This window comes from Phyllobates terribilis, unplaced genomic scaffold, assembly GCF_046119375.1.
Source record: "Phyllobates terribilis strain yellow unplaced genomic scaffold, ASM4611937v1 Scaffold_176__1_contigs__length_3987557, whole genome shotgun sequence".
Lineage (NCBI taxonomy): Eukaryota > Metazoa > Chordata > Amphibia > Anura > Dendrobatidae > Phyllobates > Phyllobates terribilis.
In genome coordinates, this window is record NW_027362936.1 from 2641221 (window position 1) to 2785399 (window position 144179).

General features: G+C 47.8%; 1 long non-coding RNA gene across 1 annotated transcript; it reads right to left on the reverse strand.

Annotated features, from left to right (window-relative positions):
- Positions 1-13469: 13469 nt before the first annotated feature.
- LOC141212581 (uncharacterized) lies at positions 13470-83090 on the reverse strand. Its single transcript, XR_012282305.1, has 3 exons — positions 82751-83090; positions 79492-79578; positions 13470-13854 (listed from the first exon to the last, which is right to left on the reverse strand). It is a non-coding gene; the product is annotated as an uncharacterized lncRNA (long non-coding RNA).
- Between the last annotated feature and the right edge of the window lie 61089 nt (positions 83091-144179).

Below are 144179 nucleotides of genomic sequence, written 5' to 3' on the forward strand. Positions count from 1 at the left end.
GGGGTCTTGTCTATATACCGTATGCTGTGTGGTGGGGGAGGGGGTGCTGGACTTGGTTCTCTTTGCTATATGTGGGGGAGGGAGACCTGGATAAATATGCTATACATGGAGGAGGGGACCTTGGCTATATACTTTGTGTGGGGGAGCGGGGACCTGGATAAATATGCTATACATGGAGGAGGGGATCTTGGCTATATACTTTGTGTGGGGGAGGGAGACCTGGATAAATATGCTATACATGGAGGAGGGGACCTGGCTATATACTGTGTGTGGGGGAGCGGGGACCTGGATAAATATGCTATACATGGAGGAGGGGAGCTTGGCTATATACTGTGTGTGGGGGAGGGAGACCTGGATAAATATGCTATACATGGAGGAGGGGAGCTTGGCTATATACTGTGTGTGGTGGAGCGGGGACCTGGCTATATACTTTGTGTGGGGGAGCGGGGACCTGGCTATATACTTTGTGTGGGGGAGCGGGGACCTGGCTATATACTGTGTGTGGGGGAGCGGGGACCTGGCTATATACTTTGTGTGGGGGAGCGGGGACCTGGCTATATACTGTGTGTGGGGGAGCGGGGACCTGGCTATATACTGTGTGTGGGGGAGCGGGGACCTGGCTATATACTGTGTGTGGGGGAGCGGGGACCTGGCTATATGTGGTAGGTGTGGGACAGTTGATGTTACGGGGGCAGCTTTATTGTGAATGTATATGTAGTGGGTACAATGTGGAGGACTCTTTATAGATCACAGACATCATATGTGCTGATCAGGAGCCTTTCTGTGAATGCTATGTGTCAGGTCAGAGCTGCACTATTGCTAGATGATCTTGTGGGTGAACGTCTCATTCAGACGTCTGTTTTTTTACATCCATGTTATTGACAGACATAATACGCACCTTTATCATCTATGGGGCAGCTCACATATCCATATATATATATATTTTTTTATTTGCATATAGTAACAAACATTGATACAATTCGGATCGATCCCTTTGATGAAAATCAGTTTTGTTTTTTTTCCTTTTTTTTAATGTACCAGAAAACTACAGATGTCTGAATGAGGCCTGAAGATCTGTTCAAATGTGGCAGATTGTTCCTGGAGGATTTCCATAGAAAATCAGAGCAAATTAGCAAAAATCCACAAGAAAATCCACAACAGCAAATTTGCACTCCATGATTATGGTGCAGATCTTTCTGGTAATTCACTGTGGAAAACAGCAGCGTGTAAAATAAAAAGAAATAAACTTGCTGGGAGTTGTAGTCCCTCACCACATACTGCAGTGTTATCATGACGCAGTGATGGTTTAGTTACATGACCGGTGCCTGCGCTGTCACTTGCTGGGAGTTGTAGTCCCTCACCACATACTGCAGTGCTATTATGACGCAGTGATGGTTTAGTTACATGACCGGTGCCTGCGCTGTCACTTGCTGGGAGTTGTAGTCCCTCAGCACATACTGCAATGCTATTATGGCGCAGTGATGGTTTAGTTACATGATCGGTGCCTGCGCTGTCACTTGCTGGGAGTTGTAGTCCCTCAGCACATACTGCAGTGCTATTATGATGCAGTGATGGTTTAGTTACATGATCGGAGCCTGCGCTGTCACTTGCTGGGAGTTGTAGTCCCTCACCACATACTGCAGTGCTATTATGATGCAGTGATGGTTTAGTTACATGATCGGTGCCTGCGCTGTCACTTGCTGGGAGTTATAGTCCCTCACCACATACTGCAGGGCTATTATGATGCAGTGATGGTTTAGTTACATGATCGGTGCCTGCGCTGTCACTTGCTGGGAGTTGTAGTCCCTCACCACACACTGCAATGCTATTATGATGCAGTGATGATTTAGTTACATGATCGGTGCCTGTGCTGTCACTTGCTGGGAGTTGTAGTCCCTCACCACATACTGCAGTGCTATTATGATGCAGTGATGGTTTAGTTACATGATCGGAGCCTGCGCTGTCACTTGCTGGGAGTTGTAGTCCCTCACCACATACTGCAGGGCTATTATGATGCAGTGATGGTTTAGTTACATGATCGGTGCCTGCGCTGTCACTTGCTGGGAGTTGTAGTCCCTCACCACATACTGCAGTGCTATTATGATGCAGTGATGGTTTAGTTACATGACCGGTGCCTGTTCTGTCACTTGCTGGGAGTTGTAGTCCCTCACCACATACTGCAGTGCTATATGATGCAGTGATGGTTTAGTTACATGATCGGTGCCTGCACTGTCACTTGCTGGGAGTTGTAGTCCCTCACCACATACTGCAGTGCTATTATGATGCAGTGATGGTTTAGTTACATGATCGGTGCCTGCGCTGTCACTTGCTGGGAGTTGTAGTCCCTCACCACAAACTGCAATGCTATTATGATGCAGTGATGATTTAGTTACATGATCGGTGCCTGTGCTGTCACTTGCTGGGAGTTGTAGTCCCTCACCACATACTGCAGTGCTATTATGATGCAGTGATGGTTTAGTTACATGATCGGTGCCTGCGCTGTCACTTGCTGGGAGTTGTAGTCCCTCACCACATACTGCAGTGCTATTATGACGCAGTGATGGTTTAGTTACATGATCGGTGCCTGCGCTGTCACTTACTGGGAGTTGTAGTCCCTCACCACATACTGCAGTGCTATTATGACGCAGTGATGGTTTAGTTACATGACCGGTACCTGCGCTGTCACTTGCTGGGAGTTGTAGTCCCTCACCACATACTGCAGTGCTATTATGACGCAGTGATGGTTTATTTACATGATCGGTGCCTGCGCTGTCACTTGCTGGGAGTTGTAGTCCCTCACCACACACTGCAGGGCTATTATGATGCAGTGATGGTTTAGTTACATGATCGGTGCCTGCGCTGTCACTTGCTGGGAGTTGTAGTCCCTCACCACATACTGCAGTGCTATTATGATGCAGTGATGGTTTAGTTACATGATCGGTGCCTGTGCTGTCACTTGCTGGGAGTTGTAGTCCCTCACCACATACTGCAGTGCTATTATGACGCAGTGATGGTTTAGTTACATGATCGGTGCCTGCGCTGTCACTTGCTGGGAGTAGTAGTCCCTCACCACATACCGCTGAGCTATTATGACTCAGTGATGGTGAATTGTGTATCTAATCCTATCCTGTGTGATACTGTCTGCTGAGCCGTGTATCTAATCCCGCCCTGTGCGATACTGTCTGCTGAGCTGTATCTCTAATCCTCTTCTGTGTGATACTTTCTGCTGAGCTGTGTATCCAATCCTGTCCTGTGCGATACTTTCTGCTGAGCTGTGCATCTAATCCTCTCCTGTGTGATACTGTCTGCTGAGCTGTGTATCTAATCATCTCCTGTGTGATACTATCTACTGAGCTGTGTATCTAATCCTCTCCTGTGTGATACTGTCTGCTGAGCTGTGTAGCTAATCCTCTCCTGTGTGATACTGTCTGCTGAGCCGTGTATCTAATCCCGCCCTGTGCGATACTGTCTGCTGAGCTGTGTATCTAATCCTCTCCTGTGTGATACTGTCTGCTGAGCTGTATCTCTAATCCTCTTCTGTGTGATACTGTCTGCTGAGCTGTGTATCCAATCCTGTCCTGTGCGATACTTTCTGCTGAGCTGTGCATCTAATCCTCTCCTGTGTGATACTGTCTGCTGAGCAGTGTATCTAATCATCTCCTGTGTGATACTATCTACTGAGCTGTGTATCTAATCCTCTCCTGTGTGATACTGTCTGCTGAGCTGTGTAGCTAATCCTCTCCTGTGTGATACTGTCTGCTGAGCCGTGTATCTAATCCTCTCCTGTGTGATACTGTCTGCTGAGCTGTGTATCTAATCTTATCCTGTGTGATACTGTCTGCTGAGCTGTGTATCTAATCCCCTCCTGTATGATACTGTCTGCTGAGCTGTGTATCTAATCCCCTCCTGTGTGATACTGTCTGCTGAGCCGTGTATCTAATCCTACCCTGTGTGATACTGTCTGCTGAGCTGTATCTCTAATCCTACCCTGTGTGATACTGTCTGCTGAGCCGTGTATCTAATCCTCTCCTGTGTGATACTGTCTGCTGAGGTGTCTATCTAATCCTCTCCTGTGTGATACTGTCTGCTGAGCCGTGTATCTAATCCTATCCAGTGTAATACCATCTGCTGAGCAGTGTATCTAATCCTATCCTGTGTGATACTGTCTGCTGAGCTGTGTATCTAATCCTCTCCTGTGTGATACTGTCTGCTGAGCCGTGTATCTAATCCTCTCCTGTGTAATACTGTGAGTTGAGCTGTGTATCTAATCCTCTCCTGTGTGATACTGTCTGCTGAGATGTGTATCTAATCCTCTCCTGTGTGATACTGTCTGCTGAGCCGTGTATCTAATCCTCTCCTGTGTAATACTGTGAGTTGAGCTGTGTATCTAATCCTCTCCTGTGTGATACTGTCTGCTGAGCTGTGTATCTAATCCTCTCCTGTGTGATACTGTCTGCTGAGCCGTGTATCTAATCCTCTCCTGTGTAATACTGTGAGTTGAGCTGTGTATCTAATCCTCTCCTGTGTGATACTGTCTGCTGAGATGTGTATCTAATCCTATCCTGTGTGATACTGTCTGCTGAGCTGTGTATCTAATCCTCTCCTGTGTGATACTGTCTGCTGAGCTGTGTATCTAATACTCTCCTGTGTGATACTGTCTGCAGAGCAGTGTATCTAATCCTCTCCTGTGTGATACTGTCTGCTGAGCTGTGTATCTAATCCCCTCCTGTGTGATACTGTCAGCTGAGCTGTGTCTCCAATCCCCTCCTGTGTGATTCTGTCTGCTGAGTCATGTATCTAATCCTATGCTGTGTGATACCATCTGCTGAGTTGTGTATCTAATCCTATGCTGTGTATCTAATCCTCTCCTGTGTATCTAATCCTCTCCTGTGTGATACTGTCTGCTGAGCTGTGTATCTAATCCTCTCCTGTGTGATACTGTCTGCTGAGCTATGCATCTAATCCACTCCTGTGTGATACTATCTGCTGAGCTGTGTATCTAATCCCCTCCTGTGTGATACTGTCTGCTGAGCCGTGTATCTAACCCTATGCTGTGTGATACTGTCTGCTGAGCCATGTATCTAATTCTCTCCTGTGCGATACTGTCTGCTGAGCAGTGTCTCTAATCCCCTGCTGTGTGATACTGTCCGCTGAGCCGTGTATCTAACCCTATGCTGTGTGATACTGTCTGCTGAGCTATGTATCTAATCCTATGCTGTGTATCTAATCCTCTCCTGTGTGATAATGTCTGCTGAGCCATGTATCTAATCCTCTCCTGTGTGATACTGTCTGCGGAGCCGTGTATCTAATCCTATCCTGTGTGATACTGTCTGCTGAGCTGTGTATCTAATCCTATCCAGTGTAATACCATCTGCTGAGCAGTGTATCTAATCCTATCCTGTGTGATACTGTCTGCTGAGCTGTGTATCTAATCCTCTCCTGTGTGATACTGTCTGCTGAGCCGTGTATCTAATCCTCTCCTGTGTGATACTGGTGTGCTGAGCTGTGTATCTAATCCTCTCCTGTGTGATACTTTCTGCTGAGCCATGTATCTAATTCTCTCCTGTGTGATACTGTCTGCTGAGCTGTGTATCTAATCCTCTCCTGTGTGATACTGTCTGCTGAGCCGTGTATCTAATCCTCTCCTGTGTGATACTGTCTGCTGAGCCGTGTATCTAATCCTCTCCTGTGTGATACTGTCTGCTGAGCTGTATCTCTAATCCTACCCTGTGTGATACTGTCTGCTGAGCAGTGTATCTAATCCTCTCCTGTGTGATACTGTCTGCTGAGCCGTGTATCTAATCCTCTCCTGTGTGATACCATCTGCTGAGCAGTGTATCTAAGCTGTGTGATACCTTCTGCTGAGCTGTGTATCTAATCCTCTCCTGTGCGATACTGTCTTTTGAGCTGTGTATCTAATCCTCTCCTGTGTGATACTGTCTGCTGAGCCGTGTATCTAATCCTCTTCTGTGTGAAACTGTGTGCTGAGCTGTGTATCTAATCCCATCCTGTGTGATACTGTCTGATGAACTGTGTATCTAATCCTATCTTGCGTGATACTGTCTGCTGAGTCGTGTATCTAATCCCGCCCTGTGCGATACTGTCTGCTGAGCCGTGTATCTAATCCACTCCTGTGTGATACTGTCTGATGAACTGTGTATCTAATCCTCTCCTGTGTGATACTGTCTGCTGAGCTGTGTATCTAATCCTCTCCTGTGTGATACTGTCAGCTGAGCCGTGTATCTAATCCTCTCCTGTGCGATACTGTCTGCTGAGCTGTGTATCTAATCCTCTCCTGTGCGATACTGTCTGCTGAGCTGTGTATCTAATCCTCTCCTGTGTGATACTGTCTGCTGAGCTATGTATCTAATCCCCTCCTGTGTGATACTGTCTGCTGAGCTGTGTATCTAATCCTATCCTGTGTGATACTGTCTGCTGAGCTATGCATCTAATCCTGTCCTGTGTGATACCGTCTGCTGAGCTATGTATCTAATCCTTTTCTGTGTGATACTGTCTGGTGAGCTGTATCTCTAATCCTACCCTGTGTGATACTGTCTGCGGAGCCATGTATCTAATCCTCTCCTGTGCGATACTGTCTGCTGAGCAGTGTATCTAATCCTCTCCTGTGAGATACTGTCTGCTGAGCTGTGTATCTAATCCTCTCCTGTGTGATACTGTCTGCTGAGCAGTGTATCTAATCTTATACTGTGTGATACTGTCTCCTGAGCTGTGTATCTAATCTCCTCCTGTGTGATACTGTCTGCTGAGCTGTGTATCTAATCCTCTCCTGTGTGATACTGTCTGCTGAGCTGTGTATCTAATCCTATTGTCGTCACTGAATTTTGGGTCTTCTATCCTTTGGATTACGAGCTCGGAGAGAATGAAGACACAGGACAGGATGTTTGTGTCTAAACATACTCTAAAAACTTTATTACAAAACACAGGGCTAATATACACCCTAAAAGGCAGGAAACAGATTTGCCATATATGGTTCGATTATACAGTTTAGCTGAACAAGCGAAAAAAAGCTAGTTTCTGTATGCTTTAAAATATTTAATTAGACTTATCTAGTTAGCAAGGTCATTTCATCTTTCTGCAAGAACACATTATTGCTACAAGAAGAAACATCTGGCCAGGGAGTATGCTTTATCTTCTCACAATGATACAAGAAGGAACATTCATAGCTGTTGTTTTCACCTAAAATAACTGTCAGACTTATATAGCATAGATGGGGCCTTTAAACTTGAGGGACTCCATCTTCTGCTATAACACTATCCTGTGTGATACTGTCTATTGAGCTGTGTATCTAATCCTATCCTGTGTGATACCATCTGCTGAGCTGTGTATCTAATCCCATCCTGTGTGATACTGTCTGATGAGCTGTGTATCTAATCCTATGCTGTGTGATACTGTCTGCTGAGCTGTGCATCTAATCCTATGCTGTGTGATACTGTCTGCTGAGCCGTGTATCTAATCCTCTCCTATGTGATACTGTCTGATGAACTGTGTATCTAATCCTCTCCTGTGTTCTACTGTCTGCTGAGCTGTGTATCTTATCCTATGCTGTGTGATACTGTCTGCTGAGCTGTGTATCTAATCCTATGCTGTGTGATGCTGTCTGCTGAGCCGTGTATCTAATCCTTTCCTATGTGATACTGTCTGATGAACTGTGTATCTAATCCTCTCCTGTGTGATACTGTCTGCTGAGCTGTGTATCTAATCCACTCCTTTTTGATACTGTCTGCTGAGCTGTGTATCTAATCCTATGCTGTGTGATACTGTCTGCTGAGCTGTGTATCTAATCCTATGCTGTGTGATACTGTCTGCTGAGCCGTGTATCTAATCCTCTCCTATGTGATACTGTCTGATGAACTGTGTATCTAATCCTCTCCTGTGTTCTACTGTCTGCTGAGCTGTGTATCTAATCCTATGCTGTGTGATACTGTCTGCTGAGCCGTGTATCTAATCCTCTCCTGTGTGATACTGTCTGCTGAGCCGTGTATCTAATCTTATCCTGTGTGATACAGTCTGCTGAGCTGTGTATCTAATCCTCTCCTACGAGAGTCCCTATCCACATTCTACAAGTACTCAACAACAGGCCCAGCCGATCTAACCTACCCGTCGCACCTGAGAAGGAAGATTAATTTCAATCATCAAATTTCTTTCTATGTTTTATGTTTTTATCATATTAGCCTGGAGCATTTTTAAAGAAATTTGTACACTAATCCTGGTGATACATATCACCCTTTTAAAACTTTTTTTTTTCCCACCCCCATATATTTTATATCTTAATAAAAGCTTCAAGCAAATTAAGTTATCCACCTCTGGTTTTCTTTCTCCAAACCCACTACCATTAGCGCGAATTTACACAATTATCTTAACCCTAGAACAAAAGATCCTCTAAAGCTAGACATCATGCTGCGATCCAAAGAAATTCAGGACAAAATGAGAAACAAAGTAATTGAGATCTATCAGTCTGGAAAAAGGTCTAAAGCCATTTCTAAAGATTTGGGACTCCAGCAAACCACAGTGGGAGTCATTATCCACAATAGGCGAAAATATGGAACAATGGTGAACTTTCCTAGGCGTGGCCGGCTGATCAAAATTACCCCAAGAGCGCAGCAACGACTCATCCAAGAGGTCACAAAAGACCCCACAACAACATCCAGAGAACTGCAGGTCTCACTTGCCTCAGTTAAGGACAGTGTTCATGACTCCACCATAAGAAAGAGACTGGGCAAAAATGACACGCATAGCAGAGTTCCAAGACAAAAACCACTGCTGAGCAATAAGAACAAAGGCTCATCTCAGTTTTGGCAGAAAACATCTTGATGATCGCCAAGACTTTTGGGAGAATACTCTGTGGACTGACAAGACAAAAGTTGAACTTTTTGGAAGGTGTATGTCCCATTACATCTGGCGTAGAAGTAACACTGCATTTCAAAAAAGGAACATCATACCAACAGTAAAATATGGTGGCGGTAGCGTGATGGTCTGGGACTGTTATGCTGCTTCAGGACCTGGAAGACTTGCTGTGGTAAATGGAACCATGAATTCTGCTGGTTAACCAAAAAATCCTGAAAGAGAATGTCCGGCCATCTGTTCATGACCTCAAGCTGAAGTGCACTTGGGTTATGCAGCAGGACAATGATCCAAAACACACTATTAAGTCCACCTCTGATTGGCTTAAGGAAAACAAAATTAAGACTTTGCAGTGGCTTAGTCAAAGTCCTGACCTTAAGAAAGCGGTTCATGCTCGGAAACCCTCCAATGTGGCTAAATTACAACAATTTTGCAAAGATGAGTTGGCAAAAATTCCTCCAGAGTGTTGTAAAAGACTCATTGCCAATTATCCCAAACACTTGATTGTAGTTGTTGTTGCTGAGGGTGCTTCAACCAGTTATTAGGTTTAGAGGGCAATCACTTTTTCACACAGGGCCCTGTAGGTTTGGATTTCTTTTTCCCTTAATAATTAGGGTCTTCATTTAAAAACTGCATTTCGTGGTTACTTGTGTTATCTTTGTCTAATATTAAAATTTGTTTTGAGATCTGAAATATTTAAGTATGACAAACATGCAAAAGAATGAGAAATCAGGAAGGGGCAAACAACTTTTCACACATACACATATACATATATATATATTCATCCCACAATGTGACATTCATGGTAGAAGAGAGGGATTGGTAAGATGGGACAACCATTACAAACCAGCCACCTGATCAGACGTTATTGAACACCTTTCCAGAAGCTTTAATCAATCTTATCTACTGTTATTTTCTGAGGAGAGGAAGCAAATGTCCTAAAAATAAAAAAATATAAAAATGAAAGTTAAAAAAATAAAAATAAATAATCGGCTCACCTTCACTATGAGCATTTTTTGCTCTTCTAATAATCCAAGCTTTCCTAATTGTTGTTCTATTTGCTCCTGCGTCTTCATATTCCTCTCCAGCACAAATGATGCATGCTGGGGCTGTAAGAGCTGTAATAGAAGCCTAGAAGAACCATCAGAGGTCAGGCCCATCTGGTTACAGAAAGAACACAGATACACGCTGTATAAGACAATGGGATGGAAACAAGATTTTAAAAGGAGTTATCAAACACTTTTATACTCCACTGGATAGGTCATTAATATAAGATAGGTGGGGGTCCAACCCTCGGCCCCCCGATGATCAGCTGTCATCACCTCTGGCAAGATGCAGGCAATGTTCAAAGTGGAACAAAACCGCTCCGTACACTGCGGCCGCTGCCGGGTGCAGACCAGCTATTGAGGAGTACCGGAGGTGATCTGCAGCACCAGGCAGTGGCCACTGGGGTGCGCTCTGTTCACAAGTTACATCCGGCCATTGCCAGAGCTATAAACAGCTTATTGGTGGGGAGCCAAGAGTCGGACCTACAACGATCTGATATAGACCACCTATTTTATGCAGAAATCATCTGCATTAAAGTATTAGAGAACGTCTTTAAGAGCCCTGCATGTTCAGAGCCAAACTTCAGTCAACATCTAATAACCAATTCCAATGTCTTTCTTAGGACTCGTTCACACGAATGTATTTTCAGTAGGAAAGTTGTCTGTGGAACAAATGGACGGCACTCAGACCAATGGTATTCAATGGGAAAGTGCAGAGGAGTCATTTTTCTTTTTTGTCACTGATCGAATCTGTGTGTGAGCAAAAAATAAAGAAAGAAAATGGCAGCATGTCCTCGTTTCATCCGTCAGACAAGATTCACCCATTCAAGTCTATGGGTACAGAAAAAAATCTGCTTTTTACAGATACATTGCAATCCTGTAGCCCTGGAAACTGTAAATGGTTAAAAAGCCAGATTAGATCTGGACTGCACATGGACGACAAGTGAGAAAAGAATTCTCCCACTTTTCTGGATGAAACTCTGAATGATATTTTATCTGCTTGTGTGAACAGGCCCTTAGAGGTCTCGACAAGACGGAGGAGCTGATCCAGAGTGTCCAGGTAAAGCTAGCAGTCCAGGTAATGGCGGATACGGAGGCAACCATCCACATCGTGCTCCATGCCCTTCTAATCTGACCTCCGTGACAGTGATGCTCAGTGTAAAGCCTGAGCTCAGGAGATGTGGGCTCGGACCCTGTTCAGACACACTGGAACTGATCAATCTCCATTCAACATTATGAACGTAAACCTGGAGCACTGGCCCCACTCAAATATATTGTATTATGGTCAAATCATTCCCTTTAGGAGCTGAGTGCTGTGTAATAGAGGAGGATAAGGCCCCCGTATACAGCCATCTATTCTCTAATAGGCGAGAGGGAAGAGACGTCATCTCCTCCTTTCTGATAATGTCCCCTGTATCCTGGTGACAGTGATTGTGCCATCCCAGCAGGTGACACTAGAGCTGCTCCCCGCTCTTAGGCTATGTGCCCATGTAAAACCGTCTGCCATGCCAAGCAATGTGAATTGGGATGTGCTGTGCACATGATGCGCTAATTAGCGCGCCGAATTCACATTGCGTTGCAAAACGCAGCATGACCATTTCTACCGCGATTACGTGTCCATTGAAAAGCAGCAAACCCGTGTGGCACCCAGGATGAAGAAGAGACTACAACTCCTTTTCATCCCGGCTACCAAGCGGTGAAAAAAAGAAATAAATAAGTTAAAAATAAATAAACCTGTATACTCATCTCTCCGGTCTGCTCCCGGCGGCGTTCTCTCTCCTCGGCGTCCAGCGGTGTACTGGCAGGACCTGCAGTGACGTCATCTAGTCAGCTGATGGTCACGCGACCGCTGATGTCAGAGGTCAGGTGATGGTCGCGTGACCATCAGCTGACTAAATGACGTCACTGCAGGTCCTGCCAGTATACCGCGGGACGCTGAAGAGAGAGAACGCTGCCGGGAGGAGACCGGAGAGGTGAGTATACAGGGTTTTTTTATTTTTAACTTTTTAATTCTTTTTTTTTACTATAGATGCAGCATTTAAAGCATCTAAGTTGGTCACACAATATAAATCCATGCCGGTTGCATGGATTTATATTGTGTGACCAACTTGTCAAGCACTTTTCCAAGTGATGCTCAAAATCACTTGGAAAAGTGCTTGAAAAAACGCTGAAAAAATGCTGAAAAAACACTTCTCTCTGGCAGAAAAAATGCATGTAAGTCTGCATGCGTTTTTTTCTGCCAGAGAGAGGCAAAAACGCTCTGCATCAAATCTGCTCCGTGGGCACATAGCCTTAGCGTGTATGTGCTGTACTTATCATTCAGGACTGTGCAAAGACCTGCCTGTGACCAAAAGAACAACAAGGCTGTGTGCACACGCTGCAGATTTGGTGCGTTTTTCAATGGAACAGGCTGCCACGAGAGGTGGTGAATTCTCCTTCAATGGAAGTCTTCAAACAGAGGCTGGACAGACATTTGTCTGAGATGGTTTAGTGAATCCTGCATTGAGCAGGGGTTGGACACTAGGACCCTGGAGGTTCCTCCAATTCTAATGTTCTAGGATTCTATGGATAAACACCAGCTGCAATCTTCCATGGAGAAGTAACTGTGGTTTCAGGAGAACTTGCAGCAGAAGGTCTGTGCCTTCCGCTAGCTCCTCCCCCTTCCGCTAGCTCCTCCCCTTCTGCTAGCTCCTCCCCCTTCCTTCTTTAAGATGCTGAGAGAGTTCAATATATAAATTGTAAGTTTGCGAGCAGGGCCCTCACTCCTCCTGTAACGGATAAAATGTCTTACATTGTATTGTTTTTATTGTCTGTACAGGTCCTTACTTAATTGGAAAGTGCTGCAGAATATGTTGGTGCTATGGTAGAATAATCATTTTTATTTATATGTGCAGAGATGTTTCAGTTTTCACATTCACCACATGAGGGCAGCAGAGTACTATGCACAGAATAAGGTCAGACATAACAGTACCTGCATATTACATGTGCTGACTAATGAAAGATACTGCCACTTGCACTGGTATGGCTGACATCAGTCTGTACGTGCGCCCGATAATGTCTGTGAGGGCGTATCTGTGCCCTGTTCCTCAGTCTCCTCTCGCTCTCCCTCTGAGCGCTGGTAAATAGGTGATGGTATCAGGGGGAACAATGTCTACCTAGAACTGCACCCTTGGTCTGGGCCAACTACGCCATCTTGTGGTAAGGGACAGTACCAATTAGTGAAGCGCTGCTAAGGGGCCATGTGTTTCTGAGTCGGGTCTCACAGTCTGGGGCCCATTCGTAACAGGACAATGGCAGACAAGGTCCTCTGGTCTCCCACCTCAGCTCAAGTGAGGCCGCAACTCTGAGCATCGCGTAGGCCATGCTAATGGAGCACAGCCAAACTCATCTGAAAATGGCCCATAAGCTTCTTGTAAACAAGAGGAGTCACACTGATGGCCCTCCATGCCGGCATGAGCCCTCTGTGCAGCTCGGAGACCCTTGGACACATACGCACCCAATGGCTGCCAGACATGCCCCCCTACACAGCACTTATTTTGTAAAGCATTCTGACTTTGCAGCGTTTTCCCACAACACTATATCAGCGCTGGTCCCAGGTGTTGGCAGCTCCATTCTCACATAGGTGGCACTGGCAGAAGGAGATCCTGGACCAATGCAAATATGACAACTTTTCCATACTATTATGCTCTAGTTAATAAAAAAAGGTAAGTTTCATCCATTTTTACTTTTAAACATAATAAAGCAACTTTTTCTTCTCAAGTTGGAGAAATAATGTTTCCTATAATGTCTCCAATTCCATTCCCAGCAGTTCTGCGCTCTCCAGCGCTTCTTTGCGCCTCCCCAGACGTAGTAAGCCGCGCGCCTGACTTTCCTGGACGTCGCTCCTCATTGCGGTGTTTGCCAGCGGTATAAGTGCAGAGCAGTCGCTGGACACATTAAACGCCTTCTGAAAGGGAAGAAAGAGAACGGCCATTATCCTTCCTAAAAGAAAGGGATGGTGGCAGAAGTCTTTTCAGATGGTTTAGCAAAGTCTTTTGGATTTATGGGCAAAGTCTTTCCTACAAAACTGCAGAACTGATTTCTTGCAATTCTGCGAGTCTGATCATTCTATAAGAAAATCAACTAAGTGACAAATATATTGTTTTATTATAGTTCTGTGAGTACAAATCATTCCATAACCTTGGGTTCACCCTGGTATTACACACAAAGCTAATGGTTGGCTGCTGTAAGGGGTTGTGGGGTCAGTGTGTAACTGCAGACTTATAAACCCTCCAGCGCAGAGACTGTGCACTGTGCGGAGTCGCTGGTTTCTGACCCGGGGACGGCGGGGATATATGCATTATACATACTCCCGGGCAGAACCCGACTAGTGGGCGCAGCTCCGCTCCAGAGGGGACTTGTACACACCAGTCTTCTGATTTGGAAGTGACAGTCAGTTTTTTGCTCTTTGTATATGGTCTCTCTGACCGAGCGCTCCACCCTCCAGCCTGTGGCGGATTTAATTGCAGCAGGATCCTAGCTACCCATAAATGCAGGCTTTAGCCTAGCAGAGGATTCACATTACATCAGTTCCCAGCAAACCGGAAAGTGCCTTGTCGTTGGCTGCTGGGTTTGCATGAATTGGCCAAATTATGTGCTAAACATCTCCATTTTTTCTTATTATCTAAAGCAGTAATGACATTCAAATTCCATGTATTTCATGTTTCCATGCTTTAGCACTACAGAGTGCTACTTTGTCTTTATATCATGTGGCTTCTGCCACAGAAACAGCACGGCCATGCCAGCCACACATCTCCTGGATGCTCACTATGGTTATAGTGATATACTGTACTGCTGCTCCCAGGGCTGCCATTGCTGGCCCTACACTGGAGTCTCTGGGCAATGGGGGGCCAGTGAAGGGATTGACAGAGAGGAGAGGCGGGGGACACGCGGATTAGTCGGGCAGCAGAGTTTAGGATGGATTGGAGGTGTGCGAGTGGTAGAAGGGAGGCCACAGAGCAAGAGGTTGCAGTAGTCAAGGCAGGAGATGATGAGGGCGTGCACTAGTGTTTTTGCAGATTCGTGGTTGAGGAATGTGCGGATCCGGGAGATATTTTTTGAGTTGGAGTCGGAAGGAAGTGGAAAGGGCTTGGATATGTGGCTTAAAGGAGAGGTTAGAGTCCAGGGTTACCCTGAGGCAGCGGGCTTGCGGGACTAGGGAGATTGGGCAGCCATTGACTTTAATGGATAGGTCAGTTGGGGGGGGTTGAGTGAGACGGTGGAAAAATGATGAATTCAGTTTTGTCTAAGTTAAGTTTTAGAAACCTGTCAGAGAAGAAGGATAAAATAGCGGACAGACATTGTGGGATTTTGGTTAGTAGGGAGGAGAAATCGGATCCAGAGAGGTAGATCTGTGTGTCATCAGCATAGAGGTGATACTGAAAGCCATGTGACCCTATGAGCTGTCCCAGGCCGATGGTGTAGACGGAGAAGAGCAGGGGTCCTAGGACTGAACCTTGGGGGACACTGACAGATAGGGGGCGAGATAAGGAGGTGGTGTGTGAGTGGCAGACACTGAATGTCCGGTCAGTTAGGTATGAAGAGATCCAAGATTGGGCCAAGTCCGTGATGCCAAGAGATGAGAGTCTGTAGTAAGAGGGAATGGTCGACTGTGTCAAAGGCAGATGACAGGTCCAGGAGGAGGAGGACAGAGTAGTGTTGCTTGGATTTGGCAGTTAGTAGGTTGTTGGTGACTTAAGTCAGGGAAGTTTCAGTGGAGTGGTGCGGTCGGAAGCCAGATTGGAGGTGGTCAAAGAGGAGAGGTGGGAGGACAGTTCAGAATGGACGTGTTGTTCCAGTAGTTTTGAGGCATAGGGGAGAAGTGATATGCGGCGATAGCTAGACAGAGAGGATGGGTCAAGGGATGGCTTTTTGAGGATGGGTGTGATCGAGGCATGTTTGAAGCATGAGGGGAAGACACCAGTTGTTAGTGACAGGTTGAAAAGGTGGGTTAGGGTTGGGATGAGAATAGTGTTAAGGTTAGGGATGAGGTGGGACGGGACTGGGTCAAGTTTGCAGGTGGTGAGGTGTGATTTGGAGAGTAAAGAGGAGAGTTGATTGTCTGTAATGGTGGAGAAGCTGGTTTTGGAGGAGGATGGTTGAGTAGGTGTGAGGAGGGGCTGTGGGGACTTTAGTCAAAAGATTTGTCTGATGGTGTCAACCTTCTGCTTGAAGAATGTGGCAAAGTCTTCGGCTGAGATGAGAGGAGATGAAGGAGGCGCTGGGGGACGGAGGAGAGAACTGAAAGTTTTGAATAGCTGTTTAGGGTTGTGAGACAGGGATGATATGAGAGATGAGAAGTATGTTTGTTTTGCTGCAGTAAGTGTGGACTTGAAGGTAGTGAGGGACTGTTAGAATGCAATGAAGTGCTCGTTGGAGTGGGACCTTTTCCATTTTCACTCAGCAACCCTGGAGGCCCTTCGCAGTTCTTTAGTCAGGTTGGTGTGCCAGGGTGGCCGGTTGAAAGGGTCGAGCTGTGATAAGTGTGAGGGGGCGACCGATTTGAGAGCTGCAGCTATTGAGGTGTTATATAAAGTGGCAGCAGCATTTGCATTGTGTAATGAACTTATGCCTGTGAGAGGGAGAAGGGATTCAGAGATTGAGTGTAGGTCAAGGTGTTTGAGATTTCTGTGAGGGTGTGCAAGTTTGTGGAGTGTGGCTTGTGTACCTGGAGAGGAGAGGTAAGAGAATGTAAGTTGTGGTCAGAAAGAGGGAGAGGTGAGCTTGAGAGGTTAGATAGGGAACAGAGGAGGGTGAAGATGAGGTCCAGTGTGTGGCCATCTTTGTGAGTGGGGGCTGAAGACCATTGAGCAAGGCTGAAGGAGGAAGTGAGGAATAGAAGCTTCGAGACAGATGAGTGGGAAGTGTCAATGGGGATGTTGAAGTCACCCATGATGATAGTGGGGATGTCATCGGAAAGGAAATTAAGCAGCCAGGTGTTGAAGTGGTCAAAGAAGGTGGTGGCTAGTCCTGGGGAGCAGTAAACGACGGCCAGTTGGAGGGGGGAGTAGATGAGCACACAGCGTACTTCAAAGGAGGGGAGAGTAATGGAGGGTGGCAGTGGGATATGGGTGAAGGAGCAGTTGCCTGACAGGAGAAAACCTACTCCTCCACCATGCTTGAAATTGGAGCGGGGTGTGTGAGAAAGATGGAATCCACCGTACGAAAGTGCAGCTGGGGACGCCGTGTCAGAGGTGGTGAGCCAGGTATCGGTGATGCCGATGAAGGAGAGTTTGTTAGTAATGAAAAGCTCATGGATGTAGGAAAGTTTGTTGCACACGGAGCGAGCATTGCATAGAGCTCCTGTTAGTGGGACTGGGGAGGCGGGGGCTGGGCGGATGGGAATAAGGTTAAAAGGGTTGCGAGAGTTTGTGACAGATCGTGGATAGGAGGTGGAAGTGACTATATGACAGAAATACCCAACAGTGACAGCATTCTAAAAACTGCACCCCTCAAGGTGCTCAAAACAGCATTCAAGAAGTTTATTAACCCTTCAGGTGCTTCACAGGAATTTTTGGAATATGGAAGAAAAAAATGAACATTTAACATTTTTCACAAAAATGATCTTTTAGCCCCAAATTTTTTATTTTCACAAGGGTAAGAGGAGAAAATGGACCCCAAAACTTGTTGTGCAATTTCTCCAGAGTACGCCGATACCTGATATGTGGGGAAAAACCACTGTTTGCGCGCACGGCAGGGTTCAGAAGGGAAGGAGCACTGTGTGACTTTTTGAACGCAAAATTGGCTGGAATCGAGAGCGGACGCCATGTCGCATTTGGAGTGCCCCTGATGCACCTAAACAGTGGACATCCCCCACAAGTGACCCCATTTTGGAAACTAGACCCCCCCAAGGATTTTATCAAGGGGTTGTTGTAGATTGGCTCACTTGGTTGCATATAGTGGTACACAGGAACATTGTCTATTTAAATCTTCTGCTGGGTTTATTAAGAATGCTGCATAAACCACAGCACAGATAGCAAAAACAAACACGGCCTTCCTGGCCTAACAGGAAAAACAAAACATAATGTATGGCACAGTCCTTGTTGCTACGAGTAACCACCAGCTTCAGGAACAAACAACTCAAGGTTTGTCTTTCCTTCACATGACAAAACAGCTCAGAGCTTTCACCTCCAAACCCACCCTACACACAAATGCTCTAAAAGGCTGGGATTTTATCCTCTGACCTCCTTCCTTTCTACAGGTGTTTAACCACCTTAGAACTAAAGATGGCTGAGTAACCCCTTCGTGTGCTGGAACCTTTTTCCTATATTTAATTACTGGAGCTCCTAATCTCAGTGCTACACATCTTCCCTCCAGTACTTTGCCAGTGACTTTGTCACAGGGTATAGTGAACATTTTGAACGCAGAGGTACGACACAGAACACAGAGTTTGATAACATTATGTCATCATATTGAATATGTTGTCATTAGTCTTAAGCGCAAGTGCTCGCTACTTGAGTTTGCATCAGGTACTCAGGTATGAAACAAGTATCGCGGGGGCTCGAGTGACATGCTCAAGTCCCCGCCTCGCATGTTTCACGGTTTCTAGATACTCAAAAAAACAACAAAAAACAACATGCAGGGATTGCCGATGCATAGCAGGCAATCCCCATGTGTTTTTTTCTTTTGGCTGTATAACAGCCGTGAAACATATGGGGCAGAGACTCGAGCATGTCACTTGAGCACCTGCGATACTCAGTGCATACCCGGCACCCGATGCATACTCAAGTAGCGAGCACTTGCGCTCAAGACTAGTCACCATATCGTCATCATTTTTTTTTTCTTTACTTTTGAAAAAATCCCAACCTCAACACAACCCTAACCCTAAAACAACCCTAAGGCCAGGGCCCCATTATCAGTATTGGGTCAGTATTTGGTCAGTATTGTTTCTCAGGAGTGGGAGACAAAACCAGGAGAGGAACAATCAGAGAAAGAGAATAATAGAAACAAGTCACCAACTCTGCATTTATCACCCACTCCTGGTTTTGGTTCCCACTCCTGAGAAAAAATACTGAGCGAATACTGATAATGAGGCCGTGGTCTAACCGTAACTCTAATGCTAGAGCTTATTTTCTACGCTGTTCCTCGTGTGGTATAAGTGATTAGACGACTTTATTCTTCGGGTTGGTGCGATTACAACGATACCAGATTCATATTCATAAAAGACACTTTTTTTGTAAAGACTAGTTTTTGCATCCCCATATTTTGATAGCTATAATTTTTCCATATTTCGGTCGAGAGAGTCATGTCAGGGCTTGTTTTTTGCGGGACAAGTTGACGGTTTTATTGGTATCATTTTCGGGCACGTGACATTTTTTGATCGCTTTCTACTCCTATTTTTGGGAGGCAGAAGAAACAAAAATCAACAATTCAGGAATTGTTTTTTTACGCTGTTCCATGTGTGGTAAAATTGATAAGGCAGCTTTATTCTTCGGGTCAGTACATTTACTGCTATACTACATCTATATAGTTTTTTTATGTGTTGGCGCTTTTACACAATAAAAATACATCTGAATTGATGATATTTCGCCAACGAGGAATTGGTCTTCACATTCCAGGTTATGTTCATCATACTTATCTGAATAAATACCAGTGACAGGCTGCTGTATATTAATACAAGAGCTTTTTTGATGTAGAGGTTTTTAAAATTAGTGGCTCCTCTCAATCCTTATATATTTATTATTGTTTTAAATAAATTATATACACATTTCTTATTGTTCATATATGCACTGTAGCACTTTCATTAGCGTATGGAAAGTATGATCAATTGTTATTCACTTTGTGTCGTTTACTTTTAGTTCACAATCATATAAAGTACAGACCAAAAGTTTGGACACACCTTCTCATTTAAAGATTTTTCTGTATTTTCATGACTATGAAAATTGTACATTCACACTGAAGACATCAAAACTATGAATTAACACATGTGGAATTATATACTTAAGAAAAAAGTGTGAAACAACTGAAAATATGTCTTATATTCTAGGTTCTTCAAAGTAGCCACCTTTTGCTTTGATGACTGCTTTGCACACTCTTGGCATTCTCTTGATGAGCTTCATCTTTTGGTCTGTACTGTATATCTATAGTAAATCTAGCAGTAATACCATTCAGGGGATATAGATATACATGTATACACTGGTTTTGTGAATAACTTTTTGTGCAGCACCACAGCAGCAGGTATACAGGTATCTAATGATAGTGTTACAGTGATATTATAGCTGGGCCTTAACGGGAATCTGTCAGCAGGTTTTTGCTATGTAATCTGACAGCAGCATGATGTAGGGACAGAGACCCTGATTCCAGCGATGTGCCACTTACTGGGTGCAGCAATTGTGATAGAATCACACTTTTCTCTGTAGCAGAGCTCAGATGTTGAGCCCTGTATAACCCTGAACACTCCATTGATTGGCAGCTTTCTATGTACACTGTATATTGACAGAAAGCCGCTAACCAGTGATGGCGGTGTGGTTGGACTAGGAGACACGAGACACCTAGTCTTGTAGTGACAACGTCCTGCTGATAAAATACTGATTGTATTAAAACAGCAAAACACACCCAGTAATTGACACATCACTGGAATCAGACTCTCTACCCTTAACCTGCTGAAAGATTAAGAATAACTGGTTCCCGAGAAGCATCGAAAATCTACTTCACAGTCAGGATCCAGCACCCGCTCAATAGTGCACATTTTCATCAGGCAGGTGTCGTCAGGGCACCTACGAGATCTGCAGCAGTCGTACAGCTGTATTACACAGTCCCGCTGCTGGAGGAGCTATTCCTGATCCTGGCAGGTTAACCCCTTATACCCCACCGTCAGTAGCAACCACAGCATCTAGATGGTTTGGACAGAAGGAGAGGGAGATACGATTACAGTGCAGATGAGTTTCTATAGAAGTTGGGGTCCTAACAGTGACCCCCATGACTGACATCTTACTGCTCCTATTAGACCTTGACTGAAGAAAGGTCTATTAGGACACTGGTCAAAGTAATGTCACCTGCTCTGCAGCTATTAGAAATACCTAGGTCTGATTACTTTCCCATTTGCAAAATGTGATTTTGCGCTGCACCTACAGCAGCACTGTTTCACCATCATCATCAGTGACAGGACCTCCAGCCTTTCCTGAGATTGATCAGTGGAGGAAGAAGCTTTCAGTTCCTTGTTCCACCATTCAGTTCACCCGTATGTCTCTGCTAACAGCTGATTGGACTGGTTAGTGCCACCAGCTGTGACATGCCACTGCCGCCTTGCACTGTGTGCAGGCACAGGAGGCTGAAGGAGGAGGGTCTGGCAGAAACTGGGTGTGGTGTTAGTTGTGACTTCATGACTAGTCTCCGAACAGAACACGAAAAGACTAGTCAGGATGTGACCAGGTCCTCCAAAATCAGGAGTGAGGCTGGTCACATGCTGAAGTATAGTATGTAGGCAACGGGGCAGAATGCTGACAGTGAGTATATTACAAGGGGGCAGCATTCTGCAACTTAGACACATATTGAAAAGTATAAAAGCTCGGACAACCCCTTTAAAGAGGTATTCCTATTTTGGTAACACACACCATACACTTTTTGCACATAATGGTCCTAAGCCCAGAAGTAGCAGAATTCTCTACACTTGTCTCCATTAGTAGCAATGATATCACTCGATGCCTCGTAGACCTCCAGCTGAGAAATTGTCATTTCTCATTACACAAAACTTCATTTATGGACATCTATGGTGATTTCTTTGCCTGTGTGGATTGGATGGGCTGTTACCGACATCTGGTGAGAATTTCATGGCAATAGCACCTTTAGAAATATATTTACTGATGACAGCTTCTCTCAGAAGAAAAGGATTGGGCATGCTGCTATCCAATATGCCTGATCTTTCCTTCCCAGACCTGAAGAAAGACCATACATGTTAGGTGGTGAATATGAGCAGGCTTGGTCCACATCCACCCAGTGAGTGTGAGCATTGTTACCGGGAGTTCACACTAATAAATCCCTTGTGCATTTGCAATGTGATCTACGAGCAGAGATTCATGGCTGACCCTATGATTCCCGCTGCAGGTTTAGGCTCTGTGCACACAGCGCCTTTATCAGGCCGGTACGCTCCACAACCCGTCTGAAGAACAACCACCCAATAAATAGATAGAATGACCATATACCCTGCAATGTAATCCGCCTCGCTGTGCACATGGTCAGTCCTTTAACCGTTTCACGTTTATGAAGAGGCCACACGGTTAGAAGTGACCGCTCCGTTCTCCAGGCGGTTTCTGCTCGGAGTTCTCCCTGTCTCGGTTTCTGCAGCTTCTTCCTGTAGTAAAGCTGAGCGGGTCGCCGGCATCTACAAGACGTGGTGCGCACAGACCCTTATACTTATATCCAGAACACTGAGGACCACGGGAGCATTTTTCTTGCACACGTGAAGATCACGGAGGTGTGAATGAGACCCCACTCGTATCCAAGGTGCGGAGCTCCGAACAGTCATCGTTTCTGGGGCGTCACCGGCAGGAGATCACAGTGGATCCGGAGATCTCCAGCATTTCTCCATCTTTATGTCTCACTATATTGTGGCTGATATCAGCGACTCCACCCTTATAAATGTACAGAGGCCACAGGTGCAACACACCTGACCCCCTGACCACAACACCCCGGACCCCCTGACCACCAGGGCACAACACCCCGGACCCCCTGACCACCAGGCGGTCACTATGGGGGCTAATGGACTATGTTACTGGCGGAGAAAAGGATTTCTATAGAATCAGTAGGAAACACCCTGAAGGTTTCTCTTTGCGGCTTTTCTCCAGGATTTTCCTCACCCGTCATTTATCGCTTCTCATTATTGCCAGAATCCCAGTGGGTGAGGACGATCCCGGACAGCGCCCTCAATAGTGAAGTGCACCGAGGAACGCTGCAGACAATCAGTAGCTATAGATCGGCTGCAGACATCACATTCTTTATGTAGGTATGGGCTGAGTGTGGGATGGAAATACTGAACAGCCCCTGCTGATCCCCCCCTAGTCCTCCATACTGCTGGTCGGGTCCCACCAGGCTTTCCCAGTACTGTTGGCATGTGACTGCTGCAGCCAATTCAGTGGCCATACCTGCTACCACCACTACTTGAATGGGAAAGGCACGAGCCAACAATGGAAGAAGAGAAGAAAGTAGCGGGGACCCGGTCAGCAGGACGGAGGAATGGAGGGGGGGGGGATATCAGCAGCATGGAGGAATGGAGGGGGTATATCAGCAGCAGCACGGAGGAATGGAGGGGGGGGTATCAACAGCACGGAGGAATGGAGGGGGGGATATCAGCAGCACGGAGGAATGGAGGGGGGATATCAGCAGCAGCACGGAGGAATGGAGGGGGGGATATCAGCAGCAGCACGGAGGAATGGAGGGGGGAATATCAGCAGCAGCACGGAGGAATGGAGGGGGGAATATCAGCAGCAGCACGGAGGAATGGAGGGGGGATATCAGCAGCAGCACGGAGGAATGAAGGGGGAGATATCAGCAGCAGCACGAAGGAATAGAGGGGGGATAGCAGCAGCACGGAGGAATGGAAGGGGGGATAGCAGCAGCACGGAGGAATGGAGGGGGGGTATCAGCAGCACGGAGGAATGGAGGGGGGATAGCAGCAGCAAGGAGGAATGGAGGGGAGGATAGCAGCAGCACGGAGGAATGGAGGGGGGATAGCAGCAGCACGGAGGAATGGAGGGGGGATAGCAGCAGCACGGAGGAATGGAGGGGGGGATAGCAGCAGCACGGAGGAATGGAGGGGGGATAGAAGCAGCACGGAGGAATGGAGGGGGGGATATCAGCAGCACGGAGGAATGGAAGGGGGATATCAGCAGGGCGGAGGACTGAGGGGAGGGAGATCAGCAGCACGGAGGACTGTGGAGGGGGGGGATCAGCAGGAGAGAAGGCGCTGGGGAATATCTCATAGCACACTGGGACCTCACCAACACTAACATTAACGGCAGAAAATACCGTTGATAAAATATTCAGTTATCAGAAAATAATATAATAACATTGATACCCATCACTGGAGTGGACGTCCTTATGTGCCACGGCCACCGGGCCAGGAGGAACAGCAGGAGGGTCCTTCACCTCCTCGTGTCTATTACTCAGGGGCTACTCACATCTTATAGGGTCACATTGTAACTCGGAATATTAGGATCACAATGGCACAGAGCGACGCTGCAGCTAATCCCTGGTATATAACGATCACAATGGCACAGAGCGACGCTGCAGCTAATCCCTGGTATATAACGATCACAATGGCATAGAGCGACGCTGCAGCTAATCCCTGGTATATAACGATCACAATGGCACATAGCGACACTGCAGCTAATCCCTGGTATATAACGATCACAATGGCACAGAGCAACGCTGCAGCTAATCCCTGGTATATAACGATCGCAATGGCACAGAGCGACGCTGCAGCTAATCCCTGGTATATAACTATCACAATGGCACAGAGCGACACTGCAGCTAATCCCTGGTATATAACGATCACAATGGCACAGAGCGACGCTGCAGATAATCCCTGGTATATAACATCACAATGGCACAGTGCGACACTGCAGCTAATCCCTGGTATATAACAATCACAATGGCACACAGCGACGCTGCAGCTAATCCCTGGTATATAACGATCACAATGGCACATAGGGATGCTGCAGCTAATCCCTGGTATATAATGATCACAATGGAACATAGCGACGCTGCAGCTAATCACTAGGACTTGGTTATAATCCGCTTCTTACAGCCAATCCCAGCTGTAGAATACTGGCAGATCAGCAGGTGATCGAGTCTCCCCGGGCACAGTGAGCGGCACAAGTCTCCCGGGCACTGGCAGCGTTATCAGGGCAGGTGCCAGTCTCACCCCATCACCCCAGACACCACACACTATGGGCATCTCCTCCTGCCAGCTTCCCTGGCACTGCTGCGCCCCCATCTGACCAGTATGTGCCCACATCACACAGGACCCATCACCTGCTGCCAGTCCCGGATGCCATCGCCTCTGCCAGCAGCAATCAGCAGCCGGAGGCTTCTCAGCCCGGGACATGGGCTGCGGGCACGGGGCTGCTACTTACCTGAGCCCGCAGCAGCGGCCGGTGATGGATGGAGGCAGCGGTCAGGCTCTCCCCGGCTCCCTGACAGGAGGGGCGGCTCACTGACAGGATCTCTCCGCGGAGTGTGGAGGAGACAAGGCGGCTGTGATCTCTGCTGCCCACAATCCCCAGCGTTATATCAGACTGCAAGAGCAGAGGAGAGCAACATTCCAGCCTGGAAAAGTCTGCCGCCACCTAGTGGCCAGCGACTGCACCCAGCAATTGTAATGGAAGCAACAGCAGAGATGCCCCTCCACCTAGTGGCCAGCGACTTCACCTGCACGCTAGTATTGGCTGCAACAGCAGAGGTGCCCCGCCATCTAGCGGCCATGTGCGGTAATGTCGGCGCTGGACTTGCAGCGGAACATGGAGGGAAGGAGTGATGTGCTCTGCTGCTTGTCTGCTGGACCTTGTAGTTCTAATGGATGGGGAGGACATTGTCCCCAGGGTGTCCTGCACATTAGTAGATGGCTGCACCAGGTCCTGGGTCACATAGTCCTATTGCTTCCTCTTTGCTTTCCAACTTTCTTATTTTTTTTATTTGCAGTGTTTGCTGTAGTTTTTATCCTTACTATTTTGGGGTCCATACTGTGAAGATCTGAGATGGTGCATTTCAATAATTACTTAGGCAGGTTAATAATAATAATGATTTTTATTTATATAGCGCCAACATATTCCGCAGCACTTTACAATTAAGCGGGGACATGTACATACAATAAGTTCAATACAAGGTAAGACAGTTTAAACTGTTACATGAGGATTGAGGTCCCTGCTCCTAAGCTTACCATCTACAAGCAACACTATTTTATTCCTTACATCCATGGTAATACAGCAATTCCAGGTAAATGTCCAAAATACAATTGTCTCAGTCCACAAGATCCCCTCCCCGGGGAGGTAATTCCACCGCCTTTGTGCCAAGCGATACTCACTATCCCCCAACTTTTGGTTGGCCCACATATTTCGTATCTCCAGCAAGTATAGTCTGTAGTCACAGTCCACGATCCTCCATATGACACATAAAACCATAGAAGCAAAGGTGCCCAGTAGCAACAGTCCTTTAAGAAAATGTATCAAATCCAGACAATGGATCCCGGATCCCACAACTGTAGCACATTTATTCAGCTCAGGTGGTAGCTGATCTCTACGCCATAAGCCATCGATTCATCCATGGTCCAGATCCTCAGACTAGATACTATCCCTTCAACGACATTCCACCAACTCTAACCATGTGGCTTCTTTTCTCCTTCACTGGGATCAGCCCTCTGAATGGACAGAACTGCTCTCACCCTCCCCCCCAAAGCTAGTGGAGGTATTTTTCTCAGGTCAAACACATCACCTGGGTCTACATGTGAGACTCCTTGTGGTGACGGCTCTGCTGGATATACTTTCAACAGTCACACAATGGGCCTATTATAATGCCTCAATAATACTGCCATACAGTGGTCAAATTAATTCCACCAAACAATCCCTAAATACCCACCATATGAAACTCTAAAGAATAGTAACACATAATTACTAAAAACGACGATACAATAACTAAATAATGGCGCCATACAGTCCATAAGAAAATAATTCCATAAAGTGGTCAAATAATTCTGTCATAAAATAATACCGTACGGTGTTCAAAATGTTACATAGACTATAAAAATAGAAGCAATTACATTAGTATGAACAGAATTGTACAGTCCATAAAATGATGACACAAAGTTTCAGAATAATAGTATCCCTAGTGACAAAAACTACTGCCATATGCTGGCCAAATAATATAGCCACACAGTTCTATGGAAAATAGTGCAATACAGTGCACAAAATAATTCTACCCCACAGTCCATAAATACAAGTCAGAAAGTCCACAAATAATAGTGCTGTACAATACTGAAATACACCGGCCAAATAACTGTGCCATAGTCCTGACATCACACTGTAAAGTTTATTGTATTCAAGTTTTAAATATTAGTACAATACAAATCATTACCTAAAAATACTGTTATACCCTGGCCGAATAATTGATAAATTAATGTCCCAAATACTGCACAAACAGCATAAAACCTCCCATATCAGTGTCAGCTCCCATACTCCGGAGGGCCCAATTCCCAACAAAATAAGCAAAATGTTGTGGACCAGGGTCCTCTCTCTGTGGAAAAGCCGCGGCGTATTATAGCACCAGGAAAGCGGATGGAAGTTTACAAAATGTAATCGGCACGCTGAAAATAAATGTCTCTGCTGATTTCATGCAGAAATTGTTTGCAATGTAGAATTAAAATCTGCATCATGTCAATGTATGTGACACATTTATGTGACGCCCCTTTAGCGTTTCCAAGCGTCTTCTGCCCATTAAACCCTAAAAGACAAACATCGTTCAAATGACATGGATAGCATCCGAGTGCTGCGCATTCTCCTTACAAAGGGGCGAGTTTTATCTGCAAATCCGATGGAAAATGGATATATCCATGTTTTATCTTTGTGGACATTGTGAACATGACCATAAATTACAGCCCCAATTCCCAAAAAGTTGGGGCTGTGTGTAAAAATGGAAAGAAAACAAGAATGCAATGATTGGGAAATCTCTTATAGCCACATTTTATTCACAACAGAACATAGATCACAGATCAGAGGGTGAACATCAGACATTTTCCATTTCATTTGAAAAACTTACCTAATGTAGAAATTGACGGCAGCAACACAACTCAAAATCAGGTCATGGTCATGTCTACCACTGTGTGGCATCTCCTCTTCTTTGTACAGCAGTCAGTAAACCTCCGGGTAGTGAGGAGACCAATAGTTGGAGTTCTGGGAGAGGAACGTATGTACCTTCATCCATCCTGGTTAGGTGTATATGCCACTCCATCCATCCCGGTCAGTATATGCCCCCCTCCATCCATCCATCCTGGTGGGTATATCCCCCCCCTCCATACTGGTGGGTATATGCCCCCCCTCCATCCATCCTGGTGGGTATATGCCCCCCTTCCATACTGGTGGGTATATGCCCCCCCTCCATCCATCCTGGTGGGTATATGCCCTTCCTCCATCCTGGTGGGTATATGCACCCTCCATCCTGGTGGGTTTATGCCTCCTCCTCCATCCTGGTGGGTTTATGCCTCCTCCTCCATCCTGGTGGGTTTATGCCCCATATATTCAATGCAAAGGAAAAAAAAACAAAACAATAAACGCTTCTACTCACCTTCCACGTTCCCACGCAGCGCTGTGTCTGTGTTGCCTGAAGATGTCAGTAGTGATAACAGCTGAGAGGCTGAGATCACCGCACGGCGCCGCCACAGATTCTCACTCGGGACGTCCACTCCCAGGCATTTCCTCCCCGGCAGCTCCTGTCATGGCACGCTCTGACTGAGCAGTGCGTGCGACGACAGGAGGAATGTACAGCTTACACTGCAGGCTCCACAAAGATGGCTGCAATCTCCTCCCATGGCTGCGACCTGGACAGCCAAGGGGGCGTGCCCAGGTCACAGCTAGAGGCAGGAGGAGCTGCCTCTAATGTTAGAGATAGGGTCGGTGACAGACTACTGTCTCTTATGGCCAGGGCTGCCGTAAATGAGGTGTGTAAGAGCGCTTCTTACACCCCCCCCCCAAATAAAAATGGCAGCCCCTAGTGGCCAATGAAAAAATAAATAAATAAAAAACTAATAAAGTGGGACAATTAATTTTGCATTAAAAATAATTGATTACAAAGTTATTAATACAAAACATAAAATGGTGGCCCCTTCCCTGTAAGAATAGCACACGGCTCTTTTCACGTCTGGTTATTTCTCTAACAGGTAGAATATGCTCCGTTATAGACCGGGGACAGGTTTACAGCTCTATTTTTTGTGGACGATTGATCTGTAAATCAGAACTGAGACCGGTCCGATTTCCATCTGATTTGTAGATAAAGATCATCTATTGAAGTCAATGAGTCTGTCAGAAAAATGGCCAGAACCAACCATGTTGCCTGTACTGCTTGTTCTCCAGGGTCTATAGGCCGGGCAAGCGAGGCTAGGAAACCTTTAGCTTTTTACTTTACATATAAAAAAATATGCCCCACTGAGGAGAAAAACTGACACACTGACCAAAATCAGATGAAAATGAGAAAAAAACACTGATTAAAACCTGACATGTGAACGGGGCCTTAGGCCTTAATCAGATGTCAGTGACTTATCGTATATGCAAAAAATGTCTGAAAGTGGTCAGTTTTATCTTCAGCGTTTCATCAGCTTTTCTTGTATGCAAAATAAATCCATAAACTGAGAAGCTTCTCCTCTGGTAACAGTGTTATCACAGACAGCACATGGATGGCAATGCCAGCTGTCAGCGATGTCATGGACCCATAGATCTGACTGGAGAATTTTCATCAACCACTAGGATAAAAAACGGACACTACGCGGTTTTCAAAAAAAAATGACATGTGGACGACTCCACAGATTATATTGTGTATGTGATCTATCCGTAACAAATATGGAGAGGACACAAACATGAAAAACAGACGTCTGAATGAGGCCAAAGATATATGTTTCCACACTGATAAGGGAGCGAGAAATATCTATTTCAGATTTGCCAATGACTCCATGGCAGAAAATTCCAGTTAACCCCTTTATCACCTCAGGTTTTTCCATTTTTGCGCTTTCATTTTTTGCTCCCCTTCTTCCCAGAGCCATAACTTTTTTATTTTTCCGTCAATATGGCGTAGTTACCAAAAATGTGTAGCTTCTATTTTATTTAAGTGGTGAAATCAAAATTCAAAGCTTGTAAAAAAAATAATAATTTTTCCGAGACCCGTAGCGTCTCCATTTTTCGTGATCTAGAGCCGGGTCAGGGGTTATTTTTTGCGCACTGAGTTGACATTTTTATTGATACCGATTTGGTGTAGATATGATGTTATGATCGCCTGTTATTACATTTTAATGCAATGTTGCGGCGACCAAAACAACTTAATTCTGGAGTTTTGTTTTTTTTCTCGTTATACAGTTTACTGATGGAAGTCATTCTTTTTATATATTGATAGATCGGGCGATTCTAAATGCGGCGATACCAAACGTGTATTTTTGATTGTTTTATTTTGAATGGAGCAAAAGGGGGGAGATTTGAACTTTTAAATATTTTTTTTTACTTTTTACATGCTTCAATAGTCTCCTTAGCAGACTAGAAGCTGTGATCTTCCGATCGCTTGTGTTACACAAATGGCCGCCTGAGGCAGCAGATGCGCAATTGAGACCTCAGTAGCCGAGATCTCAGGAGACATTTACTTGGTTTGGCTTTCTACTTCTTTATCTAACTGTATTGCCCTCTGTATCATCCAATCTGTATGGACTGCTCTGTACTCATATTGGACATCTATGCATTTAGTAGGGCTTAAGGGGATTATTGTGCTTGTTACCCATCAAATCTGTAGATGCGCTCACTAATTAGACTTTGTTTAGGGCAATTTTAAAGTATAATATTGATAACGGTCCTGCACAGTGACAAGATTATGTTACAGGATTCTGGACAAATGTACAGTGCCAGTCATTCAAGGGTTAATTCTTTGGAACACTGAGAGAGACTTTCTAGCCAGTGAAACACCAGTAATGAACACCTGTGGTAACTACAGCAACTGTGCTGATGTCATAAACACATACATCTATGATATAGAAGATGATTCCGGAACCACAGGTCATTCAGCCGTATGAAGCGCCGTACTTGATGTGTCTGGAGACCTGGAGCTTCATCACTCCATAACCTGTAAGGGAGGAAGGGGATACGGCCTAGCCAGCCAGATCAGCCATACCGCCTAGCCAGCCAGATCAGCCATACCGCCTAGCCAGCCAGATCAGCCATACCGCCTAGCCAGCCAGATCAGCCATATCGCCTAGCCAGCCAGATCAAACTAACCCTAGCGATCAATGGGGTGACAGATGTTGCAGCCAGATCTCCCTCACGTCCAGTACTAGTTGCCTTCACCTTTATGTGTACGGCCTGGAGATGTCGCATTAGACTTCTCCATATGGCGCTCGCACAGGGCACCTACTTTGACCTTCTCCATTACTGTCTGTTTTCTGATGATGTAATGTGTAACTTGTGTGACTATGTGATGTCACTGCTATCATATCTATAGTGGATGTATATTATGTCTCACTGTAAATATGATACAATGTACAAATTCTAGTACAATTTGCTGTTACTTGTTGGCACTATCCTTCTAAGCCCGAGGGATGGGCAAGTCCTCCAGCCATGGTTCCCTAGAGGTTTCCTCCACAGGGGGGGTTTCCTCTCCTGAGTGCTGACGGATGATTCTTCGTGAGTCGGAGGTTTGCCATTTTCAGTGTCTTTTTCATAGCAATTGGCTGATTCTAAATTTCAGACACTGAATGAAATAATATGATTTGTAATAAAATTTGGTCTACTTAACATTCACTAAAAGTGTTTTGTACATTTCTTTCACAATCTTGGGTTGGTGGGATTCTCTTGGGAATCAGGATCCAGCATCTATGATCAAGCCATGAAGCCGGATATGGAGTCAGAGCATTTTTAACCCTCTGCTTGAAGACAGAATGGAGCAGAAATGAAAAAGTGTTACTGCACAAGTAGCACAAGTTCACAATCTTCCTTGCATTCAGATAATGGAGGTGGCTGCTGCAGAAAAACATACCCACAGCATGATACTGCAACCACCATGTTTCACTGTGGGGATGGTGTTCTTGGGGTGATGAGCTGTTGGTTTGGTGCCAGACACAGCATTTACCTTGGTGGCCAAAAACTTCAATTTTGGTCTCATCTGACCACAGCACATTCCTCCATATATTTTGGGAGTCTCCAACATGTCTTTTGGCAAACTCAAATCGAGCCTTACAATTTTTAAGCAGAAGCTTTTTTTCTGCCCACTGAAAGAGACAACTATAGACTGGACAAGGGGATCAGAGGATGCCCGCAAGCTCGGACACTGAGTTTTCAGCTCCTGCAGTGTCAGTGTGTGCAGGGCTGAGGATTCAATATAGGCAGTGCTGTCAATCATCATAAGGGAAGGGGCAGAGAATGGTAATTAAACGGGGGTGTAAATGGTTTGTTTGCATAAAAATATAATCTGTACCTAAAGTAGAATTTTTTTTATAGGGGCCAAGATTCCTATACAAATCCATAAATGATTTGAGTATTGGGGGTGACAGACTCCCTTTTAGAAACTGAGACCACCCCATTAACTGGTTGTAGAAAAAACATGAAAGGTGTGAAATAACCAGACAGGTAAATTACAAAAAAGGAGATAAACACGAATGGAAATTTTTTGAAAATGTGATCAGTTTATTTTTATTAAGCATAAAACACGTTTTCCTGGAATATCCCTGTGTTTCCAAATAAATACCAGTAACGCAGTGAAGGATGGACATGGTGGAACAGGTTTCTATTAAAGTGCTTGAGCATATATTATGGATGCACCAAAATTCTGTAGTATAATAAAGCCTGCATCTTGGAGGGTTTCGTCCATATCTGGAGTAATATTAATAAAAATGTGGAGTTGGTGCATCTCTAGTATACTGCTATATCACTAGTAACACAATGGGAAACACACAAAGCACTGTGTGCTGCCACCTAGACAGGGTAGCTGCTCAGCAGTGAGGGGTGCGGATTCGGCACAGATTGTCTATGATGACAGATATGTTGAGCTGTCCTCCACATTTATCTGATCGAAACTAGGGGGCTCCACAGCAAACAGTCTTAGCATATCTAGTTCTAGGGGATGCATGCAGCCGCTGACCACCAGGGAATGAAGAGGACCTCCAAAGTCAACAGTGCTGAGTTGCTGCAGAGTGCCCGCCGCTATATGTTGGCCAGATGCCCCCCACTCGGCCCAGTCCCACGCAGATTGTGTTCTCAGGTAGAGCTGAGGATCGCAACAGAAACATTTGTATCTCAATGATATCGCAATACGGTCTTCTATTTAAAAACATTATAAGAAAACTCACAAGCAAAAATACTTATTTTATATATATATAAACCTTTAAGCACAATGGATATTGATGCAAATCAAGGTATTTATTCAGACAATAAATTGTTCATGAGACAGATGTATGACCAACACTTCGGCCTCAGCCTTTATCAAGGTTTATCTAAAACAATACAAAAATGGGAAGAACTGTATAAAAAACGAAAATCCATCGTCTCAAGATAAATCAAATTACAATCATATCTGAGAAAAAGAGGGGGGGTAACAAATAAGCCGACACTCAGCACATGAAAATATCTCATATAAATGAATACAAAGCGGTGCTTCATTCCAGAGTTAACCACTAAAGAGGAAAAATAAAAAATACACACGATTTAGTTAGGATTGTAACACATATATGCTTCAAGTGTAAAACAGCCTCCTTCAAAAGAGTAAAAAGGGGGGGACATACTATGAGGTCAGACGTATCACAGGTATCAAAAGAGCCAAAGCGTAATGACACCATATGGTGAGCCACAGAGCAATGGCCCTATATATTGCATTACAGCGTAATGGCCCAATATACGCCCTACAGTATATGCCCCTCATCCTTGTATATGCCCCATCCTGGTATATGGAATATGGTCCCCATCTTGGGTGGGTGTATATGCACCTCCATCCATCCATCCATGCATCCTAGCTAGGTGTAAATGCCCCTCCAGCCATCCATCCTGGATAGATGTATATTCTTTTCCATTCATCCATCCATCCATCCTCGGTAGGTGTATATTCCCCTCTATCCATCCATCCATCCATCCTGGGTAGGTGTATATGCCCCAACCATCCATCCTGGGTATGTGTATATGCCCCGCCATCCATCCATCCTGGGTAGGTGTATATGCCTCTCCATCCATCCATCCTGGGTAGGTGTATATGCCTCTCCATCCATCAATTCTGGGTAGTTGTAGATGCCCCTCCATCCATCAATCCATCCTGGGTAGATGTATTGGCCCCTCCATCCATCCTGGGTAGGTGTATATGCCCCTCCATCCATCCTGGGTAGGTGTATATGCCCCTCCATCCATCCTTTCTGGGTAGGCGTAGATGACTCTCCATCCATCCATCCTGGGTAGTTTATTCTAGTATGTGTTTATGCCCCTCCATCCATCCTGGTTAGGTGTAGATGACCCTCCATACATCTATGCTTGGTAGGAGTATATGCCCCTCCATCCATCCATGCAGGGTAGGAGTATATGCCCCTCTATCCATCCATGGTAGGAGAATATGCCCCTCCATTCATCCATCCTGGGTAGGTGTATATGCCCCTCCTTCCATCCATCCTGGGTAGGTGTATATGCCCCTCCATCCATCGATCGTAGGAAGGTGTATATGCCCCTCCATCCATCCATCCTGGGTAGGTGTATATGCCCCTCCATCCATCCATCCTGGATAGGTGTTTATTCCCCTACATCCATCCTGGGTAGGTGTATACACCCCCCCCATCCATCCAGGGTAGGTGTATATGCCCCTCCATCCATCCTGGGTAGCTGTAAATGCCCCTCCATCCATCCATCCTGAGTAGGTGTACATGCCCCTCCATCCATCCATCTTGAGTAGGTGTATAAGCCTCTCCATCCTTCCATCCTGAGTAGGTGTATATGCCCCTCCATCCATCCATCCTGGGTAGGTGTAAATGCCCCTCCATCCATCCATCCTGGGTAGGTGTATATGCCCCTCCATCCATCCATCCTGGGTAGGTGTATATGCCCCTCCATCCATCCATCCTGGGTAGGTGTATATGCCCCTCCATCCATCCATCCTGGGTAGGTGTATATGCCCCTCCATCCATCCATCCTGGGTAGGTGTATATGCCTCTCCATCCATCCATTCTAGGTAGGTGTAGATGCCCCTCCATTCATCCATCCTGGGTAGGTGTAAATGCCCCTCCATCCATCCATCCTGGGTAGGTGTATATGCCCCTCCATCCATCCATCCTGGGTAGGTGTATATGCCCCTCCATCCATCCATCCTGGGTAGGTGTATATGCCCCTCCATTCATCCATCCTTGGTCGGTGTAGATGCCCCTCCATCCATCCATGATGGATGTGGATACCCCTCCATCCATCCTTCCATCCATTATGGGTAGGTGTATATGCCCCTCCATCCATCCATCCATCCTGGGTAGCAGTATTTGCCCCTCCATCCATCCTGGGCAGGTGTATATACCCTTCCATCCATCCATCCTGGGTAGGTGTATATCCCCCTCCATTAATCCATCCTGGGTAGGTGTATATCCCCCTCCATCCATCCATCCTGGGTAGGTGTATATCCCCCTCCATCCATCCATCCTGGGTAGGTGTATATCCCCCTCCATCCATCCATCCTGGGTAGGTGTATATGCTCCTCCATCCATCCTGGGTAGGTGTATATGCCCCTCCATCCATCCATCCTGGGTAGGTATTTATGCCCCTCCATCCATCCATCCTTGGTAGGAGAATATGCCCCTTCATCCATAATGGGCAGGTGTACAGTACAGACCAAAAGTTTGGACACACCTTCTCATTTAAAGATTTTTCTGTATTTTCAGGACTATGAAAATTGTACATTCACACTGAAGGCATCAAAACTATGAATTAACACATGTGGAATTATATACTTAACAAAAAAGTGTGAAACAACTGAAAATATGTCTTATATTCTAGGTTCTTCAAAGTAGCCACCTTTTGCTTTGATGACTGCTTTGCACACTCTTGGTGAGTTTCAAGAGGTAATCACCAGAAATGGTCTTCCAACAATCTTGAAGGAGTTCCCAGAGATGCTTAGCACTTGTTGGCCCTTTTGCCTTCACTCTGCGGTCCAGCTCACCCCAAACCATCTCGATTGGGTTCAGTTCTGGTGACTGTGGAGGCCAGGTCATCTGGCGTAGCACCCCATCACTCCCCTTCTTGGTCAAATATCCCTTACACAGTCTGGAGGTGTGTTTGGGGTCATTGTCCTGTTGAAAAATAAATGATGGTCCAACTAAACGCAAACCGGATGGAATAGCATGCCGCTGCTGTGGTAGCCATGCTGGTACAGTATGCCTTCAATTTTGAATAAATCACCAACAGTGTCACCAGCAAAGCACCCCCACACCATCACACCTCCTCCTCCATGCTTCACAGTGGGAACCAGGCATGCAGAGTCCATCCGTTCACCTTTTCTGCATCGCTCAAAGACACAGTGGTTGAAACCAAAGATCTCAAATTTGGACTCATCAGACCAAAGCACAGATTTCCACTGGTCTAATATCCATTCCTTGTGTTCTTTAGCCCAAACAAGTCTCTTTTGCTTGTTGCCTGTCCTTAGCAGTGGTTTCCTAGCAGTTATTTTACCATGAAGGCCTGCTGCACAAAGTCTCCTCATAACAGTTGTTGAAGAGATGTGTCTGCTGCTAGAACTCTGTGTGGCATTGACCTGGTCTCTAATCTGAGCTGCTGTTAACCTGCGATTTCTGAGGCTGGTGACTCGGATAAACTTATCCTCAGAAGCAGAGGTGACTCTTGGTCTTACTTTCCTGGGGTGGTCCTCATGTGAGCCAGTTTCTTTGTAGTTCTTGATGGTTTTTGCAACTGCACTTGGGGACACTTTCAAAGTTTTCCCAATTTTTTGGACTGACTGACCTTCATTTCTTAAAGTAATGATGGCCACTCGTTTTTCTTTACTTAGCTCCTTTTTTCTTGCCATAATACAAATTCTAACAGTCTTTTCAGTAGGACTATCAGCTGTGTATCCACCAGACTTCTGCACAACACAGCTGATGGTCCCAACCCCATTTATAAGGCAAGAAATCCCACTTATTAAACCTGACAGGGCACACCTGTGAAGTGAAAACCATTTCCGGTGACTACCACTTGAAGCTCATCAAGAGAATGCCAAAAGTGTGCAAAGCAGTCATCAAAGCAAAAGGTGGCTACTTTGAAGGACCTAGAATATAAGACATATTTTCAGTTGTTTCACACTTTTTTGTTAAGTATACAATTCCACATGTGTTAATTCATAGTTTTGATGCCTTCAGTGTGAATGTACAATTTTCATAGCCATGAAAATACATAAAAATCTTTAAATGAGAAGGTGTGTCCAAACTTTTGGTCTGTACTGTATATGCCCCTTCATTCATCGATCCTGGGTAGCTGTATATGCCCCTCCATCCATCCTGGGTAGCTGTATATGCCCCTCCATCCATCCTGCGTAGGTGTATGTGCCCCTCCATCCATCCTGCGTAGATGTAAATGCCCCTCCATCCATCCTGGGTAGGTGTATATGCCCCTCCATCCATCCTGGGTAGGTGTATATGCCCCTCCATCCATCCTAGGTAGGTGTATGTGCCCCTCCATCCATCCTAGGTAGGTGTATGTGCCCCTCCATCCATCCTGGGTAGGTGTATGTGCCCCTCCATCCATCCTGCGTAGATGTAAATGCCCCTCCATCCATCCTGGGTAGGTGTATATGCCCCTCCATCCATCCTGGGTAGGTGTATATGCCCCTCCATCCATCCTAGGTAGGTTTATATGCCCCTCCATCCATCCTAGGTAGGTGTATCGGCCCCTCCATCCATCCATCCTGGGTAGCTGTATATGCCCCTCCAGCCATCCATCCATCCTGGGTAGGTGTATATGCCCCTTCATCCATTCTGGGTAGGCGTAGATGCCCCTCCATCCATCTATCCATCCTGGATAGTCTATTCTGGTAGGTGTATATGCCCCTCCATTCATCCTGGTTAGGTGTGTAGATGCCCCTCCATTCATCCATCCTGGTTAGGTGTAGATGCCCCTCCATCCATCCATCCATCCATCCATCATGGGTAGTCTATTCTGGTAGGTGTATATGCCCCTCCATCCATCCTGGTTAGGCGTAGATGCCCCTCCATCCATCCATCCTGGTTAGGTGTAGATGCCCCTCCATCCATTCATCCTGGGTAGGTGTATATGCCCCTTCATCCATCCATCAATCCTGGGTAGGTGTAAATGCCCCTCCATCCATCCATGCTGGGTAGGTTTATATGTCACCCCATCCATCCATCCTGGGTAGATGTATATGCCCCTCCATCGATCCATCCATTCTGAGTAGGCGTATATGCCCCTCCATCGATCCATCAATTCTGAGTAGGCGTAGATGCCCCTCCATCCATCCATCCTGGGCAGGTGTAGATGCCCCTCCATCCATCCTGCGTAGGTGTATATGCCCCTCCATCCATCCATCCTGGGTAAATGCATATGCCCCTTCATCCATTCATCCATCCTGGGAAGGAGTAAATGCCCCTCTATCCATCCATCCATCCATCCTGGGTAGGAGTAAATGCCCCTCCATCCATCCATCCCTCCTGGGTAGGTGTAAATGCCCCTCCATCCATCCTGGGTAGGTGTAAATGCCCCTCCATCCATCCATCCTGGGTAGGTGTAAATGCCCCTCCATCCATCCATCCTGGGTAGGTTTAAATGTCCCTCCATCCATCCATCCATCCTGGGTAGGTGTAAATGCCCCTCCATCCATCCATCGTGGGTAGGTGTAAATGCCCCTCCATCCATCCATCCTGGGTAGGTGTAAATGCCGCTCCATCCATCCAGGGTAGATGTGAATGCCCCTCCATCCATCCATGGTAGGTGTAAATGCCCCTACAACCATCCATCGTGGGTAGGTGTAAATGCCCCTCCATCCATCCATCCTGGGTAGGTGTAAATGCCGCTCCATCCATCCATCCATCCAGGGTAGATGTGAATGCCCCTCCATCCATCCATCCATCCTGGGTAGGTGTATATGCCCCTCCATCCATCCATCCATCCAGGGTAGGTGTAAATGCCCCTCCATCAATCCATCCATCCTGGGTAGGTGTAAATGCTCCTCCATCCATCCTGGGTAGGTGTATATGCCCCTCCATCCATCCTAGGTAGGTGTATATGCCCCTCCATCCATCCTAGGTAGGTGTATAGGCCCCTCCATCCATCCATCCTGGGCAGGTGTAGATGCCCCTCCATCCATCCTGGGTAGGTGTATATGCCCCTCCATCCATCCATCCTGGGTAAATGCATATGCAACTTCATCCATCCATCCATCCTGGGTAGGAGTAAATGCCCCTCTATCCATCCATCCATCCATCCTGGGTAGGAGTAAATGCCCCTCCATCCATCCATCCCTCCTGGGTAGGTGTAAATGCCCCTCCATCCATCCTGGGTAGGTGTAAATGCCCCTCCATCCATCCATCCATCCATCCTGGGTAGGTGTAAATGCCCCTCCATCCATCCATCCTGGGTAGGTTTAAATGTCCCTCCATCCATCCATCCATCCTGGGTAGGTGTAAATGCCCCTCCATCCATCCATCGTGGGTAGGTGTAAATACCCCTCCATCCATCCATCCTGGGTAGGTGTAAATGCCGCTCCATCCATCCTTCCAGGGTAGCTGTGAATGCCCCTCCATCCATCCATCCATCCTGGGTAGGTGTATATGCCCCTCCATCCATCCATCCATCCAGGGTAGGTGTAAATGCCCCTCCATCCATCCATCCATCCTGGGTAGGTGTAAATGCTACTCCATCCATCCATCCCTCCTGGGTAGGAGTAAATGCCCCTCCATCCATCCATCACTCCTGGGTAGGTGTAAATGCCCCTCCATCCATCCATCCCTCCTGGGTAGGTGTAAATGCCCCTCCATCCATCCATCCATCCTGGGTAGGTGTAAATGCCCCTCCATCCATCCTGGGTAGGTGTATATGCCCCTCCATCCATCCTAGGTAGGTGTATATGCCCCTCCATCCATCCTAGGTAGGTGTATCGGCCCCTCCATCCATCCATCCTGGGTAGCTGTATATGCCCCTCCAGCCATCCATCCATCCTGGGTAGGTGTATATGCCCCTTCATCCATTCTGGGTAGGCGTAGATGCCCCTCCATCCATCCTGGGTAGTCTATTCTGGTAGGTGTATATGCCCCTCCATTCATCCTGGTTAGGTGTAGATGCCCCTCCATTCATCCATCCTGGTTAGGTGTAGATGCGCCTCCATCCATTCATCCTGGGTAGGTGTATATGCCCCTTCATCCATCCATCAATCCTGGGTAGGTGTAAATGCCCCTCCATCCATCCATGCTGGGTAGGTTTATATGTCACCCCATCCATCCATCCTGGGTAGATGTATATGCCCCTCCATCGATCCATCCATTCTGAGTAGGCGTATATGCCCCTCCATCGATCCATCCATTCTGAGTAGGCGTAGATGCCCCTCCATCCATCCATCCTGGGCAGGTGTAGATGCCCCTCCATCCATTGTGGGTAGGTGTAGATGCCCCTCCATCCATCCATCCTGGGTAAATACATATGCCCCTTCATCCATCCATCCATCCTGGGTAGGAGTAAATGCCCCTCTATCCATCCATCCATCCATCCTGGGTAGGAGTAAATGCCCCTCCATCCATCCATCCCTCCTGGGTAGGTGTAAATGCCACTCCATCCATCCTGGGTAGGTGTAAATGCCCCTCCATCCATCCATCCATCCATCCTGGGTAGGTGTAAATGCCCCTCCATCCATCCATCCTGGGTAGGTGTAAATGTCCCTCCATCCATCCATCCATCCTGGGTAGGTGTAAATGCCCCTCCATCCATCCATCCTGGGTAGGTGTAAATGCCCCTCCATCCATCCATCCATCCTGGGTAGGTGTACATGCCTCTAAATCCATCCATCCATCCATGGTAGGTGTAAATGCACCTCCACCCATCCATCTTGGGTAGGTGTAAATGCCCCTCCATCCATCCATCCTGGGTAGGTGTAAATGCCCGTCCATCCATCCATCCAGGGTAGGTGTGAATGCCCCTCCATCCATTCATCCATCCTGGGTAGGTGTATATGCCCCTCCATCCATCCAGGGTAGGTGTAAATGCCCCTCCATCCATCCATCCATCCTGGGTAGGTGTAAATGCTCCTCCATCCATCCATCCCTCCTGGGTAGGAGTAAATGCCCCTCCATCCATCCATCCCTCCTGGGTAGGTGTAAATGCCCCTCCATCCATCCATCCCTCCTGGGTAGGTGTAAATGCCCCTCCATCCATCCATCCTGGGTAGGTGTAAATGCCCCTCCATCCATCCATCCATCCTGGGTAGGTGTACATGCCCCTCCATCCATCCATCTATCCTGGGTAGGTGTACATGCCCCTCCATCCATACATCCATCCATGGTAGGTGTAAATGCCCCTCCATCCATCCATCCATCCTGGGTAGGTGTAAATGCCCCTCCATCCATCCATCCTGGGTAGGTGTAAATGCCCCTCCATCCATCCATCCTGGGTAGGTGTAAATGCCCCTCCATCCATCCATCCTGGGTAGGTGTATATGCCCCTCCATCCATCCATCCTGGGTAGTTTTATATGCCCCTCCATCCATCCTGGGTAGGTGTACATGCCCCTCCTCCATCCATCTATCCTGGGTAAGTGTATATGCCTCTCCATACATCCATTCTGGGTAGGTGTATATGCCCCTCCATCCATCCTAGATAGGTGTATATGCCCCTCCATTCATCCATCCTGGTTAGGTGTAGATGCCCCTCCATCCATCCATCCATCCATCCATCATGGGTAGTCTATTCTGGTAGGTGTATATGCCCCTCCATCCATCCTGGTTAGGCGTACATGCCCCTCCATCCATCCATCCTGGTTAGGTGTAGATGCCCCTCCATCCATTCATCCTGAGTAGGTGTATATGCCCCTTCATCCATCCATCAATCCTGGGTAGGTGTAAATGCCCCTCCATCCATCCATGCTGGGTAGGTTTATATGTCACCCCATCCATCCATCCTGGGTAGATGTATATGCCCCTCCATCGATCCATCCATTCTGAGTAGTCGTATATGCCCCTCCATCGATCCATCCATTCTGAGTAGGCTTGGATACCCCTCCATCCATCCATCCTGGGCAGGTGTAGATGCCCCTCCATCCATCCTGGGTAGGTGTATATGCCCCTCCATCCATCCATCCTGGGTAAATGCATATGCCCCTTCATCCATCCATCCATCCTGGGTAGGAGTAAATGCCCCTCTATCCATCCATCCATCCATCCTGGGTAGGAGTAAATGCCCCTCCATCCATCCATCCCTCCTGGGTAGGTGTAAATGCCCCTCCATCCATCCTGGGTAGGTGTAAATGCCCCTCCATCCATCCATCCTGGGTAGGTGTAAATGCCCCTCCATCCATCCATCCTGGGTAGGTGTAAATGTCCCTCCATCCATCCATCCATCCTGGGTATGTGTAAATGCCCCTCCATCCATCCATCCTGGGTAGGTGTAAATGCCCCTCCATCCATCCATCCATCCTGGGTAGGTGTACATGCCTCTAAATCCATCCATCCATCCATGGTAGGTGTAAATGCCCCTCCACCCATCCATCCTGGGTAGGTGTAAATGCCCCTCCATCCATCCATCCTGGGTAGGTGTAAATGCCCCTCCATCCATCCATCCAGGGTTGGTGTGAATGCCCCTCCATCCATCCATCCATCCTGGGTAGGTGTATATGCCCCTTCATCCATCCATCAATCCTGGGTAGGTGTAAATGCCCCTCCATCCATCCATGCTGGGTAGGTTTATATGTCACCCCATCCATCCATCCTGGGTAGATGTATATGCCCCTCCATCGATCCATCCATTCTGAGTAGTCGTATATGCCCCTCCATCGATCCATCCATTCTGAGTAGGCGTAGATACCCCTCCATCCATCCATCCTGGGCAGGTGTAGATGCCCCTCCATCCATCCTGGGTAGGTGTATATGCCCCTCCATCCATCCATCCTGGGTAAATGCATATGCCCCTTCATCCATCCATCCATCCTGGGTAGGAGTAAATGCCCCTCTATCCATCCATCCATCCATCCTGGGTAGGAGTAAATGCCCCTCCATCCATCCATCCCTCCTGGGTAGGTGTAAATGCCCCTCCATCCATCCTGGGTAGGTGTAAATGCCCCTCCATCCATCCATCCTGGGTAGGTGTAAATGCCCCTCCATCCATCCATCCTGGGTAGGTGTAAATGTCCCTCCATCCATCCATCCATCCTGGGTATGTGTAAATGCCCCTCCATCCATCCATCCTGGGTAGGTGTAAATGCCCCTCCATCCATCCATCCATCCTGGGTAGGTGTACATGCCTCTAAATCCATCCATCCATCCATGGTAGGTGTAAATGCCCCTCCACCCATCCATCCTGGGTAGGTGTAAATGCCCCTCCATCCATCCATCCTGGGTAGGTGTAAATGCCCCTCCATCCATCCATCCAGGGTTGGTGTGAATGCCCCTCCATCCATCCATCCATCCTGGGTAGGTGTATATGCCCCTCCATCCATCCATCCATCCATCCAGGGTAGGTGTAAATGCCCCTCCATCCATCCATCCATCCTGGGTAGGTGTAAATGCTCCTCCATCCATCCATCCCTCCTGGGTAGGAGTAAATGCCCATCCATCCATCCATCCCTCCTGGGTAGGTGTAAATGCCCCTCCATCCATCCATCCCTCCTGGGTAGGTGTAAATGCCCCTCCATCCATCCTTCCTGGGTAGGTGTAAATGCCCCTCCATCCATCCTGGGTAGGTGTATATGCCCCTCCATCCATCCTAGATAGGTGTTTCGGCCCCTCCATCCATCCATCCTGGGTAGCTGTATATGCCCCTCCAGCCATCCATCCATCCTGGGTAGGTGTATATGCCCCTTCATCCATTCTGGGTAGGCGTAGATGCCCCTCCATCCATCCATCCATCCTGGGTAGTCTATTCTGGTAGGTGTATATGCCCCTCCATCCATCCTGGTTAGGTGTAGATGCCCCTCCATTCATCCATCCTGGTTAGGTGTAGATGCACCTCCATCCATTCATCCTGGGTAGGTGTATAAGCCCCTTCATCCATCCGTCAATCCTGGGTAGGTGTAAATGCCCCTCCATCCATCCATGCTGGGTAGGGTTATATGTCACCCCATCCATCCACCCTGGGTAGATGTATATGCCCCTCCATCGATCCATCCATTCTGAGTAGGCGTATATGTCCCTCCATCGATCCATCCATTCTGAGTAGGCGTAGATGCCCCTCCATCCATCCATCCTGGGCAGGTGTAGATGCCCCTCCATCCATCCTGGGTAGGTGTATATGCCCCTCCATCCATCCATCCTTGATAAATGCATATGCCCCTTCATCCATCCATCCATCCTGGGTAGATGTAAATGCCCCTCTATCCATCCATCCATCCATCCTGGGTAGGAGTAAATGCCCCTCCATCCATCCATCCCTCCTGGGTAGGTGTAAATGCCCCTCCATCCATCCTGGGTAGGTGTAAATGCCCCTCCATCCATCCATCCATCCTGGGTAGGTGTAAATGCCCCTCCATCCATCCATCCTGGGTAGGTGTAAATGTCCCTCCATCCATCCATCCATCCAGGGTAGGTGTAAATGCCCCTCCATCCATCCATCCTGGGTAGGTGTAAATGCCCCTCCATCCATCCATCCATCCATCCTGGGTAGGTGTACATGCCTCTAAATCCATCTATCCATCCATGGTAGGTGTAAATGCCCCTCCACCCATCCATCTTGGGTAGGTGTAAATGCCCCTCCATCCATCCATCCTGGGTAGGTGTAAATGCCCGTCCATCCATCCATCCAGGGTAGGTGTGAATGCCCCTCCATCCATCCATCCATCCTGGGTAGGTGTATATGCCCCTCCAACCATCCATCCATCCATCCAGGGTAGGTGTAAATGCCCCTCCATCCATCCATCCATCCTGGGTAGGTGTAAATGCTCCTCCATCCATCCATCCCTCCTGGGTAGGAGTAAATGCCCCTCCATCCATCCATCCCTCCTGGGTAGGTGTAAATGCCCCTCCATCCATCCATCCCTCCTGGGTAGGTGTAAATGCCCCTCCATCCATCCATCCTGGGTAGGTGTAAATGCCCCTCCATCCATCCATCCATCCATCCTGGGTAGGTGTACATGCCCCTCCATCCATCCATCTATCCTGGGTAGGTGTACATGCCCCTCCATCCATACATGGTAGGTGTAAATGCCCCTCCATCCATCCATCCATCCTGGGTAGGTGTAAATGCCCCTCCATCCATCCATCCTGGGTAGGTGTAAATGCCCCTCCATCCATCCATCCTGGATAGGTGGATATGCCCCTCCATCCATCCTGGTTAGGTGTAGATGCCCCTCCATTCATCCATCCTGGTTAGGTGTAGATGCGCCTCCATCCATTCATCCTGGGTAGGTGTATAAGCCCCTTCATCCATCCATCAATCCTGGGTAGGTGTAAATGCCCCTCCATCCATCCATGCTGGGTAGGTTTATATGTCACCCCATCCATCCATCCTGGGTAGATGTATATGCCCCTCCATCGATCCATCCATTCTGAGTAGGCGTATATGTCCCTCCATCGATCCATCCATTCTGAGTAGGCGTAGATGCCCCTCCATCCATCCATCCTGGACAGGTGTAGATGCCCCTCCATCCATCCTGGGTAGGTGTATATGCCCCTCCATCCATCCATCCTGGATAAATGCATATGCCCCTTCATCCATCCATCCATCCTGGGTAGGAGTAAATGCCCCTCTATCCATCCATCCATCCATCCTGGGTAAGTGTAAATGCCCCTCCATCCATCCTGGGTAGGTGTAAATGCCCCTCCATCCATCCATCCTGGGTAGGTGTAAATGCCCCTCCATCCATCCATCCTGGGTAGTTGTAAATGTCCCTCCATCCATCCATCCATCCTGGGTAGGTGTAAATGCCCCTCCATCCATCCATCCTGGGTAGGTGTAAATGCCCCTCCATCCATCCATCCATCCATCCTGGGTAGGTGTACATGCCTCTAAATCCATCCATCCATCCATGGTAGGTGTAAATGCCCCTCCACCCATCCATCTTGGGTAGGTGTAAATGCCCCTCCATCCATCCATCCTGGGTAGGTGTAGATGCCCGTCCATCCATCCAGGGTAGGTGTGAATGCCCCTCCATCCATCCATCCATCCTGGGTAGGTGTATATGCCCCTCCATCCATCCATCCATCCATCCATCCAGGGTAGGTGTAAATGCCCCTCCATCCATCCATCCATCCTGGGTAGGTGTAAATGCTCCTCCATCCATCCATCCCTCCTGGGTAGGAGTAAATGCCCCTCCATCCATCCATCCCTCCTGGGTAGGTGTAAATGCCCCTCCATCCATCCATCCCTCCTGGGTAGGTGTAAATGCCCCTCCATCCATCCATCCTGGGTAGGTGTAAATGCCCCTCCATCCTTCCATCCATCCTGGGTAGGTGTACATGCCCCTCCATCCATCCATCTATCCTGGGTAGGTGTACATGCCCCTCCATCCATACATCCATCCATGGTAGGTGTAAATGCCCCTCCATCCATCCATCCATCCTGGGTAGGTGTAAATGCCCCTCCATCTATCCATCCTGGGTAGGTGTAAATGCCCCTCCATCCATCCATCCTGGATAGGTGTATATGCCCCTCCATCCATCCATCCTGGATAGGTGTATATGCCCCTCCATCCATCCTGGGTAGGTGTACATGCCCCTCCTCCTTCCATCTATCCTGGGTAGGTGTATATGCCTCTCCATACATCCATTCTGGGTAGGTGTATATGCCCCTCCATCCATCCTTGATAGGTGTATATGCCCCTCCATCCATCCTGGGTAGGATTATCTGCCCCTCCATCTTTCCTGGGTAGGTGTATATGCCCCTCCATCCATCCATCCTGTGTAGGTGTAAATGCCCCTCCATCCCTTCATCCATCCTTGGTAGGTGTAAATGCCCCTCCATCCATCCTTCCTGGGTAGGTGTAAATGCCCCTGCATCCATCCATCCTGCGTAGGTGTTAATGCCCCTCCATCCATCCATCCATCCTGGGTATGTGTATATGCCCCTCAATCCATCCTGGTTAGGTGTATATGCCTCTCCATCCATCCATTCTGGGTAGGTGTATATGCCCCTCCATCCATCCATCCTGGGCAAGTGTATATGCCCCTCCATCCATCCATCCTGAGTAGGTGTATATGTACCTCCATCTATCCTGGTTAGTTGTATATGTCCTTCCATCCATCCCGGTCAGTATATGCCCCCCTCCATCCATCCATCCTGGTGGGTATATCCCCCACTCCATACTGGTGGGTATATGCCCCCCTCCATCCTGGCTTGTATATGCCCCCCCTACATCCATCATGGTGGGTATATGCCCCCCCTTCATCCATCCTGGTGGGTATATGCCCCCCCTCCATACTAGTGGGTATATGCCCCCCCCCATCCATCCTGGTGGGTATATGCCCTTCCTCCATCCTGGTGGGTATATGCCCCCTCCTCCATCCTGGTGGGTTTATGCCTCCTCCTCCATCCTGGTGGGTTTATGCCTCCTCCTCCATCCTGGTGGGTTTATGCCCCCATATATTCAATGCAAAGGAAAAAAAAAAAAAAACAATAAACGCTTCTACTCACCTTCCACGTTCCCACGCAGCGCTGTGTCTGTGTTGCCTGAAGATGTCGGCGGTGATAACAGCAGAGAAGCTGAGATCACCGCACGGCGCCGCCGCCGCAGATACTCACTCGGGACGTCCACTCCCAGGCATTTCCTCCCCAGCAGCTCCTGTCATGGCACGCTCTGACTGAGCAGTGCGTGCGACGACAGGGGGAATGTACAGCTTACACTGCAGGCTCCACAAAGATGGCTGCAATCTCCTCCCACGGCTGCGACCTGAACAGCCAAGGGGGCGTGCCCAGGTCACAGTTAGAGGCTGGAGGAGCGGCCTCTAATCTTAGAGATAGGGTCGGTGACAGACTACTGTCTCTTATGGCCAGGGCTGCCGTAAATGAGGTGTGTAAGAGCGCTTCTTACACAACCCCCAAATAAAAATGGCAGCCCCCAGTGGCCAATGTAAAAATAAATAACTAAAAAACTAATAAAGTGGGACATTTAATTTTGTATTAAAAATAATTGATTACATAATTATTAATACAAAACATAAAATGGTGGCCCCTTCCCTGTAAGAATAGCACACGGCTCTTTTCACGTCTGGTTATTTCTCTAACAGGTAGAATATGCTCCGTTATAGACCGGGGACAGGTTTACAGCTCTATTTTTTGTCAATGAGTCTGTCAGAAAAATGGCCAGAACCAACCATGTTGCCTGTACTGCTTGTTCTCCAGTGTCTATAGGCCGGGCAAGCGAGGCTAGGAAACCTTTAGCTTTTTACTTTACATATAAAAAAATATGCCCCACTGAGGAGAAAAACTGACACCCTGACCAAAATCAGATGAAAATGAGAAAAAAACACTGATTAAAACCTGACATGTGAACGGGGCCTTAGGCCTTAATCAGATGTCAGTGACTTATCGTATATGCAAAAAATGTCTGAAAGTGGTCAGTTTTATCTTCAGCGTTTCATCAGCTTTTCTTGTATGCAAAATAAATCCATAAATTGAGAAGCTTCTCCTCTGGTCACAGTGTTATCACAGACAGCACATGGATGGCAATGCCAGCTGTCAGCGATGTCATGGACCCATAGATCTGACTGGAGAATTTTCATCAACCACTAGGATAAAAAACGGACACTACGCGGTTTTCAACAAAAAAAATGACATGTGGACGACTACAGATTATATTGTGTATGTGATCTATCCGTAACAAATATGGAGAGGACACAAACATGAAAAACAGACGTCTGAATGAGGCCAAAGATATATGTTTCCACACTGATAAGGGAGCGAGAAATATCTATTTCAGATTTGCCAATGAGTCCATGGCAGAAAATTCCAGTTAACCCCTTTATCACCTCAGGTTTTTCCGCTTTCATTTTTTGCTCCCCTTCTTCCCAGAGCCATAACTTTTTTATTTTTCCGTCAATATGGCCATGTGAGGGCTTGTTTTATTGTGGGATGAGTTATTCTTTTGAACACCACCATTGATTTTACCATATTGTGCACTGGAAAATGGGAAAAATATCCAAGTGCAGTGAAATGGCAAAAAAAGTGCAATTCCACAAAAGGTTTTTTTTTACCCTGTTCAGTAAATGCTAACACTGACCTGCCATTATGATTCTCCAGGTCATTACGAGTTCGTAGTTACCAAACATGTGCAGCTTCTATTTTATTTAAGTGGTGAAATCAAAATTCAAAGCTTGTAAAAAAAAATAATCATTTTTCCGAGACCCGTAGCGTCTCCATTTTTCGTGATCTAGAGCCGGGTCAGGGGTTATTTTTTGCGCACTGAGCTGACATTTTTATTGATACCGTTTTGGTGTAGATATGATGTTATGATCGCCTGTTATTACATTTTAATGCAATGTTGCGGCGACCAAAACAACTTAATTCTGGAGTTTTGTTTTTTTTCTCGTTATACAGTTTACTGATGGAAGTCATTCTTTTTATATATTGATAGATCGGGCGATTCTAAATGCGGCGATACCAAACGTGTATTTTTGATTGTTTTATTTTGAATGGGGTAAAAGGGGGGTGATTTGAACTTTTAAATATTTTTTTTTTACTTTTTACATGCTTCAATAGTCTCCTTAGCAGACTAGAAGCTGTGATCTTCCGATCGCTTGTGTTACACAAATGGCCGCCTGAGGCAGCAGATGCGCAATTGAGACCTCAGTAGCCGAGATCTCAGGAGACATTTACTTGGTTTGGCTTTCTACTTCTTTATCTAACTGTATTGCCCTCTGTATCATCCATTCTGTATGGACTGCCCTGTACTCATATTGGACATTTATGCATTTAGTAGGGCTTAAGGGGATTATTGTGCTTGTTACCCATCAAATCTGTAGATGCGCTCACTAATTAGACTTTGTTTAAGGGAATTTTAAAGTATAATATTGATAACGGTCCTGCACACTGATAAGATTATGTTACAGGATTCTGGACAAATGTACAATGCCAGTCATTCAAGGGTTAATTCTTTGGAACACTGAGAGAGACTTTCTAGCCAGTGAAACACCAGTAATGAACACCTGTGGTAACTACGGCAACTGTGCTGATGTCATAAACACATACATCTATGATATAAAAGATGATTCCGGAACCACAGGTCATTCAGCCGTATGAAGCGCCATACTTGATGTGTCTGGAGACCTGGAGCTTCATCACTCCATAACCTGTAAGGGAGGAAGGGGATACGGCCTAGCCAGCCAGATCAGCCATACCGCCTAGCCAGCCAGATCAGCCATACCGCCTAGCCAGCCAGATCAGCCGTACCGCCTAGCCAGCCAGATCAAACTAACCCTAGCGATCAATGGGGTGACAGATGTTGCAGCCAGATCTCCCTCACGTCCGGTACTAGTTGCCTTCACCTTTATGTGTACGGCCTGGAGATGTCGCATTAGACTTCTCCATATGGTGCTCGCACAGGGCACCTACTTTGACCTTCTCCATTACTGTCTGTTTTCTGATGATGTAATGTGTAACTTGTGTGACTATGTGATGTCACTGCTATCATATCTATAGTGGATGTATATTATGTCTCACTGTAAATATGATACAATGTACAAATTCTAGTACAATTTGCTGTTACTTGTTGGCACTATCCTTCTAAGCCCGAGGGATGGGCAAGTCCTCCAGCCATGGTTCCCTAGAGGTTTCCTCCACAGGGGGTTTTCCTCTCCTGAGTGCTGACGGATGATTCTTCGTGAGTCGGAGGTTTGCCATTTTCAGTGTCTTTTTCATAGCAATTGGCTGATTCTAAATTTCAGACACTGAATGAAATAATATGATTTGTAATAAAATTTGGTCTATTTAACATTCACTAAAAGTGTTTTGTGCATTTCTTTCACAATCTTGGGTTGGTGGGATTTTCTTGGGAATCAGGATCCAGCATCTATGATCAAGCCATGAAGCCGGATATGGAGTCAGAGCATTGTTAACCCTGTGCTTGAAGACAGAATGGAGCAGAAATGACAAAGTGTTACTGCACAAGTAGCACAAGTTCACAATCTTCCTTGCATTCAGATAATGGAGGTGGCTGCTGCAGAAAAACATACACACAGCATGATACTGCAACCACCATGTTTCACTGTGGGGATGGTGTTCTTGGGGTGATGAGCTGTTGGTTTGGTGCCAGACATAGCATTTACCTTAGTGGCCAAAAACTTCAATTTTGGTCTCATCTGACCACAGCACATTCCTCCATATATTTTGGGAGTCTCCCACATGTCTTTTGGCAAACTCAAATCGAGACTTACAATTTTTAAGTAAAGCTTTTTTCTGCCCACTGAACGAGACAACTGTAGACTGGACAAGGGGATCAGAGGATGCCCGCAAGCTCGGACACTGAGTTTTCAGCTCCTGCAGTGTCAGTGTGTGCAGGGCTGAGGATTCAATATAGGCAGTGCTGTCAATCATCGTAAGGGGAGGGGCAGAGGATGGTAATTAAGCGTGGGGTGTAAATGCTGTTTTTGCATAAAAATATCTGTACCTAAAGTATATTTTTTTTATAGGGGCCAAGATTCCTATACAAATCCATAAATGATTTGAGTATTGGGGTGACAGACTCCCTTTAAGAAACTGAGACCACCCCATTAACTGGTTGTACAAAAAACATGAAAAGTGTGAATTAACCAGACAGATAAATTACAAAAAAGGAGATAAATACCAATGGAAATTCTCTGAAAATGTGATCAGTTTATTTTTATTAAGCATAAAACACGTTTTCCTGGAATATCCCTGTGTTTCCAAATAAATACCAGTAACGCAGTGAAGGATGGACATGGTGGAACAGGTTTCTATTAAAGTGCTTGAGCATATATTATGGATGCACCAAAATTCTGTAGTATAATAAAGCCTGCATCTTGGAGGGTTTCGTCCATATCTGGAGTAATATTAATAAAAATGTGGAGTTGGTGCATCCCTAGTATACTGCTATATCACTAGTAACACAATGGGACACACACAAAGCACTGTGTGCTGCCACCTAGACAGGGTAGCTGCTCAGCAGTGAGGGGTGCAGATTCGGCACAGATTGTCTATGATGACAGATATGTTGAGCTGTCCTCCACATTTATCTGATCGAAACTAGAGGGCTCCACAGCAAACAGTCTTAGCATATCCAGTTCTAGGGGATGCATGCAGCCGCTGATCACCAGGGAATGAAGAGGACCTCCAAAGTCAACAGTGCTGAGTTGCTGCAGAGTGCCCGCCGCTATATGTTGGCCAGATGCCCCCCACTCGGCCCAGTCCCACGCAGATTGTGTTCTCAGGTAGAGCTGAGGATCGCAACAGAAACATTTGTATCTCAATGATATCGCAATACGGTCTTCTATTTAAAAACATTATAAGAAAACTCACAAGCAAAAATACTTATTTTATATATATAAACCTTTAGGCACAATGGATATTGATGCAAATCAAGGTATTTATTCAGACAATAAATTGTTCATGAGACAGATGTATGACCAACACTTCAGCCTCAGCCTTTATCAAGGTTTATCTAAAACAATACAAAAATGGGAAGAACTGTATAAAAAACGAAAATCCATCGTCTCATGATAAATCAAATTACAATCATATCTGAGAAAAAGAGGGGGGGTAACAAATAAGCCGACACTCAGCACATGAAAATATCTCATATAAATGAATACAAAGCGGTGCTTCATTCCAGAGTTAACCACTAAAGAGGAAAAATAAAAAAATATACACGATTTAGTTATGGATTGTAACACATATATGCTTCAAGTGTAAAACAGCCTCCTTCAAAAGAGTAAAAAGGGGGGACATACTATGAGGTCAGACGTATCACAGGTATCAAAAGAGCCAAAGCGTAATGACACCATATGGTGAGCCACAGAGCAATGGCCCTATATATTGCATTACAGCGTAACGGCCCAATATATGCCCTACAGTATATGCCCCTCATCCTTGTATATGCCCCATCCTGGTATATGGAATATGGTCCCCATCCTGGGTAGGTGTAGATGCCCCTCCATCCATCCATCCATCCAGGGTAGGTGTATATGCCCCTCCATCCATCCTGGGCAGGTGTATATGCCCCTCCATCCATCCATCCTGGGTAGGTGTATATCCCCTTCCATACATCCATCCTGGGTAGGTGTATATCCCCCTCCATCCATCCATCCAGGGTAGGTGTATATCCCCCTCCATCCATCCATCCTGGGTAGGTGTATATCCCACTCCATCCATCCATCCTGGGTAGGTGTATATCCCCCTCCATCCATCCATCCTGGGTAGGTGTATATGCCCCTCCATCCATCCATCCTGGGTAGGTGTATATCCCCCTCCATCCATCCATCCTGGGTAGGTGTATATCCCCCTCCATCCTAGGTAGGTGTATATCCCCCTCCATCCATCCATCCTAGGTAGGTGTATATCCCCCTCCATCCATCCATCCTAGGTAGGTGTATATGCCCCTCCATCCATCCATCCATCCTGGGTAGGTGTATATGCCCCTTCATCCATCCATCCTGGGTAGGTGTAGATGCCCCTCCATCCATCCATCCATCCTAGGTAGTCTATTCTGGTAGGTGTATATGCCCCTCCATCCATCCTGGTTAGGTGAAAATGCCCCTTTATCCATCCACCCTGGTTAGGTATAGATGCCCTTCCATCCATCCACCCTGGGTAGGTGTAGATGCCCCTCCATCCATCCATCCTGGGTAGGTGTATATTCCCCTCCACCCATCCATCCTAGGTAGGTGTATATTCCCCTCCACCCATCCTAGGTAGGTGTATATTCCCCTCCATCCATCCATCCTGGGTAGGTGTATATGCCCCTCCATCCATCCATCCTGGGTAGGTGTATATGCTTCTCCATCCATCCATCCTGGGTAGGTGTATATGCCCCTTCATCCATACATTCTGGGTAGGCGTAGATGCCCCTCCATCCATCCTGGGTAGTCTATTCTGGTAGGTGTATATGCCCCTCCATCCATCCTCGTTAGGTATAGATTCCCCTCCATCCATCCACCCTCGGTAGGTGTAGATGCCCCTCCATCCATCCATCCTGGGTAGGTGTATATTCCCCTCCATCCATCCATCCTGGGTAGGTGTATATTCCCCTCCAACCATCCTGGGTAGGTGTATATGCCCCTCCATCCATCCATCCTGGGTAGGTGTATATGCCCCTCCATCCATCCATCCTGGGTAGGTGTAGATGCTTCTCCATCCATCCTGGGTAGGTGTAGATGCCCCTCCATCCATAACTCCATCCTGGGTAGGTGTATCGGCCCCTCCATCTATCCTGGGTAGGTGTATATGCCCCTCCATCCATCCTGGGTAGGTGTATATGTCCCTCCATCCATCCTGGGTAGGTGTATATGCTCCTCCATCCATCCTGGGTAGGTGTATATGCCCCTCCATCCATCCTGGATAAGTATATATACTCCATCATCTATCCATCCTGGTTAGGTGTAGATGCCCCTTTATCAATCCATCCATCCTGGGTAGGAGTATATGCCCCTCCATCCATCCTTGGTAGAAGAATATGCCCCTCCATCCATCCTAGGTAGGAGAATATGCCCCTCCATCCATCCATCCTGGGTAGGTGTATGTGCCCCTCCATCTATCCATCCTGGGTAGGTGTATATGCCCCTCCATCCATCGATCCTGGGTAGGTGTATATGCCCCTCCATCCATCCATCCTGGGTCGGTGTATGTGCCCCTCCATCCATCCATCCTGGGAAGGTGTGTATGCCCCTCCATCCATCCATCCATCCTGGGAAGGTGTGTATGCCCCTCCATCCATCCATCCATCCTGGGAAGGTGTGTATGCCCCTCCATCCATCCATCCATCCTAGGTAAGTGTATATGCCCCTCCATCCATCCATCCTGGGTAGGTGTATATGCCCCTCCATCCATCCATCCTGGTTAGGTGTATATGCCCCTCCATCCATCCATCCTGGGTAGGTGTATATGCCCCTCCATCCATCCATCCTGGGTAGGTGTATATGCCCCTCCATCCATCCATCCTGGGTAGGTGTATATGCCCCTCCATCCATCCATCCTGGGAAGGTGTATATGCCCCTCCATTCATCCAGCCTGGGAAGGTGTATATGCCCCTTCATCCATCCTGGGTAGGTGTATATGCCCCCTCCCTCTATTCTGGTGAGTATATGCCACATCTCCATCCTGGTGAGTATATGCCACCTCTCCATCCTGGTGGGTATATGCCCCCCCTCCATCCATCCTGGTGGGTATATGCCCCCCCTCCATCCATCCTGGTGGGTATATGCCCCCTCCATCCATCCTGGTGGGTATATGCCCCCGTCCATCCATCCTGGTGGGTATATGCCCCCCTCCATCCTTGTCGGTATATGCCCCACCTTCATCCTTGTGGGTATACACCCCCCCTCCATCCTTGTGGGTGTATGCCCCCCCTCCATCCATCCTGGTGGATATATGCCCCCTTCATCCATCCTGGTGGGTAAATGCCCCCCTTCATTGGTGGGTATATGCACACTCCCTACATCCTGGTGGGTATATGCCTCTTCCATCCATCCTGGTGGGTATATGCCTCCAACTCCACCCTTGTGTGTATATGCCCCCATATATTCACTGCAAAGGAAAAAAAAAACAAAAAACAATAAACGCTTCTACTCACCTTCCACGTTCCCACGCAGCGCTGTGTCTGTGTTGCCTGAAGATGTCGGCAGTGATAACAGCAGAGAAGCTGAGATCACCGCACGGCGCCGCCGCAGATACTCACTCGGGACGTCCACTCCCAGGCATTTCCTCCCCGGCAGCTCCTGTCATGGCACGCTCTGACTGAGCAGTGCGTGCGATGACAGGGGGAATGTACAGCTTACACTGCAGGCTCCACAAAGATGGCTGCAATCTCCTCCCACGGCTGCGACCTGAACAGCCAAGGGGGCGTGCCCAGGTCACAGCTAGAGGCAGGAGGAGCGGCCTCTAATGTTAGAGATAGGGTCGGTGACAGACTACTGTCTCTTATGGCCAGGGCTGCCGTAAATGAGGTGTGTAAGAGCGCTTCTTACACCCCCCCCAAATAAAAATGGCAGCCCCCAGTGGCCAATGTAAAAATAAATAAATAAAAAACTAATAAAGTGGGACATTTAATTTTGTATTAAAAATAATTGATTACATAATTATTAATACAAAACATAAAATGGTGGCCCCTTCCCTGTAAGAATAGCACACGGCTCTTTTCACGTCTGGTTATTTCTCTAACAGGTAGAATATGCTCCGTTATAGACCGGGGACAGGTTTACAGCTCTATTTTTTGTGGACGATTGATCTGTAAATCAGAACTGAGACCGGTCCGATTTCCATCCGATTTGTAGATAAAGATCATCTATTGAAGTCAATGAGTCTGTCAGAAAAATGGCCAGAACCAACCATGTTGCCTGTACTGCTTGTTCTCCAGTGTCTATAGGCCGGGCAAGCGAGGCTAGGAAACCATTAGCTTTTTACTTTACATATAAAAAAATATGCCCCACTGAGGAGAAAAACTGACACCCTGACCAAAATCAGATGAAAATGAGAAAAAAACACTGATTAAAACCTGACATGTGAACGGGGCCTTAGGCCTTAATCAGATGTCAGTGACTTATCGTATATGCAAAAAATGTCTGAAAGTGGTCAGTTTTATCTTCAGCGTTTCATCAGCTTTTCTTGTATGCAAAATAAATCCATAAATTGAGAAGCTTCTCCTCTGGTGACAGTGTTATCACAGACAGCACATGGATGGCAATGCCAGCTGTCAGCGATGTCATGGACCCATAGATCTGACTGGAGAATTTTCATCAACCACTAGGATAAAAAACGGACACTACACGGTTTTCAACAAAAAAATGACATGTGGACGACTCCACAGATTATATTGTGTATGTGATCTATCCGTAACAAATATGGAGAGGACACAAACATGAAAAACAGACGTCTGAATGAGGCCAAAGATATATGTTTCCACACTGATAAGGGAGCGAGAAATATCTATTTCAGATTTGCCAATGAGTCCATGGCAGAAAATTCCAGTTAACCCCTTTATCACCTCAGGTTTTCCGTTTTCATTTTTTGCTCCCCTTCTTCCCAGAGCATAACTTTTCTATTTTCCCGTCAATATGGCCATGTGAGGGCTTGTTGTATTGTGGGATGAGTTATTCTTTTGAACACCACCATTGATTTTACCATATTGTGTACTGGAAAATGGGAAAAATATCCAAGTGCAGTGAAATGGCAAAAAAAGTGCAATTCCACAAAAGTTTTTTTTTTACCATGTTCAGTAAATGCTAACACTGACCGGCCATTATGATTCTCCAGGTCATTACGAGTTCGTAGTTACCAAACATGTGGAGCTTCTATTTTATTTAAGTGGTGAAATCAAAATTCAAAGCTTGTAAAAAAAAATAATCATTTTTCCGAGACCGTAGCGTCTCCATTTTTCGTGATCTAGAGCCGGGTCAGGGGTTATTTTTTGCGCACTGAGCTGACATTTTTATTGATACCGTTTTGGTGTAGATATGATGTTATGATCGCCTGTTATTACATTTTAATGCAATGTTGCGGTGACCAAAACAACTTAATTCTGGAGTTTTGTTTTTTTTTCTCGTTATACGGTTTACTGATCGAAGTCATTCTTCTTATATATTGATAGATCGGGCGATTCTAAATGCGGCGATACCAAACGTGGATTTTTGATTGTTTTATTTTGAATGGGGTAAAAGGGGGGTGATTTGAACTTTTAAATATTTTTTTTTTACTTTTTACATGCTTCAATAGTCTCCTTAGCAGACTAGAAGCTGTGATCTTCCGATCGCTTGTGTTACACAAATGGCCGCCTGAGGCAGCAGATGCGCAATTGAGACCTCAGTAGCCGAGATCTCAGGAGACATTTACTTGGTTTGGCTTTCTACTTCTTTATCTAACTGTATTGCCCTCTGTATCATCCATTCTGTATGGACTGCTCTGTACTCATATTGGACATTTATGCATTTAGTAGGGCTTAAGGGGATTATTGTGCTTGTTACCCATCAAATCTGTAGATGCGCTCACTAATTAGACTTTGTTTAGGGCAATTTTAAAGTATAATATTGATAACGGTCCTGCACAGTGACAAGATTATGTTACAGGATTCTGGACAAATGTACAGTGCCAGTCATTCAAGGGTTAATTCTTTGGAACACTGAGAGAGACTTTCTAGCCAGTGAAGCACCAGTAATGAACACCTGTGGTAACTACGGCAACTGTGCTGATGTCATAAACACATACATCTATGATATAGAAGATGATTCCGGAACCACAGGTCATTCAGCCGTATGAAGCGCCGTACTTGATGTGTCTGGAGACCTGGAGCTTCATCACTCCATAACCTGTAAGGGAGGAAGGGGATACGGCCTAGCCAGCCAGATCAGCCATACCGCCTAGCCAGCCAGATCAGCCATACCGCCTAGCCAGCCAGATCAGCCATATCGCCTAGCCAGCCAGATCAGCCTAACCCTAGCGATCAATGGGGTGACAGATGTTGCAGCCAGATCTCCCTCACGTCCGGTACTAGTTGCCTTCACCTTTATGTGTACGGCCTGGAGATGTCGCATTAGACTTCTCCATATGGTGCTCGCACAGGGCACCTACTTTGACCTTCTCCATTACTGTCTGTTTTCTGATGATGTAATGTGTAACTTGTATGACTATGTGGTGTCACTGCTATCATATCTATAGTGGATGTATATTATGTCTCACTGTAAATATGATACAATGTACAAATTCTAGTACAATTTGCTGTTACTTGTTGGCACTATCCTTCTAAGCCCGAGGGATGGGCAAGTCCTCCAGCCATGGTTCCCTAGAGGTTTCCTCCACAGGGGGTTTTCCTCTCCTGAGTGCTGACGGATGATTCTTCGTGAGTCGGAGGTTTGCCATTTTCAGTGTCTTTTTCATAGCAATTGGCTGATTCTAAATTTCAGACACTGAATGAAATAATATGATTTGTAATAAAATTTGGTCTATTTAACATTCACTAAAAGTGTTTTGTGCATTTCTTTCACAATCTTGGGTTGGTGGGATTTTCTTGGGAATCAGGATCCAGCATCTATGATCAAGCCATGAAGCCGGATATGGAGTCAGAGCATTGTTAACCCTGTGCTTGAAGACAGAATGGAGCAGAAATGACAAAGTGTTACTGCACAAGTAGCACAAGTTCACAATCTTCCTTGCATTCAGATAATGGAGGTGGCTGCTGCAGAAAAACATACCCACAGCATGATACTGCAACCACCATGTTTCACTGTGGGGATGGTGTTCTTGGGGTGATGAGCTGTTGGTTTGGTGCCAGACATAGCATTTACCTTGGTGGCCAAAAACTTCAATTTTGGTCTCATCTGACCACAGCACATTCCTCCATATATTTTGGGAGTCTCCCACATGTCTTTTGGCAAACTCAAATCGAGACTTACAATTTTTAAGTAAAAGCTTTTTTCTGCCCACTGAACGAGACAACTGTAGACTGGACAAGGGGATCAGAGGATGCCCGCAAGCTCGGACACTGAGTTTTCAGCTCCTGCAGTGTCAGTGTGTGCAGGGCTGAGGATTCAATATAGGCAGTGCTGTCAATCATCGTAAGGGGAGGGGCAGAGGATGGTAATTAAGCGTGGGGTGTAAATGCTGTTTTTGCATAAAAATATCTGTACCTAAAGTATATTTTTTTTATAGGGGCCAAGATTCCTATACAAATCCATAAATGATTTGAGTATTGGGGTGACAGACTCCCTTTAAGAAACTGAGACCACCCCATTAACTGGTTGTACAAAAAACAAGAAAAGTGTGAATTAACCAGACAGATAAATTACAAAAAAGGAGATAAATACCAGTGGAAATTCTCTGAAAATGTGATCAGTTTATTTTTATTAAGCATAAAACACGTTTTCCTGGAATATCCCTGTGTTTCCAAATAAATACCAGTAACGCAGTGAAGGATGGACATGGTGGAACAGGTTTCTATTAAAGTGCTTGAGCATATATTATGGATGCACCAAAATTCTGTAGTATAATAAAGCCTGCATCTTGGAGGGTTTCGTCCATATCTGGAGTAATATTAATAAAAATGTGGAGTTGGTGCATCCCTAGTATACTGCTATATCACTAGTAACACAATGGGACACACACAAAGCACTGTGTGCTGCCACCTAGACAGGGTAGCTGCTCAGCAGTGAGGGGTGCGGATTCGGCACAGATTGTCTATGATGACAGATATGTTGAGTTGTCCTCCACATTTATCTGATAGAAACTAAAGGGCTCCACAGCAAACAATCTTAGCATATCTAGTTCTAGGGGATGCATGCAGCCGCTGACCACCAGGGAATGAAGAGGACCTCCAAAGTCAACAGTGCTGAGTTGCTGCAGAGTGCCCGCCGCTATATGTTGGCCAGTTGCCCCCCACTCGGCCCAGTCCCACGCAGATTGTGTTCTCAGGTAGAGCTGAGGATCGCAACAGAAACATTTGTATCTCAATGATATCGCAATACGGTCTTCTATTTAAAAACATTATAAGAAAACTCACATGGAAAAATACATATACATATATATATATATACATATATATATATATATATATATATATATATATATATATAAAAACCTTTAGGCACAATGGATATTGATGCAAATCAAGGAATTTATTCAGACAATAAATTGTTCATGAGACAGATGTATGACCAACACTTCGGCCTCAGCCTTTATTAAGGTTTATCTAAAACAATACAAAAAATGGGAAGAACTGTATAAAAAACGAAAATCCATCGTCTCATGATAAATCAAATTACAATCATATCTGAGAAAAAGAGGGGGGGTAACAAATAAGTCGACACTCAGCACATGAAAATATCTCATATAAATGAATACAAAGCGGTGCTTCATTCCGGAGTTAACCAATAAAGAGGAAAAATAAAAAATATACACGATTTAGTTATGGATTGTAACACATATATGCTTCAAGTGTAAAACAGCCTCCTTCAAAAGAGTAAAAAGGGGGGGACATACTATGAGGTCAGACGTATCACAGGTATCAAAAGAGCCAAAGCGTAATGACACCATATACGCCCTACAGTATATGCCCCTCATCCTTCTATATGCCCCATCCTGGTATATGGAATATGGTCCCCATCCTGGGTAGGTGTAGATGCCCCTCCATCCATCCATCCATCCAGGGTAGGTGTATATGCCCCTCCATCCATCCTGGGCAGGTGTATATGCCCCTCCATCCATCCATCCTGGGTAGGTGTATATCCCCCTCCATCCATCCATCCATCCAGGGTAGGTGTATATCCCCCTCCATCCAGGGTAGGTGTATATCCCCCTCCATCCATCCATCCTGGGTAGGTGTATATCCCCCTCCATCCATCCATCCTGGGTAGGTGTATATGCCCCTCCATCCATCCATCCTGGGTAGGTGTATATGCCCCTCCATCCATCCATCCTGGGTAGGTGTATATCCCCCTCCATCCATCCATCCTGGGTAGGTGTATATCCCCCTCCATCCATCCATCCTGGGTAGGTGTATATCCCCCTCCATCCATCCATCCTAGGTAGGTGTATATCCCCCTCCATCCATCCATCCTAGGTAGGTGTATATGCCCCTCCATCCATCCATCCTAGGTAGGTGTATATGTCCCTTCATCCATCCATCCTGGGTAGGTGTAGATGCCCCTCCATCCATCCATCCATCCTAGGTAGTCTATTCTGGTAGATGCATATGCCCCTCCATCCATCCTGGTTAGGTGAAAATGCCCCTCCATCCATCCACCCTGGTTAGGTATAGATGCCCCTCCATCCATCCACCCTGGGTAGGTGTAGATGCCCCTCCATCCATCCATCCTGGGTAGGTGTATATTCCCCTCCACCCATCCATCCTAGGTAGGTGTATATTCCCCTCCACCCATCCTAGGTAGGTGTATATTCCCCTCCATCCATCCATCCTGGGTAGGTGTATATGCCCCTCCATCCATCCATCCTGGGTAGGTGTATATGCTTCTCCATCCATCCATCCTGGGTAGGTGTATATGCCCCTTCATCCATCCATTCTGGGTAGGCGTAGATGCCCCTCCATCCATCCTGGGTAGTCTATTCTGGTAGGTGTATATGCCCCTCCATCCATCCTGGTTAGGTATAGATGCCCCTCCATCCATCCACCCTCGGTAGGTGTAGATGCCCCTCCATCCATCCATCCTGGGTAGGTGTATATTCCCCTCCATCCATCGATCCTGGGTAGGTGTATATTCCCCTCCATCCATCCATCCTGAGTAGGTGTATATTCCCCTCCAACCATCCTGGGTAGGTGTATATGCCCCTCCATCCATCCTGGGTAGGTGTATATGCCCCTCCATCCATCCATCCTGGGTAGGTGTATATGCTTCCCCATCCATCCATCCTGGGTAGGTGTAGATGCTTCTCCATCCATCCATCCTGGGTAGGTGTAGATGCCCCTCCATCCATAAATCCATCCTGGGTAGGTGTATCGGCCCCTCCATCTATCCTGGGTAGGTGTATATGCCCCTCCATACATCCTGGGTAGGTGTATATGCCCCTCCATCCATCCTGGATAAGTATATATGCTCCATCATCTATCCATCCTGGGTAGGAGTATATGCCCCTCCATCCATCCTTGGTAGGAGAATATGCCCCTCCATCCATCCTAGGTAGGAGAATATGCCCCTCCATCCATCCATCCTGGGTAGGTGTATGTGCCCCTCCATCTATCCATCCTGGGTAGGTGTATATGCCCCTCCATCCATTCATCCATCCATCCTGGGTAGGTGTATATGCCCCTCCATCCATCCATCCTGGGTAGGTGTATGTGCCCCTCCATCCATCCATCCTGGGAAGGTGTGTATGCCCCTCCATCCATCCATCCATCCTAAGTGTATATGCCCCTCCATCCATCCATCCTGGGTAGGTGTATATGCCCCTCCATCCATCCATCCTGGGTAGGTGTATATGCCCCTCCATCCATCCATCCATCCTGGGTAGGTGTATATGCCCCTCCATCCATCCATCCTGGGTAGGTGTATATGCCCCTCCATCCATCCATCCTGGGTAGGTGTATATGCCCCTCCATCCATCCATCCTGGGAAGGTGTATATGCCCCTCCATTCATCCAGCCTGGGTAGGTGTATATGCCCCTTCATCCATCCTGGGTAGGTGTATATGCCCCCTCCCTCTATTCTGGTGAGTATATGCCACCTCTCCATCCTGGTGGGTATATGCCACCTCTCCATCCTGGTGGGTATATGCCCCCCCTCCATCCATCCTGGTGGGTATATGCCCCCCCTCCATCCATCCTGGTGGGTATATGCCCCCCCTCCATCCATCCTGGTGGGTATATGCCCCCCCTCCATCCATCCTGGTGGGTATATGCCCCCGTCCATCCATCCTGGTGGGTATATGCCCCCCTCCATCCTTGTCGGTATATGCCCCACCTTCATCCTTGTGGGTATACACCCCCCCTCCATCCATCCTGGTGGATATATGCCCCCTTCATCCATCCTGGTGGGTAAATGCCCCCCTTCATTGGTGGGTATATGCACACTCCCTACATCCTGGTGGGTATATGCCCCCTCCATCCTGGTGGGTATATGCCTCTTCCATCCATCCTGGTGGGTATATGCCTCCAACTCCACCCTTGTGTGTATATGCCCCCATATATTCACTGCAAAGGAAAAAAAAACAAAAAACAATAAACGCTTCTACTCACCTTCCACGTTCCCATGCAGCGCTGTGTCTGTGTTGCCTGAAGATGTCGGCGGTGATAACAGCAGAGAAGCTGAGATCACCGCACGGCGCCGCTGCAGATACTCACTCGGGACGTCCACTCCCAGGCATTTCCTCCCCGGCAGCTCCTGTCATGGCATGCTCTGACTGAGCAGTGCGTGCGACGACAGGGGGAATGTACAGCTTACACTGCAGGCTCCACAAAGATGGCTGCAATCTCCTCCCATGGCTGCGACCTGGACAGCCAAGGGGGCGTGCCCAGGTCACAGCTAGAGGCAGGAGGAGCTGCCTCTAATGTTAGAGATAGGGTCGGTGACAGACTACTGTCTCTTATGGCCAGGGCTGCTGTAAATGAGGCGTGTAAGAGCGCTTCTTACACCCCCCAAATAAAAATGGCAGCCCCTAGTGGCCAATGAAAAAATAAATAAATAAAAAACTAATAAAGTGGGACAATTAATTTTGCATTAAAAATAATTGATTACAAAGTTATTAATACAAAACATAAAATGGTGGCCCCTTCCCTGTAAGAATAGCACATGGCTCTTTTCACGTCTGGTTATTCTTCTAGCAGGTAGAATATGCTCCGTTATAGACCGGGGACAGGTTTACAGCTCTATTTTTTGTGGACGATTGATCTGTAAATCAGAACTGAGACCGGTCCGATTTTCTTCCGATTTGTAGATAAAGATCATCTATTGAAGTCAATGAGTCTGTCAGAAAAATGGCCAGAACCAACCATGTTGCCTGTACTGCTTGTTCTCCAGGGTCTATAGGCCGGGCAAGCGAGGCTAGGAAACCTTTAGCTTTTTACTTTACATATAAAAAAATATGCCCCACTGAGGAGAAAAACTGACACACTGACCAAAATCAGATGAAAATTAGAAAAAAAACACTGATTAAAACCTGACATGTGAACGGGGCCTTAGGCCTTAATCAGATGTCAGCAGGGTCGGACTGGGGTGTCTGGGGCCCACAGGGGACATTGACTCTAGGGGCCAACTACAGCAATATGCAGATCTCTTTTCTCTGCTCTCCCTGTTATAACAGTATAAGACACTGATCATATTCAGACCCGCAAATCAACGGGCCGGTAAGTAATCGTGTACTTATTATATGGACCAACGTGAAATGGCAGACCATTCGGTAAGACACATAATATAAGAGAACCACCGAATGATAGGTCCAATACAACAAAAGCAATTCAAAAATACCTTTATTCAAGTTATGGTTAAAGTGACACTACATACACAAGGAAAGCCGCATTATAATAGTCATACAGCAATGTTATAATATATACTGGACTCTAAGATATATAGATGAATAAGAATAGATAAACATCAAGCAGGTTAATACATGGAAGGAAGGGGACAAACGGAAAGGGGTTATATCACCGAAATGGCAACTAAGAAAACATGTGAATGGCCAAATCATAAATATATATATATGTACATGGCAGTGTGGAGAGGAAAATTCCCGTGTGCTCCATGTCATTTAATAGTACATATACCCCATGCTTATCCATACAGTCCAGAGTAATCAGTGTGTAAGCCCAAATATAGAGTGTATCTACCTGCACAGAAGTCCAGTGTGTATAAATGGCATCAAGCGGCGCAGCCCCGACGCGCGTTTTGGACACACGTCCTTCGTCAGGGGGTAGCGTCCATATGAACCAGCACGTATAAAAATACTAATGTGACCAATCGGTAAGCACCGGGTGTCCTACATAATTAGGATCGCCCGCAATTAAGCTCCAAATTGAGGCGGGCGCATACAGCTGGTTATCCGCCGGTGTATACAGGCAGCGCTTGATGTGCACGCATGCGGCGTCCGGAGGGACCGGAAGTCGCGGGCATCGCGTCATGCATCAGCCGACGACGGGAACACACGTGACCCGGGTCACCTGATGCATAGAGACACGTGACCGCAGCCTCACGGAGCACAGACGGCGCATGCGCGCAGCGCTTACCCGTAGAATGGGCATCAAATTGTCCTCTGTATCCAAGCAACCACGGGAGATCAGGAAGCCAGAATGGAGAAAGGAACACAAGAGGAATAAAGATCACGCAGATAGAGACAACTCGGGGAATCAGAGTGACAATAAGTAAGTGTGAGACTAGTGAAGTGACTGTGCAAATCATACAAATATAATCATATGTTATGTATATACACATCGACCACAATGGGAGATATGCATAGAGAGGAAGAGGGATAAAGTGAACATGTGCTATATATCAAAGACCTATAATGGCCAGTTAAAACATTAAGGTGTGTGTATATAGAGTATAACACAGTGTATATATCCATATTTGAATATATTTGCGTATACATACATATCAAATATAAAGTGTTTACGTGCAATAAATAGAGTAACATGAAAAAAAGGGGGGGAAGAAAAAAAGAGAAGAGAAAAAAATATATATATAAAAGATATATATAAAAAATAAAATAAAAATTTTTTTTTACATATAAATATATAGATAGATAGTAAAAACAATCAGATAATACATCATCATACGTATGGAAATAATATACAGGTGAGACATTCTATCCCATCAAGAAAAAATTATATTTTTATATATAAAATATATAAAGAAAGAAAAAAGGGGGAGAGGGGAAGGGGGGGAAGAGAAGAACAATATAATAACGGCTTCCAATCTTCAATCCCGAAATATGTCATAACACTAGGATCCCACTCCGATGCTAGATCAAAGGCCACATCAGAAATAAACTATAAGAGGAGAGAGAGAGTTAAAATTACTATCATATAGAAAATAAATAAAAACATGTTAAAAACAAATTAAAAACAAACAGGCAGGTTCAAGGACTAGATTGGTCACAGAAATGGAACGTAACTCATGTTCTCATTGAGTCCCAAAGGACAGACAGTTTTCAATGTCCAGATCCATCTTGTTTCTAATTGGGCCAGACGTTTACTTATCTTACCTCCTCTAATGTTAGGTGGAACCATATCAATCCCAATTACTCTAAGTAATGAGGCGTCACATCCGTGAAATGTCTTGAAGTGTCTCGGTATTGTCTTCAAGAGCGATGGATCATTGATTTCTTTTGCTGCTATAATACCAAGAACATGCTCGCGTATCCTAACCTTTAATTGGCGGGTAGTTAATCCCACATAGATTAATGAGCATGGGCAAGTGGCATAATAGATCACTGCAGTTGTGGTACATGTAATGAGGTGTTGGATATTATATATTGTAAGTCCGTCCGAGCTTTGAAATGTGTCGGATCGCACCACATTTGAACATGCCACACATTTACCACAGGGTCTACAGCCTTTGAGTGGTTTCACTTTAGACATAAAAGTTGTTCTTTCATTGGTATAGTGACTTTTCACTAGATCGTCCCGTAAATTACGTGACCGACGAAAAGTGATATTGGGTTTCGGGCTCAAATATCTCGAGAGCACAGGGTCAGATTGTAGGATGGGCCAAGATTTGTTTAGAAAATAGCGCATCAGATTAGTTTGACCATGATACTGTGTGATGAATCTAACAGTTCTGTTCGTTGGCTGTGTCTTATTTGAATATAGTTCATTGTGTCTAGAGGTATGTTTAGCCCTATTAAATGCTCTTTTGACGGAGAGACGGCTGTAGCCTCTCTCCAAGAATCGCATCTTTAATATATCGGCCTGTTGTATAAAATCCGCATCACTGGAGCAGATTCTCCTTAACCGGTTCCCGACCGCCCACTGTAGATAAACGTCGGCGCTTGCTGGGCTCTGTGCAGCGCCGACGTTTAAAAACGGTGGGTGGTCTCGCAGCGCTCAGGACCCCCAGGGTCCTGCAAGCGCTGCGATTCCGGTGCAGAGCGTTAGCTCTGACAGGGAACATCATCGGGACCTGATTAGATCAGGTCCCAGTGATGTTAACCCCTAGCTGTCTTCTATATGCTGTGATCTATAGTGATCGCGGCATATAGGAGACAGCAGGAGGAGAGGGGGTCGTCAACTTACCTCTCCGAAGACCTCCGAGTCCTTCCAGGACCTGGGGTTGCTATGGCAGCTGGAGGTCACATGACCGCCTCCAGCTCTGCCATATATGGTGTCCTGTCTGGCTCAGCTGCAGCTGTAGCCAGACAGGAGACTCTGACTGAAACAGTCAGGGAAGATCTCATGTAATGTAATATATGTCTATTACATTACATGAGATCAGAGATCAGAAAAATAAAAATTAATGTCCCATACAGGGACTAAGAAAAAATGTGAAAAAAAGTAAAAAAAAAGTTTTTAAACTATTAATAAAAAAAATCACAAAATAAATAAAAATAAATAAATAAAATATTAAACCAATAAATCCGTATATTTTTACAAAACCAAAAAAAGTACACATATTTGGTATCGCCGCGTCCGAAACAACCCGAGCTATAAAACTGTCACACTAATTAACTCCTTCTGTGCACACCGTAATAAAAATAAATAAAAAACGGAGCAAAAAAATATGCTTTTTCATCATATTGCCAAACAAAAAGTGGAAAAAAATGCGATCAAAAAACAAAATAGAAATAAAAATGGTACCACTGAAAACGTCATCTTGTTACGCAAAAAAAAGCCGCCATACAGCTCCATCAGCCGAAAAATAAAAAAGTTATAGCGCTCAGAATAAAGCAATGCAAAAAAAATATTTTTTTCTATAAAATATTTTATTGTGTAAAAGCGCCAAAACATAAAAAAAATACAGTAAGTGTAGTATCGCTGTAAATGTACTGACCCGAAGAATAACGCTGCCTGATCACTTTTACCACACGCAGAACGGCATAAAAAAAAACTCAAAAAACAATTCCTGAATTGTTTGTTTTTGTTAATTTTACCTCCCAAAAAACGGAATAGAAAGCGATCAAAAAATGTCACATACCCAAAAATGGTACCAATAAAAATGTCAACTCGTCCCGCAAAAAACAAGCCGTCACATGACTCTGTCGGCCGAAATATGGAAAAATTATAGCTCTCAAAATATGGTGATGCAAAAACTAGATTTTGCAAAAAAAGCGTCTTTTAGTGTGTGACAGCTGTCAGTCATAAAAACCCGATATCAATCTGGTATCTCTGTAATCACACCGACCCGAAGAATAAAGTAATCTAATCAGTTATATCACACTAGGAACGGCGTAAAAAATAAATAAAACCAATTCTTCACCTGCTACTGATTTGTTTATTATGTCCCCAAAGATCCCAGTAAGGCTCTGCTCACATTTATCCTGTGCTCTGCGCTGAGCACTTACACCAGAGTTTCTGTGTAAATCTCTGAAATACATGATTCAGCCGGAACCCATGACGGAAGATTCCCTGTAATGAGACAGATATAGGCCACTGTGGACGCCGTCTAGCCTGGGATCCCACGGTGTCATTTGTTTTAGGCGTGCATAAAAGTGCGGTTGGCCACAGTTTTGTGCACTTCTGAAAAAAAGGACACCGCTACACAGAGGCCAGACGGTGTCCAGAGTAACTCTGCTGCCTCATTACAGTGAATGGATCCTGCAGGGGTTTCATCTGAATTACATCACTTGGAAATTTAGATGGAAACCCCGATGTAAGTGCTCAGCCTAGAGCGCCGGATAAATGTTACGTAAAATGTTCCCAATAAAAGCTTCAACTCAGTCCTCAAAAAAAGCTAGTCCCCACTCAGGTCCGTCATCTGTTAAAAATATAAGGGACTTCCAAGTTACTGGTAGCAGAAAGGCTCTGGAAAAGCAAAATGACCCTTGCCCCCCAAAAGAAATTCAGAAAATTTTGTGCTCCCAAATCCAAATGCCTATTCTACAATAATTTGTTCTCCAATTGTCAAATAGCACTCTGTCCCCCCCAGATCTCACCGTATGGCTAAGCGGTACGATACAGCCACATATGGGGTATTGACACTTTTAGAAGAAATTGTGTGACACATTTCGGCACCATTTTTACCCATTGCCCTGTGTGAAAATGTAAAATCTGAGGGTAAAACATTTTTTTGTGGTAAAAATATAATTATGATTTTTTCACTGCCCAATGGTATAAATTTAAAAATTAAAAAATACTCACTACTTCCCTAGATGAATTCCTTGAGAGGTGTAGTTTACAAAATGGGGTCATTTGTGGGGGCTTCTGCTGTTTTGGCATGTCAGCGACTCTTCAAATGTGACATGGTGTCTGCTGCCTATCCCAGCCAACATAGCGCTCCTTTCTCTTCCGAACCCTGCCGTACACCAAAGCAGTGGTTTTCCCCCACATATGGGGTATCGGCGTACTCAGGAGAAATTGTACAACAAATTTCATGGTGCAATTTCTCCGGTTATCCTTATGATAATGCAAAATTAGGGGATGAAAAACATTTTTTATGGGAAAAATGTGAAAATTTTATTTTCACGGCTCAATATTATAAACTTCTGTGAAGCAGCTGGGGGTGCGAGGTGCTCACCACACATCTAGATAAGTTCCCTAAGGAGTCTAGTTTCCAAAATGGTGGCACTTGTGGGGGCTTTCCACTGTTTAGTCACATTAGGGGCTCCCCAAATGCGACATGGCGTCTGCTAATTATTCAAACAAATTTTACATTCAAAAAGTCAAATGGCGCTCCTTCCCTTTCAAACCCTGCCATGCGCCCAAACAGTAATTTGCCTCCACATATGGGGTATCAGCGTGTTCAGGAGAAATTGCACAACAAATTTCATGGTGCAATTTATCCTATTACCCTTATGATAATGCAAAATTAAGGGATGAAAAACGGTTTTGTGGGAAAAATGTGAAAATTTTATTTTTACGGCTTAATATTATAAACTTCTGTGAAGCAGCTGGGGGTGCGAGGTGCTTACCACACATCTAGATAAGTTCCCTAAGGGGTCTAGTTTCCAAAATGGTGGCACTTGTGGGGGGTTTCCACTGTTTAGTCACATTAGGGGCTCCCCAAATGCGACATGGCGTCTGCTAATTATTCAAACAAATTTTACATTCAAAAAGTCAAATGGCGCTCCTTCCCTTTCAAACCCTGCCATGCGCCCAAACAGTAATTTGCCTCCACATATGGGGTATCAGCGTGTTCAGGAGAAATTGCACAACAAATTTCATGGTGCAATTTATCCTATTACCCTTATGATAATGCAAAATTAAGGGATGAAAAACGGTTTTGTGGGAAAAATGTGAAAATTTTATTTTTACAGCTCAATATTATAAACTTCTGTGAAGCACCTTGGGGTTCAAGGTGCTCAGCACACATCTAGATAAGTTCCCTAAGGGGTCTAGTTTCCAAAATGGTGTCACTTGTGGGGGGTTTCCACTGTTTAGGCACATCAGGAGCTCTCCAAACGCAACATGGTGTCTGCTAATTATTCAGACAAATTTTACATTCAAAAAGTCTAATGGCGCTCCTTCCCTTCCGAACCCTGCAGTGCGCCCAAACAGTGGTTTTCCACCACATATGGGGTATCAGCACGCTCAAGAGAAATTGCACAAAAAAATTTGGGGTCCATTTTTTCCTGTTACCCCTGTGAAAATAAAAAAAATTGGGTCTAAAGTAACATTTTTGTGAAAAAAGTTAAATGTTAATTTTTTTTTTCCACATTCCAAAAATTCCTGTGAAGCACCTGAAGGGTTAATAAAGTTCTTGAATGTGGTTTTGAGCACCTTGAGGGGTGCAGTTTTTAGAATGGTGTCACTTTTGGGTATTTTCTGTCATAAAGACCCCTCAAAGTGACTTCAAATATGATGTGGTCCATAAAAAAATGTTTTTGTAAATTTTGTTGGAAAAATGAGAAATCGCTGGTCAACTTTTAACCCTTATAGCTCCCTAACAAAAAAAAATTTTGGTTCCAAAATTGTGCTGATGTAAAGTAGACATGTGGGAAATGTTATTTATTAACTATTTTGTGTGACATATCTCTCTGATTTAAGGGCATGAAAATTAAAAGTTTGAAAATTGCAAAATTTTCTAAATTTTCGCCAAATTTCCGATTTTTTCACAAATAAACGCAAGTTATATGGAAGAAATTTTACCACTATCATGAAGTACAATATGTCATGAAAAAACAGTCTCAGAATCAGGGGAATACGTTGAAGCGTTCCAGAGTAATTACTTAATAAAGTGACAGTGGTCAGAATTGAAAAAATTGGCCCGGTCACGAAGGCAAAAACAGGCTCTGGCGCGAAGTGGTTAATCTAAGGAATTGGCCTACCGGTATTGACCGAATCATTGCTGGAGGATGTGACGAAGATGCCAGCAGTAGAGAATTCACCGCTGTATCTTTACGGAATAGAGTGGATTGTAAACAGTTATGGGCATCCCTATATATCTTCACATCCAGGAAATCGATGGAGTCCGTGTCGTATTGATATGTAAGGTGAATGTTTAAATGATTCTGATTCAAATCATTCATAAATTGATGTAATTCTTTAATGGTCCCCTGCCAGATCAAGAATATATCATCTATGTATCGCGTCCAAAAAAGAACGCGGTCCATAGATGGATACTGATCTGACAGGAATAGGTCCCTCTCCCACAGCCCCAGGAATAAATTAGCATATGCCGGTGCAAATGCCGCACCCATTGCGGTACCCCGGAGCTGTAGGTAGAAGGACCCATTGAATAGAAAAAAGTTATGAGATAGGGTGAACTCTAGTAGTTGGATAATGAGATCACTCATATCCGTTGTGTTGGATGAAGACTGCAGAAAGAATTGGGTAGCCCGTATTCCATCTGCATGGGGAATATTGGTATACAATGATTCTACATCACCTGTTACGAGAATGGTATCCCCATCTATGTGAAGCCCATCTATTTTCCTCAAGAACTCAGAGGTGTCTTTGGTAAAAGAAGGTAGTGATTCTACCAGCGGCTGCAGTTTGGTGTCAATGAATCGATTTACATTTTCCAGGTAATTCCCTTTCCCTGAGATAATTGGTCTCCCTGGTGGTGTTTGGCAGTTTTTATGTATTTTTGGTAAAAGATACAGGGTGGGAATGGAGGGTTCACTGACCTGGAGTGCTAGATGTAGTTCTTTTGAAATGACTCCATTGTCCCTAGCTATTTGTAAGATAGAGGAGAGTTCCGTCTGATATTTTATTATGGGATTAAAGGTTAGTTTCTTATAGCATTCCACACTTCTCAATTGGCGGAAGGCTTCATCCTCGTACATTGATTTAGGCCAGATCACCACATTCCCACCCTTATCAGCTGGTTTAAACACCACATCTGGCAACTTACGCAGCCGCTGGAGACACTGTCTCTCATCTCTAGTCAAATTATCTAATGTTGGGTAACGTGGAATTTTCTCAAAGTCTTTGCTCACCATTTTAACAAATACATCAATGGTGGGACACGTAGATAGGGGTGGGAATTTCTGAGAGCGTGGTCTAATAGAGGAAGGGATCTTACCCCCTATCGGACTGTTATGTTCCTCCGCCAGTTCTTCCAGGTTGGCTAACGCCTCCTGTTCCGTCTCTGTGGGAAATAAACAAAAGGCGGCCTCATCATGGAAGTATCTTTTAAATAGTAATTTCCGTGCAAAAAGATGGAGATCTTTAATGGCCGTAAACCTATCGAATTGTGCTGAAGGGCAAAACATCAAACCTTTATTCAACAACGAAATCTCCTGCTGGGAAAAAGAGTGAGAACTTAGGTTAATTACCTTCAAGCTGCCTCTAGATTCTGGTGAGTAGTTATAGTTGCGCTTGTTAGGAGGGAACCGTAACTCGCGTTTCCGTTTTGGAGTAGATACAGAGACGGAAGAGGAGGCGTCAGATGCCTCGCTGGTCGGCGGGTTTGATGAAATAGATGGGGTGCGATCCCTAGTTAGGCCCGGGGGAGTAAGTTTCTTCCACCTATATACTCTGCCCATCGAAAAATCCCTCTGGTCTCTAGTTAGTTTTTTGGCATGGTTCGCCTGGATGTCCTTTACCCACAAGTCCATGGACTTATTCATCTGTGCATCAATGGAGTTAATTTGATCCACAGATAAATCCACTTTTGCATTGGAGACCGTCTTTTCAAGGGATTTATCAATCTCATTGATGGACTTGAGATTGAGTTGTATCAATAACTCCATAAATCTCTTAGATGTGTCATTACACACTTGCTCCCAATCCCTAATAAAGTCCTTATCTTCAATCAGAAAGGATGGTATGACCCGTACCCTAAGGCCTCTAGGGATCAACTGTTTCAGAATGTAATTTTCAAGGAAAGCTTTATTCCACCAAAGGCGTGTCCTTTTTAACAATAGGTTCCTAATTACGTTAGTAGCTATATCAACCTGTGAACCAATAGAATCCAAAGCTGCAGCACCACTGTTACCAAAAACTTCATTAATTTGTCCCTGCCAGGATAGTTCCCTGGCTTTTAGGTCCATATTCAGAGTAGACGGAGCCTGTGCAAAACACAGTAAAATTATCAGATATATACAACACTGAATATAACAGTATAAGACACTGATCATATTCAGACCCGCAAATCAACGGGCCGGTAAGTAATCGTGTACTTATTATATGGACCAACGTGAAATGGCAGACCATTCGGTAAGACACATAATATAAGAGAACCACCGAATGATAGGTCCAATACAACAAAAGCAATTCAAAAATACCTTTATTCAAGTTATGGTTAAAGTGACACTACATACACAAGGAAAGCCGCATTATAATAGTCATACAGCAATGTTATAATATATACTGGACTCTAAGATATATAGATGAATAAGAATAGATAAACATCAAGCAGGTTAATACATGGAAGGAAGGGGACAAACAGAAAGGGGTTATATCACCGAAATGGCAACTAAGAAAACATGTGAATGGCCAAATCATAAATATATATATATGTACATGGCAGTGTGGAGAGGAAAATTCCCGTGTGCTCCATGTCATTTAATAGTACATATACCCCATGCTTATCCATACAGTCCAGAGTAATCAGTGTGTAAGCCCAAATATAGAGTGTATCTACCTGCACAGAAGTCCAGTGTGTATAAATGGCATCAAGCGGCGCAGCCCCGACGCGCGTTTCGGACACACGTCCTTCGTCAGGGGGTAGCGTCCATATGAACCAGCACGTATAAAAATACTAATGTGACCAATCGGTAAGCACCGGGTGTCCTACATAATTAGGATCGCCCGCAATTAAGCTCCAAATTGAGGCGGGCGCATACAGCTGGTTATCCGCCGGTGTATACAGGCAGCGCTTGATGTGCACGCATGCGGCGGCCGGAGGGACCGGAAGTCGCGGGCATCGCGTCATGCATCAGCCGACGACGGGAACACACGTGACCCGGGTCACCTGATGCATAGAGACACGTGACCGCAGCCTCACGGAGCACAGACGGCGCATGCGCGCAGCGCTTACCCGTAGAATGGGCATCAAATTGTCCTCTGTATCCAAGCAACCACGGGAGATCAGGAAGCCAGAATGGAGAAAGGAACACAAGAGGAATAAAGATCACGCAGATAGAGACAACTCGGGGAATCAGAGTGACAATAAGTAAGTGTGAGACTAGTGAAGTGACTGTGCAAATCATACAAATATAATCATATGTTATGTATATACACATCGACCACAATGGGAGATATGCATAGAGAGGAAGAGGGATAAAGTGAACATGTGCTATATATCAAAGACCTATAATGGCCAGTTAAAACATTAAGGTGTGTGTATATAGAGTATAACACAGTGTATATATCCATATTTGAATATATTTGCGTATACATACATATCAAATATAAAGTGTTTACGTGCAATAAATAGAGTAACATGAAAAAAAGGGGGGGGAAGAAAAAAAGAGAAGAGAAAAAAAAATATATATAAAAGATATATATAAAAAATAAAATAAAATTTTTTTTTTACATATAAATATATAGATAGATAGTAAAAACAATCAGATAATACATCATCATACGTATGGAAATAATATACAGGTGAGACATTCTATCCCATCAAGAAAAAATTATATTTTTATATATAAAATATATAAAGAAAGAAAAAAGGGGGAGAGGGGAAGGGGGGGAAGAGAAGAACAATATAATAACGGCTTCCAATCTTCAATCCCGAAATATGTCATAACACTAGGATCCCACTCCGATGCTAGATCAAAGGCCACATCAGAAATAAACTATAAGAGGAGAGAGAGAGTTAAAATTACTATCATATAGAAAATAAATAAAAACATGTTAAAAACAAATTAAAAACAAACAGGCAGGTTCAAGGACTAGATTGGTCACAGAAATGGAACGTAACTCATGTTCTCATTGAGTCCCAAAGGACAGACAGTTTTCAATGTCCAGATCCATCTTGTTTCTAATTGGGCCAGACGTTTACTTATCTTACCTCCTCTAATGTTAGGTGGAACCATATCAATCCCAATTACTCTAAGTAATGAGGCGTCACATCCGTGAAATGTCTTGAAGTGTCTCGGTATTGTCTTCAAGAGCGATGGATCATTGATTTCTTTTGCTGCTATAATACCAAGAACATGCTCGCGTATCCTAACCTTTAATTGGCGGGTAGTTAATCCCACATAGATTAATGAGCATGGGCAAGTGGCATAATAGATCACTGCAGTTGTGGTACATGTAATGAGGTGTTGGATATTATATATTGTAAGTCCGTCCGAGCTTTGAAATGTGTCGGATCGCACCACATTTGAACATGCCACACATTTACCACAGGGTCTACAGCCTTTGAGTGGTTTCACTTTAGACATAAAAGTTGTTCTTTCATTGGTATAGTGACTTTTCACTAGATCGTCCCGTAAATTACGTGACCGACGAAAAGTGATATTGGGTTTCGGGCTCAAATATCTCGAGAGCACAGGGTCAGATTGTAGGATGGGCCAAGATTTGTTTAGAAAATAGCGCATCAGATTAGTTTGACCATGATACTGTGTGATGAATCTAACAGTTCTGTTCGTTGGCTGTGTCTTATTTGAATATAGTTCATTGTGTCTAGAGGTATGTTTAGCCCTATTAAATGCTCTTTTGACGGAGAGACGGCTGTAGCCTCTCTCCAAGAATCGCATCTTTAATATATCGGCCTGTGGTATAAAATCCGCATCACTGGAGCAGATTCTCCTTAATCTAAGGAATTGGCCTACCGGTATTGACATGAGTTACGTTCCATTTCTGTGACCAATCTAGTCCTTGAACCTGCCTGTTTGTTTTTAATTTGTTTTTAACATGTTTTTATTTATTTTCTATATGATAGTAATTTTAACTCTCTCTCTCCTCTTATAGTTTATTTCTGATGTGGCCTTTGATCTAGCATCGGAGTGGGATCCTAGTGTTATGACATATTTCGGGATTGAAGATTGGAAGCCGTTATTATATTGTTCTTCTCTTCCCCCCCTTCCCCTCTCCCCCTTTTTTCTTTCTTTATATATTTTATATATAAAAATATAATTTTTTCTTGATGGGATAGAATGTCTCACCTGTATATTATTTCCATACGTATGTTGATGTATTATCTGATTGTTTTTACTATCTATCTATATATTTATATGTAAAAAAAAATTTTTATTTTATTTTTTATATATATCTTTTATATATATATTTTTTTCTCTTCTCTTTTTTTCTTTCCCCCCCCTTTTTTTCATGTTACTCTATTTATTGCACGTAAACACTTTATATTTGATATGTATGTATACGCAAATATATTCAAATATGGATATATACACTGTGTTATACTCTATATACACACACCTTAATGTTTTAACTGGCCATTATAGGTCTTTGATATATAGCACATGTTCACTTTATCCCTCTTCCTCTCTATGCATATCTCCCATTGTGGTCGATGTGTATATACATAACATATGATTATATTTGTATGATTTGCACAGTCACTTCACTAGTCTCACACTTACTTATTGTCACTCTGATTCCCCGAGTTGTCTCTATCTGCGTGATCCTTATTCCTCTTGTGTTCCTTTCTCCATTCTGGCTTCCTGATCTCCCGTGGTTGCTTGGATACAGAGGACAATTTGATGCCCATTCTACGGGTAAGCGCTGCGCGCATGCGCCGTCTGTGCTCCGTGAGGCTGCGGTCACGTGTCTCTATGCATCAGGTGACCCGGGTCACGTGTGTTCCCGTCGTCGGCTGATGCATGACGCGATGCCCGCGACTTCCAGTCCCTCCGGCCGCCGCATGCGTGCACATCAAGCGCTGCCTGTATACACCGGCGGATAACCAGCTGTATGCGCCCGCCTCAATTTGGAGCTTAATTGCGGGCGATCCTAATTATGTAGGACACCCGGTGCTTACCGATTGGTCACATTAGTATTTTTATACGTGCTGGTTCATATGGACGCTACCCCCTGACGAAGGACGTGTGTCCGAAACGCGCGTCGGGGCTGCGCCGCTTGATGCCATTTATACACACTGGACTTCTGTGCAGGTAGATACACTCTATATTTGGGCTTACACACTGATTACTCTGGACTGTATGGATAAGCATGGGGTATATGTACTATTAAATGACATGGAGCACACGGGAATTTTCCTCTCCACACTGCCATGTACATATATATATATTTATGATTTGGCCATTCACATGTTTTCTTAGTTGCCATTTCGGTGATATAACCCCTTTCCGTTTGTCCCCTTCCTTCCATGTATTAACCTGCTTGATGTTTATCTATTCTTATTCATCTATATATCTCAGAGTCTAGTATATATTATAACATTGCTGTATGACTATTATAATGCGGCTTTCCTTGTGTATGTAGTGTCACTTTAACCATAACTTGAATAAAGGTATTTTTGAATTGCTTTTGTTGTACTGGACCTATCATTCGGTGGTTCTCTTATATTATCTCCCTGTTATAGTGGAGCAGTGACCGGCGGCTCCTCACATCTACTGTGCACAGACTAGAACAGGGATGGACAATTTCTGGAGTTTGCATGAAAGAGCTTCTGCGGTTAAAACAAGTGATCACAGATTCATGGGCTACACAGGATAGGTGATCACTTATTGATTGGAAACCGCACCGATTGGAAGAATGGATCAGTGGTCGAGTCGCACATGAGCTCCAGTCTAATGGGGAGAAAAGCTCCACATTCTGCCGATCGGTGCAGGTCCCAGTAGTCAGACCCCCACCAATCAATAAGTTATCACTGATCTTGTGGAGAGGTGATTACTTGTTTTCACCGGAGAACCCCTGTAAGTCCATCTTTGACGCTCTGCTCCAAGTATTTCATCTCTAAGGCCACAGCCCCACTATCAGTATTCAGTCAGGATTATTCTCAGGAGTGGGAGCCAAAACCAGGTGAGGAACAATCAGAGAAAAGGTAGAATAGAAACAAGTCACCAATTCTGGATTTATCACCCACTCCTGCTTTTGCCTCTCACTACTGAGAAAAAATACTGACCAAATACGGATAGTGAAGCCGTGGCCTCATGGAAAAAAATCTTTTCCTAGTTAATCTCAGCGAGAACAAATGACCGCCATACACAACATAATCCACTATAACAACACCAATAATACCACATACAAAAGGGACAAATATCACCACACCATGACCAGACCACATATTACCACCACATAGTGACCAAATACTACAATACTGATCAGGAATACAAACCACAATACTAACAACACTGTCACTATACATATGAGCTCTGTATATAGTGTCAGTGTACAGGTAATACAGTGATCACCAGTGACATTATACACAGGAGCTCTGTATATAGTGTACAGGTAATACAGTGATCACCAGTGACATTATACACAGGAGCTCTGTATATAGTGTCAGTGTACAGGTAATACAGTGATCACCGGTGACATTATACACAGGAGCTCTGTATATAGTGTACAGGTAATACAGTTATCACGAGTGACATACACAGGAGCTCAGTATATACTATATAGTGTAAGTGTACAGTAATACACTGACTCACCAGTGATGTCTCTAGGTGAAGTTCTTCATCTTCGCTTTTCTTCATCTGGCACAGTCCGCCATCACTTCTTCCAGCCAGGAATCATCTCTGCAGAAAATAACACACAGTTATCAATAACTGATCTCTTTTAGAGCACATTCCCACTTTTCCCCAGGATTCTACACTACACCAGTTGAAGAAATAAAGCGACATAGTGGCGCCCTGCACAGTAACAGGACCCCCCTTTTGTCCCCTCTTATGGAAAACAGTTTCCTAAAAAGTAAATTATATTACAGAAGTAATAATGTCCCTAATTGGACTCTAAAGTAATAATGTTCCCCATTCGCCATCATAAACTAATAAAGTTCCTCAATCTGGCCCCTAAACAGTAATAAAGTCCCTTGTCCAGCGTGGCCACCCATCTATCCAACCTGACCCCCCCCCCCATATATCCATTCTGGTCTCCATGTGTCCAGCCTGCCCCTCCCATATATCCATCCGGGCCTCCATGTGTCCAGCCCGCCCCCCTTCATATATCCATCCTGTCCCCCTCATATATGCATCCCACCCCACCCCATATATCTATCCAGGTCCCCATGTGTCCAGCTTGCCGCCCTTCACCTCCATGTGTCCATCCAGGTCCCCAACTTGGCCACCTTCACCTCCATGTGTCCGATCATGCGTCCAGCCAGCCCCCCCCTTCAGCCCCGTGCCTCCATCCATAAGTCTCCCCATGCGTCCAGCCAGCCCCCCCCTTCAGCCCCATGCCTCCATCCATGTCTCCCCATGCGTCCAGCCAGCCCCCCCTTCAGCCCCCTGCCTCCATCCATATGTCACCCCATGCGTCCACCCAGCCCCCCCTTCAGCCCCATGTCCCCATCCATGTCACCATGGGTCCAGCCAGCCCCCCCCCTTCAGCCCCATGTCCCCATGGGTCCATCCAGCCCCCCTTTCCGCCCCATGTCCCCCTCCATGTCCCCATGGGTCCATCCAGCTCCCCTTTCCGCCCCATGTCCCCCTCCATGTCCCCATGGGTCCAGCCAGCCCCCCCCATCAGCCCCATGTCCCCATCCATGTCCCCATGGGTCCAGTCAGCCCCTCCTTCAGCCCCATGTCCCCATGGGTCCAGCCAGCCCCCCCATTCAGCCCCATGTCCCCATCCATGTCCCCATGGGTCCAGCCAGCCCCCCCATTCAGCCCCATGTCCCCATGGGTCCATCCAGCCCCCCCCATTCAGCCCCATGTCCCCATGGGTCCAGCCAGCCCCCCCCATTCAGCCCCATGTCTCCATGGGTCCAGCCAGCCCCCCTCATTCAGCCCCATGTCCCATTGGGTCCAGCCAGCCCCCCCATTCAGCCCCATGGGTCCAGCCAGCCCCCCCATTCAGCCCCATGGGTCCAGCCAGCCCCCCATTCAGCCCCATGGGTCCAGCCAGCCCCCCCATTCAGCCCCATGGGTCCAGCCAGCCCCCCCATTCAGCCCCATGTCCCCATGGGTCCAGCCAGCCCCCCCATTCAGCCCCATGTCCCCATCCATGTCCCCGTGGGTCCAGCCAGCCCCATGTCCCCATCCATGTCCCCGTGGGTCCAGCCAGCCCCATGTCCCCATCCATGTCCCCGTGGGTCCAGCCAGCCCCATGTCCCCATCCATGTCCCCGTGGGTCCAGCCAGCCCCATGTCCCCATCCATGTCCCCGTGGGTCCAGCCAGCCCCATGTCCCCATCCATGTCCCCGTGGGTCCAGCCAGCCCCATGTCCCCATCCATGTCCCCGTGGGTCCAGCCAGCCCCATGTCCCCATCCATGTCCCCGTGGGTCCAGCCAGCCCCATGTCCCCATCCATGTCCCCGTGGGTCCATCCAGCCCCATGTCCCCATCCATGTCCCCGTGGGTCCATCCAGCCCCCCCTTCAGCCCCATGTCCCCATCCATGTCCCCGTGGGTCCATCCAGCCCCCCCTTCAGCCCCATGTCCCCGTGGGTCCATCCAGCCCCCCCTTCAGCCCCATGTCCCCATCCATGTCCCCGTGGGTCCATCCAGCCCCCCCTTCAGCCCCATGTCCCCATCCATGTCCCCGTGGGTCCATCCAGCCCCATGTCCCCATCCAGCCCCATGTCCCCATGGGTCCATCCAGCCCCATGTCCCCATCCATGTCCCCATGGGTCCATCCAGCCCCATGTCCCCATCCATGTCCCCATGGGTCCATCCAGCCCCATGTCCCCATCCATGTCCCCATGGGTCCATCCAGCCCCATGTCCCCATGGGTCCATCCAGCCCCATGTCCCCATGGGTCCATCCAGCCCCATGTCCCCATGGGTCCATCCAGCCCCATGTCCCCATGGGTCCATCCAGCCCCATGTCCCCATCCATGTCCCCATGGGTCCATCCAGCTCCATGTCCCCATGGGTCCATCCATGTCCCCATGGGTCCATCCAGCTCCATGTCCCCATGGGTCCATCCAGCCCCATGTCCCCATGGGTCCATCCAGCCCCATGTCCCCATCCAGCCCCATGTCCCCATGGGTCCATCCAGCCCCATGTCCCCATGGGTCCATCCAGCCCCATGGGTCCATCCAGCCCCATGGGTCCATCCAGCCCCATGTCCCCATGGGTCCATCCAGCCCCATGTCCCCATGGGTCCATCCAGCCCCATGTCCCCATGGGTCCATCCAGCCCCATGTCCCCATGGGTCCATCCAGCCCCCCCTTCAGCCCCATGTCCCCATCCATGTCCCCATGGGTACATCCAGCCCCATGTCCCCATGGGTCCATCCAGCCCCATGTCCCCATGGGTCCATCCAGCCCCCCCTTCAGCCCCATGTCCCCATGGGTCCATCCAGCCCCATGTCCCCATCCATGTCCCCATGGGTCCATCCAGCCCCCCCTTCAGCCCCATGTCTCCATCCATGTCCCCATGGGTCCATCCAGCCCCCCCTTCAGCCCCATGTCTCCATCCATGTCCCCATGGGTCCATCCAGCCCCCCCTTCAGCCCCATGTCTCCATCCATGTCTCCATGGGTCCATCCAGCCCCCCCTTCAGCCCCATGTCTCCATGGGTCCAGCCAGCCCCCCCTTCAGCCCCATGTCCCCATCCATGTCCCCATGGGTCAATCCAGCCCCCCTTCAGCCACATGTCCCCATGAGTCCATCCAGCCCCCCCTTCAGCCCCATGTCCCCATGGGTCCAGCCAGCCCCGCCTTCAGCCCCATGTCTCCATCCATGTCACCATGTGACCAGCCTGCGACCCCTCCATATATGGATGATGACCAATGCTGGGAACACTCACCCAGAAAAACGTGGCTATTGCACTTGACTTGAAGTTGAAGCAGGGAGAGCTGTAGCCGGGGCCGGCAGCCTTGTTTCCAGGGTGATGGTGAGAGAGCAGAGTGCAGGTCACCGCATACTCAGCCCAGGAGCCGGCTTAAAAGGCCAAGAGAGCAGGAGAGAAGAGGGCGGTGCGCGGTGCTGGTGCGGTGTTACATACCCGGACGGGAGCCGGTGTTACAAGGCCAATTCCAAGGGAGCAGGAGCCGGGACTGGAGAGCAGAGCGCGGCGTCGGCGTATCGAAAACCGGCAGGGGAGCAGAAAGAGGAGAGCGTGACGTCAGCGTGTCACCTGACACCACACAACTGCCAGCCACCAGCGGGAAAGCAGAGTGCGGTGCGTGTCACCGCCCACCAAGATCACGTCCTCCTGTCATGTGACTATGCGCGTCACCCGCTGTCACCACTGAATAGTAGGAGCGCCGCACGCGACGCTACATTTCCTTCGGCTGCGCTTTTAAAGGGCCCGCACTTTTTAAGAGCCCCCGCTACCAATTCTCTCACTCTCTCATCGGGGCCCACCGGGAATTTATCACACCAGGCCAGTCCGACCCTGCATGGGCCCATCAGGTAAAGTGATGGAATGAAGTTTTCTCTCCTCATGTTGAAAAATGACATTTTCTGCCACCTATTGATGAGAGAAAAAAAGTGATGAAGATTTACAAACTTCTAACATTAGTCAGTGAAAAACATACAGAACAAGGATGCAAATGGATCTTTTTTTGGCAATCCAATCATTTGAATGGGCCAGCTTTATCTGCAAATCAGATTACAATCAAACATGTCTCAAATTTCTTTTGTGAACCATCAGCATCAGAAAAGGTCCATAGACTATAATTATTATGTTTTTATAAGCAAAGAAAAGGAACACAATGCAAACTCTAAAATCAGACATTTAAATGGATGAGTTTGGTGGGCAAACAGGGTCTGACTGGAGCACCGGGACACTGAACGATTATCCGGTGGGCCAGGGTCCTTGGCAGGACCCTGAGCAGGACGTAGAGGGGGCCCACTGGTTTCAACTGAATGTACGTCCGAGGACATTTCATTAATGATCAGTATTGTAATATTCGGTCACTATGTTGTAATATCTGGTCCGGTCATGGTGTGGTATTTATCCCTGTATGTGTTATTATTTGGTCACTATGTGGTGTGGACATGGTGTGGTGGTATTTCTCCCTTGTATGTGGAATTATTTGGGTCGCTATATGTTGGTAATATCTGGTCTGGTCATGGTGTGGCGATATTTCTCCCTTTTACAGTATGAGGTATTGTTCGGTCACTATGTGGTGGTCATATATGGTCTGCTCACGGTGTGACGGTAGTTCTCCCTTCTATGTGGAATAATTTGGTCGCTATATGCTGCTAAAATCTGGTCTGGTCATGGTGTGGCGATATTTGTCCCTTTTACAGTATGAGGTATTGTTCGGTCACTATGTGGTGGTCATATGTGGTCTGCTCACGGTGTGACGGTAGTTCTCCCTTCTATGTGGAATAATTTGGTCGCTATATGCTGCTAAAATCTGGTCTGGTCATGGTGTGGCGATATTTGTCCCTTTTACAGTATGAGGTATTGTTCGGTCACTATGTGGTGGTCATGTGGTCTGCTCACGGTGTGACGGTAGTTCTCCCTTCTATGTGGAATAATTTGGTCGCTATATGCTGCTAAAATCTGGTCTGATCATGGTGTGGCGATATTTGTCCCTTATACAATATGTGGTATTATTCGGTCACTATGTGGTGGTAATATGTGGTCTGGTCACGGTGTGGCTGTATTTCTCCCTTCTACGTGGGATTATTCGGTCGCTTTATGCTGGTAATATGTGGTCTGGTCACAGTGTCACGTTAGTTCTCCCTTGAATGTGGTATTATTGGTCTTGAAAAAGTGGATTGTGTTGTGTATAGCAGTCAATTGTTCTCTCTGATATTAGGAGAATAATCTTTATTTAGATTTCTGATTAAATACTTGGAACAAGATGAACTTACAGGAATTCTACTGTGAAAACAGGTAATCACCTTTCCAAAGGATAAGTGATAAGGTATTGATTGGTGGGGGTCTGACTGCTGGGACCCGCACCGATTGGTAGAATGTGGAGCTTTTATCCCCACTAGACTGGAGCAGCATGTGTGACTTCACCACTGATCCATTCATTCCCTCAATGGCTGCGAGCGCTGCTCTTGTTTTTTTCTGGAAGCCCCAAAGAGAATGAATGGATCTGCGGTCAGACATCCCACCTGACGCTGCATTTTAAAATGGGGATAAAAGTGTCCTGTCAGGGATAAAACTTCCCAATTCTGATCAGTGCGGTTTCCTATGGTCGGACCCAAACGATCATTAAGTTATCACCAATCCTGAGGAGCCCATGGATCGGTGATAACTTGTTTTCACCAAAGAAGCCCTTTAATGCAAACTACCGTAATTGTCCATCCCAGTTGTGCTGTGCGCACAGTAGATGTGCAGGAGCCGCCTGTGTTTTACAGTCGAGGTCCCACTATAACGGGGATAAAGGCTATCAGGTATCTGCATCTAGCTGTAGGGTGGGCCCCAGTCTCCCCAGTCCCACGCTGTGGGCAAATATAACCTGTCTGGGCAATTGTAGCCAATTTTGCTGCAAAAAAAGAAAAGTCTTTTTACCTTTTTAGCCATAACTTTCAATGTCTTGGATAAATGTGTAACCCTTTATTAAATTCTGCCTTTATTATGGGGATCTCATGGTAGTAGAGCATACCAGAGGTTGACTATATTTTATTTATTTATTTTTTACAGAAAGATCCACGTAAAGAAAAAAAAAAAGTAAAACAAAATGGAAACCAAAAGAAAATAAACAGACCACACCTTTTTGGTAAATTTTTATACTTTGAGCAGCCCCATGATATAAGCTGGTGCAGGTCACTAATCAGACAAATCCACATGAATGAGTGTAAGAAGTGAATGCAGCACTCACCGCTATAATAAAACATTGTATTCCATCATTAATAACCATCAGCTTCTCACAGAGGGAGGTCAGCGAGTGGTAGATACAGCGCATTGTGAAAGGATTTGGCCCCCTTGAACTTTTCCACCTTTTGCCACATTTCTGGCTTCAAACATAAAGATATAAAATTCAAATTTTTTGGGGAAGAATCAACAAGTGGGAATGAAATTAATTGGATATTTTAAACTTAAAAATAAAAAATGAAAAGTGGGGCGTGCAATATTATTCAGCCCCTTTACTTTCAGTGCAGCAAACTCACTCCAGAAGTTCAGTGAGGATCTCTGAATGATCCAATGTTGTCCTAAATGACTGGTAACGATAACTAGAATCCACTGATCCAATGTTGTCCTAAATGACTGGTAACGATAACTAGAATCCACCTGTGTGTAATCAAGTCTCTGTATAAATGCACCTGCTCTGTGATAGTCTCAGGGTTCTGTTTCAAGTGCAGAGAGCACCATGAAGACCAAGAAACACACCAGGCAGGTCCGAGATACTGTTGTGGCGAAGTTCAAAGCCGGATTTGGATACAAAAAGATTTCCCAAGTTTTAAACATCTCAAGGAGCACTGTGCAAGCGATCATATTGAAATGGAAGGAGTATCAGACCAATGCTAATCTACCAAGACCCGGCCGTCCCTCTAAACCAGTGTTTCCCAAACTCCAGTCCTCACGGACCACCACAGGTCATGTTTTCAGGATTTCCTTAGTATTGCATAGGTGATGGAAGTATCATCAAGGCATCAGGAATTTTCTCACCTGTGCAATACTATGGAAATCCTGAAAACATGACCTGTGGGGTCTGTGAGGACTGGAGTATGGGAAACACTGCTCTAAACTTTCATCTCGAACAAGGAGAAGACTGACCAGAGATGCCGCCAAAAGGCCGATGATCACTCTGGATGAACTGCAGAGATCTAGAGCTGAGGTGGGTTAGTCTGTCCATAGGACAACAATCAGTTATACACTGCACAAATCTGGGCTTTATGGAAGAATGGCAAGAAGAAAGCCATTTCTCAAAGATATCTATAAAAAGTCTCGTTTGAAGTTTGCCACAAGCCATCTGGGAGACACACCAAACATGTGGAATAAGGTGCTCTGGTCAGATGAAACCAAAATCAAACTTTTTGGCCACAGTGCAAAACGATATGTTTGGCGTAAAAGCAACACAGCTCATCACCCTCAAAACACCATCCCCACTGTTGAACATGGTGGTGGCAGCATCATGGTTTGGGCCTGCTTTTCTTCAGCAGGGACAGAGAAGATGGTTAAAATTGATGGGAAGATGGATGGAGCCAAATACAGGACCATTCTGGAAGAAAACCTGTTGGAGTCTGCAAAAGACCTGAGACTGGGACGGAAATTTATCTTCCAACAAGACAATGATCCCAAACATAAAGCAAAATCTACAATGGAATGGTTCAAAAATAAACATATGCAGGTGTTAGAATGGCCAAGTCAAAGTCCAGACCTGAATCCAAACGAGAATCTTGGAAAGAGCTGAAAACTGCTGTTCACAAACGCCCTCCATCCAACCTCAATGAGCTCGAGCTGTTTTGCAAGGAAGTATGGGCAAGAATTTCAGCCACTCGATGTGCAAAACTGATAGAGACATACCCCAAGCGACTTGCAGCTGTAATCGCAGCAAAAGGTGGCGCTACAAAGTATTAACTCAAGGGGGCCGAATAATATTGCACGCCCCACTTTTCAGTTTTTAATTTGTTAAAAAAGTTTAAAATAGCAAATAAATTTCATTCCACTTCACGATTGTGTCCCACTTGTTGTTGATTCTTCCCCCAAAAAATAGAATTTTATATCTTTATGTTTAAAGCCAGAAATGTGGCAAAAGGTAGAAAAGTTCAAGGGGGCCAAATCCTTTCACAATGCAGTGTATAGGTGACGGCAGTGCTGTGTATCTGCAGGATTCCAGGCCAGTATCTGCCACCCGCTGGATTTCCCATGGGAGAAGCTCTGGGATTTTATTACAGGGAAACTGTCATCAGCTTTTTGCTATGTAATCTAAAAGCAACAAGTCGGGGCAGAGGACCTTATGCCAGCGATGTGTCACTTGCTGGTCTGCATGATGGCATTTTGATATAATCCCTCTTTTATCTGCTGCAGATCTAGCAGTTCCCTGAATTCACAGATCATGTAGAGACCAATGCGGGAAAGTTACCCCAAATGTTCTAGAAGTCAGCATTGGATTTTCTGCTTTCAGATCACCTCACAGACCAATGTAAGTTAAGGGACAAGTTCAGATGACGGTTTATCCCACTGTTTTTTTTAAGAAATCGCCATTAAAACTCATGCATCCAGTACAAAAAGAAATAGATGCCACAACCAGGGCCGGCTCCAGGATTTCATGGGCCCCGGGCAAAAGTCTCAGTGGGCCCCATTCACACCTACCACGATTCATGATGCACAGAAATATAGGTATAGTACAATGCTAAAGATTTCACTGACTTCTCACATTACATGAGTGATATCTATTGTAAAGTCTACAACAGCTCAGAAACCGGCGAATCCTCCCAGCGCACAGTTCAGACCAGACAATATAGTCCTCTATACAGTATTATGGGCCCCACGTAGTCCTCCATATACAGTATTATGGACACCACGTGGTCCTCCATACAGTATTATGGACACCACATGGTCCTCCATCCAGTATTATGGGCAGCACATGGTCCTGCATCCAGTACTATGGGCACCATATATTGCTCCATACAGAATAACGGACCGTATATAATGCTCCATACAGTATGATCCCCATATATTGCTCCATTCAGTATAATGGATCCCATATATTGCTCCATAAAGTAAAATGAGCCCCATATATTGCTCCATACATAATGGGTACCATATAATGCTCCATACAGAATAATGGAGCCCAAATATTGCTCCATACAGTATGGGCCCTATATATTGCTCCATAAATAGTGGGACCAATATATTGCTCCATAAAGAATAGGCCCCATATAATGCTCCATAGATAATGGGCCCTATATAATACTCCATACATAATGGGCCCCATATATTGTTCAATAGATAATGAGCCCCATATAATACTACATACATAATGAGCCCCATATATTGTTCAATAGATAATAAGCCCTATATAATACTCCATACATAATGGGCCCCATATATTGTTCAATAGATAATGAGCCCCATATAATACTCATAACATAAAAAAAAAAAATCAAATACTCACCGCTCCTTGCTGGAAGCAGGCCTGTCTCATCAGCGTCTTCCGACTCTCTGCACTGGGACTGCTCAGCAGAGGGCGCTCTGTAGTGACGTCATTGCGCCCTCTGCCCTGAGATGTCACAGAGTAAGAAGACGCAGAAGACAGAGGAGCAGCAGAGGAACAGGGAGAGGTAAGTATTGCAAACAGTTTAAAGCACTGGGGAAGGCCCAGTGCAGGTGCCCATTCGCTGGCATCAGGCCCCGCTGACTCATGGGCCCCATAGCGCGCTGGTGTCCCAGAGGGTGAGTGGGCCCCCTGCTCGCTCAGGGCCCAGGCACTTGCCCGGGTGGTGATGCCGGCCCTGGGTACAACACATACGGCACCCGTTTTTAACTGATCCGCTGCAATGATTATGTAGGAAACTGTATTCATTTACAATCATCCACAGCGTGAGAGAAAACAGCTACAACATTACTGAATAAACAGAAACCCTGCAAGTATAAGAAAATGATTTTATTAAAATTATTTTCCATATCAATCCAGTTTGAAAAAAAATAACTCATTAAGCATTTTTTGCAACGTAGCAGTCCACATCTGACAGACTCCTGTAAGGCTGTGTGCCCACGTAGCATTTTTCAAGCGTATATGCTGCGGAATTTCCGCAGCGTAAACGCTTGAAAAACGCATGTATATCCGCACCCCATGGTCCCCAATGGGATTCCGCAAGTTCTATGCACATGCTGCGGATTTTTCCGCAGCGTTTATGCCGCATTCAAAAATCCGCAGCATGTCATTTAATTTTGCGTTTCCGCAAGCGGAATTGCCTTTGTCCAATGCATAAAAAACGCAAGGCAATTCCGCATGTGGAAAACGCGTGATAAACGCGCGAAAAATGCGCGATAAACGCGTGCGGAATTCCGCATGCGTTTTTCCGGGAGAGGACTTGCATTTATGCAGCAGAAATTTTCTGCTTCATAAATGCAACGTGGGCACATAGCCTAACTCTGGACACAGTATAATAGTGTGGCCGCTGTTCTCTAGCAGGACCCTCTAATGATAGAAGCAGGACGGCATACTGGATCTCGCACAACGCTACCTGCATGCCATCTGATTGGCTACTGTAAGTGCTCCAGCCATATAGAGATCACTATGTATACAATATACTCCGAAAAGATGTCAGTGATTACTGTGAAGTCAAAATATTGTGCCCCCATTGAGCAGGAATGATTAGAGATGGACAATCTCCAGTTGGCAGACAGTCAGTGATGGCGGAGAGCTGATCATCTTTACTCGCTGCTCATTAGGAAAGTGGTCGCTTTCTGAAAGCATTTGACTCTGAACTCGGCGTCAGACGCCATTATGTAAGAGGCCAATGTCTGAGTGGTTTTTGTGTCCGTTTGTCCTTCCTCTGTTCTTTCTGCCAAAAGATCCTCACCCATAACCTAAGGATTAAAATAAAGTTGAATTGTTGCTAATATTTTTGTAAATTTATCACATGAATTGAATTTCATAAATTAAAAGAAAACTTTCCCTCCGATGTCCACAAAACTGAGCGCCACTACATAAGCCACAAATAGTCTCCCCTCTCTCTCCCAGTCTGTGCAGCGGACGGGAACCATTTAAATGGGTGCAGGGCCGATTTTAGATAAAGTGGGGCCCTGGGGAAAAGTTTAAAGTGGGGTCCCAAATGCTGACATACAGCACCACACAAACATTTAGCTTGTATTTACATGCGCTGAGATCAGGCCGCTAAACGAGCGCAATCCACAATACTGAAGCCGTTCGACGCTTGTTTCCCGACCTCTTTACACCAGCTGAGGAAGAATGATGGATACAGAACAATCACTAATAGATCAATCTGTCCCCATACAGCATCATGTTATCAGCAGCACATCTGCAGGTTACACCGGCCGATGTGCTGCTGAGAACAAGGATTTTTGTTCTGGCATAAACAATCCAATTACTCGATGAATAGGCAGCATTTTGCTTGTTTAGTATAATACATGCCATAGTCCTCCATATTTTATAATGTGCCCCACAGCACCCCATATTGTATAATGAGGCCCACAGTCCTCCATATAGTATAATACACTCCCGATAGCCCTCCATATTGTATAATGCACTCCCCATAACCCTCTATATAGTATAATATACTCCCCATAGTCCTCCATATTGTATAATGTGCCCCACAGCCCTCCATATTGTATAATGCACTCCCCATAGCCCTCAATATTGTATAATGCACTCCCCATAGTCCTCCATATAGTATAATACACTCCCGATAGCCCTCCATATAGTATAATGCACTCCCCATAACCCTCTATATAGTATAATATACTCCCCATAGTCCTCCATATTGTATAATGCACTCCCCATAACCCTCTATATAGTATAATATACTCCCCATAGTCCTCCATATTGTATAATGTGCCCCACAGCCCTCCATATTGTATAATGCACTCCCCATAGTCCTCCATATTGTATAATGCACTCCCCATAGTCCTCCATATTGTATAATGTGGCCCATATTCCTCCAAATAGTATAATACACTCCCCATAGCTCTCTATATAGTTTAATGCACCTCATAGTTCTCCATATAGTATAATGCACCTCATAGTCCTCCATATAGTATAATGCACCTCATAGCCCTCCATATAGTATAATGCACCTCATAGCCCTCCATATAGTATAATATACTCCCCATAGTCCTTCATATAGCATAATGCACTCCCCATAGTCTTTCATATTGTATAATGTGCCCCACAGCCCTCCATATTGTATAATGTGGCCCATTTTCCTCAATATAGTAAATACATTCCCCATAGCCCTCCATATAGTATAATGCACCTCATAGTCCTCCATATAGTATAGTACACTCCCCATAGCCCTCCATATAGTATAATGCACTCCCCATAGCCCTCCATATAGTATAATACACTCCCCATAGCCCTCCATATAGTATAATGCACCTCATAGTCCTCCATATAGTATAATACACTCCCCATAGCCCTCCATATAGTATAATGCACCTCATAGTCCTCCATATAGTATAATACACTCCCCATAGCCCTCCATATAGTATAATATACTCCCCATAGTCCTCCATATAATGGAATGCACCTCATAGTCCTCCATATAGTATAATGCACTCCCTATAGCCCTCCATATAGTATAATGCACTCCCTATAGCCCTCCCTATAGTATAATGCACTCCCCATAGCCCTCCCTATAGTATAATGCACTCTCCATAGTCCTTCATAGTGTATAATGCACTCCCCATAGTCCTTCATATAGTATAATGCATTCTCCTCAGTCCTTAATAGAGTATAATGCAGCCTCCCTATAGTATAATGCAGCCAAACATATAGTACATATAATATAATGCAACCCATAGTCCTCGTAAAGTATAATTCGGCCCCAACCATAGAGTATAATTCAGCCACTCCATACAGTATAATGCAGCCCCCCAGTTCTGCAGTATTATGGTCACCACGTATAAAAAACAAATACATACAATACTCACCTCTCCTCGTTCTCCAGCTGCTCCATGCTCTGCAGAGCGTCTCAGCAGCTCCACTCTGCAGGCACAGTCATTCCCCCGCTACCGATACAGTTCAATGCGCAATGCGGGGGGACGAACTCACGGACCCTATAGAGGCATGCCACGGGCTGGAGGCCCCAGGCAGATGCCTAGTCTGCTTGCCATTACGCCGGCCCTGAATGGGTGTCTCATGCTGGGGACATGTTTTTCTGCTTTTTTTCTTGCCATAGTACAAATTCTATTCAGTAGGACTATCAGCTGTGTATCCACCAGACTTTTTAAACCTGACAGGGCACACCTGTGAAGTGAAAACCATTTCCGGTGACTACCTCTTGAAGCTCATCAAGAGAATGTCAAGAGTGTGCAAAGCAATCATCAAAGCAAAAGGTGGCTACTTTGAAGAACCTAGAATATAAGACATATTTTCAGTTGTTTCACACTTTTTTGTTAAGTATATAATTCCACATGTGTTAATTCATAGTTTTGATGCCTTCAGTGTGAATGTACAATTTTCGTTGTCATTGAAAATACAGAAAAATCTTTAAATGAGAAGGTGTGTCCAAACTTTTGGTCTGTTACTGTATATATCCAGGATGTGTGATCACGGGGTGCCATACATACCAGAATGGGAGATCAAGGGGTGTCATGCATACCAGGATGGGTGATCAAGGGATGCCATGCATACCAGGATGGGGGATCAAGGGGTGCCATGAAAACTAGGATGGGGATCAGGGGGTGCCATGCATACCAGGATGGTTGATCAAAGGGGTGCCATGAATACTGGGGGCTCAAGGGGTGCCATGCATTCCAGGATGGGGATGAGGGTCACGTATACCAAGATGTGATGGGGGCCACATATACCAGGAAGGAGGGACCATACATACCAGGATGGAGGATAGTAACAGAATTGGGGGACATTATCCCAATACCAATGTCAGCAGCAGACTCCTATTAGACAAAGATAGCACAAGTATACACAAAATGCAGTTTTTAAAAGGAAGGTTTTTATGATTAAGGGAAAAGGAAATCCAAACCTAAAGGGCCCTGTGTGAAAAAGTGATTCCCCTCCCTCCTTAAAACATAAATTAACTGTGATTTGTCACATCTTTGGGAAGCTGAGTTCAATTTCCGTAGCCCCACACAGCCCTGTTTACTGCCACACGTGTTCTCAATCAAGAAATCACTTAAATAGGACATGCCTGACAAAGTGAAGTAGAACAAAAGATCCTCTAAAGCTAGACATCATGCTGCGATCCAAAGAAATTCAGGACCAAATGAGAAACAAAGTAATTGAGATCTATCAGTCTGGAAAAAGTTCTAAACCCATTTCTAAAGATTTGGGACTCCAGCGAATCACAGTGGAAGTCATTATCCACAATAGGCAAAAATATGGAACAATGGTGAACTTTCCTAGGCGTGGCCGGCTGATCAAAATTACCCCAAGAGCGCAGCAACGACTCATCCAAGAGGTCACAAAAGACCCCACAACAACATCCAGAGAACTGCAGGTCTCACTTGCCTCAGTTAAGGACAGTGTTCATGACTACACCAAAAGAAAGAGACTGGGCAAAAATTACACGCATAGCAGAGTTCCAAGACGAAAACCATTGCTGAGCAATAAGAACAAAGGCTCATCTCAGTTTTGTCAGAAAACATCTTGATGATCGCCAAGACTTTTGGGAGAATACTCTGTGGACTGACAAGACAAAAGTTGAACTTTTTGGAAGGTGTATGTCCCATTACATCTGGCGTAGAAGTAACACTGCATTTTAAAAAAGGAACATCATACCAACAGTAAAATATGGTGGCGGTAGCGTGATGGTCTGGGACTGTTATGCTGCTTCAGGACCTGGAAGACTTGCTGTGGAAATGGAACCATGAATTCTGCTGGTTAACCAAAAAATCCTGAAAGAGAATGTCTGGCCATCTGTTCATGACCTCAAGCTGAAGTGCACTTGGGTTATGCAGCAGGACAATGATCCAAAACACACCATTAAGTCCACCTCTGAATGGCTTAAGGAAAACAAAATTAAGACTTTGCAGTGGCTTAGTCAAAGTCCTGACCTTAAGAAAGAGGTTCATGCTCGGAAACCCTCCAATGTGGCTAAATTACAACAATTTTGCAAAGATGAGTGGGCAAAAATTCCTCCAGAGTGTTGTAAAAGACTCATTGCCAATTATCCCAAACACTTGATTGTAGTTGTTGTTGCTGAGGGTGCTTCAACCAGTTATTAGGTTTAGAGGGCAATCACTTTTTCACACAGGGCCCTGTAGGTTTGGATTTCTTTTTCCCTTAATAATTAGGATCTTCATTTAAAAACTGCATTTTGTGGTTACTTGTGTTATCTTTGTCTAATATTAAAATTTGTTTTGAGATCTGAAATATTTAAGTATGACAAACATGCAAAAGAATGAGAAATCAGGAAGGGGCAAACAACTTTTCACACATACACATATATATATTCATCCCACAATGTGACATTCATGGTAGAAGAGAGGGATTGGTAAGATGGGACAACCATTACAAACCAGCCACCTGATCAGACCTTATTGAACACCTTTCCAGAAGCTTTAATCAATCTTATCTACTGTTATTTTCTGAAGAGAGGAAACAAATGTCCTAAAAATAAAAAAATATAAAAATGAAAGTTAAGAAAAAAAAAAAAAATAATAATAATAGTCTCACCTCCACTATGAGCATTTTTTGCTCTTCTAATAATCCAAGCTTTCCTAATTGTTCTTCTATTTGCTCCTGCGTCCTCATATTCCTCTCCAGCACAAATGATGCATGCTGGGGCTGTAAGAGCTGTAATAGAAGCCTAGAAGAACCATCAGAGGTCAGGCCCATCTGGTTACAGAAAGAACACAGATACATGCTGTATAAGACAATGGGATGGAAACAAGATTTTAAAAGGAGTTATCAAACACTTTTATACTCCACTGGATAGGTCATTAATATAAGATAGGTGGGGTCCAACCCTCGGCCCCCCGATGATCAGCTGTCATCACCTCTGGCAAGATGCAGGCAATGTTCAAAGTGGAACAAAACCGCTCCGTACACTGCGGCCGCTGCCGGGTGCAGACCAGCTATTGAGGAGTACCGGAGGTGATCTGCAGCACCAGGCAGTGGCCACTGGGGTGCGCTCTGCTCACAAGTTACATCCGGCCGTTGCCAGAGCTATAAACAGCTTATTGGTGGGGAGCCAAGAGTCGGACCTACAACGATCTGATATAGACCACCTATTTTATGCATAAATCATCTGCATTAAAGTATTAGAGAACGTCTTTAAGAGCCCTGCATTTTCAGAGCCAAACTTCAGTCAACATCTAATAACCAATTACAAGGTCTTTCTTAGGACTCGTTCACACGAATGTATTTTCAGTAGGAAAGTTGTCTGTGGAACAAATGGACGGCACTCAGACCAATGGGATTCAATGGGAAAGTGCAGAGGAGTCATTTTTCTTTTTGGTCACTGATCGAATCTGTGTGTGAGCAAAAAATAAAGAAAGAAAATGGCAGCATGTCCTCGTTTCATCCGTCAGACAAGATTCACCCATTCAAGTCTATGGGTACAGAAAAAAATCTGCTTTATACAGATACATTGCAATCCTGTAGCCCTGGAAACTGTAAATGGTTAAAAAGCCAGATTAGATCTGGACTGCACATGGACGACAAGTGAGAAAAGAATTCTCCCACTTTTCTGGATGAAACTCTGAATGATATTTTATCTGCTTGTGTGAACAGGCCCTTAGAGGTCTCGACAAGACGGAGGAGCTGATCCAGAGTGTCCAGGTAAAGCTAGCAGTCCAGGTAATGGCGGATACGGAGGCAACCATCCACATCGTGCTCCATGCCCTTCTAATCTGACCTCCGTGACAGTGATGCTCAGTGTAAAGCCTGAGCTCAGGAGATGTGGGCTCGGACCCTGTTCAGACACACTGGAACTGATCAATCTCCATTCAACATTATGAACGTAAAACTGGAGCACTGGCCCCACTCAAATATATTGTATTATGGTCAAATCATTTCCTTTAGGAGCTGAGTGCTGTGTAATAGAGGAGGATAAGGCCCCCCGTATACAGTAATCTATTCTCTGATAGGCGAGAGGGAAGAGACGTCATCTCCTCCTTTCTGATAATGTCCCCTGTATCCTGCTGACCGTGATTGTGCCATCCCAGCAGGTGACACTAGAGCCGCTCCCCGCTCTTAGGCTATGTGCCCATGTAAAACCGTCTGCCATGCAAAGCAATGTGAATTGGGATGTGCTGTGCACATGATGCGCTAATTAGCGCGCCGAATTCACATTGCGTTGCAAAACGCAGCATGACCATTTCTACCGCGATTACGCGGCCATTGAAAAGCAGCAAACCCGCAGGTATATGTGGATTTACTGCGTTTCAATTAAATTCAATGGCCGAGAATTTGCAGCGTAATCGGGGTGCATGTGGTACCCAGGATGAAGAAGAGACTACAACTCCTCTTCATCCCGGCTACCAAGCGGTGAAAAAAAGAAATAAATAAGTTAAAAATAAAAAAAACCCTGTATACTCACCTCTCCGGTCTGCTCCCGGCGGCGTCCTCTCTCCTCGGCGTCCAGCGGTGTACTGGCAGGACCTGCGGTGACGTCATCTAGTCAGCTGATGGTCACGCGACCGCTGACGTCAGAGGTCAGGTGATGGTCGCGTGACCAGCTGACTAGATGACGTCACCGCAGGTTCTGCCAGTATACCGCGGGACGCTGCAGAGAGAGAACACCGCCGGGAGGAGACTGGAGAGGTGAGTATACAGGGTTTTTTATCTTTAACTTTTTAATTCTTTTTTTTTACTATAGATGCAACATTTAAAGCATCTAAGTTGGTCACACAATATAAATCCATGCCGGTTGCCGGTTGCATGAATTTATATTGTGTGACCAACTTGTCAAGCACTTTCCAGGTGATGCTCAAAATCACTTGGAAAAGTGCTTGAAAAAACGCTGAAAAAATGCTGAAAAAAACACTTCTCTCTGCATGTAAATCTGCATGTAAATCTGCATGTAAATCTGCATGCGTTTTTTTCTGCCAGAGAGAGGCAAAAACGCTCTGCATCAAATCTGCTACGTGGGCACTTAGCCTTAGCGTGTATGTGCTGTACTTATCATTCAGGACTGTGCAAAGACCTGCCTGTGACCAAAAGAACAACAAGGCTGTGTGCACACGCTGCAGATTTGGTGCGTTTTTCAATGGAACAGGCTGCCACGAGAGGTGGTGAATTCTCCTTCAATGGAAGTCTTCAAACAGAGGCTGGACAGACATTTGTCTGAGATGGTTTAGTGAATCCTGCATTGAGCAGGGGTCGGACACTAGGACCCTGGAGGTTCCTCCAATTCTAATGTTCTAGGATTCTATGTATAAACACCAGCTGCAATCTTCCATGGAGAAGTAACTGTGGTTTCAGGAGAACTTGCAGCAGAAGGTCTGTGCCTTCCGCTAGCTCCTCCCCCTTCCGCTAGCTCCTCCCCCTTCCTTCTGTAAAGAGTATTAATAGCACTAACTGTCATCTATCTCACTAATAGGAAAGTTTGTCTTCACTGAATACAGATTTTACAGATGTTACCGCGAATTGAGACTGAAAGATCAATCCAGCAGGAAAAAGAAGACTTCTCTGATAAGATTATAAAATTACTTGTTTTCATGTGTAATATTAATTTACAAAACAAAAATTAAAACAACGGTTATTCTTTAACTAATAAAGCACTTAGGACAGGGATTCATTAAGACTGGCCATATTCAAGCTGCTCTTGATGAGGGAGCGTGCTGGAGTCAGACGGTCCAGATTCATTAAGTGGCGCATGAATTATGCGCTTCTGACAAGTGGTGTGTGCACCTTGCCACAAATCTTACTCCAGTCACGGACTGGAGTAAGATTTCTGGTGTAAGGGAAGCCACAGTTCGCTATGAATTAGACAAGCTGTGGTGCCACACTTCCATCCTGCCCCAACTCTGCCCATTTTGGTGAAGCTGGGCAAAACTGACGTGAAAACACCAAACGTCACAACATTTTTGATCAACTCAGTAATGTACGAGGTATATGAAGCGGAGCCGCGCGAGGACAAGGTGTGCGGAGCGGAGCCGCGCGTGTACGAGGTGAGTGGAGCCGCGCGTGTACGAGGTGTGCGGAGCAGAGCCCCGCGTGTACGAGGTGTGCGGAGCGGAGCCGCACGTGTACTAGGTGTGTGGAGCGGAGCTGCGCGTGTACTAGCTGTACGGAGCGGAGCCGCGCGTGTACTAGGTGTGCGGAGCAGAGCCCCGCGTGTACGAGGTGTATGGAGCGGAGCCGCTCGTGTACTAGATGTGCGGAGCGGAGCCGCGGGTGTACGAGGTGTACAGAGCAGAGCCGCGCATGTATGAGGTATGCGGAGCGGAGTCGAGCGTGTACGAGGTGTGCGGAACCACGCGTATATGAGGTGTGCGGAGCAGAGCCACACGTGTACGAGGTGTGCAGAGCAGAGCAGCGCATGTACGACGTGTAAGGAGCGGAGACGCGCGTGTACGAGGTGTGCGGAGCAGAGTCATGCGTTTACGAGGTGTGCAGAGCAGCGCATGTACGACGTGTAAGGAGCGGAGATGCGCGTGTACGAGGTGTGCAGAGCAGAGCCGTGAATGTACGAGGTGTACGGAGCGGAGCCGCACGTGTCCGAGGTGTGCGGAGCGGAGTGGAGCCGCACGTGTACAATCTGTACGGAGCGAGACCGCGCAAGTACGAGGTGTACGGCGCGGAGCCGCGCGTGCACGAGGTGTGCGGAGTGGAGCCGCGCGTGCACGAGGTGTGCGGAGTGGAGCCGCGCGTATACGAGGTGTGCGGAGTGGAGCCGCGCGTATACGAGGTGTGCGGAGAGGGGCCGCGCGTGTACGAGTTTTACGGAATGGAGACGCGCATGTACGAGTTGTACGGAGCGGAGCCGAGCGTGTATGATGTGTGCGAAACGGAGCCGCGCGTGTACGAGGTGTATGGAGCAGAGCTGCGCATTTACGAGTGTGCGGAGCGGATCCGCGCTTGTACAAGGTATACTGAGCGGAGCTGTGCGTGTACGAGGTGTGCAGAGCGGAGGCGCGCGTGTATGAGGTGTATAGAGCGGAACTGTGCGTGTACGAGTTGTGCGGAGCGGAGCCGCGCGTGTACAAAGTGTACAGAGAAAAGCTGCGCGTGTACGAGCTGTACGGAGCGGGCCGAACGTGTACGAGGTGTACGGAGCAGAGCAGCGCGTGTACAAGTGTGCGGAGCGGAGCCGCGCGTGTAAGAGTGTGCAGAGCCGCGCGTGTACTAGGTGTGTGGAGTGGAGCTGCGCGTGTACAAGGTGTGCAGAGTGGAGCTGCGCGTGTACGAGGTGTGCAGAGTGGAGCTGCGCGTGTACGAGGTGTGCGGAGCGGAGCCGCGTGTGTACGAGGTGTATGGAGCGGAGACACGCGTGTACAAGGTGTGGAGCAGAGCCGCGCGTGTAAGAGGTGTGCGGAGCGGAGCCGTGCGTGTACAAGGTGTGCGGAGCAGAGCCGCACATGTACGAGTGTGCGGAGGGGAGCCAATGGTGTACAAAGTGTGCGGAGTGGAGCGGATCCACACGTGTACAAAGTGTACGGAGCGGAGCCGCGCGTGTATGAGCTGTACAGAGCGGAGCCGTGCATGTACGAGGTGTGCAGAGCGGAGCTGCACGTGTACAAAGTGTATGGAGCGGAACCATGCGTGTACAAGGTGTACGGAGCAGAGCTAATCGTGTATGAGTTGTACGGAGCGGAGCCGCATGTGTACGAGGTGTGCGGAGCGGATCCGCGCGTGTACAAAGTGTACAGAGAAAAGCCGCACGTGTACGAGCTGTACGGAGCAGAGCAGCGCATGTACGAGTGTGCGGAGCGGATCCACGCGTGTACAGGGTGTACGGAGCGGAGCTTAGCGTGTACGAGGTGTGCAGAGCGGAGCCGTGCGTGTACGGGGTATGTGGAGCAGAGCCGCGCAAGTACAAGGTGTGGAGAGGAGACACGCGTGTACGAGGTGTGTGGAGTACAGCCGCGCGTGTACGAAGTGTGCGGAGCGGAGTCGCGCGTGTACGAGGTGTGCGGAGCGGAGTCGCGCGTGTACGAGGTGTGCAGAGCAGAGCCGCACATGTACGAGTATGCGGAGCGGAGCCAATCGTGTACGAGGTGTGCGGAGCGGATCCGCGCGTGTACAAAGTGTATGGAGCGGAGCCGCGCATGTGCGAGGTGTGCAGAGCAGAGCTGCGCGTGTACAAAGTGTATGGAGCGGAGCCGCGCGTGTACGAGGTGTGCGGAGCGGATCCGCGAGTGTACAAAGTGTACGGAGCGGAGCCGCGCGTGTGCGAGCTGTACGGAGCGGAGCCGCGCGTGGACGAGCTGTACGGAGCGGAGCCGCACGTGTACGAGCTGTACAGAGCGGAGCCGTGCATGTACAAGGTGTGCAGAGCGCAGACATGCGTGTACGAGGTGTGCTAAGCGGACCCACGCGTGTACGAGGTTTGCGGAGCAGAGCCGCAAGTGTACGAGTGTGCGGAGCTTAGCCGCTCGTGTACAAGGTGTACGGAGCAGAGCCGCGCGTGTATGTAGCGGATCCGTGTGTGTACAAGGTGTACGGAGTGGAGCCGCGCGTGTAGGAGCTGTACGGAGCGGAGCCGTGCGTGTACGAGCTGTACGGATGTATGATGTGTGCAGAGCATAGCCGCGCGTGTACGAGTGTGCAGAGCTGGAGCGGAGCCGCACGTGTACGAGATGTACGGAGCGAAGCCACGCGTTTACGAGGTGTACGGAGAGGAGCCACGCGTGTACGAGGTGTACAGAGCGGAGCCGCGCGTGTCCGAGTGTGCGGAGCAGAGTCGGACGTGTACGAGGTGTACGGAACGGAGCCACGCGTGTAGGAGGTGTACGGAGCGGAGCCGCACGTGTACTACGTGTAAGGAGCATAGTCGCGCGTGTACGAAGTGTGCAGAGCGGAGCCGCGCATGTACGAGCTGCACGGAGCTGAGCCGAGCGTGTACGAGTTGTACGGAGCGGAGTCGCACATGTACGAGTGTTTGAAGCGGAGCTGCGTGTGTAAGAGGTGTACACAGTGGAGCCGAGTGTGTACGAGGTGTACGGAGCTGAGTCGTGCTTGTACGAGTGTGCGGAGCAGAGTCGCGCGTGTACGAAGTGTATGGAGCAGAGTCGCGTGTGTATGAGTGTGCGAAACGGAGCTGCGTGTGTACGAGGTGTACAGAGTGGAGCCGAGTGTGTACGAGGTGTACGGAGCTGAGTCGTGCTTGTACGAGTGTGCGGAGCAGAGTCGCGCGTGTACGAAGTGTATGGAGCAGAGTCGCGCGTGTATGAGTGTGCGAAACGGAGCTGCGTGTGTACGAGGTGTACAGAGTGGAGCCGAGTGTGTACGAGGTGTACGGAGCTGAGTCGCGCTTGTATGATGTGTGCAGAGCATAGCCACGCGTGTACGAGGTGTACAGAGCGGAGCCGCGCGTGTCCGAGTGTGCGGAGCAGAGTCGGACGTGTACGAGGTGTACGGAGTGGAGCCACGCGTGTAGGAGGTGTACGGAGCGGAGCCGCGTGTGTACTAGGTGTACAGAGTGGTGCCGCGCATGTACGATTTGTACGAAGCTGAGCCGCGTATGTACAAGACGTACGGAGCAGCGTCGTGTGTGTACGATGTGTGCGGAGCAGAGACGCGCGTGTACGAGTATGCGGAGCGGAGCCGCCCATGTACGAGATGTGCAGAGCGGAGCCGCGCGTGTACGAGATGTGCAGAGCGGAGCCGCGCGTGTACGAAGTGTACAGAGCAGAGCAGCGCGTGTACGAGTGTGCGGAGCTGGAGCGGAACCTCGAGTGTACGAGATGTATGGAGCGGAGACACGCGTGTATGAGGTGTGCGGAGTGGATCCACGCGTGTACAAGGAGTATGGAGCGGAGCAGCGAGTGTATGAGCTGTACGGAGAGGAGCCACGCGTGTACGAGGTGTACAGAGCGGAGCCGCGCGTGTCCGAGTGTGCAGAGCAGAGTCGGACGTGTACGAGGTGTACGGAGCGGAGCCACGCGTGTAGGAGGTGTACGGAGCGGAGCCGCGTGTGTACTAGGTGTACAGAGTGGTGCCGCGCATGTACGATTTGTACGAAGCTGAGCCGCGTGTGTACAAGACGTATGGAGCAGCGTCGTGTGTGTACGATGTGTGCGGAGCAGAGACGCGCGTGTACGAGTATGCGGAGCGGAGCCGCCCATGTACGAGATGTGCAGAGCGGAGCCGCGCGTGTACGAGATGTGCAGAGCGGAGCCGCGCGTGTACGAAGTGTACAGAGCAGCGCGTGTACGAGTGTGCGGAGCTGGAGCGGAACCTCGCGTGTACGAGATGTATGGAGCGGAGACACGCGTGTATGAGGTGTGCGGAGTGGATCCACGCGTGTACAAGGAGTATGGAGCGGAGCAGCGAGTGTATGAGCTGTACGGAGCAGAGCCGTGCGTGTACGAGGTGTGCAGAGCGGAGGCGCGCGTGTATGAGGTGTATGGAGCGGAGCTGTGCGTGTACGAGGTGTGCGGAGCCGCACATGTACGAGTGTGTGGAGGCCAGCGTGTATGAGGTGTGCAGAGCGGAGCCGCGCGTGTACGAGTGTGCGGAGTGGAGCTGCGCGTCTACGAGGTGTGCGGAGTGGAGCCGCACGTGTACGAGGTGTGTGGAGCGGAGACACGCTTGTACGAGGTGTGTGGAGCGGAGACACGCGTGTACGAGGTCTATGGAGCAGAGCCAATCGTGTACGAGGTGTACGGAGCGGAGCCGCGCGTCTACGAGGTGTGCGGAGTGGAGCCGCACGTGTACGAGGTGTGTGGAGCGGAGACACGCTTGTACGAGGTGTGTGGAGCGGAGACACGCGTGTACGAGGTCTATGGAGCAGAGCCAATCGTGTACGAGCTGTACGGAGCAGAGCCGCACGTGTACAAGCTGTACAGAGCGGAGCCGTGCATGTACGAGGTGTGCAGAGCGGAGCCGCGCGTGTACGAGGTGTGTTGAGCAGAGCCACGCGTGTACGAGGTGTGCGGAGCAGAGCCGCACGTGTACGAGTGTGTGGAGCTTAGCCGCTCGTGTACGGAGCGGAGCCGCGCATGTACGAGGTGTATGGAGCAGAGACACGCGTGTATGAGGTGTGCGGAGCGGATCCATGCGTGTACAAGGTGTACGGAGTGGAGCCGCGCGTGTAGGAGCTGTAAGGAGCGGAGCCGCGCGTGTACGAACTGTACGGAGCGGAGCCGTGCGTATACGACGTGTGCAGAGCGGAGCTGCGCGTGTACAAAGTGTATAGAGTGGAACCGTGCGTGTACGAGGTGTGCGGAGCAGAGCTGCGCGTGTACGAGTGTGCGATGCCGCACGTGTACAAGGTGTGCAAAGCCGAGCCGCACGTGTATGAGGTGTGTGGAGCGGAGCCGTGCGTGTACAAGGTGTGCGGAGCGGAGCCGTGCGTGTACGAGGTGTGTGGAGCGGAGCCGTGCGTGTTCGAGGTGTACAGAGCAGAGCACTGCGTGTACGAGTGTGCGCAGCGGAGCCGCACGTGTACGAAATGTGCAGAGCAGAGCAGCGCGTGTACGAGGTGTGTGGAGCGGAGACACGCGTGTACGAGGTGTGTGGAGCTGAGCCGCGCGTGTACGAGGTGTGTGGAGCACAGCCGCGCATGTATGAGGTGCGCGGAGCTGAGCGGATCCGCACGTGTACAAGGTGTACGGAGCAGAGCCGCGCGTGTACGAGCTGTACGGAGCGGAACCGTGCGTGTACGAGGTGTGCAGAGCGGAGCCGCACGTGTACGAGATGTGTGGAGCAGAGACATGCATGTACGAGGTGTACAGAGCAGATCCGCGCGTGTACGAGCTGCACGGAGCGGAGCCGAGCGTGTACGAGTTGTACGGAGCGGAGTCGCGCATGTACGAGTGTTTGAAGCGGAGCTGCGTGTGTAAGAGGTGTACACAGTGGAGCCGAGTGTGTACGAGGTGTACGGAGCTGAGTCGCGCGTGTACGAACTGTATGGAGCAGAGTCGCGCGTGTACGAACTGTATGGAGCAGAGTCGCGCGTGTACGAGTGTGCGAAACGGAGCTGTGTGTGTACGAGGTGTACAGAGTGGAGCCGAGTGTGTACGAGGTGTACGGAGCTGAGTCGCGCTTGTATGATTTTTGCAGAGCATAGCCGCGCGTGTGCGAGGTGTACAGAGCAGCGCGTGTACGAGTGTGCAGAGCTGGAGCGGAGCCGCACGTGTACGAGATGTACGGAGCGAAGCCACGCGTTTACGAGGTGTACGGAGAGGAGCCACGCGTTGTACGAGGTGTACAGAGCGGAGCCGCGCGTGTACGACCTGCACGGAGCGGAGCCGAGCGTGTACGGAGCTGAGTTGCGCGTGTACGAGTGTACAGAGTGGAGCCGAGTGTGTACAAGGTGTACGGAGCGGAGTCGTGCTTGTATGATGTGTGCGGAGCGGAGCCACGCGTGTACGAGGTATACAGAGCAGAGCAGCGCGTGTCCGAGTGTGCAGAGCAGAGTCGGACGTGTACGAGGTGTACGGAGCGGAGCCACGCGTGTAGGAGGTGTACGGAGCGGAGCCGCGTGTGTACTAGGTGTACAGAGTGGTGCCGCGCATGTACGATTTGTACGAAGCTGAGCCGCGCGTGTACAAGACGTACGGAGCAGCGTCGTGTGTGTACGATGTGTGCGGAGCAGAGACGCGCGTGTACGAGTATGCGGAGCGGAGCCGCCCGTGTACGAGATGTGCAGAGCGGAGCCGCGCGTGTATGAGATGTGCAGAGCGGAGCCGCGCGTGTACGAAGTGTACAGAGCAGAGCAGCGCGTGTACGAGTGTGCGGAGCTGGAGCGGAACCTCGCGTGTACGAGATGTATGGAGCGGAGACACGCGTGTATGAGGTGTGCGGAGTGGATCCACGCGTGTACAAGGAGTATGGAGCGGAGCAGCGAGTGTATGAGCTGTACGGAGCAGAGCCGTGCGTGTACGAGGTGTGCATAGCGGAGGCGCGCGTGTATGAAGTGTATGGAGCAGAGCTGTGCGTGTACGAGGTGTGCGGAGCCGCACATGTACGAGTGTGTGGAGGCCAGCGTGTATGAGGTGTGCAGAGTGGAGCTGCGCGTGTACGAGTGTGCGGAGTGGAGCTGCGCGTGTACGAGGTGTGCGGAGTGGAGCCGCGCGTGTACGAGGTGTGTGGAGTGGAGACACGCTTGTACGAGGTGTGTGGAGCGGAGACACGCGTGTACGAGGTCTGTGGAGCAGAGCCAATCGTGTACGAGGTGTACGGAGAGGAGACAATCGTGTACGAGGTGTACAGAGCGGAGCCGCGCGTGTACGAGGTGTGCAGAGTGGAGCGGATCCGCGCGTCTACAAAGTGTACGGAGCGGAGCCGCGCGTGTACGAGCTGTACGGAGCGGAGCCGCGCGTGTACGAGCTGTACGGACCAGAGCCGCACGTGTACAAGCTGTACAGAGCGGAGCCGTGCATGTACGAGGTGTGCAGAGCGGAGCCGCGCGTGTACGAGGTGTGCTGAGCGGAGCCACGCGTGTACGAGTGTGTGGAGCTTAGCCGCTCGTGTACGAGGTGTACGGAGCGGAGCCGCGCATGTACGAGGTGTATGGAGCGGAGACACGCGTGTATGAGGTGTGCGGAGCGGATCCATGCGTGTACAAGGTGTACGGAGTGGAGCCGCGCGTGTAGGAGCTGTAAGGAGCCGAGCCGCGCGTGTACGAACTGTACGGAGCGGAGCCGTGCGTATACGACGTGTGCAGAGCGGAGCTGCGCGTGTACAAAGTGTATCGAGCGGAACCGTGCGTGTACGAGGTGTGCGGAGCAGAGCTGCGCGTGTACGAGTGTGCGGTGCCGCACGTGTACAAGGTGTGCAAAGCAGAGCCGCACGTGTATGAGGTGTGTGGAGCGGAGCCGCGAGTGTACGTGGTGTGTGGAGCGGAGACACGCGTGTACGAGGTGTGTGGAGCGGAGCCGTGCGTGTACAAGGTGTGCGGAGTGGAGCCGCGCGTGTACGAGGTGTGTGGAGCGGAGCCGTGCGTGTTCGAGGTGTACAGAGCAGAGCACTGCGTGTACGAGTGTGCGGAGTGGATCCGCGCGTGTACGAGTGTGCGCAGCGAAGCCGCACGTGTACGAAATGTGCAGAGCAGAACAGCACGTGTACGAGGTGTGTGGAGCAAAGACACGCGTGTACGAGGTGTGTGGAGCTGAGCCACGCGTGTACGAGGTGTGTGGAGCACAGCCGCGCATGTATGAGGTGCGCGGAGCGGATCCGCACGTGTACAAGGTGTACGGAGCGGAGCCGCGCGTGTACGAGCTGTACGGAGAGGAGCCGCGCGTGTACGAGCTGTACGGAGCGGAACCGTGCGTGTACGAGGTGTGCAGAGCGGAGCCGCACGTGTACGAGGTGTGTGGAGCAGAGACACGCATGTACGAGGTGTGTGGAGCTGAGCCGCGCGTGTACGAGGTGTGTGGAGTACAGCCGCGCATGTATGAGGTGCGCGGAGCGGATCCGCACGTGTACAAGGTGTACGGAGCGGAGCCGCGCGTGTACAAGGTGTATGGAGCGGAGCCGCGCGTATACGAGCTGTACGGAGAGGAGCCGCTCGTGTACGAGCTGTACGGAGCGGAACCGTGCGTGTACGAGGTGTGCAGAGCGGAGCCGCACGTGTACGAGGTGTGTGGAGCAGAGACACGCATGTACGAGGTGTGTGGAGCAGAGCCGCACGTGTACGAGGTGTGTGGAGCGGAGTCGAGCGTGTACGATGTGTGTGGAGCGGAGACACGCGTGTATGAGGTGTGTGGAGCTGAGCCGCGCGTGTACGAGGTGTACGGAGCGGAGCCGAGCGTGTATGAGGTGTACGGAGCAGAGCCGCACGTGTACAAGGCGTGCGGAGCCGCGCGTGTACAAGGTGTGTGGAGCGGAGCCGTGCGTGTTCGAGGTGCACAGAGCAGAGCACTGCGTGTACGAGTGTGCGGAGCGGATCCGCGCGTGTCCGATTGTGCGCAGAGGAGCCGCGCGTGTACGAAATGTGTAGAGTAAAGCAGCGCATGTACGAGGTGTGTGGAGCTGAAGACACGCGTGTACGAGGTGTGTGGAGCTGAGCCGTGCGTGTACGAGGTGTGTGAAGCACAGCCGCGCGTGTATGAGGTGCGCAGAGCGGAGCGGATTCGCACGTGTACAAGGTGTAAGGAGCAGAGCCGTACGTGTACGAGCTGTACGGAGCGGAGCCGCGCGTGTACGAGGTGTACGGAGCGGAACCGTGCGTGTACGAGGTGTACGGAGCGGAGCCACGCTTGTACGAGGTGTACAAAGCGGAGCCACGCGTGTAGGAGGTGTATGGAGCAGAGTCTCCAGTCTACGAGTGTGCGGAGCGGAGCCGCGTGTGTATGAGATGTAAGGAGCAGAGCCGCGCATGTACGAGTGTGCGGAGCGGAGCCGCGAGTGTACGAGGTGTACAGAGCAGAGTCACACGTGTATGAGGGGTACGGAGCAGAGCCGCGCATGTACGAGTGTGCGGAGCGGAGCCGCGCATGTACGAGTGTGCGGAGCGGAGCCACGCGTGTACGAGTGTGCGGAGCGGAGCCGCGAGTGTACGAGGTGTACGGAGCAGAGACGCGCGTGTACGAGGTGTACGGAGCAGAGCCGCGCGTGTACGAGTGTGCGGAGTGGAGCTGCGCGTGTACGAGGTGTGTGGAGTGGAGACACGCTTGTACGAGGTGTGTGGAGCGGAGACACGCGTGTACGAGGTCTGTGGAGCAGAGCCAATCGTGTACGAGGTGTACGGAGAGGAGACAATCGTGTACGAGGTGTACGGAGCGGAGCCGCGCGTGTACGAGGTGTGCAGAGTGGAGCGGATCCGCGCGTCTACAAAGTGTACGGAGCGGAGCCGCGCGTGTACGAGCTGTACGGAGCGGAGCCGCGCGTGTACGAGCTGTACGGACCAGAGCCGTGCATGTACGAGGTGTGCAGAGCGGAGCCGCGCGTGTACGAGGTGTGCTGAGCGGAGCCACGCGTGTACGAGGTGTGCTGAGCGGAGCCACGCGTGTACGAGGTGTGCGGAGCAGAGCCGCACGTGTACGAGTGTGTGGAGCTTAGCCGCTCATGTACGAGGTGTATGGAGCGGAGACACGCGTGTATGAGGTGTGCGGAGCGGATCCATGCGTGTACAAGGTGTACGGAGTGGAGCCGCGCGTGTAGGAGCTGTAAGGAGCCGAGCCGCGCGTGTACGAACTGTACGGAGCGGAGCCGTGCGTATACGACGTGTGCAGAGCGGAGCTGCGCGTGTACAAAGTGTATCGAGCGGAACCGTGCGTGTATGAGGTGTGCGGAGCAGAGCTGCGCGTGTACGAGTGTGCGGTGCCGCACGTGTACAAGGTGTGCAAAGCAGAGCCGCACGTGTATGAGGTGTGTGGAGCGGAGCCGCGAGTGTACGTGGTGTGTGGAGCGGAGACACGCGTGTACGAGGTGTGTGGAGCGGAGCCGTGCGTGTACAAGGTGTGCGGAGTGGAGCCGCGCGTGTACGAGGTGTGTGGAGCGGAGCCGTGCGTGTTCGAGGTGTACAGAGCAGAGCACTGCGTGTACGAGTGTGCGGAGTGGATCCGCGCGTGTACGAGTGTGCGCAGCGGAGCCGCACGTGTACGAAATGTGCAGAGCAGAACAGCGCGTGTACGAGGTGTGTGGAGCTGAGCCGCGCGTGTACGAGGTGTGTGGAGCACAGCCGCGCATGTATGAGGTGCGCGGAGCGGATCCGCACGTGTACAAGGTGTACGGAGCGGAGCCGCGCGTGTACGAGCTGTACGGAGAGGAGCCGCGCGTGTACGAGCTGTACGGAGCGGAACCGTGCGTGTACGAGGTGTGCAGAGCGGAGCCGCACGTGTACGAGGTGTGTGGAGCAGAGACACGCATGTACGAGGTGTGTGGAGCAGAGCCGCACGTGTACGAGGTGTGTGGAGCTGAGCCGCGCGTGTACGAGGTGTGTGGAGCACAGCCGCGCATGTATGAGGTGCGCGGAGCGGATCCGCACGTGTACAAGGTGTATGGAGCGGAGCCGCGCGTGTACGAGCTGTACGGAGAGGAGCCGCGCGTGTACGAGCTGTACGGAGAGGAGCCGTGCGTGTACGAGCTGTACGGAGCGGAACCGTGCGTGTACAAGGTGTGTGGAGCAGAGACACGCATGTACGAGGTGTGTGGAGCAGAGCCGCGCGTGTACGAGGTGTGTGGAGCGGAGTCGAGCGTGTACGATGTGTGTGGAGCGGAGACACGCGTGTATGAGGTGTACGGAGCAGAGCCGCACGTGTACAAGGCGTGCGGAGCCGCGCGTGTAAAAGGTGTGCGGAGCGGAGCCGCGCGTGTACGAGGTGTGTGGAGCGGAGCAGTGCGTGTTCGAGGTGCACAGAGCAGAGCACTGCGTGTACGAGTGTGCGGAGCGGATCCGCGCGTGTCCGAGTGTGCGCAGAGGAGCCGCGCGTGTACGAAATGTGCAGAGTAAAGCAGCGCATGTACGAGGTGTGTGGAGCTGAAGACACGCGTGTACGAGGTGTGTGGAGCTGAGCCGTGCGTGTACGAGGTGTGTGAAGCACAGCCGCGCGTGTATGAGGTGCGCGGAGCGGAGCGGATTCGCACGTGTACAAGGTGTACGGAGCGGAGCCGCGCGTGTGCATGGTGTAAGGAGCAGAGCCGCGCGTGTGCATGGTGTAAGGAGCAGAGCCGCGCGTGTACGAGGTGTACGGAGCGGAGCCGCGCGTGTACGAGGTGTACGGAGCGGAGCCGCGCGTGTACGAGGTGTACGGAGCGGAGCCGCGCGTGTACGAGGTGTACGGAGTGGAGCCGCGCGTGTACGAGGTGTACGGAGCGGAGCCGCGCGTGTACGAGGTGTACGGAGCGGAACCGTGCGTGTACGAGGTGTACGGAGCGGAGCCACGCGTGTAGGAGGTGTATGGAGCAGAGTCTCCAGTCTACGAGTGTGCGGAGCGGAGCCGCGTGTGTATGAGATGTAAGGAGCAGAGCCGCGCATGTACGAGTGTGCGGAGCGGAGCCGCGAGTGTACGAGGTGTACAGAGCAGAGTCACACGTGTATGAGGGGTACGGAGCAGAGCTGCGCATGTACGAGGTGTACGGAGCAGAGCCGCGCATGTACGAGTGTGCGGAGCGGAGCCACGCGTGTACGAGTGTGCGGAGCGGAGCCGCGAGTGTACGAGGTGTACGGAGCAGAGACGCGCGTGTACGAGGTGTACGGAGCAGAGCCGCGCGTATACGAGTGTGCGGAGCCGCGGGTGTACGAAGTGTACATAGCAGAGCCGCGCGTGTACGAGTGTGCGGAGCGGAGCCGCGTGTGTACGAGATGTAAGGTGCAGAGCTGCGCGTGTATGAGTGTGCGGAGCGGAGCCGCGAGTGTACGAGGTGTTCGGAGCAGTCACGCGTGTATGAGGTGTACGGTGCAGAGCCGCGCGTGTACGAGGTGTACGGAGCAGAGCCGCGCGTGTACGAGTGTGCGGAGCGGAGCCGCGCGTGTACGAGGTGTACAGAGCAGAGCCGCGCGTGTACGAGTGTGCGGAGCGGAGCCACGCGTGTACGAGGTGTACAGAGCAGAGCCGCACGTGTACGAGGTGTACAGAGCAGAGCAGCGAGTGTACGACGTGTAAGGAGCGGACCCACGCGTGTACGAGGTGTATGGAGCGGAGCCGCCCGTGTATGAGGTGTGCAGAGCGGAGCCGCGCATGTACGAGGTGTGCAGAGCAGAGCCGCACGTGTACGCGGTGTACAGAGCAGAGCAGCGAGTGTACGACGTGTAAGGAGCGGAGCCACGCGTGTACGAGGTGTATGGAGCGGAGCCGCACGTGTATGAGGTGTGCAGAGCGGAGCCGCGCATGTACGAGGTGTGCAGAGCAGAGCCATACGTGTACGAGTTGTACAGAGCAGAGCAGCGCATGTACGACGTGTAAGGAGCGGAGCCACGCGTGTACGAGATGGAGCGAAACCGTGCGTGTATGAGGTGTGCGGAGCAGAGTCGCGCATTTACAAGGTGAGCAGAGCAGCGCGTGTACGAGGTGTACGGAGCGGAACCGCACGTCTACGATGTGTGCGGAGCGGAGTGGAGCCGCACGTGTACAAGGTGTACGGAGAGACGCCGCCAAGTACGAGGTGTACGGAGCAAAACTGCGCAAGTACGAGGTGTACGGAGCGTAGACGTGCGTGTACAAGGTGTGCAGAGCAGAGCAGCGCGTGTACGAGTGTTCAGAGTGGAGCGGAGCCGCGCATGTACGAGGTGTACGGAGTGGAGCCACGCTTGTATGAAGAGTACGGACCGGAGCCACGCGTTTACGAAGTGTACGGAGCAGAGCCGCGCGTGTTCGAGGTGTACAGAGTGGAGCCGCGCGTGTACGAGTGTGCGGAGCGGAGTCGCGTGTGTACGAGGTGTACGGAGCAGAGTCACGCGTGTACAAAGCAGAGCTGCACGTGTACGAGGTGTACGAAGCAGAGCCGCGCGTGTACGAGTGTGTGGAGCGGAGCCGCCCGTGTACGAGGTGTACCGAGCGGAGCCGCACGTTTACGAGGTGTCTCTGCATACAGCTGAATTTTACCACCACAAAAGGACTAGGTGGACTCTGGCTAGCAACAGAAAAAAAATTATATTTTTTTTACTGTGCATACAAATCAATTTCACCCCCAAAAAATGATAAGGTGGGCTACTATAGCTTGCGCTATCACACTGGCAAATTATAAAAATATATTTTTGTGTTCTGCACTCAGCTCTGTATAACAGCTGAATTTCAATCCCACAAAATGAAAAGGTATGCTAGTCTTTATTAAAGCCATAAAAAATAAATAAAAAGTTGAATAAAATGTAACACTAAAGCCAAGTTCACACAACATGAAGACTGCATTTTTTTATGTCCGCACCATACAACAAAATAACAATCTTATTATTGTGTGTTTGCTGAGTTTCTTTTGAGTTTTCCCCCTTAAAATGTGTTTTGGTGAAGCTGTGAATCTACATTTTTAATACTACAGAAAAACTTAGATTTTTGAGCTTAAAAATGTTTTTTTTTTTTACAGGCTCCACAGAGGCTTATATATATATATATAAAAAAAAAATGCATGAAATCCGCACAGTTCAGCAGCGTCTTTAGACTCACTGCAGGCGTAGATTTCATTAAATCACATCCACTGCACTTGCACATTTAGGCCGTGTTCAGATGTAGCATAAGTGCTGTGTTTTTTCAGCTGCTTTTTTGGAACAGTCATTTTGCAGCATTTAAATGGCCAAGAAAAGTGGATGTGATTTCATGAAAACGGCTCTGTGGTCTAAAGACGCTGCTGATCTGTACGGTTATGGTTTATTTTACGTCTAGAGGCTTCTATGTGGAGCCTAAAAAGAGAGAAAACGCAGGTAAAAAGACTGCAGTTACCTTAAGAGCAGAATCAAAGCCATTCTGTATTATAACAAAAAATGAACAATGCGGCTTCACATCTGCACCAAAAAACATCAAATAAGGGGGAAAAGGCATAAAAAATGCAGCAAGTACGCAATAATCAGAGAAGATTGTTATTGTGTAGTTTGGTGTGGACATCTGCAGAAAACAAAAAAAAAATACAGTATTTATTCAACATGTGAACACGGCCTTGCAGACACAAAAAAGCCAATGTCAAATAGTGAAGCTACATAAAGATGAGAAAGTTGAATGGACAGAAAATAAATCCATAGATCCCAAGTGAAAGAAGCACGACGCACAGATGACACCATGCCAGCTTCATCAAAAGTCACGCCGGATGAGGTAAGGTTAGTAGTGACGCATGAGCGTGTTCTCTTAACCCTCTCACAGAGCACGCTCAGGTGCTGCCTGAGTATTTTCGGCATCTATGCTCGAGCCGCCGCGGCTGCATGTGTTGCGGCTGTTAGACAGCTGTGACACATGCAGGGATTGCATGTTTGTTAGGCAATCCCTGCATGTGTCACAGCTGTCTAACAGCCCCAGCGGCCCGAGCATAGATACCGAGCACGCCGAAAATACTCGGGCAGCACCCGAGCGTGCTCGGTGAAAGGGTAAACCGAGCATGCTCGTGCAACACTATAGGTAAGAGATTCGTGGCCTCCTGTCCAGCGTCCCATGAATTGATCCTCTCAGCTCTAGTTCCAACTGTCCCGGATACGGTGAACAGCCCCGTATAAATAAACTAGCTACTGTGAGCGAAATACGCTCTCTTCTATGCCTTCCGAACTCCAAATTAATAAGATTTGTTTTACGAGCGCTCGGGAAATCAATACAGCACAGCCTTGTATGGTGTACTAGAAAAGACTTCTGCTTTATTAGCACATGTGGCACTTTAAATAGGGTCAGAGACAAAGGAATAGTTCCCTCTGACCTATGAACCAATAGTAACCTTAAGGGAGTGAATAGTAATGTGAAACCTCACTACCCATCAGTGTTACCTGATGACCATTACATAAGAGTGAAAACAAAATGGATACCACAGAGAAACAAGATGGATTCTTTTCTCTCACACTACTGAATCCGTTCTACACCTGGGTGGCGAGCATCTTTATTGGTATATGGTCTCCCATGCTGGTATGTGCTGCCCCCCTCCTGGTATTTGTGCTGCCCCTATCATCCTATACTGGGATGCATGGCACCTCTCACCCCCCAATCCTGGTATGCGTGGCCCCCCTCATCCCCCAATGCTGGTATGTGTGGCCCCCTCATCCCCCAATCCTGGTATGCATAGTACCCCTCATCCCCCAATCCTGGTATGCGTGGCCCCCCTCATTGCCCAATGCTGGTATGCGTGGCACCCCTCATCCCCAATCCTGGTATGCATGGCACCCCTCATCCCCAATCCTGGTATGCATGGCACCCCTCATCCCCCAATCCTGGTATGTATGGCATCCCTCATCCTCTAATCCTGGTATGCATAGGGCCCCTCATCCCCCAATCCTGGTATGGATGGGGCCCCTCACCCCCCAATCCTGGTATGTATGGGCCCCTTACCCCCCAATCCTGGTATGTATGGCATCCCTCATCCCCCAATCCTGGTATGCATGGCGTCCCTCATCCCCCAATCCTGGTATGCATGGCGTCCCTCATCCCCCAATCCTGGTATGCATGGCGTCCCTCATCCCCCAATCCTGGTATGCATGGCGTCCCTCATCCCCCAATCCTGATATGCATGGCGTCCCTCACCCCCCCAATCCTGGTATGCATGGCGTCCCTCACCCCCCAATCCTGGTATGTGTGGCCCCCTCATCTCTTTCACGCTGCACACACATACAAAAAAATAAACACTTATACTCACCTTTCTTCCCTGTGCTCCAGCGCTGCTGTGTCCTGCTCTGCCGGGGGAGGAGTGCGGCACCGGAGTACGTGCGTGCCCATACCGCGCTGTCCGGCGCCACTTTGCTGAAGAGACACTGCAAATGTGTCTTCAGTAAAATGGCGCTGGATAGCGCTATGCGCATGCGCCGATCCGACGCCTCACTCCTGCCCCGGTCTCTGGCGAAGAGAGAGGCGCCGCGACAACGCTCCTCCCGGTCAGGTAAGTATATGAGTATGCATTCAGTGTCTAGGCATACCGCGATCTCCGGCGCCATACACTGCTCTTACCTGTAACGGCTCCATGCGTTCTTCTGTCTAGAGCCAGACTGCGCGTCACACATGCGCAGTCTATCGAGGCTTCAGACAGAGGGACGCTTAGCTGATTATATTATAGATATAATTATAACACTGTTTATCAATGTACTATATTTTGTTGCTGTGGTGCTCTTTCAGTCATATTTTGATTTATTTTTTTATCTGCAGCATGTGGTCTGAAGAGCGGCAGGCACTATCTAGTACCGTCCTCCCGTGTGGTCTGAAGAGCGGCAGGCACAATCTAGTACCGTCCTCCCGTGCGGTCTGAGGCACGGCAGGCACAATCTAGTACCGTCCTCCCGTGTGGTCTGAAGCACGGCAGGCACAATCTAGTACCGTCCTCCCGTGCGGTCTGAAGAGCGGCAGGCACAATCTAGTACCGTCCTCCCGTGTGGTCTGAGGCACGGCAGGCACAATCTAGTACCGTCCTCCCGTGCAGTCTGAGGCACGGCAGGCACAATCTAGTACCGTCCTCCCGTGTGGTCTGAGGCACGGCAGGCACAATCTAGTACCGTCCTCCCGTGCGGTCTGAGGCACGGCAGGCACAATCTAGTACCGTCCTCCCGTGCAGTCTGAGGCACGGCAGGCACAATCTAGTACCGTCCTCCCGTGTGGTCTGAGGCACGGCAGGCACAATCTAGTACCGTCCTCCCGTGCAGTCTGAGGCACGGCAGGCACAATCTAGTACCGTCCTCCCGTGTGGTCTGAGGCACGGCAGGCACAATCTAGTACCGTCCTCCCGTGTGGTCTGAGGCACGGCAGGCACAATCTATTACCGTCCTCTCGTGTGGTCTGAGGCACGACAGGCACTATCTAGTACCGTCCTCTCGTGCGGTCTGAGGCACGGCAGGCACAATCTAGTACCGTCCTCTCGTGTGGTCTGAAGCACGGCAGGCACAATCTAGTACCGTCCTCCCGTGTGGTCTGAGGCACGGCAGGCACAATCTAGTACCGTCCGACTTCTTTACAGCACTCTAGGGCATACAGGTGGTGGTCGTACTTTATATGGGGAAAAACAGGTGACAGGTTCCCTTAAGGCTGTGTGCCCACGATGCATTTTTTAAGCAAAAACGCTGCAGAAACGCTTAAAAAACACATGGTAGAAGGCCTGCCATGTTCCCCAATGATAATCCGCTTGTGCTGTGCACATGCTGCGGAAATTTCCTCTGCGGATCATCATTGCGGAAAAAAACACAGCACTATCAATTATTTTGCGGAAGTGCTGCATTTTCGCCGCCATTGACTTGCATTAGATCGCATGGATTACGCATCACTGTATATGTAGATGCGCATTCCATGCGTTCTAGTGTGCGGATGGTACCCAGGTATAGAGGAGAGGAGACCGTCCTCCGGACCAGGGTACCATAGAAAACTGTAAAGAAAAAAAAAGAATAAAATAAAAAATAAATATATACTTACCTTCTGGCGGCCCCCCCGCTGCACTCCTCCTCTCATGTTCGCGATGTACTGAAGGACCTGTGCTGACATTATAGTCATGTGACAGGTCACGCGACGCTGACGTCGGCAGGTCCTTCAGTGTATCGCTGCTGGCAAGGGAGAACGGAGGGAAAGCAGGACACCGGGGGCCATCAGAGGGTAAGTATATATTTATTTTTTTAACATTCTTTCGGTCACACTATATAAATCCATGCCGGTTGCATGGATTTATTTAGTGTGACCAAGTTGTCAAACACTTTCCAAGTGATGCTAAAATCGCTTGGAAAGCGCTTGACAACCCGCAAGCGGAAATGCAAGTGAAGAACGCTTCACTTCCGCTTGTCCCTGGCAGCAAAACGCATGTACAATCCGCATGCATAATCCGCATGTACAATCCGCATGTACAATCCGCATTGTGATGCAGCAGGCATCCCTTTAATGGTTCAGTGTGTGTTTTGACGGACCACGTACCTCCCTCAGCTGACTGGTCACATGACTGTGACATCACACAGGTCCTTTTGCACAACAGAAGGTCTGGACATGTGACTGTGAGATAAGCACAGGTCCTGTGGCTGTTTCTATAGGATATAAAAACCCTGGTAATTTGAGACAGAAGTATGCAGGGGTGCAATGGGTGTGATAGGTGTGAGGCCTGTTACCTGTTACCTGTTACCTGTTACCTGTTACCTGTTACCTGTTACCTGTTACCTGTTACCTGTTACCTGTTACCTGTTACCTGTTACCTGTATGTGTGGCACCGTGTGAGGCCTGATGAAGCTTGGTGGGCTCCTGGAGGGTGAAGCCTGGATCCTTGTGTGTGTAAGCGATGCCAGTAAGCCTTGGAGAGCCAGAGGCTTTGGAGGATAAGTGTCCTGGAGGGCAGAGCCTGGATCTGTGTGTGTGAGAGATGCCAGTGGCCTTGGACGGGACAAGGGCTGGAGACCACGTGTGGTAAGCTGTAGAGCCACAGTGGTGGCGGAACCAAATGGACTGAAGCAGCTAAAACCTGACAAAGGTAATACACTTTGTTATATGGACATTGCTATAGTATTACCTTGCTGAAGGCTGTATCTGAAGCCAAGTGGGCCTGTCTGCCACTTGAGCTCGTGGACATTATATGTGTGAACTGCGGTTTATGAAGTATAATAAACTGCTGAAGTGTGAAAACCGGAAAGACATTGCTGGTGTGCATTAATTGACGCGCTGCAGCGAGTATTCCCCAGGATGATGACTAGCGCTGCCTTACAGCATGCACGATCCGCATGGACGATCCGCATGGACGATCCGCATGCACGATCCGCATGCGTTTTTTTCTGCCAGGGAGTTGCAGAAAATCTCAGGATAAAATCCTGAGCATTTCTGCATCGTGGGCACACAGCCTAAAGCAGGTTTTCATCTATGCAGCTTGTACAAGTGAACTTCATTGTTTGAAAAGTGGGTTACCTGTCTAAGCCATGTTATTATAGTACCTTTTATATGGTTTACACAGGTGCATCATGGGCTTTTCCTGCCCTATGAGTAAAATGAAAGGCTAAAATACAATGTGGAAACTTAGAGAAATGTTTTATTTACATTCAGAACAGGTTTAAAAGAAACAAAATAACCATTACCACAGAAATCTCAAACGTTTAATTGTAGAAATATTATAGAAATAACATTTTACCATTATGTATAGAAATAATTCTAATTTTATAAAAGTGCATTTATGGGAGGATTGTGGGTAAGGTCTTTGGCTTTGCCCCGACCCCTCGGCCTGCCTCCGGTGTCTGATGTCTCCGCGTCCTGGAACTGAGATCATGATGCTGCTTTGGATAGCAAATCAATAGCCTTGAAAAACCCAGGAATAAGGGAAGGGGGTCTTTAGGGAAATTGGTCTCGAAAACAAGGCAGCGTGGAAAAATCTATTTTGTGGCTGTAGTCGACAACATCTCAGACCCAAGCGTTGTTGACTACCGAGAGCCACTCATCCTGGAACCAAAGGAGACGGCCGCCCACCCTGAGAAACATCCCAGGTGGGAATCTTCTAGATCCGGGTCTGGCAGACCAGCGCTGGTGGGTTCGTTGATGCCAGGAGGGGGCTAGCCTAAAGGAAGGTCTCTTCTTTTCCTGGTGGGCCGGAGTGTTGTCCTTTTGGTTGCTTTTCTACACTGAAAATTTCCGAAAGGACCATAACTGGACTGTGCGTCTCTTGGGAGGAGGGCATTTGGCCCTCTGTTGCAGAAACAAAATACTCTTACCCCCCATGGCATTAGAGATCATCTTATCTAGCTCTTCGAAAAGGCAGGAGCCCTGGAAGGTGAGGCTGGTGGACTTTTTGGAAGCTGAATACAAGTTCCATGATTTCAGCTATGAGGCCATGGGGATGGTGATGTTGCCGGCTGCCAGGGCTGAATAGGGGGCTGCAGGGGGGCGGGCACACTCTCCTTATGGGGTCTCTGGGGGGATATAATGTTTGCAGGGGGCCATCCGCTGGGACGCCCCCCCCACCCCACAAGCGTGCATCATCCCCCCCCCCCCCACAAGCGTGCATCACCCCCCCCCCCCACAAGCGTGCATCGTCCGCCCCCCCAAGCGTGCATCGTCCGCCCCCCCCCCAAGCGTGCATCGTCCGCCCCCCCCACAAGCGTGCATCGTCCGCCCCCCCCCCACAAGCGTGCATCGTCCGCCCCCCCCCACAAGCGTGCATCGTCCGCCCCCCCCCACAAGCGTGCATCATCCGCCCCCCCCCACAAGCGTGCATCATCCGCCCCCCCCACAAGCGTGCATCATCCACCCCCCCCACAAGCGTGCATCATCCACCCCCCCCCACAAGCGTGCATCATCCGCCCCCCCCCACAAGCGTGCATCATCCGCCCCCCCCCACAAGCGTGCATCATCCGCCCCCCCCACAAGCGTGCATCATCCGCCCCCCCCACAAGCGTGCATCATCCGCCCCCCCCACAAGCGTGCATCATCCGCCCCCCCCACAAGCGTGCATCATCCGCCCCCCCCACAAGCGTGCATCATCCGCCCCCCCCACGCGTGCATCATCCGCCCCCCCCCAAGCGTGCATCATCTGCCCCCCCAAGCGTGCATCATCTGCCCCCCCCCAAGCGTGCATCATCTGCCCCCCCCCAAGCGTGCATCATCTGCCCCCCCCCAAGCGTGCATCATCTGCCCCCCCCCAAGCGTGCATCATCTGCCCCCCCCACAAGCGTGCATCATCTGCCCCCCCCACAAGCGTGCATCATCTGCCCCCCCCACAAGCGTGCATCATCTGCCCCCCCCACAAGCGTGCATCATCTGCCCCCCCACAAGCGTGCATCATCTGCCCCCCCACAAGCGTGCATCATCTGCCCCCCCACAAGCGTGCATCATCAAGCCCGCAGCATCCCCCCCAGAATACCTCCAGAGCCCGCAGCATGCCCTCAGTATCCCCACAGAGCACCCAGAGCCCGCAGCATGCACCCAGAGCCCCCACAAGCCTGCAGCATCCCTCCAGAGCAACCACCAGCCCGCAGCATGCCCCCACCAGAGCCATAGACATGCCACCACAGCCCGCAGCATCCCCACAGAGCCCCCACGTGCGTGCATCATCAGGCCCCCCCCAGCGTCCCCACAAACCCGCAGCATTCCTCCAGAGCCACCACCAGCCCGCAGCATGCACACACAGCCCCCACCAGAGCAATAGACATGCCACCACAGCCCGCAGCATGCCCCCAGCATCCCCACCAGCCCGCAGCATCCCTCCAGAGCCACCACCAGCCCGTAGCATGCCCATAGAGCCCCCACCATGCCCTCAGCATCCCCACCAGCCCGCAGCATCCCCCCAGAGCCACCACCAGCCCGCAGCATCCCCCCAGAGCCACCACGAGCCCGCAGCATCCCTCCAGAGCCCCCACCAGCCCGCAGCATGCCTAGACAGCCCCCACTAGAGCAATAGACATGCCACCACAGCCCGCAGCATGCCCCCAGCATCCCCCCAGAGCCACCACCAGCCCGCAGCATCCCCCCAGAGCCACCACGAGCCAGCAGCATCCCTCCAGAGCCCCCACCAGCCCGCAGTATGCCCCCACAAGCCCGCAGCATTCTTCCAGAGCCACCACCAGCCCGTAGCATGCCCACGGAGCTCCCAGAGCCCCCCCAAGCGTGCATCATCCCCCCCCAGAGCCCCCCCAAGCGTGCATCATCCGCCCCCCCCCAAGCGTGCATCATCCGCCCCCCCCCAAGCGTGCATCATCCGCCCCCCCCAAGCGTGCATCATCCGCCCCCCCCCAAGCGTGCATCATCCGCCCCCCCCAAGCGTGCATCATCCGCCCCCCCCAAGCGTGCATCATCCACCCCCCCCCAAGCGTGCATCACCCGCCCCCCCCCCAAGCGTGCATCACCCGCCCCCCCCCAAGCGTGCATCACCCGCCCCCCCCCCCCAAGCGTGCATCATCCGCCCCCCCCACAAGCGTGCATCATCCGCCCCCCCCACAAGCGTGCATCACCAAGCCCGCAGCATCCCCCCCAGAATACCTCCAGAGCCCGCAGCATGCCCTCAGCATCCCCACAGAGTACCCAGAGCCCCCACAAGCCTGCAGCTTCCCTCCAGAGGAACCACCAGCCCGCAGCATGCCCCCACCAGAGCCATAGACATGCCCCCACAAGCGTGCATCATCCGCCCCCCCCACAAGCGTGCATCATCCGCCCCCCCCACAAGCGTGCATCATCCGCCCCCCCCACAAGCGTGCATCATCCGCCCCCCCCACAAGCGTGCATCACCAAGCCCGCAGCATCCCCCCCCAGAATACCTCCAGAGCCCGCAGCATGCCCTCAGCATCCCCACAGAGCCCGCAGCATGCACCCAGGGCCCCCACAAGCCTGCAGCATCCCTCCAGAGCAACCACCAGCCCGCAGCATGCCCCCACCAGAGCCATAGACATGCCACCACAGCCCGCAGCATACCCCAGAGCCCCCACACGCGTGCATCATCCGACCCCCCCCACACGGGTGCATCACCCCCCCCCCCGCAGATTACCTCCAGAGCCCGCAACATGCTCCCACAGAACCCGCACCAGCCCCATAGAGCACCCACGAGCCCGCAGCATGCCCACAGCATGCCCCCACCATCCCCCACAGACCCGCAGCATCCCCCCAGAGCCACCACGAGCCAGCAGCATCCCTCCAGAGCCCCCACCAGCCAGCAGCATGCCCGCAGCATCCCTCCAGAGCCCCCACAAGCCCGCAGCATCCCTCCAGAGCCACCACCAGCCCGCAGCATGCCCACAGAGCCCCCACCAGAGCCATAGACATGCCACCACAGCCCGTAGCATCCCCACAGAGCTCCCAGAGCCCCCACACGCGTGCATCATCAGCCCCCACCAGCCCACAGCATGCCCCCACCATCCCCCACAGACCCGCAGCATCCCCCCCCAGAGGCACCACCAGCCCGCAGCATCCCTCCAGAGCCCCCACCAGCCAGCATGCCCCCAGCATCCCTCCAGAGCCCCCACAAGCCCGCAGCATCCCTCCAGAGCCACCACCAGCCAGCAGCATGCCCACACAGCCCCCACCAGAGCAATAGACATGCCACCACAGCCCGCAGCATGCCCCCAGCATCCCCACCAGCCCGCTGCATCCCCCCAGAGCAACCATGAGCCCGCAGCATCCCCCCAGAGCCCAGCACTGACCTCCTCCTGAAGCTTCACCGTATCACTTTCTGCATGAATCTATGGCGTCTGGTGCTAAACTAGAACACGCCCATAATGCAGTCAGGACACGCCCACGGAAACGACGTCATACCTGGAAGGAGCCCATACATTCTAGCGTTTACCAGGGAGGAGGCTGCAGAGCGAGTGGTTGGTGGGGAGGCTGCTGAGTATTGGGGAGACATGGCGGATGACTGCGCACCCCACACTGAGCTCCCGGGGGGGGGGGGCAGTCTCAGTCCGGGGGGGGCACCCTGGCTTCCTGTGGATGTGGTTAGTCCCCTGCACTATAGAGAGCGGCACATAGACTGCTGTAGAGCAGCAATGGTCGGTGACGGGTCAGAGCCGGTGATTACAGGGAGCCGCAGCCCCTCACCTGTCAGCAGTTGGACTATAAACCAGGTTTCCAGTCACTGACAGTATGGCTGGAGCTGCGCCCATTATGCACTGTAAGGCTATGTGCCCACGTTGCATTTATGAAGCAGAAAATTTCTGCTGCATAAATGCAAGTCCTCTCCCGGAAAAACGCATGCGGAATTCCGCACGCGTTTATCGCGCGTTTTTCGCGCGTTTATCACGCGTTTTCCACATGCGGAATTGCCTTGCGTTTTTTATGCATTGGACAAAGGCAATTCTGCTTGCGGAAACGCAAAATTAATTGACATGCTGCGGATTTTTGAACGCGGCATAAACGCTGCGGAAAAATCCGCAGCATGTGCATAGAAGTTGCGGAATCCCATTGGGGACCATGGGGTGCGGATTACCATGCGTTTTTCAAGCGTTTATGCTGCGGAAATTCCGCAGCATATATGCTTGAAAAATGCTACGTGGGCACACAGCCTTAGAACTTGGCGATTTCTGCCATGTTTGGAGGTTCCTGGATTCTGTATTTTTCTGCACAGGGTTTGTCCATGAGAAAAAGGAACACAGAGCGCCAGTCCTGGCCACAGGTTGTGTCTGGTACTACAGCTCCGGTCTAGTGACGTGACAGGTGCTGTAATGCCACACACAGCCTGTGCCCAGGGGTGGCGCTGTAATACAACAGCTCTGGCTTTCTACTCTGGGACAACTTCTGTAAGGCTGAATTCACACATCTGTGCTCCACGGAGCGAGCTCAGATCTGACAACCGCTGGGTCACCAGTGCTGATCTGTGATTACCTCCTAGGAATAGATGAGGCACTGATCAGGTCCGGAGAGCCGGGCCGGGTCCTCCGATCCCACCACGGATGTGTGAATTCCTCCTTAAGTTAATATCTTAGTGTTAGAGTTCTCCTTTAGAATTTGTGTTCACATGAGAGTAATTTATTATAGTTTATTGTGTAACTTTCGAAAAACGTATCGATTACTAATCCTGAGTTACAGCCAGTGATAGTCTAGAGCTGCGTTCAGAGATCTGCAGGCTTCTGAGCTGAAATCTCCCAGCAGTCCTTGCTGAGATCACTATTGTTAGCGTTGCAATGTTAAGGCAGGTGCAGATAGCAGTGTTTTCGGTCGGAGTGCGATCTGACAAAACATTGAATCGCACTGTGACTAGTGTTTGTCCAAGGAGAAAAATCGGACATGTGCACGGCCCGATAGACAGTCTGTCCGAGGACAAAAATCACTATGCTTGAGTTTCATCTAATATTCGGATCACGCTCTGCCATGCAAGTTAATGAGTCCTTGGAAAAGATCGCACTGCACTCAGATGACATCTGAGTGCAGTCCCATTTTTCACGGATTGACGTAACGAAGAAGATGGAGAATTTTTTTTTTACCTATGTCTTGTATCTTGTTTTGTGTCACTTTATGTACAAATCCTGACTGACGATGGACAATTTTTGTCTAATCAGTGCTAGGAGCTCACTACATACATTTCTGTTTGTCCACCCTCTTTTTGAGGAGTGACCACAATCGAATTGAGATCTGGAGAGTTTACTGGCCATGAACCCAAAATGTCAGTGTTACCCAGACACTTAGTTGTCACTTTTGCCTTGTGACATATTCTCCGTCATGCTGATATATGCATTGCTGTGTTCTTAGGTATAATTGTGAGTGAGCCCACTCCCTTTTGATGATGGATAACTCCACACATGACTCGTCACGGGGTGCTTTACTGTTGGCATAACACAGGACTCAAAGTAGCGCTCAGCTTTTCTTCTCCGGACATTCATTCTTCCATATGTCCCTAACAGTTTGAAGGGGGCCTTCATCAGGGAAATAACTTTACCCCAGTCCTCTGTAATCCAATCACTGTAGTTTACTGCATTATATAATCCTGTTCTTCATCTTTTTCATGGAGAAAAGTGGTTTCTTTGCTGCCCTACTTGACACCAGCACAGCCTCCAAAATCCTTCTCCTCACGGTGTGTACAGATGCACTGACGCCTGCCTGCTGCCATTCTTGAGCAAGCTCTGCACTGGTGTTGAACCAATTCCATAGCTGAATCCTATGTAGGAGATGATACAGGGACTTGCTGGACTTTCTTCGGAGTCCTGAAGTCTTCACAGCAAATTAACCTCCCCCTATTAAGTTATTATTTATTATAGTGGCATTTTACATGGAGCTTTACATGTGAAAAGGGATATACATAGCAAAAAACAAGTACAATAATCTTGAACAAAAGCGAATCACCGACTGGTACAGGAGGAGCGAGGACCCTGCCCGCGAGGGCTTACAGTCTACAATGAATGGGTGAGGATACAGTAGGTGAGGGTAGAGCTGGTCGTGCAGTGGTATGATGGAGCGGTGGTTACTGCAGATTGTAGGCTTGTCAGAAGAGGTGGATCTTCAGCTTCCTTTTGAAGGTTTCCACGGTTGGCAACAGTCTGATATATTGGGGTAGAGTTCTAGAGTAGGGGGATGCATGGGAGAAATCTTATGTGCAATTGTGGGAAGAGGAGATAAGAGGGGAGTAGAGAAGGAGATCTTGTGAGGATCGGAGGTTGAGTGCAGGTATGTAGCGGGACACTAAGTCACAGTTATATGGAGGAGACAGGTTGTGAATGGCTTTGTATACTATGGTTAGGGTTTTCAACTGCAGTCTCTGGATAATAGGGAGCCAGCGAAGGGATTGAAAGAGGGGAGAGGCCAGGGAATAGTGGGGGGGACAGGTGGATTAGTCGGGCAGCAGAGTACAGTTATCTGACCGGAGAAAACAAACTCCTTTGCCATGCTTGCCGATGGGGCGAGGGGTGTGGGAAAGGTGGAATCCAACGTATGAAAGTGCAGCTGGAGACGCCATGTCAGATGGGGTGAGTCAGGTACCATTGATGCCAAGGAAGGAAAGTTTGTTAGTAATGAAAAGGTCATGGATGTAGGAAAGTTTGTTGCAGATGGAGAGAGCGTTCCATAGAGCTCCTGTTAGTGGGATTGGGGAAGCGGGGGATGGGCAATGGGTATAGGGTTAGAAAGGTTGTGGAAATTTGATAGATTGTGGATGAGAGGTAGAAGTGACTGTGGGGATGTGGTGAGGAGGGCCATGATTTGGAGAGATATCGCCAGCAGTGAGGAGCAGCAGGAGAGAGCGTGAGGTGGCTGTCTGTGTTTGGAGACAGAGGATTGTATGTTGAGGAACAGATCTGAGGAGGAGGTGAGATGGAGGGAGAGATGACCAGTTCATTACTAGGTGTAGGGATGAGAAGGGTTAGTAGAACGTGTAGGACTATAGGGGTGAGAGTGAAAACAAAGAGAAACCTTTTTTACTCTGGCTGTGCAGTTACCTTCAGTTATCTTCTGGTTCAATTCTGGTCTAACTCAGTGCAACACAATGTAAGGTGGCTGCCAGACAGGTCGTGGACGGGAGGTATGTGTCCCCGAAGTACCAAACTTCAGTGATGTAGGACATGGAGAAGCAGGCTCCAGAACACATAGTGCTGGGAGGGAGTTAATGGGCCCGGATTAAAGGGCCGGGTTTCAAGAGCAGCTGAAAGAGTTGGGGGGAAACAGCTGCTCACTTACCTCCAGTCCAGGTCTTGGAAGGCTGATTTAAGACAGCTGCGCCTGTCTCAGTGGTGCTGTGTGTTGTGCAAGGTGAGCAAACCTTGCATGTGGTGCTCAGTCTGCTGGAGGCAGAGAAAAGCACTACATTTAAACGGCTGATGACGTGCTGTATGGACTGGTTATTTTTAGTTTTGTTCTGTTATAGCAGTGTTTCCCAAACCCCATCCTCACGGACCCCCATAGGTCATGTTTTCAGAATCTCCTTAGTATTACACAGGTGAGAGAATTCCTGATGCCTTCCTGTGTAATACTAAGGAGATCCTGAAAATATGACCTGTGGGGTCTGTGAGGATGGGGTTTGGGAAACACTGCGTTATACCTTTTGTGTATCTATTGTATGGTGGCAGAAGGTGCCAAGCCCCCCCCTGCTTTGAGCAGAGGGGGGGGTGTGTAAGGTTGCTGCCGGACAGGTCGTGGACGGGAGGTATGTGTCCCCGAAGTGCCAAGCTTTGGTGATGTAGGACCCGGAGAAGCAGGCTCCAGCACACATAGTGTAGGGAGTTAGTGGGCCCGGATTGAAGGGCCGAGTTTTACGAGCAGCTGAAAGAGCTGTTATGTTTTGTTTTCCTGGTTGGTTTATGGACATTTAATAAACCACCAGTTTGTTTTGGAACCTGCGGACTGCATACCTGTGTGAACCTGCGCCTACCCAAGAGCTGATCCGTCACAGCACGTATATGATGCACCGCAGACTAAATTCTTAATGACCCGATAAATGGTTGATCTAGGGGCAATCTTACAAGCAGCAATGTCCTTGCCTGCAAAGCAATGATGACTGCACATGTTTCCTTGAAGGTAATCAGAAGACCATGATTTGAAGCACCAGCCTGCTCTTGTAATTCAGTAAGCATGACTGTGGAAATGGGGGTTTTGTGGTTAAGTAATTTCCTTGGGAAAAAATTAATATGCATTTTTTTTTTTTTTTTTTTAACAATTCATCTGATCATTCTTCATAACAATCTACAGTTAATGCAAATTGACACTATAAAAGCTGAAGCAGCAAACTTTATGAAAGCCAGAATGTGTTTCAGTCTCCAAACTTGCCGACTGTGTATTATTTTGTTACCTCTTTTGTATATTATTGTGTCACCTCTTATCTTGTGTATCACTTCTCTCTTTTCAGTTTGTTAGCCACATGCTGCCAGGCGAAAACTTGTGGGCACAATCATGCGGCTGGTGATTCTTGATGACTATGCCCTGGCCAGCGAATGGGCAGCAAAATACATAAGTAATCGCATCGCCCAGTTCAATCCTGGACCTGACAATTACTTCACACTTGGGCTCCCCACAGGTAATGTGCCTTTTATCTATCTTTATGCAGTTTTCCACGAGTTGGTTCAAGCATTTTAGTTGTGGATTGAACTATTTTTGCACATGTGAATTACGAGACGTCCTCAGGAGTAAGTCAGATGTGTACGGCAAAGCTTCATAGAGGAGGGAGACTCCAAGTTCACTGCTGAACATCTGCTCTCTCCATGTTTCGTTGCGATCTACCAGTGTCTCCGTAAGATTTGGCCATTCTCTACTGTTATATGCAAGAGTGTGCCAATTTTCCAAAGGAACAAGGAGATTGAGTAGCTCAACAGCCTCTTGCCACTGATCGGCAAACAAATTTGGAGAAAATAATTGGACAAAGCCTGAAGGACGCTGTAATGCAGGGCTGTGTTCTGGGGGATCGATGAAGACATAAGAAGCATGATCTGTGCTGAACAGTATGGATGGTAATCCAAAGCCTCCATAACCAAGCTTGGCGTGGAAGGCACTCGGGAAATAGGAGTGTGAGTTGGGGGTCTCCCAGTGGTAATAGTTGGAATCACTGCCTTATTAATACAACGGGGAACTGTTTTGATTTCAATTAACATTAAAGGGGTTGTCCGTACCCTACACTGATTTAATCCTAAATCTCTATTTAATTTAATAATCTACCGTATTTTTCGGACTATAAGACGCACTTTTTTTTCCTCCAAAATTTTGGAGGAAAATGGGGGGTGCGTTTTTTAGTGTGTGTGTGTGTGTGTGTGTGTATATGTATGTATCCCCCTCCTGGTATTTGTGCTGCCCCCGCCATCCTATCCCGGTATGCGTGGCTCCCCTCATCCCCAATCCCGGTATGCGTGGCTCCCCTCATCCCCAATCCCGGTATGCGTGGCTCCCCTCATCCCCAATCCCGGTATGCGTGGCTCCCCTCATCCCCAATCCCATTATGCGTGGCTCCCCTCATCCCCAATCCCGGAATGCGTGGCTTCCCTAATCCCCCCCCACTATACACACATCCCCAAAAAAATAAACAGTTATACTCACCTTTCTTCTCTGTACTCCAGCTCTGCAGCGTCCTGTTCTGCCGGAGGCCGGGGGAGGAGTGCGGCGACAGAGCACAGCGCCGACCGGCGCCAATTTGCTGAAGACACACTGTAAATGTGTCTTCATAAAAATGGCGCCGGATAGCGCTATGCGCACGCGCCGATCCAACGTCTCACTCTGCCCCCGGTCTCCGCTGAAGAGAGGCGCCACGGCAACGCTCTTCCCGGTCAGGTAAGTATGGCGCCGGAGATCGCAGTGTGCGTTCAGTGCCTACACACAACCGCGATCTCTGACGCCATACACCTCTTACCTGTAACGGCTGGATGCGGTCTTCTGTCTGGAGCCAGACTGCGCGTCATGCATGCGCAGTCTATCGAGGCTTTGGACAGAGACCCGCATCCCCGGTTATATTATAGATTGTGGGGTGTGAGGGGAGTGGTAGCTGTGGAGGAGCGGGGCACAGGAGGCAGCGGTGCAGCCTACACTGTCCCTGCTGCTAAAGAAAATGAATATTCACTGCTCCTTAATAGCAGCACACAGTGTAGCCGCGCTGCGGCTCCTGCTGCTGCCGGAATCGCCTGTGCCCGCTGTTAAAGGGCATGAATATTCAACCTCTCTCCACGCTCATGGGCGTGGGGAGGGGGTGAATATTCATGCCTTTTAATAAGCGGGCACACGCTATAGCCCGGCAGGAGCCGCAGCGCGGCCAAGCTGTGTGCCGGCTATGAAGGAGAGAAGTCACTGCTCCCCGCGCACACAGACCCGGCGTGGGGAGCAGTGACTTCCGGCAGCTGATCTCTCCATGTGAGCCGCGCATGGCAGTGACGTGCGGCTCACATGGAGAGAGAAGAAAGGTGAGTATAAGTGTTTATTTTTTTTTTTTTTATGTGCAGCCTGATGGGGATTAGGGGGACCATGCATATTAGGGTATGGATGAGGGGGCCATACAAAACAGGATAAAGATGAGGGGGCCATACATACCAGGATGGGGATGAGGGGTGCCGTGCGTACCTGGACGGGGATGATGGCCGCCGTGCGTACCTGGACGGGGATGATGGCCACGTATAAAAGGAAGGGGGTTGGGCATATATACCAGGATAGGGGATATTGTCAGAATTGGGTATTACCCCTATACCAGAAGACCCCCTCCCCCTTAAAAGTGCATCATGAACAATTTTTTGCTTAATTTTTATTTTTTTTTTCCCTCCTCTAAAACCTAGGTGCGTCTTATGGTCCGGTGCGTCTTATAGTCCGAAAAATACGGTAATTGCTTTTCTAATATACTTTAATTAAAAGTTAATCTAAATTTATCTAACTGGGGTGTGTTTGTATGTGTGTATTCATTTGTTTTTTTTTACCAACTTCCTGTTTGATAACATTTAGTTTGAAAATCCCCAGTGCATCCTGGGATATGAAGACGGACGTGATCAGGGAGCAGAGGCTGCGGTCCCTGCTGCTGCCTCCTTCCCCACCCTGAATGAAGCGTCATCAGTGATGCCTGTTTCAGGGGATGGGCTAGTCCCTGCTACTCTGCGCATGTGTCAATTCTAACTCAGTTCCTCAGCAGGATCTTGTCACTGTGCAATATTCTTTTTAATGCGCAGCGTCAGGGATTCCTCAGAGACGACACCGGGGAGATCACGCAATATCTCACCCTGCCATCACTGTCATGGATTTCGTCTGGAATCGCGAGCACACGATCCAGATTACTCGACAGTTCAGCAGTTTTTGGGGATTGCGAATCTCAAGAGTGCTACCTCCCGGAAGCTAAAATACAATAAATGAGGGGCCAGGTGAAGAAAGCCATAGCAAATTCGGTCATGTCCCTTGGAGGTGCAATGTACCTGTTCGGTACCCTGATATCGTGGGTTCTGTGAGCACAATACCATTCCAGGGTTTTACAGTGGGATCTGATACATAATGAAGTTTCTCTTAAGGGCACTTGGAAGGGACGATGTCCTTATCACCCCGGTCAGTAAAATCTTTATAGAGGTTGGGCTCATCCTGCCACCAATCTCGAGGGGTTCCCTGGGTACTTGGGGTCGCTAGCACAATTACCACAGATGCGAGTCCCAGAGGGTGGGGAGCCCAGGGGACCTGGTCAGATATCGAAAAGGGTCTCTCCTCCAATGCAAAAGAACTTGTCGGTCCGAGCTCTACTGTGCCTGTTAGGGGTGAAGTTCGGGTCCTAGGAGGCATCGTCTATGCAGCCTGCACAGCAGATCACAGCCCGGGCACCACGTCTCCGGGTAAATCTCCACCTTTTGAGTTACTTCTTGTGCAGCAGCCCCATGCAAGTTGCTCCGCTCTCCTCGGCCAGCTCCTGCTGAAGACTGAGCTCCTCTGCCCAATCTAGGAGCTCAATAGCCCTGATCATGTCAGTGGTAGCCCAGCACTGCTGGATCAGATTTACAAATGGCAAACTAATCAGCCCTAGGCATTTCTAATATGTGCAGAGCAGGCGACATAAGTCTGACCGGTGTCCTCATAGACCTTTCCTCAGCCGGGGTCTAATAGGAGCAGTAAGATGGCCGTCATGGGGTCCATTGTTAGATCTCGGCTGCCATAGAAACTCATCAGCACCATGATCGCGCCTCCCTCTCCTGTCTAAAGTGCCTAAATGCTGTGGAAGCCCCCTACTGTGTCATACAGTGGATTAAGCTGCCAGGATCCGGGTTGGCTCCACTGTCGGTGGCTGGAGCAGGACTGTGTTATACAGCCACACTTCTGCCGCCGATCTTGTAAGAACCCTGACAGGACCTGCCTGATGATAATGTGTCCTATAGAGCGGGTCTTGGTACCAGACTGCCCTGTACATATTCACCACTAGCTGGGAACCAGTTACTTACAAGGTCTAGTTTCGGATGTGTTTCCAGGATCTGTAGTTATCAGCATTTTATCCTTTAGGCCGAGTTATAATATCACTGTAACACTCTCGCCCTGTACCTGTATCCCTGCACTGTGTGCTGCACAAAATTATATAACAAAGTGTGTGTGTGTACACAGATATCTATCTCCTGAATGGAATTACTGCTAGATCTCCTATACATAGAAATATGAGGTTCTTAGCGCACATTTTGAGCAAATTGTGCGAGCCCATCTGCCAACGTCAAGGCGACCTCTTCAGATGGGTCCCTACACTAACACTACACTAACTTAGTAACTGGGACTAGTTTTTTGTATTATTATTACCACCATTTTTACTACTTATTATTATTTCAATAATGCAATTAATTGTAACTGTTATAACACTAATTAAAAAAATTTAATTAATTTTTTTTTATTATACTTGTGATTCTAATAATGGTATTACTAAAATCCCTTTGCCTAAAGCTGTTGATCCAGAAGTAGGCAAAAACCCCAGGACACCTAACGCCAATATGTTTCCTAGGGGAAAAAAATCCTTCTTGACCTATGGAAAAGGCGATCAGTCCTAGGACCCTGGATCAAACCTAATAATATTATTACAAGTTATATAATATTACGCTAATTATTGTACTACTGGAGTTATTTTAATTTGTTTTTATAAATCTAAATATTTGAGATGGTTATTATTAACATTGTGCTATGTTATTACAGTATTATTCTTCTTTCCTATCACTACTAATACTGCCCTATACCTACAGTGTTGATCCAGAAGAAGGCAAAAAACCCAGGACACCTTCAGCCAATTTGTGTTACAGGGGAAAAAGTCCTTCTTGACCCCGAGAAAAGACGATCAGTCCTAGAACCCTGGATCAAACCTAATTATGTTACTAGTTATGTAATTACTATTGCTGTACTAAATGTACTTCTACAGTTTTTAATATAATTTTTTTTATATATTTTGTCTTATGTCCTGCTTTCTTGTTAAAGTACTACTCTAATTTTTCTATAACTATTTAATATTACAGTATTGATTGAACTACGTCTATAATTATTTTTATTTACTCTTTGTTCTTTCTATAGATATAACTAGTTTATATTTATTATTAATAATAATAACCTGCTATCTTATTACGGTATTATTCTTCTTTCCTATTACTACTAATACTACCCTATACCTACAGTGTTGATCCAAAAGAAGGCAAAAACCTCAGGACACCTTCAGTCAATTTGTGTCACAGCGGAAAAATTCCTTCTTGACCCCGAGAAAAGGCGATCAGTCCTAGAACCCTGGATCACACTGTTATTCTACCTACTACTATTACTACTGTTATTTTATTACTTTCTTACTATTATCACTAGTATTATTACTCAAATTACACTAATACTGATATACTACCACTAGATTACTACTATCCTGCGATTATTACTTTGGTGGATTTCTACTTACCAGCCGGTATTGCCGTATGATGATATCGGCAGAGAGGTCCCAGCAGGATGGTCCACATGGTGTTCCTCTTTCCTCTCAAATACCTTTTGATGTAATGGCAGATGTTGTTCTGCTTCTTCCTTTATGTTGTAGGATCGATTCTTCTGTCCTCTTCTGTCCTCTTCTGTCCTCTTCTGTCCTCTTCTGTCCTCTTCTGTCCTCTTCTGTCCTCTTCTGTCCTCTTCTGTCCTCTTCTGTCCTCTTCTGTCCTCTTCTGTCCTCTTCTGTCCTCTTCTGTCCTCTTCTGTCCTCTTCTGTCCTCTTCTGTCCTCTTCTGTCCTCTTCTGTCCTCTTCTGTCCTCTTCTGTCCTCTTCTGTCCTCTTCTGTCCTCTTCTGTCCTCTTCTGTCCTCTTCTGTCCTCTTCTGTCCTCTTCTGTCCTCTTCTGTCCTCTTCTGTCCTCTTCTGTCCTCTTCTGTCCTCTTCTGTCCTCTTCTGTCCTCTTCTGTCCTCTTCTGTCCTCTTCTGTCCTCTTCTGTCCTCTTCTGTCCTCTTCTGTCCTCTTCTGTCCTCTTCTGTCCTCTTCTGTCCTCTTCTGTCCTCTTCTGTCCTCTTCTGTCCTCTTCTGTCCTCTTCTGTCCTCTTCTGTCCTCTTCTGTCCTCTTCTGTCCTCTTCTGTCCTCTTCTGTCCTCTTCTGTCCTCTTCTGTCCTCTTCTGTCCTCTTCTGTCCTCTTCTGTCCTCTTCTGTCCTCTTCTGTCCTCTTCTGTCCTCTTCTGTCCTCTTCTGTCCTCTTCTGTCCTCTTCTGTCCTCTTCTGTCCTCTTCTGTCCTCTTCTGTCCTCTTCTGTCCTCTTCTGTCCTCTTCTGTCCTCTTCTGTCCTCTTCTGTCCTCTTCTGTCCTCTTCTGTCCTCTTCTGTCCTCTTCTGTCCTCTTCTGTCCTCTTCTGTCCTCTTCTGTCCTCTTCTGTCCTCTTCTGTCCTCTTCTGTCCTCTTCTGTCCTCTTCTGTCCTCTTCTGTCCTCTTCTGTCCTCTTCTGTCCTCTTCTGTCCTCTTCTGTCCTCTTCTGTCCTCTTCTGTCCTCTTCTGTCCTCTTCTGTCCTCTTCTGTCCTCTTCTGTCCTCTTCTGTCCTCTTCTGTCCTCTTCTGTCCTCTTCTGTCCTCTTCTGTCCTCTTCTGTCCTCTTCTGTCCTCTTCTGTCCTCTTCTGTCCTCTTCTGTCCTCTTCTGTCCTCTTCTGTCCTCTTCTGTCCTCTTCTGTCCTCTTCTGTCCTCTTCTGTCCTCTTCTGTCCTCTTCTGTCCTCTTCTGTCCTCTTCTGTCCTCTTCTGTCCTCTTCTGTCCTCTTCTGTCCTCTTCTGTCCTCTTCTGTCCTCTTCTGTCCTCTTCTGTCCTCTTCTGTCCTCTTCTGTCCTCTTCTGTCCTCTTCTGTCCTCTTCTGTCCTCTTCTGTCCTCTTCTGTCCTCTTCTGTCCTCTTCTGTCCTCTTCTGTCCTCTTCTGTCCTCTTCTGTCCTCTTCTGTCCTCTTCTGTCCTCTTCTGTCCTCTTCTGTCCTCTTCTGTCCTCTTCTGTCCTCTTCTGTCCTCTTCTGTCCTCTTCTGTCCTCTTCTGTCCTCTTCTGTCCTCTTCTGTCCTCTTCTGTCCTCTTCTGTCCTCTTCTGTCCTCTTCTGTCCTCTTCTGTCCTCTTCTGTCCTCTTCTGTCCTCTTCTGTCCTCTTCTGTCCTCTTCTGTCCTCTTCTGTCCTCTTCTGTCCTCTTCTGTCCTCTTCTGTCCTCTTCTGTCCTCTTCTGTCCTCTTCTGTCCTCTTCTGTCCTCTTCTGTCCTCTTCTGTCCTCTTCTGTCCTCTTCTGTCCTCTTCTGTCCTCTTCTGTCCTCTTCTGTCCTCTTCTGTCCTCTTCTGTCCTCTTCTGTCCTCTTCTGTCCTCTTCTGTCCTCTTCTGTCCTCTTCTGTCCTCTTCTGTCCTCTTCTGTCCTCTTCTGTCCTCTTCTGTCCTCTTCTGTCCTCTTCTGTCCTCTTCTGTCCTCTTCTGTCCTCTTCTGTCCTCTTCTGTCCTCTTCTGTCCTCTTCTGTCCTCTTCTGTCCTCTTCTGTCCTCTTCTGTCCTCTTCTGTCCTCTTCTGTCCTCTTCTGTCCTCTTCTGTCCTCTTCTGTCCTCTTCTGTCCTCTTCTGTCCTCTTCTGTCCTCTTCTGTCCTCTTCTGTCCTCTTCTGTCCTCTTCTGTCCTCTTCTGTCCTCTTCTGTCCTCTTCTGTCCTCTTCTGTCCTCTTCTGTCCTCTTCTGTCCTCTTCTGTCCTCTTCTGTCCTCTTCTGTCCTCTTCTGTCCTCTTCTGTCCTCTTCTGTCCTCTTCTGTCCTCTTCTGTCCTCTTCTGTCCTCTTCTGTCCTCTTCTGTCCTCTTCTGTCCTCTTCTGTCCTCTTCTGTCCTCTTCTGTCCTCTTCTGTCCTCTTCTCAGGAAACGCAACCAGATATTAGGAGCAATCCTCAATTGACAGAGCGCCACTACTGACCTCATCCCGCTAAGTAAAAGTGTTTTTCCTGCTTTACACAGAATGCGGACTACCATGCAGGAAACTGGAGTGAATAATGTCCTCCTCTTCCTTTAGATTAAGCTTATGCCGTGTTCTCACTGGTGCTATTGGCTTCCATTGGAGATTTAAGCTTTTTGGTATTTTTGATGCTGTATAGTTAGTCACAAAGTTACCTGAGACGTAATAAATAGCATTAAAGCTGCAGTAATTTTTTTATGTACACTGCTCAAAAAATAAAGGGAACACTTAAACAACAGAATATAACTCCAAGTAAATCAAACTTCTGTGAAATCAAACTGTCCACTTAGGAAACAACACTGATTGACAATCAATTTCACATGCTGTTGTCCAAATGGAATAGACAATAGATGGAAATTATTGGCAATTATCAAGACACCCTCAGTAAAGGAGTAGTTCTGCAGGTGTGGACCACAGACCACATCTCAGTACCAGTGCTTTCTGGCTGATGTTTTGGTCACTTTTGAATGTTGGTTGTGCTTTCACACTCGTGGTAGCATGGGACGGACTCTACAACCCACAGAAGATGCTCAGGTAGTGCAGCTCATCCAGGATGGCTCATCAGTGAGAGCTGTGGCAACGAGGTTTGCTGTGTCTCAGCGTAGTGTTCAGAGGCTGGAGACGCTACCAGGAGACATGGAGGGGGCCGTAGGAGGGCAACAACCCAGCAGCAGGACCGCTACCTCCGCCTTTGTGCAAGGAGGAACAGGAGGAGCACTGCCAGAGCCCTGCAAAATGACCTCCAGCAGGCCACAAATGATCCTCCTTAAGACTGTCAGAAGGAGCTCACTGATAGATTCTCAGTTAGCTAATTTTGCAGCCAGGAATAGACAGTGCAGCACAGATGCTACAGAAGGCAACATTTTTAATGAAACTCAATTACAGAAATCAATTTTAGCCCCAAATACTTGCATTAAAGTAAAAAAAACAAATGACCCCAAATCTGGACAACCGCTTTAACTCCTTACCAACATCTGCCGTTCGTGTATGGTATAAGTCAGTAGCGGGTGTATGGAGCAGAGTCAGCTCGCCCCGTACATGGCAGATAATGGCTGTGACAAACAACCAGGACCTGCCTCTAAGAGCTGCGAGTGGAGCGAAGATCTGCTCACCACTGTTAACCTGTTCAGTGCTGCTGTCAATCACTAACAGCAGCATTAACAGTGCACCAGCATTGGGACGCATCGTTCCATGTGCCCACCGGCGCTCCAGTGACGCGATCACAGGGCGCAGATGGACTGCTATGTCATCCGGGGGTCTGCTGAAGCCTCCGTGCCTGTCATCATAAAGCTTCATTTGGGCTGTAAAGAAGACCGTGATTTTGCTATATGGAGCATTACTGTGGTATCGCTGTATATAGCACAAGCAATCAGATGATGTATACAAATGCAGTGAAAATTTAAAAAAAAAAAAAAAAAAAAAAAAGTTTAAAATATTAAAACCCCACACGTTCAGCTCACCTCCCACTAAAAATAAAGATAATAAAAATATACACATTTGTGGTATGGTCTCTTTCAGAGAAATACAATCTATCCAAATATAAAAAACAAACGATCAGAGAACACAGAAAAAAATTCAAAAAGCCCAAATTACATTTTTTTCGTTCGCCACAATACTGCAGAAAACCCTGTAAGAAGCGATGACCATGTCATATGTGTCCCAAAATGTTATCAATAAAGTCCTCTTGCCCTTCAAAAAATAAGCCCCCACACAGCTCCATCAACCCGAAAAACGAAAATGTTACGGGTCTCAGAAAAAATGGTGACACCATAAAAAAAAAGTTTTTTTCTTTTGCCAAAACTCTTGGAGAAGTTTGGTCTTGCTGTAATCACACTGAGGAGTAGGATCCTATTACCAGGTCATTTTCACCACACTATGTACGCCGATAAAACCGTTATCAGAAAAACAGTGTCAGGCTTTTTTTTTCCTCGCACTTTTACTGCACTTGGACTTTTTTCCCCGTTTTCTAGTACTATGTGGTAAATGAATGGTGGGATTTATAAGTACCGCTCATCCTACAAAATAACAAGACCTCACACTATGTGGACAGACATGAAAAAGTTATAGCCCTTGGAAAAAGCGGAGGAAAAAACAGAAAAAAACATCAATTGGTTCTGTTGGGAAGAGGTAAAGCTGAAGAAACGCATGTAACAGCAGAATATGGAGGAAGGTGAGATATCACCGGCTGGTGGATACTACCTGCTCCATCGCTGGCAGAGTAACCCATCCCCATGGAGGCCGCTGAGATCTTCTCTTGTAGAAACGTCTCCAAAATCTATAAAACATCGGGAACAGTCAGCAGAGGGTTTGGTGATTGGCTCATATTGGCGATATACCCAGGGGCATTACTGGGCACAGGGAAGATTGGGAATGAATAGGATTGGCTGTTAGATAAGTGATCTCTTCAATTAAAGGGGATGTCTAGTTGGAACAAGTTCTCACTGATCTCTGGATAGGTGATGACTCTTAGATCGGTGGGTTTGGCCGCTATGACCCAATCAGCAGAACAGCACTTATAGATAGAAGTGAGCGAAGTGCAAATGTTCAACCGCCGGTCCGTTCATTCTCTATGGGGGGCGCTGTACTCAGCTTTCTCCTGCATAGAGAATGAATGGAGCGGTGGTCCGGGGAGGTACTAGCAGGGATTAGTTGGGTTCCCAGCAGATCTAGAAGTTGTCACTTATCATGTGTTGGGGAATAATGACTTCTCCTCTGATAAATGTGCTGATTCCTGTCAGTTGTGGTCGCTGAGTGCGTGTGATGGGATGTGGCTCCGTCCGTTATATTATATCACGTCTTATACCTATAATCTCGCTGATCGCAGGTGTCTGTCTTCACACTCAGATGAGATGGAACAAACTGACCATATAGAACTTTTTTTTTTTTTCAAATTCAAACCGAGCAATCCTATTGGCTGAGTATGAATGCAGTTACCATGGTGACAGAAGTAGCTGCAGATTTAAAGGGACAAGATACTAATATTGTACTAAAGTGTATTTTATTATATACTTCACATAACTGACTGGGTACACCTTGGTGCTGGTGGGATGGCTTTTTTTTTTTTTGTCAAAAACCATGTTTACTAAGTACCCTATATTATATATATTTCCTATTGCTTTTACTTACTTATAGCAGGGTATATGTTCATATTGTTTCTATCCTAAGTTTGTCTATTTTCTAATAGAGACATGACCAGTCCTCTTTAGAATTTTATAGTGACCCCATTGAGGTCATGGAGTGATATTGGGGATTGCAGAGTTGGGGCAAGGTGTTGGTGCTAAGTAAGTGACATCAAATGAAGGCTATGGTGCATACACAGTAAATCAGTCTTGTTATTCCACAGAAATCCTGTTCTATAACACAAAATATCTTCACATGGTGAGGAGTTGTGTTGTGTTTTTCTCCATTTACATTCTAGCGTGGTGATCACATAAAATGTAAAATTCCTATTCAATAATTACTGAATGACAGTAGCCTGTATCCCTGGAGGACAAGTCATTTACCGGTTCACCAGGTTTGATGTTCTAATGCATTTAGATGTTTCAGTATTTGTATATATGTATATATTTTTTTTCCCCCCTTAAGGGTATTCAAGCGCAAACGGTGGCAAACTTCTTCCTCTCCTTTGAAGCACAGCTTTCAATTATTCCTATCGTAAACCAGGTAAAAAGCTTCGAGCCGAGCACGATCAGACTCCTTCAGTCCCGCAGCAGGTAAATCTGTGAACATCGCCGGCACTCCTGCTGTTCCTAGTACCGATCCCTCTGAGCGGCTGTGCAGTAATGAAGGCAGGATTCACCCCAAACTTGCTCGTCTTTTTTTTCGATTTCCAGTTCTGGTAATTAGTGATACACATGTGTATATCCAGTGGTCAACTCAAAACCTATGTATGGAAAATCAATTGTTTGCTGTATGCATCTCATTTGTAGGATGCACACTATTCATTTCAATATGGAGCGGAGTAGGAGGAGACTTTCATTACTGTTCCCTTTACTTCCTCCCTGCTGATAGGAAATGCCATGCTGTTTGCTTGTGTCCTGTGATTACAGCAGCCTGCAACAGTTTTCAGCGTGCACTCCCCGGCTCAGGCATCAAGCTGTAAATGATAACATTAAAACGCTGCTACCCCTTTGTTAGTCACTTTTTTATCTTCTTCCCCCTTCTACGAATGCTATAGTCCGTTATTCTAGAACTGCTCTGAAAATGGTTCTCTCTGGAGTGTTGGGATTTGGGTTTAGGGTGGGTTATGGGAATTGAAGTTCAGATACTTTGTTCATATTTTTACTATGGAATTACTATGTCATGTATGTTATTTGAAAGATGGAATATTTGTAGTTGGAGTTTTTCAATAAAAATGATTTGATTAAAAAAAATATATGAAATTAAAATTCCTCTGTTCTTGAGAAAGCATAGGATTTTACTAAGAGGTAAATTGCACGTTCCTTGTTTTCCGGGCACTTTACATTTTTGCTAGTTTTGTACGATTACACAATCCCTTTTATAGGCCAGTGCCAGTTGTACATCTCTCCCTAAACTCTTGTTCACACTATATTTTAAGCCAGTTTTATTATATGGTTTCTAGATGTTGTCCAGCTTTGATAAATAATTAGTATTTATACTTTTGCTTTTAGATAGACTTGAAGAATGCAGATCCGGAAAGGGTGGAGAAACAAATTGAGAAGATGTTTGACGTTCCCGCTAGTGACTGTATCCGGGTACGATGCGCTCCAGATCAAAATCATTCCTGTAGGCAAATTTAACTCCGCTGTCTGTACCTTGTCTTTTATTTTTTTCTACAAAATGTGGCTGGAAAAGGGGCAATGTAGCGAGGAATTTACATCAATTTTTGGTGTTAAAAAAAAAAAAAAAAACCCTTTTGTGATGCATCATTTTTGCGTAAAAATGTGCAGCTTCCTATTTTACACCGCTCTTGCAACTTTTAGAAATTGGGCTTGGTAAGCTACACAGGTCTAAGAACGACGGGTGACGTTAAAAGTGGATAAAGATACACGGTGGCTCAGTGGTTAGCATTGTTGTTTTGCAGCGCTGGGATCCTGGGTTCTAATCCCACCAAGGACGACATCTGCAAGAAGTTTGTATGTTCTCCCTGTGTTTGCGTGGGTTTCCTCCGGGTTCTCCAGCTTTCTCCCACACTCCAAAGACATACTGATAGGGAATGTAGATTGTGAGCCCCAATGGGGGCAGTGATGATAATGTCTGTAAAGTGCTGTGAAATTAATGGCGCCATATAAGTGAGTAAAATAAATAAAGATAGATGGAAGTGCTACATAAACATTTATCAAACATTGTGCAACACTTTGATACATTTGGCACAAATAATGGTAACACAACCACAAGCAAAACTGACCTGAGAAAGTCCCTTTATGATACATTTTTCGGAAAGAATTTGAAAGATTTAAAGCGTTAGAAATGAACAAGATTATCCAATATCCCAGAAAAAGGAAAAGTCTCCAGATGTCTCTATGCCGGATGCCGGTCTGTGTCCATACCTAAAGAAGAGCTGCCAAAAGAATGGGAAAGGAATCCTTTAGTAAACATAAATATCCATTGGGGTTTTAGGTGTTAAAAAAATGATCATATGAAAGATTTTGTGATCTGCGGTTACATGATTGTAATAACAACATTAAAGCCCCATTCAGATGTACAGGTTTTATCCATGAGAAACTGAGCAGAACGATATATAGGTTTGTGGGAGAAGATTCAGTATAAATTGTAATTTATTCATTAGATTTGAGAGTCCTCAGTGGTTGATACCTTTAATGGCTAACTGAAAAGATGGTAACAAATTGCAAGCTTTCCAGACTACTCCGGCTTCTTCATCAGGCAGACCTGAGACCTGAGTAGTCTGGAAAGTCTGCAATTTGTTACCTTTTAATGGCTAACGGAAAAGATGGTATCAACCACTGAGGACTCTCAAATCTAAATACTCTTCTATCTACTGGCTAATACGGTACAAAGATAGATGTTTTTCCTGTATCAATATATTCAGTGGAATCCTGCTGTTTGTACAGATGAGTCCAGTGGGCGGTCCTACTAGTGATTGACAGCTATCTTTGCCTGCATGGTCATACAGGGAACTGTCAATCACTTAGTAGGACCGCCCACTGGACTAGTGTACATACGGCAGGACTTTTCACTGCATAAAATGCCAGTTTTGCTGACTCTCTTCCCACAGATATGTCTATCAGTCTGATCAACTTCTCTGCTCTACAACACCCCCCTACAGATCTTATACCATTTCAGCATGACAGGTTCCTTTAATCACCTGCAGATGACATAAGTAGCCATGTTCTGTGTGGCTTACGGAGGGGCTTGATTGCTTGTCAGCTTCAAACAGGTTTCATTTCTTCTGATTCGTTGTAGCCGAGTTCTAAACTGTATTAAGAAATTCATTTCTCTGTTTATTTCTATTAGATGTCGGGGAAGCTTGGAACAAATGTGGAAAGTGTTCTTCAAGAAGTTGTCAGGAGGCTTCCACCGTGAGTACGGACTAATGCGGCTCTATCCATCTTCTCTTTATTAAAGGGAACCTGTCACCTTGGAAAATGCTATGTACCTGCAGGTATAGGGTTAATCTGCAGATAAATATTGTTACAATGCTGCCCGGCCGCCTTATTGATAGTGTAGGTACCGGGAGAAAATTAACTTCTTTCCTCCCTGCAGCCGCCGGCCTTCACTCATCGTTGTGCACGGAGCGGCTACAGTCTTGGATCACAGCACCGCTCGCTATATCAGGGGCGACGGCTGTAAACCCGGCCCGGATTTTGATTGACAGCTTGCTCTGCACAGATGCGCTGCAGAACCACTTAGAATCTGAGTGAAGGAGTAGTATGTTCACAGATAGAGAATATGGCTCATCCACGTGCAGATCTGCTCCACGTCCGATTACATATTTGTGGGAGAAACCCTAGTGGCAGCCTCATATTTCTGACATGGATCCTCTAGCACTATTTGTGAACCTGCGGCTCCCAGCATAACTTGATGAGAGACCGTCAGTCTGCTGGGACCTGTAGTTTCACTACAGCAGGAGTGTCACAAGCTGCGGACCTCTGCTCACTCCAGCACTGAGGCGTCGTAGCAGCATCACCCTGTGTGGAGGTGACGTGTGTAAAGGCAATAAAATCGTGTCTGCTCACTCTGGCAAGTGCTATGAAGTCAATGAGGTTGGCATACTGACCCCAGAGGAAGTGCCAGCCGAAAAACTAAGTTTTTTTTTTTAATAATTTTATTAGCCTTTCCCTCTGTCTTCACCAATCAGCCCTCTGTATTGATGATCAGATCAAAGATCTAGACAGGGATTGTCTCACGCTGCATCTCCTTCCTGATTGTATCACTGAGAAGACAGAAGCTGCCCCATCCCATTCTCCAAGAAATGCAGAACCCAATGCATCTGCTGTCCGTGATCCGCTTATTGTCAGAGGACATCATTAGGGACTGCATTTTCTCATTGCTTAAGAAATTGTTGGGGGATCCTGCTAATTGCTGAATAATAAAACTGCAGCACCACTCCATTTAAGGCAGTGTTTCCCAAACTCCAGTCCTCATGGCCCCCAACAGGTCAGGTTTTCAGGATTTCCTCAGTATTACACATGTGATGAAAGTATCATCAAGGAATCAGGAATTCTCTCACCTGTGCAATACTATGGAAATCCTGAAGACATGTCCTGTGGGGGGCCGTGAGGACTGGAGTTTGGGAAACACTGATTTTAAAGGGACTGTCAGCACTAGTGTTGAGCGATACCTTCCGATATCAGGAAATATCGTATTGGATTGGATCGGACCGATACTCAAAAAGTATCGGATATCGCCGATTCCGATACCGGAAACCAATGCAAGTCAATGGGACACTAATATCGGAATGAAAATAAACCCTTTCTTTCCTTGTAGGTTAATTCTACATGAAGTAAAACAACTAAGAATAATGTAGAATGTATTATGCGAAAAGCCGGCAATTCATCAGCGCATACACCGGTACCCGACAATTTACAACAGAAAGAATAGAGCATCACACATAGATTAGATAGATAGAAACATGTCAGTCACATATATAATAAGTACAGTGACAGTGTTGGTTACTGTACTTGTCATTTAGTGTAAAGGATTTATTTAAAAAAATAATAGTGTTTTCGTGCACCGTCTCTTTAAGAAAGCCGGCCGGCAATTCAGCATCTGTACCCAACAATTTATAACAGAAAGAATAGAGAATCACACATAGATTAGATAGATAGAAACATGTCAGTCACATATATATGAAGTACAGTGACAGTGTTGGTTACTGTACTTGTCATTTAGTGTTAAAATAAAGGATTTATTTAAAAAAAAATTGGCGTGGGGTTCCCCTTAATTTTAGTCTCTAGCGGAGGTTAAGCAGACGGCTGGGGCTGATGTTTGAAGCCTGGGAAGGGGGTAATACCCACGGAGCTTCCCAGGCTACTAATATCAGCCCCCAGCTGAATACATAGCCTTTACTAGCTATTAAAATGGGGGACCCCCCAAAAAAAATGACGTTGGGTCCCCCCTAATTTAATAGCTAGCAAGGGCTAGGCAGACAGCTGGGGGCTGATATTAATAGCCCAGGAAGGGAGCCATGAATATTGGCCCCCTCCCAGGCTAGAAACACCAGCCGTCAGCCGCCCCAGAAATGGCGCATCCATAGGATGCGCCAACTCTGGTACTTAGCCTCGCTCTTCCCACTGCCCTGTAGCGGTGGCAGTGGGGTAATAGGGTTGGGGTTGATGTCAGCTTATAATGCCAGCTGACATCAAGCCCAGGTTAGTAATGG